General features: G+C 32.7%; 6 protein-coding genes, 1 long non-coding RNA gene and 1 pseudogene across 8 annotated transcripts; 3 read left to right on the top strand and 5 right to left on the bottom strand.

Annotated features, from left to right (window-relative positions):
- Nucleotides 1-5,620: 5,620 nt before the first annotated feature.
- Nucleotides 5,621-11,595, bottom strand: LOC133692279 (kinesin-like protein KIN-14I). Its single transcript, XM_062113112.1, has 19 exons — nt 11,199-11,595; nt 10,916-11,082; nt 10,678-10,821; nt 10,342-10,581; nt 10,167-10,238; nt 9,809-9,877; nt 9,629-9,706; nt 9,338-9,469; nt 9,173-9,254; nt 8,932-9,027; nt 8,674-8,847; nt 8,485-8,591; nt 8,201-8,379; nt 7,871-8,032; nt 7,520-7,773; nt 7,259-7,422; nt 6,997-7,155; nt 6,178-6,668; nt 5,621-6,091 (listed from the first exon to the last, which is right to left on the bottom strand). The coding sequence occupies exons 1-19, from the start codon at nt 11,317-11,319 to the stop codon at nt 5,959-5,961; spliced, it is 3,024 nt and encodes a 1,007-aa protein (XP_061969096.1). The 5' UTR covers nt 11,320-11,595; the 3' UTR covers nt 5,621-5,958.
- Nucleotides 11,596-29,952: 18,357 nt separating this feature from the next.
- Nucleotides 29,953-34,287, bottom strand: LOC133690751 (nicotinamide adenine dinucleotide transporter 1, chloroplastic-like). Its single transcript, XM_062111019.1, has 9 exons — nt 33,857-34,287; nt 33,673-33,774; nt 33,440-33,546; nt 32,731-32,779; nt 32,464-32,573; nt 31,746-31,840; nt 31,553-31,641; nt 31,381-31,475; nt 29,953-30,519 (listed from the first exon to the last, which is right to left on the bottom strand). The coding sequence occupies exons 1-9, from the start codon at nt 33,939-33,941 to the stop codon at nt 30,283-30,285; spliced, it is 969 nt and encodes a 322-aa protein (XP_061967003.1). The 5' UTR covers nt 33,942-34,287; the 3' UTR covers nt 29,953-30,282.
- Nucleotides 34,288-44,238: 9,951 nt separating this feature from the next.
- LOC133690570 (L10-interacting MYB domain-containing protein) lies at nt 44,239-48,414 on the top strand. The gene is made up of 5 exons (XM_062110793.1): nt 44,239-44,376; nt 46,285-46,639; nt 46,714-46,807; nt 46,917-47,452; nt 47,619-48,414. The coding sequence occupies exons 2-5, from the start codon at nt 46,304-46,306 to the stop codon at nt 48,204-48,206; spliced, it is 1,554 nt and encodes a 517-aa protein (XP_061966777.1). The 5' UTR covers nt 44,239-44,376; nt 46,285-46,303; the 3' UTR covers nt 48,207-48,414.
- Nucleotides 48,415-49,136: 722 nt separating this feature from the next.
- Nucleotides 49,137-53,348, bottom strand: LOC133691339 (protein DEHYDRATION-INDUCED 19 homolog 6-like). The gene is made up of 5 exons (XM_062111798.1): nt 53,040-53,348; nt 52,760-52,911; nt 50,506-50,583; nt 50,095-50,354; nt 49,137-49,465 (listed from the first exon to the last, which is right to left on the bottom strand). Exons 1-5 carry the CDS (start codon nt 53,137-53,139, stop codon nt 49,357-49,359), a joined length of 699 nt encoding a protein of 232 aa, XP_061967782.1. The 5' UTR covers nt 53,140-53,348; the 3' UTR covers nt 49,137-49,356.
- Nucleotides 53,349-63,038: 9,690 nt separating this feature from the next.
- On the bottom strand, nt 63,039-64,958 carry LOC133690989 (uncharacterized). Its single transcript, XR_009841559.1, has 2 exons — nt 63,713-64,958; nt 63,039-63,332 (listed from the first exon to the last, which is right to left on the bottom strand). It is a non-coding gene; the product is annotated as an uncharacterized LOC133690989 (long non-coding RNA).
- Nucleotides 64,959-67,109: 2,151 nt separating this feature from the next.
- On the top strand, nt 67,110-70,439 carry LOC133691940 (tlg2p-like protein a). 2 transcript variants are annotated; one of them, XR_009841765.1, is made up of 8 exons: nt 67,110-68,067; nt 68,131-68,407; nt 68,491-68,580; nt 68,813-68,890; nt 69,261-69,338; nt 69,417-69,482; nt 69,565-69,826; nt 69,916-70,004. XR_009841765.1 is itself a non-coding variant. In XM_062112567.1 (8 exons), the coding sequence occupies exons 1-8, from the start codon at nt 67,874-67,876 to the stop codon at nt 70,021-70,023; spliced, it is 972 nt and encodes a 323-aa protein (XP_061968551.1). In that variant the 5' UTR covers nt 67,115-67,873; the 3' UTR covers nt 70,024-70,439. The 2 variants fall into 2 exon arrangements, 1 of the variants encoding a protein (XP_061968551.1); XM_062112567.1 differs by having other exon boundaries at nt 67,115-68,067; nt 69,565-69,645; nt 69,916-70,439.
- A 4,246-nt stretch (nt 70,440-74,685) lies between these two features.
- LOC133690993 (cellulose synthase-like protein D5) lies at nt 74,686-78,886 on the top strand (annotated as a pseudogene).
- A 10,866-nt stretch (nt 78,887-89,752) lies between these two features.
- LOC133692224 (probable galacturonosyltransferase-like 7) lies at nt 89,753-91,674 on the bottom strand. Its single transcript, XM_062113009.1, has one exon. The coding sequence runs from the start codon at nt 91,090-91,092 to the stop codon at nt 89,989-89,991; it is 1,104 nt and encodes a 367-aa protein (XP_061968993.1). The 5' UTR covers nt 91,093-91,674; the 3' UTR covers nt 89,753-89,988.
- Nucleotides 91,675-127,478: the final 35,804 nt, after the last annotated feature.

Raw genomic sequence — 127,478 nt, 5'->3', positions numbered from 1 at the left:
GGATAACAATGATTATAAATATACTTTGTAATAGTAGAAGTATGATTAATAACAAAACAATCTGACTGTAGCTTACCAACATCTTGGAGTATGAGATTGATGCAATGAGCAACATAAGGAGACCAAGATATTAAAGGAAATTCTTCCACCAACAACTTGCTAGCAACAACATAATTAGAATTATTATCAATCACCATATGCATGATATTTTCAGACCCAACAAATAAAACAACCTCTCTAAACAACTTATGCAACAACACAATAGTCTTTGAGGCATTTGATGCATCCACTATTTGAAAAAAAAAGTTTTTTTAGGACAATATACTAAGAAATTAATTAAAGTTCTCTTCTTTTGATCTGTCAATCCATCAGCCATCAATTTGCAACCAGTCTTCTTTCAAGTTTCTCGATAATTCTCAACATAAATCTTTATTTCATCAATTGTCTTTGTTAGGTAATAACCATGAAGAACATGAAAATTTGGTCATTTATAACTAGGACCCATGGCTATTATACCAATTATAACATGTTAACAGTAAACAGAGTTAACAACATTGAATGACATACATGCATCAATCATCTATTTTGCTATAACAAGATCACACCATTCGATAACTTCTTTGTTTTTCCAACAACTTTGGAGAGACCTTTTTAACATTATGAGTTGTTTTTGGAATGAAATATGTCTCAAATGTTGCATTTTCTTTCTGTTTTCCATAACTTGCAGTTGATTATTTAACAACACCAATGATTTTATTTTTTCCTTTATTGGCATCCTTCGGTGGTAATATCTGCTTCTTAGCATCGGCTTTATCATCACCACCATCACCTTTATCATCATCGTCTAATTGTCTAATCATCATCTCTTTATGCTCTTTTTATTTAGCACTTATGGATTGAAATCTACTTTTATTTCTCTAGCTTTCCGTTTTCTTTTCAACATTCCCCTGAAGATTTAAAAGCATTTAATGATGAACATCTGGAGGACATTTGCAGCATTATTCCACTTCTCCTATAGTTCCAGCTAAATGTTGTTTGAATCGATTAATGCCTCTACCCGCAAAAACTTTGGCACAATATAAACATACTATTTTTTTTTTTATATCTCATACTAAGTTTAGGAGCTTCTTTGTAATAATCCTATGCCAAATCTGTTTTTCCTTTTATACCACTTGACGTTGACATTGAAATTGAAGGTTGAGATGATTGGGCAGTTGAAGGATCACTTTTTGGAGTGCTACCATGTTGAGAAGACATTTTAAAGACCTGTAATAAACCAAATCAAACTTAATTTAAAAACCATTATTGTTTGCTAGCCCATCTCATTTGACAAAACTAATTTGTTCATATACAAGCAAATAACAACAAAGAAAGCTATTTCATAACATTGAGATGTCCTTATGTGATGATTTCTAGTTCTAAAGCAGCAAGAATTGTTCTGGTGACTTAGGCGTATTTGTTCAAGCTTACATATCCAACAAGTAAAGAAAAAATGATAGGACTAAAAGCCCTGTTCTGTCATCAAAGGGCATATCATTCAAGGCTCAAGAAATTGGTGCATGCAGATGTCCTTATGTGATGATTTCTAGTTCTACAGCAGCAAGAATTGTTCTGGTGACTCAGTCGTATTTGTTCAAGCTTATATATCCAACAAGTAAAGAAAAAATGATAGGATTAAATGCCATGTTCTGTCATCAAAGGGCATATCATTCAAGGCTCAAGAAGTTGGTGCATGCCTTTTTTTAACCCTCTGCTACAAGAGGGTCTATCTTAGAGATTGAGCAAATTGTCCTGAGATTTCTTCCCTCTTGAAAAAAAAAATGATTAGCATGTTATACTGCGTTCACCAAATATAACATAAACACATATGATGCTCATTGTGATATCCATTGCTTTGTTGATTGTAGTAGATTGCCTTATTAAAAATGTATAAGTTCATCGCTTCATCTTATGCATATTATGATAGGTAAGTTAATTAGTTTTGTAACACTTAAGGATTTAGTAGGGCCAATTAACCTTTAAAGACAAAAGAAAGTTGTTAAAACCAGTAAGTGTAAGAAAGGATCATGTGTGTATCTATAAATCTTTTATGAAAATGAAAGAAAGATAGCCTCTAACTAACAAAATATATTAGCAAATTTAGTCATGAACTTTCTTGTTGACTGAATAAACCACTAGCTTGCATAGAAAAAAATAAGAATCATCATATCCAAATTTCTAATAAGCAAATCATAATTTATTATATTGAGTGTCCTCTACTATGAAAAAAACATTTGTTAGGGTAATAATTGACAATACATAAATTTATTTCCCAATCATAGCCAGTAGCTAATAGCACTGGACATGCAGCTATTCCATATCTATCAATTCATGTTTTTGAGTTTAATAATTACTTTAAATGGAAAAATACAGATTAAAAACTTTTTTTTATTGCTTTTAACAAAGAGTAGAACATTAATTAATGCAACTAGAAAGAAAATCTCATCACCATCTATGGTTGAAAGTTTGCTCAAATACTGTATCTATATTTGAAATTCTAGATGTGAAAATCATAAAAGCAAACAATTTAGCTTGAACATAATATTTGTATTTGAAAATTTACTTAAATACTGTATCTATACTCAAATTTTAGATGTGTTGGACATAATATCAATGTAGGAGAGATAGAACACCTATACAAGTAGCACCAACTGGAAGTAACACCAATTTCTCTGATGAACTCTTTGTTAGGAAACAAAGCAATTTAGCTTTTGGGTGTTAATAGATCTCTTTGTTGTTCAAAGAAAGAAATTAGGTCACAAACTTTAACTTTCCTTTACTGTTAGGCATGGTGTTAAATAAAATTAATATATATAAGTCGGGTCTCACCTGGGTTCCCCAGGTCGTTTGGGCTACGGGTCGACCGAGTTTGATCATTTTTTTGCTCTCATTGGTTTTTTACCTTACTTGGATTGGTCTAACCACCGAGTCAACCTGGTTCTAGATCGATCTGCTGGGCTGGTCCGAGTTTAATAACTATGATGTTAGTTTGATTGATTATTTAAGTTGAACTTGCTTGAATTTATTAGATTTTTTTTGTTAAAAGCTCAATGTACGTATGTTGTTCTTTGTTTTGCAACTAATTGTGTTATTGCTAATTTTTGTATGTTGTTGATGTTTGGAAACAATTTTCTTGTATCTGTTGCCCATCTACCTCCAAATAAACCTTTTGAAATGAGAATATTCTATAGAACACCTAACTTTTGAACATGTGATAACATGTAGTTTTAAAACCATAATTGTAGCAAGATTTAGAAGTCTTTGGTAGTATGCTAGGTGTTGCTTTTTAAAATATTTTTCGCTTGAAAATACATTAAAATAATTTTTTTAAAATGCATTTTTAACTCAGTACATCAAAACAATTCAAAAACATTGAAAACAATTAATTTAAAGTAAAAAAAATTAAATTTTGATGTAAAGCAGGTTCAACCTCAATACCAAACACCTTCTTAGATCATGAATTAGGAGGATCAAACTTGGGTTGATTTTAGAAAAAAAATAATATTTTCTTAAATAAAAGTTAATGGTTTTTTGACCGGTTCACAAGTCAACTTGATTTTTTTATTGGATTAAACCAAATTAATCATTCCTTTATTTTTTTTTAAATTGAGCCAATCCAAGCTCTAGATTAATCGAGTCTTGAGTTGACCCACTGGTTTTGGGTTTATGAGGCCCCTTAGAAAGATATAATGTTCGGTATTTTTTTGAAACTCCAAAAATAAGGCTAGGCCAAGCATGTTATGAGTTATTCTTCTTCTTTTTTGTCAAAGGTTTTATTCCTAAAAAGCTTTTCAAGTTATTCCTTACAATGACAAGAATTTGTTTGCATAAGATAAATAAAAATCAACAAACTTTGTTTTCAAGAAAATGTTATCATTAAAAATTATAAAAAATAAAAATAGTGTTTTTAAAGGTGTTATTGCAAAATTAATTTTCAATTAAGAGGTTATTTATGAGTAAGTATCAACTTGTTTTTTATCAAAATTTATTTTTTTTATTTTAAATTAATATTTTTTATATTTTTGTATCGTTTTGGTGTGTTGATGTTAAAAATAAATTTTAAAAAATAAAAAAAATATTATTTTGATGTTTTTCTAAGTAAAAAGAACTTTAAAAAAATAACCGCTACCACACTCTCAAACCCTCTAAATATTTTACAACCATCTCCAATATCAAAGCTCGAGCTCAAGAAAATTACTAAATTTATTTTTTAATAATAAAAATGAGAAATTGTTCACCTAATAGTATTGAGATAATACTAAGCTCGCAACATGTGCTTTATTGCAGGTTAGATAAAAATTCAATTATTACATTAAAAATACAAGCGTCGCTATTTGCTTTGGCAAGAGATAAAATATTTGAAATAAAAATTAAAAAGTTGATTAGTGTATCAGATCAAATTAATTAACCATCATATATATTAATAAATGAGAACAAATTGGTGTGACTTGTTCAACCCAACAAGCTAAAAGCGAACTAGCTGTCCCATTCAAATCGTGATCTAGTTAAAAAAAAATAGATTCAAGTCATCATCATTTTTAACATTTTCCTAACCCTAGCTTAAATGTGAAATGATGGATTGCCAAATGATTAAATTGTTAAAAACAATTCAGGGAGTAAAATGAAAAGATGGCGATATATTGTAATGGGTAATGGGGCATGACCATAATATGTTAATCTAGTTGGACAATTTATGTCTTTCTTTTTTTATTCTCTTCTTGGACACCTTGATTGAGTTTTAACTGAACTCGGACCTGATGAAAAATATAAATTTTTTTTAAAAAGGAAAATCAAGAAAACTGACCAGGATTACTTATTCAAACTCAACTTGTTAAAATTCTAGACTTTTGTTTAATAAAAAAACTTAATTTTCAACCAATTTAATATTTGAGAATGAAATCTGAAAAAAAATTTCAATTAAAAATATTTTCCAAAGCAAATATTCATATTCATAGACATGGTTGCATTGTGATTTGATTATATTCATAGAAATCTAATGGTGTTGGGTGTTATTATATTCATAGACATGGTTATGTGCATTGTGAGTTTGCAGCCTGATAATATTCTACTCGTGTCGAGTAGAAGGGGTGGCAATGGCACTGAATTTGTGCCCAAGATTGGGGATTTTGGTCTGAATAAGAAAGGGAAGTCCGATCGTTATCTCAAGAGGGACTGCTTTGTATACGGCACCGGAGTCCGTGGTTGATCATGTCCAAGAGGCTCCCTCTGACATATGGGCTCTTGGATGCATAGTTTCCGGGATGCTTACAGGGAAGCCAGTCTGGGATTTGAAGCCTGAGGCCACTACTGAAGAACTCCCGAGAAAGATTGGTGACGAATTGCCTGAAATCCCTCCTCAGATCTCCAAGGACGGGAGAGATTTCTTGAAGGGATGGAAACCTGTGTTCAGATCGATTGACTGCTGAGATGTTACTGGACCATCCTTTTGTGTCAGGATTGCAGTTCTTACCATTCCTAGCTTCTCACTGAAGAACGCGCACATGGATTGCAGTTCCTCATTCTGTATGCCATCTGCAGAGATAATCACTACAATCCAGTTGATCTAAAAAGACCGTTAATCTTAGAATGAAAATTCTTATCACTGAAATCGATTCTGAGCTCACAATATTTCACATGAAGAATATCTGTGGTGATATAGAATAAAAAAAAAGAAAAAAGAAAAAAGAAAAAAAAAGAAAAGATCTCTCATCAAATCCAAGCAGGTCAGCAGGACACACATCTGGTGGGCTCGCCGAAGGATCGCAACAAGCAACTGGAATTATTGCTGCATTAACTATATTATAAACAATACAGAGGAAAAAATTAAAACCTTCCTTCTTCGCTCAGGGGAAAAAAAAAATCAAAGAAATATACAAGGAAAAACAATCTGCAATTCCCCCCTCAGCACGGCTAACTTTCCTACTTCCTACTTGCATTCTTGCGTTTCCCGTCAACTGGAGCGGCCTGCCTTCTATTCTGTTGCGGGGGAACTCCAACTCCATTTCCCGACTTTCGTGACGGTGAAGGGCCTAGCGAGGGATTCAAGTTCTTGCTGCAAAAGTTGAAACTTGTAAGAGAAACTTGCGAAAATGAATTAATAGATAGGATTTGACCAACACCAAATCACATCTACAGTACCTCGACTCTGGATTCCTCGCTGCTTTTGAAATTGCTTTGCTAGTTTTTGAATCAATCCCATTTGTTATACCAGTGAACTTGGACTGATTGAATTGCCAGAGCAAATCAGGTTCTGATGAATCACTGGTGGCAGCATCAATATCGTCCATGTCATCATTATTAGCAAGGTTGATCTGGTTGTTACCCGCGAACATATTATAGGATTGTTCTGGGTAAATTTTTGAGGAGTCTGAAAGATACTTCTGGTAAAAGGCATCAGGCAAATTGCCATTTTCTGCATCCCAACATCCTAGAGACTTTTCTACTCTGTTTACAGCATCTTGCTTGTTCACCATGACCTTATCTACCCACTCGCCTGAGCCCATTTCCTTCTCATCCTCCGCATACTTTTGACCAGGGCTAATGACCGGAGGCCATGGAGGCGAGTTTGCTAATATCTCATCAAGATCGAAGCTTTGTCTCTTCTGTCTCGGAGCAGACTTTGTGTGAACCTGAAGCAGCAGCACATCAATTTACAGGAACCAAATTAACTGAATGAGTATAAAGATGAAGAAAAAGAAGGGAATCAATCCTAGAGCTTAGTAGAGGAAGCATTACTTTCGATGATCAATTATCTTTTATACATTTAACCCCCAATCTTATTCAAAGGTTGAACTTCTTCTTGCTCATAAATTTTATAAATTCTAAAGACTCAAATATTTGATGCTGTTTTAGATTCCATGCCAAATAAAACAAAGTGATATATTCGGCTGTCTCCATGGTGTAATCGCTTGATTTAAGAAATATCTTTACCAATCATGATTGGAAAGCAAGGCTCACCTCTATGTTGCCCACATCCCCCATGGGTTGGCGGAAGGCATTGCTGTCATTTGCATCCCCGAGCCGATGGTTAGAATTGAATGGTGATGATTCACTTTCTTTTCTTCTGTGTTCGGGTTCTCTCTCTTTTTTTGCTAATGCTGCCTTTAGGCTAGCAATCTACGGGGATGAACGATTTTCATATAGAGTACATTAATTTGTGTTGAATGATTAAGATAAAAATGTTATATCGAAAGTAGAAAGGAGAAAAAGAAAGTAATACTTGTTCTTTGAGTTCTTTAACATCTGCACTGTCCTTGTTCACCTGAGCTGCACCAAGTTCCACCGTGGCTACCCGCTCAGCAAATTTCAGAGTGCTTATTGTTTCTCCTAGTGCATCAGGTTCGGGGCTAATGTGAACAAACATCAGTGTCTTGGCCTGCCCTCCTGAAAGAAGAATTTCATTCCGAAGCCACAATCATTTTCTTGAGGAGAAAGGAACAGAAAGACGGTAGATTGAAAAATGTGTTTACTTTGACCATACCAAGTGAGTCTTGGAGCAGTTGTGTAAGTTTGCTATTTCTGTAAGGGACATGTGGATTCTTTTGGGCAAGGGAAGCGATGACATCACCCAGAGCTGATAGGGATTTGTTAATGTGCTTTGCTTCTATTAGTCTGTCTCCTGTCACTTCAGATTTGTTTACTCTCTCGCTCCCAGCCAAATCAACCAGATGCATACAGCCACGGAGAATAGTTCCAGATGTCAAGTCTCTTCCTTGAACATGGACAGTCAAGCAACTGCAGTTCACAAAAATATAAAGTACAAGCCATCCACACTACAAGGCACTGCTAGGAGACATTACAAACTGAAATATGCAAAAGAACAAGAAGTCACCTATGCGAGCGACTGCTGCGATCATTTAGGGCTGTTGCACCCACTGCACGATTCTTATGTCCAAGGTACATCAGATCAATAACATCACATGTTGATGACACAGGAATGATGTTTGCATCTGGTACATTCAGACCTGTGTGAGAACTGTTACGAATTTCTAACGTGTCAACAATTAAGGATGGACAATTCTACTCTTAACCCTCTATAGAAAACAAATGTCCGAATGACTTCTTATTTCCTTATTAAGTAGTTTTGGCTATAGTAGTAGCTGCTCATGCAATCCAGTTCTTAACTAGCGCTTAACCAGAAAACAAACTTTGTAAAGGATATCTTTTGTTACTTCCATCAGTAACAAGGAGATCCCTGACTTGCTCATTGTAAATCTCTATCATTTGTACAGCGACATTGTAGCAGAAGGTGTCTTTCCTTTGTTCTGCAAGAAGAAACAAATCGCCCAATGCCCTATAATTCACCCCTTGGTTTTTATCTGTGAGATCTTTGGGTCCTGTCTGGAAACATGAATGATGAAGTTCAGAAATTTTGCATATTTTAGTAATGAACAACAGCAAAAACAGTTTTTCTACTTTCACAGATGTATCTAACTTTAGTTTTACCATGGTGTAAGTTTTTCCCGATCCTGTTTGACCATATGCAAATATACAAACATTGTAGCCATCAAGAACGGATCGAATTAGTGGCTGCATATCAGAGAAGACCTCGGCTGCAATTCAGTGAGAGTAAGCGTAAAAAGTAGTGTCAATTAGCATTAATCAGACCAAATTCCAAATTAAGAACCAACTGACCTTGGGTAGCCAATGGTCCAAATACTTTATTGAAGCTAAAGGACTTGCATCCTTTCCCATGTTTTGATGCGGTGCTAATTGTAATATTCCCATCTTCTATGTGATCCACTGTGCTCATATAGTTTGATTGTCCAGACAAAAATGGTCTCACTCGACAATATACCCGAATACTTCCTGGACAAAAATAAAACGAAGGGCATGGGTACACAAGATAGAAAAAACATGATTCCTAGTCCCTTGCAGACAACAGTAACTTACCTTTGAGGTCCTGCACTTGATTATATAGCTTGCGATTTTCTTCAAGAACCTTATGGTAGCCTGAAGCAGCATGAGCTAGACCATGGATGTGCATGCCTACGTAGAAAAAGATATGGACTCAAACCTTAGATAGAAAGAACACTTAACCAACTCTGCTCCCCTCACGGCCATCCCCACCCCAAAAAAGAGAAGTTTGTAGATAACGAAACAAAAAACTCAAATTTCTTTTTTGCGTACTTACCAAGACTGTTAAACTCCTCATGAAATTTCATTTGCATAAAATGCATACCAGCTTTTGTTGTACGGAGTGTGTTTTTTAATTCCTGCAGCAAGGAATAATTAGCACGAGAACTATACTTCGTTAATCCAAGAAAGAAAATGGAGAAGAAATTACTAGTAGGCGTACCTGGATATCTCTTTGCTGATGACTAAAGATAATTTGCTGTTTCTGCGTTTTATTTTTTAATTCTTCATCATCAATTAGGTTTTTATGAAAACATTCCTCTTTCTTCATCACTCTGACATTTTTTTCTTCAGTCTGCAGGATTTCAGCAACAGACAAGAAACTCTTTAGTGATTATCATACAATTATAAGCATCATAAGCTTCACAGTGGTAGTATGTTTTCATTGTCTTAATATATCTGTTGGACTTAGGAGGCTTTTTGCTATTCAGTGGATGAAGATTAAGAGATTTACCCTTTTATCACCACATGCAGATTTCAGCAAAAACCTGTTGCCCTGAGAGATGGTCATTTCTTTAGGAGCTGCCTTTACCTATAATTTACAGCAGAGTAGGATAAAAAAATAGTTGCACAATTAGAAATGAACTAATTATCTTCTGTAAACTTATTCGTGTTCAATGATCGGCTGGCCTACCATATCATATTGGCTTGCCATGCGATTCTCAAATTCCTCCACAACCTTACTGAGCACTGATTCGACTAACTATTGCAAGCAAAAGGCATGTAGAATCGAAGTTAGAAGCAATATAATCAGCGGTACCAGAAGATTCTAAGGAGTGCTAGTATTTGAGCTCAAAAAATTAGGGAATTAAGATTTTGAAATTGTGGAAATGTGATCAACATATCAGCAAGCAATCATTCAATACTGGGGAAGTTGGCAGCCTCAGAATCTGAGTATGGATTTCACAGAATGTTAATATAATGCCAATGCAAATTTGCTTCTAATAATGCCCGAGAAAATAACCAGTAGCAGTGGGTGCGTATATTCTTACTGTTGGAACTTCTTCAGGCTTCTTATCCAACAAAACAGCACGAACAAGCATACTCAAAGAACCAGACCCAGGCTAAAAAACGAGGAAAGAGATAAAAATTTAGAAGACATAAATCTGAAGTTCAAACTGTCGGAGCAAGCAAAAGCTCAAATTTAAAACAGTTAAGCTTACCAACCATTTTATTAGAGTTTTCAAGATCACTGGACAGAGTGTTGAAAGATTTTTCATTCATTGACAAGTTTCTGGATAAGTAATTCATGAATGGTTCCGAGTTTTTCCTTACAAAAGACTTTGCTGACACTGTAGGTTTTACATTTCCACCAAATTTCCAAATCCCATTTCCACCAGTCTGTTTCCACTCATTGTATGATTTCAGTGCCAAAACAGTATTCACAACCCTTGCAGATTTTCCTCCCTAGAAATACAACAAGAGTTAGACAAATGAAGCTCTTATCTAATTCCAAGCATCTTTTGCATATAGTAAAATCAGAATTGAAATTGCAATACATACTTGTTCCAGATCAGATGCCTCAAAATTAGGAATCCCCATTTCTTGTACAGCTACAAGAAAATTCCTAACATTTTCAAAGTACTGAAATGCTGATAATGCAGCTCCATCAGGTATAAGAGCAGCATCACAGGGACTCTCCACAACCTAAAATATAATTAATTAAATTAATCACCATCATCCAATAGATAGAATCAATTAAAAGTAATAATACTAGCGGTATAAATAAAATAAAATATACCTTAGGCACAGCTCCAGGTTGAACCTTATTGAGAGCATTGCAGAGAATGATTCCACTTCTCAATCCAAGCCTAAACTCTTCTTCAGATGGCTCTGCTGGCAAATCCTTACCTGCTACCACTCCTACCATCTTTCTCAACCACCCCGCAGCTTCATACCTTCTTGATGCTACCATAAGCAAAATCTCAATAAAATTAACGCTTCTCGTAGACAATTCAGAGGAAAGCAACTATTCTGTTGCAAGGGAAACATAGAAGGAAACAAAAAGAAGAAATAAAAGGTACCGGCTTCTTCAGCTTTTCTAGAGTCCAAATCAAGATCTCTGAGTCTATTGCCATGCTGTTGCAGCACATCCTCCACGACCGACACCACTGAAAACGACAATGCTCCTCCTTCAACAGCCATGTCGTAAGAAATCCCCGCAACGTACTATATATTTCCGCCTCCTTCTCTCACAATTCCACCATCAAAATATCTCAATTTGAGCCTGTTGGAGCTAAAACAAATTGAAAAAGGAAAATCGGAGAAGAGAGAGAGATGGAAGAGGAAGGGAGGAGGATATTTTTATCTTCTTAGGAAGTTAGTTTGATGCTAGAACATCTAGAGATATATCACATTCATTCTCCATGAGCTTTTGCCTTTTCTCTTTCTTCCTTCTTCTACCTAGAAAAGCTAATAAATTATCTCTTCCTTTTTATGACTTTGCTTCATATATAGCATCAGTAGTATTCATTTCAGTATACTCTCTCTCTCTCTCTCTCTCTCTCTCTCTCTCTCTCTGTCTGCCCACTCCGTTTCTCCTAAGCTACTTCTCCCCCCGTACCTGTCTCCGAACCTCGTGGCTTCTCCAGTATACCATCCCAGCCAACGTGCTTCAGGTGCTTTTTTCCCAGCGCGTGCGTTCAGAATGTTTTTGATTTAAAAATAAATTAAAATTACTAGTTTTTAGATTTCTTAGGTGATTTTAATATAAGAATTTAAAAAAATAAGAAAAATCATTTTTAATATATTCTCAATGCCAAATATACGCCCTACACCAATGCTCAAAACACCATCACGGCAGCAATTGCTTTTTTTACTGATTTTAAACTCTACTCTTAAAAACCTCTTGAAATTAGTTCTAATTAAAATTTGAATAAAAAAAGGCTTCACATTTGAAACTCCATGGTTGTGGTAACTCCGTGACCGTTACCTTTGAAGATAGAATGAAATAGAATATCAAGAAATTTATCCTATTTTATATTTATTTTTAAAAAATTATTAGTTTGAATCTTATAAATTTTAGAGTTATTAAAAATTTATATAATTATTAATTTTAAAATACGTAAAATTAGTCGAGATATATATAAATTCATTCGAATGTTTACATTAAAAAAAAATAATGGGTGAATTAAGATTATGATGGCTGGCAATAATGGAGATCCTTTAATTGGAATTCAGAATTAAAAAAAAAAAGAACAATTTTTTTCTTCAAAATTTCAAATATCAATACTATGAAAGCGGGCGGTGTGTCTGTCCATTTCAATTCCTCGCCTACAATTCAATTATTACCAAATTGGCACTGCACTTCTCCTTTCTTTTTTTCTTTTCATTCTGTAAGCTTTCTGATGAAAAAAACAAGGTAGATTCCGTGTATACTTAGACAATTATTGCCTTTTAATGGAATAATGTAATTATTAATTTGTCCTTTCCAAAAAAAATTAATAGTATTATTATCGGAAGTAATTCTATTTTTTCACAAGTTCTATTTGTTTTTATATATTAATAGGAGATAGAATTGTTTTTTCTATTTTTAAAGTACAATGAAATAAATAAATTATCATTAAAAGTATAATTTCTAAACATGATATCGAGGGTTTTTTTATTCGTTTTTTTATTTTTTTAAATATAATAGAATAACTCAATTATCTTAAAAGCAAACTTTTTAAAACTTGTATCTATGGGCTTTTTTATATTTTCATTAGTTTTTTTTTTATTATCAAGTTGAATGAGGGCAATTTGGTTTAATAATAATTATAAATATTATTAAAATAAAAGTATGGTTGGCAAACGTGTGGGAAGCGTCTGCGGTCTTCAAATGGTGTCTCTTAGCAGTAAAAAATTCCCTTCCATTGTGACGTTGGGTTGTTAGGTGTCTTTTTCCTGGGGGGCGGCACATGACAGCGGTGGTGGGGTGGTTTGTTATCGGAGGTATTTTCTTTTTTTTCCCCTCTTTTCTCTCTCATCCCCTTGAAATTCGTGTTGGTTATTCAAAATTTCAGAGTTATCCTTTTATTTATTGACATTTCAACTTCGATTCATATTCTTTTTTATTTTTAGCTTTTGTTCTTGGGCTATTTGTAAAATTTTGATTTGTTTTCAATTTCATCATTCAATCCTAATTTATAATATATTATTTTTTCAATTTGATCCTCATTCTTTTAATTTTTTTATTTTGTCCTTTTATTAAATTAATTTTTCTTTTCAATTTAACCCTTCAATAAAGAAATTATAGTTGTCCTCTAATTTATTTTTTATTTCAATTTTGATCTTTATTCTTTTAATTTCTATTTTTAGGTTTGGATCCTTTGGTATAATTGATTTTTTTTTTAATTCATCTTTTAATATTTGATTGGTTGAGAATTAAGGTATGTTGTTTTTCCAGATATGGTGCTTTCGGTCTAATGACCTATATCACGAGTTTGAAAAATTAATGTGGATTACCATCGTGTTTTTTTTGTTTTCCTTATTTTATTTTATCATTCGAAATTGGTTTTTTTATATATAAAAAATAGGCTACGTGGTTTTTTTTATTTTTTTATCGGGTTATCTCAATTTCATGACTTAGATCACGAGTTTGACAGGTTAACCCGGACTGACTTGACCTATATTACCCTGATTTTAAGTTTGTCATACTAACTCAAGTTGACTTGAGTCATTTTTTTTATCTTTTTTTACCTACATCCTTCTGTATTTAATTGACTAATAATTAAGCTACATTGTTTTTTCTCTTTTGAAAAAAGGTTTTTTTTCTCCAAGTTATCGTGTTCATTTTTTCTTTATTTGATCCAATTATTGTGCTCACTTGTTTCCCTAACTTTTCCCTCAAGTTTTACTTTTCAATATTGTGTTGGTTTGAGAATTAAACTTTATAATTTTATTCAATTTATTTTATATGGTGTTATCCCAGTCTCACAACCAAGTCACAAATTTAATAGACTGACTCGAGTTGATATTTTATTTTTATCTTTTTTCCACATTGATTTTTGTTTTTTTAATTTTATTCTTTGATATTTGATTTTTTAGGAATTAAGTTTCAGATTTTTATTTTATTTTATTTTATTACGAGGTTATCCCATTTTCTTTGAATTTTTTTATTTTATTATTCAATAACATCATGATTTTAAGAATTCAAGGCCACCAATTTAATTAAGCACTAAACAGTGATAATCTGGGAAAAACAAAATAAGCAGCATTATTGTTCAGTTCATGCGCCCGTTGTGACTTCGAGATTCACTTATGAAATATTTGACAAATGTTAAAAAAAAATAAAAATTAAAGGGAGAAAAAAAAAACTTAAATAAGAAAGCTGCAATTTCACTTCACATTATAGAATGTTTGAATATTCTGTAATGTCAAATGCAATTCATATGATGCTTCTTTTAGGGTGCAAGAACTTTGTGCTAAGCTCGGTGAGATACCAAACACAACAATCCCGTACGGCTCCCAGCAGCAGCATTGCCGACAAAGTCATGCTTTTAGGTGTGATGGATAATATAATAATGGTTATTTAAAAAAAAATTATTTTTATATAGTATATTAAAATAATTTTAAAAAAATTAAATTAAAATAAAAAAATTAAATTTTTTTAAAACACATGCTCGGAGAAAAACCAAGTAAAACATTTTGCCTAGTGATGTATTGATTTTCTTTGAATTAAAAACAAGTGATTAAGAGGCATGTTTGTTTGAGTGTGGTTGTAATTGTTTTTTAAATTATTTTTTATATTAAAATATATTAAAATAATATTTTTTTATTTTTTAAAAATTATATTTGAGATCAGCGCATCAAAACGATCCAAAATATTTTTAAAAAAATTAATTTTTTTCATAAATTTTTTTCCCTTTTTCAAACGCTTAAGTCTGGAAGCCAGGAAAAGCAGGGGGTGGGATTTTTATTATAGTCAAGCAGCAGCAAGTAAAGAGTTGAAAAGCAACCAATTCCAGATGCCGAGCACAGTCAAATTTGTTACTTGCAATCGCCTCCAATTGTTAGGCAGTGCGTAATTTTCAGATAGTGGGAATGGTTGTTGAAAACGGTTACCAACCAGTTTCTGTGGAGTTCATAATGATCGAAATATATAACCAAATTAATGCCACAAAACATGCCCCATGGCCTTCAGTTCTAAGTAACAAAACCGCCTTTGAGAATTCGTTCCCATTTTTTTTATTTTAATCTAATTTAACTTCACGTTACGTTCGATAGGAATTATATTGCTCTTCTTGGTTTGAATCTTACACTCACATTACTCGTTGATTTGGCTTGAATCAAGCACTCCCGTAGCATATTTGATGATAAAAATGTAGATTTAAAGAAAATTTACTATTGATATGAGAATTCCCTTTTTATTTTTAGATTAATTGTCCCGATACTACTTTAATTACTAGAATTAAAAAAATATTTTATAATATGAACATTTTTGTAAATTTTATCAAGTTAATTTAAACAATAATAAAAAAAATAATCATAAAATTTTTTATATAAAGAGATGGGGGAAACTGTTATTTTTTTAGTAATTTTTTTAAATATTTAGATTAGGATTATTTTTTATGGACAGACGAGGCCTACTCTAATAATTAATAATAAAAAATAATTTCATTTTTTTTTAGGTTTGGTTGGTAATTTCTGTGATGTCAAAATCTGATAAAATTCTCATTATCTTGACTTTAGACCTTCCAATCCGATATTCAAATCTCGCCTTGATTTAAGGTTGTCCGGCTTCTATGAAGGACGCTTTCATCCAGTCAATATTATCCTTCTAGATTTTATGTGTGAACTTATAGTCAGGAGAGGTAATTTTAACCTTTTACATCCACCTGGATGTGTTGGCACAAACTACTGGTTGTTTAAATTAAACATCTGATAACTAAATATGATTGCTAGTACCTAGTTCTTTTTGTAAAACAAAAATATTTTTGCAGAGACAATTAGAAAATATTGTTTTTTGTTTTTGGGTATTATCATATTTAATCACCACATGTTTAATTTAAACAACTAATAAAAAAATATTTTTCACAAAAATAATAAAACGTTAAGATGGTCCCAAATAGCTGAAATTCCAACCGAGACCTGGTATTGATATGATATGTCTAATCTTACCCCGACACACTCTTTTATGTATTTTTTGGGTTCCTAGAAGCCACACATACAAACTTTCTATGCATAATTTTTTTTATGCACATACAAGTTTTTCCACGCTGAGCAAACATCATTTTTGTGCCAATAACATTGTTCATTACTAACATTTCTTAGAAGTCGCGCACACAAACTTTTCATGAATATTTTTTTTTCTATGTAGAATAGACATCATTTTTTATACAAATGACATTGCTTATCACTAATATTTTCATTAATAACGTGCATGACACAATAACTATGATATAACATAATAATCAATGACCATCATGGCTAATCAAAGATAACACACTAATTTTTTCACCAATGATACATTATTCTCCTTCTTCGTAAAGAAATTCCAAGCCATGGGTATATAAACACACCAATCTTAAAGTAAAAAGGCAAAGCAATTTCTAGCAATATAAATCTAACATACAACCATACAAAATTATAGCTAAAGCTACTTCTTATAAAAGTCAATCAAAACTAACCATATCATTCCAGGCCACAAGTCAACCATGCAAGGGTGTATGCCACACAAGTTCTATCTATATGATTATGCTATATAATTTCCAGCCATTACACTCATATACCTATTTTTTATAATTTTATTTTATTTCTCTCTTCTTATACATTATTATTATTATTATATTATCTTACATTTACCAACTTAAGTATTAGAGTGTCTTATGTTCTTATAAGGGTCTGGTTTTTCAAGAACAATCCATGCCATACCAAACAAAGGTCTGCTTTCACTAACCTAGAACGCAAACATGGAAAGCCTGCACGTTATTTAAAGTCTTTTCATGAATTTATCAAAACATACCATGGCATACCAGTTTATAAAATAAATAACTTATCTTGATCTTTGAAATAAAATTAGATTTAATCCCTAGTGTGCATCCTAAAAACTTTCATGATGATATTCAAAGTAGTAATATATACAAAACAAGTCATAACATGTATACTAACACATATAAAAATAAAATATATTAAAAAAAAAACATTAGATTGAGCTCATTGTTGAATATTTTTTCAAAAGAAATTGATGGTGTTGATGTCAAAAACTAAACTCTTTGTCTTTAAGAATAAATTGGTTGTTTATTGGTGCAAATGATTTTTGTTGCAAGTAGTTTTCCAATTCCAACAGCTTGACTTTCAAAGAATGCACTTTATTTTGAGAGTTCTCGAATCAAAGATGTAAATTAACTCAAAATCTCTCAAACAAAAAACTATAATCTAAGCTATGTAATAAAAGAAAAAAACAACAAAAAGCTAATAGAAACTTGAGGTAATATAAGTTGTAAAAATAAAAGAGAAAAAGACTAGAGGTGTGTTTCAAAGTGTTCAAAACATCTCTTTTTCCACTTTTATTTATACTAATTTTTGAAACCAAAACTACGAGTATCATAATTAATTCCCTCTATTTTTTCATGATTACTTGTTATAAAAAAGATAAAAACCTAATAGTTTTAAGCTTTAAAAACCAAACATCTTTTCATTTGAAAAAAATGTTCAAAAAGATGAAGAAGAATGATTGTTCAAACTCTTTATTCATAGGTTAGATATACATAAATGGTTTGACAAAAGATAATTCTTTATCATCCAAAAAATTATTTTACAATAAATTCAAATTCAAGTCCAAAATAGGTTAGCAGAAAACAAACTCAAACTCTAGATCCGGGAGTCATGCTTGTGCCTGAGTTGAGCTAAGCCAAGTGCATGCATGCGAATTAAACTAATACCACTATACTTATGCTCATTTATGACCTTTCAACTTTTTATTATGTAAACTACAAAAACAATTTTTTTTCCTATGTGGAATAGAAAGTTTTGGGTTTCACAAAAACATGTTAACCTAAGTTTTTTTTATATCAATTTCTTATTCACTTATAATTTATTTTAACATGTCAATGTTTCATGTTAAATAATTTTTGTTGGACAATAATTTTCAACAAAGTTTTAACCTTAAAAGTGAATGGGTTCCACTTTAATTTGATCTCAAATGTGTCAATTAATCATGCTTTATTAAAACAATTCCAAGAAAATAAAACAATTATGGATGTTTTTTTTCTTTCTTCCATTTGTATTACATAGAATACACATATAGTTTATTAAAAAAACATTAAATGTTTTATATTTACGAAATAGTTAATCTATATAATATTAGGAAAGAGCATACATATCATTTTAGATATATGTTTAAAATTTAAATATAATAAATTTTATATATATATAAATTTGGATATGCAAATATATCAAATCATAAATACCCTACCTTTTATACCTACCTTACTTTTATGTGTATAAAAATAATTTTATTACATTTATAAATTTTTCATACTTACTTGAAAGAGAACCTCCATAAAAATAGATATAATTATCATCTCTAACTAATTCCTTACTCTAGATTTCTTAACTTGACTCAACCTAAAGTCTCGGCTTGATCTCATCCTTGATCTAGGACATTCCACATGAAGCCAACTCCAACTTTCACAACTTCAACATTTCTCCAACTTTTAAGTTGCTCACTTATAATGAGTGTTTTGTTTTTGTGTTACAACTAACTTTTTAAATTGTTTTTTTAATATTAAATTGATTTATTTTAGGTATTTTTAGATGGTTTTAATATGTTGCTGTAAAAAATAAAAATAAAAATAAAAACATTATTTTAATGCATTTTTAATTAAAAAACACTTTTAAAAAGTATCATGCATCGTAATACCAAACTCACACAAAAACTCTCTAGTAAACTAGATCTAACTCGAATCTCAAATAGCTACTATCCTATCACCTATTTGGTCACTTCTAACAATCTTCAGTGAACTTGAATCATAGTTTTTGAAATAAAAACAAGAATTGCTTAGTTGACTTCTTGACTATCTAAACCGAGTATGCATTTTTAATATCTTTTTTATTTGACTTTTTCCATAAAAAGGGTAACAATACTATGATAGAGTTGTATAGGCAACATTTACAACCAAATATGGTAGTGGATACCTAACATTTCAAGTTTTTGTCATATATATATATATATATATATATATATATATTCAAATCTTGATATGTATGTATACAAGTGTGTGTATATTGAATTGAAAAAAATATAAATATTTATACATTGTTGATATGTCAAATAATCAATATATCAATCGATAGTTGATTCTTTAATCAATATGCTACTTGTTATTCATTTCTTATTTCCAATAAAAGAAAACTACAATTAACAATTTAATTCCAAATAAAGGTAAGTAGCAGCCTTGCAAATCAAATGAAGTAGAAAATTCTTAACTTAATTTTAACAGATCAAAAAAAAAATAAAAAAATAAAACGACAATGCCAAAACTACAAACTAGGTAAAATGGAAAAGCAAATAAAGTTATATAAAAAAGATAGATTGAAAGAAAATGATAAAAGAAAACTTGTGAAGAAATTGCATATATAGATAACCATCATTTCTAGTTGTAAGATGACCTATTTATAATATTACAAGGATAAAACTTCATATAAACATAAAATCATAATCATGTACAACATATGTATATAAGAAGAACTTTCCAATCTAAATTCTAATATAATTAGTGCTTCTTAGTTGTGTGCATCCTTCTTAGCAGCTATATGTGTTCTTGTTATACTTAACATCTGCTATTTTAACTCCTGCAAACTCTTATTCTATATAGAACTTGATTGTTGATATTATTGTGAATCTTGATCTGTTGGTTGATAGGTAATTTCAGTTTATCTTACCGTCTTACTTGAAAACACAAGTTGAACAATTTCTATTCCTTAATCCTATGACACGTGGATGGATTAGTTTATGTATAAAAACACACACACACACACACACATGTAACACTAATGTATATCTTTTTGGTCAAGTTTGGATCCAATTTTGGATCGGGTTTAACAATATTTATATCCTATCTATTATTCATCAGATAAGAATTTTAAATATCTATATTCAAATCAAAACAACAACTAAAAAAAACCATATATCCCTGGGTTAAAAAAAAGTTGAACCCAATTGGTATAAACTATATGATGGCATGTGTTATGTCATAGGCCAGACTAAACTTTTTCTAACATAAAAAAAGATGTTCAAATGATTGTGATGTTTTTAAAGAAGCAAGAAAAATCTAAGAGTTGAGTTATTGACTTGACTAGATCAAATAAACTTGGTTAATTTAACAATATTATAAAAAATAGGCAATGATAGTAGATAAATCAAACAAAAAAATTAACCAAATTCAACTTGAGTTAATCCACAAAACCCATTACCTAGCACGTGGGATTGGAATAACCCCTTAAAAAGGAAAGAAAAAAAAACAAAGCTCAATCCTCAACAAACTTGATATTAAATGATGGAATTGAATAAAACTAATTGTAAAACAAGACCTAAGTAAACCTAAGATAATCTTTTAAACCTGTGACTTGGATCCTTCGATCAAAATTCCCCTATAGAAGGTAAGCCCAAAAAACTCATGAAGCCAAATTCATGATCAGTAAAATCTCAATCAATAATAAAATATTGAGGAATAAAATTGAAAAAAAATCAATAAAAAAATTCTAAAACAAAACAAATAGTAATTAAAGAATGAAGATCAAAATTGGTATAAAAATAAATGAAATCAAATATTGAGGGATGAAATTGAAAAAAATTAATTATGAAATGTCTCGATAAACTTGAATTAAGGTTTTTAGAGTGTGAAAAAAATATTTTTGACATTGCCTTGATGCTCAATTTTACAAAAAAGAGTTTGAGTTTTAAAATTTCACAAGAAATGAAAAGAAATGGACTAAAATGGAGACAATTGTGGATCTTTTTTTTTTCTTGTTTGGTCAGCTCCATTCATAGAAACTTTGCCTTCGGTTTTTGGCCAAGTTTATTTTTGATCCATTTAGTTTGAAAATTATACTTTGTTATCCAAAACTTTAATTTCCTCACGTTTTAGTCTTTGTCTCAACAAATAAGAGAAATAGTCATTGAAAAATAGTTTCGGATATAAAAAGTCAATGAAATTTCATATTATTTGGCAACCAAAATACCTATTCTTGGTATCGATGAGTTTCACTCGACAAGAGAAGTTTGATTGAGGTATTTGTTTACCTTTTATCTTGCCAAGAAAAGAAATTCGAGTTCAAGAAAGAAAATTTTGTTTTGGTTTCAGTTTGTATTTTTGGACCAAATTAATTGATTGGTTTTTTGAGAGTCTAAGGATGATATTTAGGTGTTTTTCAACTATAATAGGTTAGAAAATGATTTTTTAGGTTGAACAACCAATTACTTGATTTTTCAATCACCTTTCTTATGGTCAGAATTTAGTAACGACAGGAGACACACTATCTATTTTAATTCTTTTTTTTAAAAAAAAGGGTGAGACGTCATACATCTCAATGCCCTGGTTAAAAATTAAGAGGCAAAGAGAGTGGGCCTCGCTAAGTAAGCCCATACATCTACCCTTTTTTTAAGGGTTATGCTTAATAGGCCACTTAAATCTAATAGACTAGGATGTTTCTTTTAATTTTTAATTTTTTTTCTTTTTTACTTCAATACAAATAAAAATAATTCTAAATAGATTACTTAAAAAATATTTTTGTTGCCTATACAAGCAATCTTCAATTTTAATTTAAACATATTATTTAAAACAATTCATGAAAAATATTTAATTGAATTTTTTTTATGCAAAACATGTTTTCCAAGAAGACCTTAGATTTTTTTTTTAATAATAGCCATGGTTGTTGTTTGTTCAACCCTTTCATTAAACTATTTTTATTTTTATAGATTTCATTTGATTTTTTTTTCTATGAGCATGAGTTTTAAAATATAAAATTATCAAACTCAATCAGGTTCAAGACCCTTGCATTAAGTTTGGCATGTTAAGTTGTATTGCTTAAAACTTTATCTCCTAGCTTTAAAAACAAATTTAAACAGCAGTGTCTTAAAAAAAACCTGGTTAGGATTTCGATTAAATCAACTTAGTCATATTATGAATTTATGCTGGATTTAAAATACAAAGTAAATAAATAAATCAAACCATAGCAACATTTGAATTTGTACTCATAATGGACCACAAACAGCTAAGCTAATTATAGAAGACTCTAAAAGTCATGGTGATTTTACCGTGGAGAAAATATTATTCACACACTTATAAATTACTATGGATTCACTATATATATATTTTTTCTTTCCATTTTGGTCATCAAACTTTAATTTTGGATGATTTGATCCTAATTGAAGCTCAATTACTTATGATTTATTAGGCAAGGTAAAAACTAAAAGACGAAGGACCGAAGTGAAATAGGTGACCAAAATAGGTGGTGTGTCCAAAGTTAGCGTGAAAAATACACTATGGTCCTCCATCTTTATAAATAATACACTTTAGGTCCCTTTGAATGTCAAAAAATAAGTTTTGGTTCAAAACTTCATTTTATTTTTATTTTTAATCTGGTTAAAGAGAGAAGAGAGGAAATCACTATATTCTGACAGTAGAAAGAAAAAGTCATTGTTGACATCGATTTCGGCCATGAAAAAGATCGATCTTGGATTCAACGGTTCCATTTAATGAAAAAGGTTTAACTTGAGTGTTATTTAACCCTAAAAGTATATGAGAAAATAGATCTACCTCAATAAGTTTTTGGTTTTAGGGCTGATTTTTTGTTTTTAGATAGATTTTTTGGTATTTGAAGGTTAAACAAATTTATTTAGGTCTTTACTTGGTTTTATAGGTGTTTTTGGGTTAAAAAAGGGTTGAAATAACTTTTATTTTTATTGAAAACACATTGTCCTGATTTTTTATGACCCTCTAGTCATTCAGTTTTTTGTATGTAAATGACACGTCGTCTGCATATATAGATGACAATCCACATAAGCAAACAATGTGTTACTAACGTTTGATTTTTATAAAAAAAAATGAGGGTGGATGACACCCTCCATTATTTGAAAAAAAAATTTCATGGTGTGCATGCAAGACCTCTGTATGTGGGCATGACGCACAAGCAAGGGCATTTGTATGGGTTAGGAGCGTGGGTTTGCCTGCATGCCTAGCCTATTTTTATCTTTGTATTTTAGGTGTTCTTCATTGTTATTAAAGACAAGGGCCCATGAATGGAGTAGGCAGGGTAACTACAAAACAAAAAAATCTTTATATAAAAGATCAAAATAATATCTTTTTGTCTTTTTAAAAAAGTCAATGGGTGTTGGTTTGGACTTTGACCAAGTTGATCGGGCTTAGGGTCAACCTAGACTTTTGAGGTGGTTATGCCAGGCCAATTACTCCCTTTATGTTTTTTAAACATTAACTGGCCTAGGTCCTTGGTTAACCGAGTTACAAGTCAACCTGATGGGCCAATTTAAGTTATAGCTATGATATTTTGAATTCATTAAATTAAAAAAAATATTATTTTATCTGTTTTTTATTATCTTAAAGTGTTTTTTTTTATTTGGTGTAAAAAACAGCTTATTTATCAAGATTTAAAAAGCTAGCCCTATGTTTTTTAGTATCATATGCTACCTATGTCTTTTTTTTCTTTGAAAATAGTTTTTTGTTGTTGTTTTGTATAAAAAAAACTCTTGCACACTTGGTTAGTGTATAACTGAATGAAAATTAATTTCATAAATAAAAAATTATTAGACCTAATTAAGTGCATAACATGGACAACAAATATGATAATGAATTCACTAACTAGAAAAATCATCCTTTTCAAAATAGACCAAGCATGTGGGTCTGTTTTTTTTTTAATTTTCTAATCAATAACTTTTTTATTATATATTTTTTTAATTTATATTTAAATTAATACATCTCTCTTAATTCTTTAAATTGTTTATTTATCATTTTTAAACAATGTCTTTATGTTTTTTAGTTTAGAGAATCGATATACAATGAAATAAATTCATAAAATTATTCTATTTTTTTTTACTATGTTAAAAATTAACTTGATCCTACATGTTGCATTGTGTTAACGACTTTTTTTGTATTTATTAACGCAAATTTTTCTCGTTTTATTTTATTATATGTAAATATTTATTTTTTTAATTTACAATTATATTTTTTCTCGATGTTAAAAAACACTTTGACAATAACCATACAATTATTCTTTTGCATTAGAAAAAAAAATTATCCAATGGTTACTAATAGTTCTTAACTTATTTAATGAACAACTTTTTTATTTATTTATTAGCATTGATGATTTGATTTATTTAATTAAATGCATTCATAAGCTTTTAAATTTATAATTATAATTTTTTTTATCAAAAAATACAGTAATAAAGCTTGCATATTAATATTTGTTTGGTTAAAAAAAAATATTTAATTTACAGAGAAGTGCATGTAAAATAGTTAATATTTCAGCAAACCCATTGGGTCGATATCTATATCGATGAGGCATGGTAAAAACTATACATTCAGAGAGAGACAAAGATAGAGGCTCCCTGGTTAAAGGAAGAGCATTACATGATATGACCTCCTAGGGTGCCGGGTGGCCTCAACGTTCAAAAAATTCAAATGGATGGTTCGGTACCGAACCAGCCAGGTTTGTATTTCCCTTTGAGGGCCCAGGGGCGCGGCTTCATTAGGACCCACTTCACGGGCGATCGGCACGTATAAAGTATTTTATTTTCAACAACCAAGCTATGATAGCGCAACAGCCAATTACAAAAATATTTAAGCCAGGCCAGTTAGAAGTAGCCACGTCATCCGAAGCTCCACGACTGTCCGCTTTCTATTGGGTGCTCTAAACATTTGTCCCGCCCCCCGCAACCCAAGCCGGTGACGTTACTGTGAGGGGCAAACACGTACTATAAAATTCAGTACTAGCAATAATAATAATAATCACAAAAAAAAAACTATAGACCTTTCTGCTCGTGTTCTTTGAATTAGGAAAAGAAAAAGGAGAAAGCATTTCCACTTTGAATTAAACAATTATATATATATATATATATATATATATATATATATCCTTTAGCTTTTATTTTCAATTTTTCTCTATCCAAATATATATATATATATATATATATTTGGATAGAGAAAAATTGAAAATAAAAGCTAAAGGAAAATTACTCAGTAGACAATTTTCAACTTGTTCCAAAATATCATAACTCTATGGCCTACAAATTCAATGTAATGTTTCTGTGGATGATATAATAAGCTGCAAATTGTACAAACAATGCATTATTGGCTGGAGTTTTTCATTTTTCTTTTCCAAAAAAAAGGAGATTTTTTTCTTTATTTCAACAAGTGCTTTTATTTGCGTTATAATCCGTGTGCATCGATGGTTTTTATTTATTTTTAATAATTTTAATTGTTAATATCAAAAATAAAATACATAAAAAACCATTTACACCACAATATTAAATAAATACTTGACCTTTATAATATGAAGGTGAGTAAGATTTTAATCCTGACTTGCAAGTACAATATTTTTAAAAAGTTCAAGAGGAAGCAAATTGATATTTGGGTGACAAATTGGCATATGAATTTCAAAATTTCATGTTTTCTTTGGTACGGGAAAGAAGCTTCTCCCCGTATGCTAAAATGGCTAGTATAGAAATAAGTAAATTACAAAAACCTAACACGTGGGAAAAATATATATACCTTGATTTACTATGCAATATAATAGTGAATTGATGATTTTATTTTGAAAAAAAAACACACAATATTATCTTTCAGAGGTAAAATAGTTATTTCACAAAGATTTTTTCAAAATAAATACTTGGCAATATAAGCAAAGTAGTATTTTCATAGACAAAACAAATAAATTGTGCTAACGCGTGTGTTGCATGTTTTAATCGCTTTCCTACCTTCGAACGGCATATACAAATGAATTTAATGATAACAAAAATCATTATATCATGTTATTTGATTTGTCTCGGTCTCATCTCTTTTTTTTTTAAGCGTGTGTGGTGACTTGATCTCTGGTAAGGCATCAATTACCTTTTTTTTTTATTTTTTTATCTTTCCACCTAGAAACTCGTGCTTAACCCTCTAAATTTGCATATTAGTACTTCAAGTTTGTTTTCTTTCAATCTTGTCCCTCCTTTTTTAATTCATGTTTGTTTTATCTTAATTAATTTCTAAAAATAAATTTTTTTATTTAAAAAAAAACCATGTTATTGAATTTTAGAAAATCCATGCACCAATTAGCAGGCATGACAGGTTGATTCGATTCACGAGTTTAACAAATTTAACTTTTTTTTAAAAAAAAGTTATTTTTTTATTTTAATCTTTGATATTGGGTTGATTGAAAATTAAGTTTCATAATTTTTTTTATTTTTTTTTCTATTAGATTATCATAATCTAAAAAACTGCAGGCATAAAGTTGGTGCCTTTGGACTATGGAATAGATCGGTTCACGTTGAGTTAACTCTCATTTAATTTAATTTAAAATTCAAGCTAAGCAATGAATCAGATTAGATGATTTCAAAATTAACATTTTTAATCTGGTTTAATGATACCCGCCAAAGAATCTCTTGCGCTCTTAAAATTTTTTAATGTTTTTAAAAAAACTTTAATCCTACCCGTAGCAAAATGCAGACAATAAACTAGTCTCTGGCTTACTTTGGCAGTCAACCAAATTTATCCGTGTTGAAATTTGATTTTTTTTTTTTCATATTCATATTAAATTATGGTAAAAAATCAGTTTGAAGCCACTGCATGTGATCTCATTCGAAAGAGATACATATACAGCTGGTTCATTCTCCATACTATCCAAGAAATGAGCATACAATATATTTTATGCATGTGAGATAACATTTAATTACATCTCGGAACAGAAAATATAAGACAATGAAAATAAAAAATTATTTGATTGAATAGGCTAGGATAAAAATATAAACTAAATATATTAATAAGATATATTTAGAATGAATTTTTATGCTTTCAAAATAAAAAAAAATATAAAAACATTTTCTCTGTGTCCCACAGTCTCCATCTCCATCACAAAAGAATCTGTAACGTCTTTATGGCCAAAGCATAATTGTGTAAGCACCAAACCTTCACTTTAATGAAGAAAATGTTAAAAATGGCAGTTAAATTAAGTTCCTAATCATATTCCTATATAGTACACAAAAGGCAGTTAATTGTTGAACTATTATTGCAAATGCTGTAATTAAACTTGAGGCAGAGATTTCAGCTGTCAAAGTTATCAAACTAGTAATCATCCTTCCTTTATTTCCCCTTAATTATCAGCTTCACATGTTCGGCGAACCCACAAATTTGACCTCTGGCTTCTTAGAATGATTTTAGTCATCGATTACAAAGAAGGTGCGCATCGCTTTCTGGTGCAGATTCATGCCCAGAAGATGGCGAGCCACATCATGTAATGGGATCGATCCTATGCTTCATCTTATCCAAGCGACTGACTGAAATCCTCGTCTTAATACTCACAATTCTTTTTAATAATTTATTTCCATGATATTTGTGGTTAGGTTTAGGAACCGGAGTCGGCCAGGTTTATGAATGTATTGTGTGACTAGAAAAGGAAAAAAGAACTGGGCCAGTACGAGCAAGATACAAGCAAGATGCTTTTTTCTTTTATAAAAGAATTCGCTAAGTATACTTTTGCATCATCAGAACAGCCCGTAACTCTAGGCTTTCTGTAGAGGGATTGAAGCTTAGTAAAGAGAACACACAGTGGCCCTGCCATGGCAGAGCTAAAGGCACCCTGCAATCATTACAATTATTGTTCCTTGCTGGCCAGAAAGTCGGAAAGGAAAGTATTTATCGCAATTCCATCTGGAAAGTAAGCACCAGCGAAATCTAACAACAAAGTGTAGCTGCAAACTACTGAACGAATCTCACGTAATAGGATTATTAAGGATATGGAAAAGGTCAAGCCTTTACACTCAAGAAAGGACAGCTTGTTAAGAGACTAAACTTGCCAGCCTTTAGTTCATGAGTTTGCAACCAAGTGGTTCCTGTTTTAAAATCTTGGCTTAACCTTAATCAAGTATATAGTACATTAAAAGTATAAGGCATAAAGAGAAGAAGAGCAGAGGAGCATCATAGGTTTTTCCTTTTCCTTGGTTTTATAATTGTGGGTGGGGCAACCAGCATTCCCAATAAATCATGAAACCATTGCACTCCTTGCTCCCTGTGTGTTATTTTTATTGCGAGTAATGAAAGGGCAGTCCTTTAGCTTCCATGCCCTCCTATTCTATACTGAGGCAGGCACCTGCTGCAATACCACCGAGACTGCCCGCCCGCCCCACATGCAATATCAAGTTGAAATTAAGGCTTTTGTAGTTTTGCCTATACTTCTTCATTCGTGATCTGCTTGCTTCATGGAAAGCCGTTTTTTTTATCAGCTTAGCCTCGTCTGTGAAAAGTGCGCTGGCCGGCTAGCTTTCGATCACATCTAATGGCTCAGCTTCCTTGCTTCTAGCAAGTTTACATAAATCCAGTTTTCCAACAAAACGGGGAAAACAAGAGAGCTCTCTTGCACGTAGAACGTCAAGAAAAGTCTTTATTGATTACAAACTGAATTGACCTCAAGGCTCTAACTCTGTTGTGTTGAGCTTCCAATGAAGAGATGAGGCTCATAGGATTCCCCTTTTCAGCTAATGAGTTGTCAAATTATGGGAACTATCCCCTTTATTAATACACTCGTAACTGGCATTAAGGAACAGAAAAGAGGAGAAGATTTTTCGAATCATGTTCATTGTTTTAGCCCTCGAGCTTTTCGGTGGGGTATATCTTTGCAAGGGAAGCATAATTCATCTTCTCGATGGGATAAGGATCTTAGTCTGAATGATAATAAAGCTTTAATTTTCTGGGAAGCTCTTGAGCCAAACCCTTTAAACTTTAAACCGACTTTCCAATCACGAATATATAAACTTTTGAGTGATTAGACAATTGAGTTATCCAACCAATGCCATCCTTTCCTATTCTTTCCACCCTTCTCGTGTCTCCTTCGTTTTCAGAGAATATTATAGAATCCCGTTATTCAGACAACATACTTTTACCAAAGCTAGAGGATCCTTCGGCTCTATCTGTACATTCGCTGGTTGTTTGGTCTGAAACTGGCAAACTGTAATAACAATCCATGCCAGCAGCAATTTAATACAAAGCCAATAACGGATCCTTAGTAATTATAACAAAGCCTGCTAACATCGGATCCTTTAGCAGCCCACGCAGAAATCCAAATTCAGTGTGGAGCTTTACAACTTATGGCTATGGACGCTAGTAGCATTCGAAAGGTCACAAAACCAGGCCAACAACTTTCTGTTTTCTGTTTTTTCTTTTCTCTTTTTTTGAGAAGGCAGCCATTTCTATATTCGAGGGGCGCGCGCAAATGCAAGCATGCCTTCTAGGGCCAATTACATGATCCAATGGGGAAAATCTTATATACTAGGCTTGATGACAGGCTTACCTCTCTAGCCTTCAAATACTCCTAGTCCTTCCCTGAACTGCAATCCAGTTACACCAAAAGATATAGCGTTTATTATTTTAACCGTGGTGCCCGCAGCTGCTGAGATGAGCTACTGGATGCAAAATTATTTCCATGAGAAACAGAGATTGATCCACATGCCGCAACTAGTTGTTCAGGTTCAGTTGCCTTCATACACATGAAAGGTACAATCTTTATGCAACATGTTTTGTGGCACAGGAGCAAACAACGTTAAATGAGGGGTTGCAGCATGAAAAATCTTCAGCAGACAACGTTAAATGATTTCTGATTATTAAATATTATTCATAAAATAATGTTCCTATGAAAAATTCACACAGTATCCCTTTTTATCGTCATTATCACTGTCAGTTTAACATAATATTCACTCCCCTTCTGATAACTTCATGTAGCAGATTTTACGCTAGAGGATGTGGGCATCAATGCCATCCAATATTTCTAAAAACTACGTGAGACAATTATGAATACTTAGTATAATCTAGAAAAGGTATCATCATGACGCTGACCAACCTCATCTGCTCTTCCATGTTGCAAATTCTAGGCAATGCAAGTTTTATCTATCCACGCAATATTCTCAAATAAAATCCATCTTCACAATGTCTGAGGCTGTGGATCAGGAGGGGAAAGGGTAACAAGAAATCTGTGAATCATCTCAAAGCTGGTGAATGTAATAACAGCTGCTGGCGTTGTTCTAATAAGGTTGGTGGCACACCCTCGGTAAAATCCAGGGAGACCCTCTTGTTGAAATACTTTCTTTATGCAATCGACCACACCAGAGTAACGCTTTTCTGAGTGGTGGCCTTGTTCTTGAAGCCTTGAGCGAACTACCTGTACAATCATGTGAGAATAAATTTGTATGTTAGTGTTTCTGTCAAGCAAAGACAACTAGCAACCAACAATTTACTGTCACATCGGAAACAAGCAAGAAGCTTAGGGGAGTTGGTGCATGAAGCTGTGGCTTTCTGTTGAGATATAAGTAGTTTGCTAGAAGTTAATAGCTCAAAGGGCCTGTGGTTTCTATATAGGCAATGGAGGTATTTGGGATAGCTTTTCTTGCATGATTTTTTGGCAAGGAAATGAAATATGAGAACATTTTTTAAAGTTATCTCTCTTCACTCCACAGGATTTCTGAATGAAGTCCTTGAGTATCAGCATTCAGGGTATGTTTTTTTTGTCAGTGAGCCTATTTCTCATCTTTATCTATTGTTTATATCTTCCAAACCAGGTCACATGCTCATAAAACTAAAACTTGAATGGTGCGTGATTCTTGCTACCCACGAAAGCTTATGAGCGCAAGAAACATCATAAGATTTTTTTCCCTTTTCTTAAGATAAAAGTGACTGCACAATTCAATGTGAAATCCTATATAATGATAGTCTTATCAACGATTCAACAGTTACTGGCAGCTTAGACAAGGCATTTTGAGTACAATTCTGATTGCTCAAAAACTGAATAGAACTTCAAGTTACAAGAAAGAAATATTTGACAGTCCAAAATTTTTCCTCTTCAAAAACAAATAAAATCCAGAAAGAAGACCATTGAAAGGCTACAGAGCTGCCTGAACCTCGGAGAAAGGAGGGGGTGAGGTGGGAAGGCAGCTGAGCATCAATGACGTTTCTAGTTTTCATGCTGATCAGTGATTACATATATATTAACTCAAGAAATCAGACCATTTTTTCAACAACATACCTCGTGTGGATATGTCAGTGTTGAAGCAAATATTTTGGAGACTGATGAGGCAACAGCAACATCACGTGCACCTAGTTTATCCATTGCGGTATTATCTGAAACGAAAAAATAACTTATAAACAATTCTTTCCTGTTTTAAATTACTAAGAGATTAAAACCAGTTATAAATTACCTCGGGTGGCCAAATACATTTTGATCTTCTCGTATGTTGGAAATTGGATGGCAACATGACTGATACCAGCCAATGCAGGCACAAGACCACTGATTGCCGCATAAAAAATCTTAAGTACTATTAAAACTCATCTTCAAACTTTAGACATAAATATCTAACACAGTCCAATGATATTCATTGAAGAATTCGATACCTGTACAACCCACGTATGCCTTCCTCGTAAGCTATTCTTCTCAAAGCAGACAGTGTACTCCTATATGGAACAACACCAGCTCTCATTCCTTGAGTCTGCAGAACAGAAGCAAACAAAACAATGTGAATGCTGACCACCTCAGCACCTTGAAATATGCAATCATCCACTATTTTTTCCACTTTCCACACTAGAACAAGTCACTTGCATGTATAGAAGATTTAATTACCATTATCTTGTACAATGCACAAATTTCAATGTCATGACTTAGGTACATATTGCAAAACCATATCACATAAAATAAACAAAAACTAGAATAATAATCACAAGCAACTAAATTAAAACAACAAAACTGTTGCTCCTAAGCACACTGAAGTTGTTGACTGGACAACTATGACATCTTACGCATCAGAAAATAATAACAGATGGGAACAGAGAAGGTCCTCTCCTCTCCTCTCCTCTCCACCATGAGCTCACACTTGGCTACTCCTCCTTGAATGAGCATCATAGGTGGGGGTGTGGTATGTTCAGCAAGGAAACAAAAAAAAAGCATGACTCAAATGAGCTATAGGTTTTTGCATCCTCCTAAATCTACAAGGTGTATTAAATAAAGAAGCTTGACCTAAAATTCCATAGATGCTTTTGTTGGTAAGTGCTAGATTAACTAGCACATTTTTTTATAATAACAGACAAAATAAGACATGAGCAAAAAATCACACACTTGAAGTCTTGTCTTTACAACCCAAAGAGGATTTGTGAAAATAGCTGTTACAGCTCCAGCACCAGAAGCAGCTATCATATTAGCACCTATTGAAAGATGATGACCTTCATCTACACAAGCAACACAATCACAGGCTCATTAACACTAAAAAGAAAAAAAAATGTACTGTGAGATAAATGTTAAGAGAAACTATGAAAGAGGGGAGAAAAGAAAAGCAGCAATGAAGCTTTGTTTAATGACCAGTGAAAGTAACAAATTAGCACTGACCATTGGAACAAAGAAAGCTTTTGAGCTGTTCGTAGATTGTAAAATAAACCTGTAAAAAAAAAACCTAGATCATTAGGAAGAAGAAAATTTAAGGCAGCATGATCTACAAAAATAGGAAGTCGGAAATGCTAGGGGAAATGAGAAAATAGAATCAAATATTTTAATTCTAGACCAAATATATTTCATTATCTTCAAAATTCATCCCGGGGCCTCAGTTCTCACTAGTGATTGTTTATTATAAGGATACAGAATCAAGTCAATGAAGTACCTAAAAGAAACAATGCATGGTGGCACTGAAAATTGCCTGTGCTGTAGAGATGAATTCATCAATGACTTCTAGATTGAGGGTTACGACAAGTTAATCATTGTTTTGTTGATTCAGTCTGTGAATGGATTATTTCTTCCTTCATATTTCCACTCACCACATTTCTAAAATTCAGCATCTTACAAGAACGCAAACAAATTTAATCGCATAATAACAGAGTTTATAGATATGCTGTGCCATGCCCTCGTCAAATCCTCATAATCAAGCTCCGATTTAGTTAAAAATGCTTGCAAACATAATCATACACTTCACACAAACTAGCATGGAAACCAACTCAAGTGCTTCTGTTTTATAACAATAACTAAATGTTGTGACGTACAAAACATAAGTTCGAAACAAAACTCACTATGAGAACTAAATTGAGGAGGTAAGGCTTCAACTTACAGCCCAGTTAGGAAGCAGTGCGAGCACGGTTGGAGCAAGCCCCCGGTACATACCACGCAACCCCTCCCTCCGGAATATTTGTTCCAAACTACTAACTATAAGACTCCCTGACCAAAATTCAAAGAGAATTTCTGTAATTCATAAGCAAACCACACGGATGCAAATCTTTAAGGAACTAATTCAATTTTGGCATCTGTTAGAATTTTTATTTTTTTTAAGAAAAAAAATCAAACCTTTAAAACTATTGGCAGCAACATCGAGTTTTGGCAGGCCATGAACCTGAAACCTAGTTTTGATAACATCTAAAGGACAGACGAATGTAGCGGCAATAACTCCTGAATCCAAATTAAAAAAAGAAAGCATCAATATTTCAATTAATTGATCTAAGCTAGAGAAAAAAGAAAGAAGCAAGAGTACCGGCAGCAGCACCGGCGCCGGCATTGCAGAGAAGACATTGCTTGGGATTAGGACGAGGATGGGCATGAGAATCGGTGGAGGACATTTCATGTGAAAAGAAAAAAAGCAGAGATTCGAGAATTAGAAAAAGAATACAAGGAATCCTCTCTGGAGAGGGAATTTGCTGACAGCCAGAGTTGCATGGCCAGAGGATGAAACCCCGTTTTGATTGCTCGTCGAACCCGTCCGAGTATGTTAGTTAGGGTTTTTGGTGTGGTTAACAACGGATCGAAGAAATCGAATTAGGAGAAGGAATTCGATAAGGTCGAGGAAAGCATTTATTGTTGGGTTATTGCATTGTAGGAGACTAGGAGAGAGAGGAACAACGACAGGAGAAAGATTCAGTTTCCTGTGTGGATTTTATTAAGATCCGGAATAAAAAACGTGAGGCTTTCTTTAATTTTCGCGGGGCATTAAACTTTATGTACAGCAACGTCAATTTTATGTAGTCGCCACTCTAAACACTATCCGGAGGCAATTATCTTAATAAATAATCATACGAAGTATCTTTGTAAATTGACCTATCATCTCCTATCATACGAGTTTTATTTATCAAAAAACTGGTCAATATGATGATATTTTGAATCATGTAAATGTGGAAGATGTGTGTCTCGTGTCTTCAACTAATGCTGTAATTAATGTATAGTTAATCATGAATCCAATTAAAAGTTTAATTAAATTTTAAAAATTAATATGAGTCAAATTAAAAGAAATAATTAAGTGTAAGGACTTAATTAAACTTTTAATGGGTCAAAATAATTTTATTGGGGACTTAATTAATGAAAAATTAAGTCTAGAAACTTAATTTGGAGTTAATTGAGAAGATTGAAATTTTAGAGTACCATGTTATTGTTTTTAAGCTTAATTGTTTGAAATCAGGGACATAATTACAAGGAAATCAAAGTTTGTTGGTCAAGGGTTAAATTAAAGAAATTGAAGACTAAGAAACTTTATGTAAAATGAACACGAACTTAGGGTCTAAACTCAGTTGAAAATATGGATGAAATTGAAGAAATTAGAAGTTTGAAGGTCAATTAAGGGTAAAATTAAAGAATTTCAAAACTAAGGATTAAGTTGAAAGAGGCGTGCGCATTCAAGGGTTGAAATCAACTAAAATCAGGAGTAAAATTGAAGAATTTAAAAATCTAAAGGATAATTGAGGATGAAATTGAAGACATTCAGGATCAATGATCATTTTGCAAAAGGCACCGAATGTTGAGGGTAAAAATTGACATGACTAGGGACTTAATCGAAAGAAAATCAGGACTTAATAGAAACAAAACAGTGCCATTTTAAAGCAAATAGTGAACTAGAAACCATCCAACCACCATCACAACAAGTTGAATATCTAGTAACAATCTTCTCTCCACCACTGACAATGACAATGTTTTTCCTTTCAGTAGCATCATTTTCTCTATGCTATGACCAATAACAGCCCAGCACCTCTACAACTTCACCTCTTACTCCCGTAGAGAACATTATGCCAACGACTCCCTCCTTGGTCGTACCACCACCCATGTTGCCGACAAGAAGGCTAGACTACCAATTATAGAGGTGCCTCATCCTGCACTCCCTCTCCTCCATTTTGATTGTGGACAACCATAATAACAAAGGTGGTCCTCCTCACATACCAATCGTGAATCACTCTAGTATTCATTAGCATCTCCACTACTTCAAGGTAGACTAACAACGACAACTAAACAACTCCCTCAGGCCAGGTAATCTTCCTTACCATGCACTTTGAAAATTTTATTGTATGGAAAACATGAATAAATTCACGTCCTGCAGCTACTAGCTTTTTCCAGCAAAGGGTAAGATGGGCTAAACCCTTAACTTGGCCCACACAGCTGGGTTGGGCCCAACCCAACCTTATATATGTAACAACCTTGATTTTCTACATTTTTTTTCGCGATACATTGAAAATTTTCAGGTATTTTTTTTTTATATACAGGTTTCACCAAAATTTTGGCATAGTCTCCCCTATACTGGGAGGTCCCAAGTTATCGACATATACCTGTTTACGCTTCTAATATCTCACATCTCATAACTCAATCATGACCTAATCATCTACGGTCTCAATCTCACAAACATCATCCTCATCATAACCATAATATTTATAACATACATTGAACAACAAATATCATTAAAGAGAAATAAATGAAATAAACACGCATACATGAAACATGATTATATGAATTTCAGAGTTAAGTTTATTTATTCAAGTTTAAATATCAAAAATATAAATTAAGTTCTATAAATGTTTTAATATTTCAAAATACAAGGATATAATACCTAGAACTACATAACAAAAAGTGAACAAAAGCTAGGATCTACTCCTGTAGTACACGCGATGGTCCTGAAACAAAATACATATTATTGAAACATGAAGATCATAATAAGTATAGTAACACATATATCCAACAATTTAAAAAGGCAAACATGTATTCATATTCTATTCACTTCTCTATTTTTGTTTCCATTGGAACTCTTCTTCATTCAACTACTAAAACTGTTTCATCTTTCATTTTTAACTTCCATTCAAGATTCCATAAAATCAACCACAACTATTTTTGCCTCACTCATTGTCAATACTAATTCCACCGGTATCATCATCCCTTCATAGGTGTCGATGTTTAATGATCCCCTTACCCGGGACCCTAACATACACTAAATGTATGCTAGTCCATGCCCTATAGGCGTCAATGCATGGTGATCCCCTTACCCGGGATCCTAACATACACTAAATGTATGCTAGTCCAATGCCCCATAGGCATCGATGCATGGTGATCCCCTTACCCGGGATCCTAACATACACTAAATGTATGCTAGTCCATGCCCCATAGGCATCGATGCATGGTGATCCCCTTACCCGGGATCTTAACATACACTAAATGTATGCTAGTCCATGCCCTCATAGGCATCAACACATGGTGATCCCCTTACCTGGGATCTTAACATACACTAAATATATACTAGTCCATGCCAATTTCATCCATTAATATTGTCATTTTTTGTCCAGCCATAGTTATCATTACAAATTTTCATTTCAAACATGGCTCGTTTCTTTTCGAAGCTACGATGTAACATCACATGTTTATCGAAGGGAAAGGACCCAAATTCTCACCCTTTAATGTGTCTAAATAGTCATTTCAGCGATTTTCTGAATCTGCCAGCAGAGATCGTATTCTGACCTATCCTCAGATGTTTTTACTATATCTGGAATTCTAGGACTTCGTTTTAAGCAAGTTTGATCTCATTGAAAATTTAAGACACGGGGCTACAAATCCCATGAAGGGAGGAGAAACCAATTCTGCCCCCAAGACACTCGAAATTATTCATCAACAAATTAGACTTGCTGCCCTATAGGGTCTGTTATGACCCAGTCTCGGTTGGTGACCCATAACTAGAGTTCTGTAGCTCTAAATTGAGTAAGGCTAGTTTCTTTTGTTAGTCAACATCCAAATCTACAATTATTATGAAGGAACCTGATTCTAATTCCCTCATCCTCCTACTTGAATTCTCACCACAAGTCAGGAGACAAATCTGTCCAGATTCATCAACCTTTTCATTTACACACAACATCCACAATTCAACCTTTTCTCTTTATCTCAACCCCTAGCCATATCACACGTGGTTTAAGAGCGTCAACAATATCTTTTTAAGAGTCAATTTATCATAACTAATTAATCTATACCATTGTACGCAAGGTGCTCATATTCATTCCAGTAATATCACAACAAGTTTGATACATATCAATGTACGTAAGACACTCGTATCCATTTCAATTATGTTATAACTAGTTGATACACATCAATGTATGCAAGGTACTCATATTCATTCCAATATTTATTGAAGCAATAAAATAATAAATTCTGAAATCAATGAGTTTATAGAAATTGAAAAGACAAGGTGTGATGCACCTACCTAGAGTATGGGCATATGCTTCCACTCCATGCAATTGTTCAGTCCCCATAGCTTCCTCTGAAAATGGACGAGCTATTGTTCAACATGCATGAAACCGTGCTAGAGAATGATTTTTCGATCTCCATCGTCTAGAATGAAGGAAACATCTAGGCACACCACATATCCAAGAATGAGCATGATCCAACAGTGAAAGGGAGAGAAATCGGTTGGTGACCAAACTGCCCTGTAGGTGTATTTCCTTTTTATTTTCCAGGAAATTTTCGATGATGATTTCTATCAAAAGGATTGTGTTCCTTCCAATCCTTCCAGTCAGTTAGTAGAGGAGTGTGATAAGAACAACATATCCAAAACGTAGCATGATCCAATAGTGGATTCCAGAGATATGGCTACTGGATCATTATTGGTTTTTTCTCCAAAATTTGCAGTTCTCTCTCTATCCGATTTTCTCTATTTTTTTCCTTTTTTTTAACTGGTGGCCTCTTTGCAGTTTTATAGGCACCTTTTTCCATAATTATAATTTTGTCCCTCATTCATGCCTTTATGTATTTTATTTTATTTTCATGTAAACTATCTGGTTTATTTCTGTTTAAATTGCTAGTCTTTACCAAAATTCGATTGGGATGAGATATTTAACCAAGGTAGAAAAACATATTAATAGACTTCATGCAAAATTTCATCCCGATCCGACGATTGGATTGAGAGCTCTGTTTCCTAATGTAAAATTGGCCAGTTCATGACTTTTTCGTCAATGATCCAAATTTTCTTGTTCAATCTTCACATAAAATCATATCAATTTTCCTTCTAAACCTTTAAGGTCATTTTATTATTTTTGAATATATATTCATTTTAGAATTTCCACCTTTATTTATTTATCAGGCTTATTACCGTTTCAAAATAACATCACTGATTTTTAATTGGTGCTTGCACCTTCAGTCCTACCATTTTTATTGCACTATCCTTTATTATAATATATTCTTTATTACCTCACTTATTTGTTAGAAACATTTTGTTATTTTTTTCTCATTATTTTATCCATCAAAACACGTTACTAGTTTCTCTGTTCTTATAAATTCTAAACCAAAATTCATTTTATAGAGGTCATCTCTTCCATTTTATATCATTATTTATCTATTATTTCTAATCTTGGTTTCCATCACTCATTGAAATCATACCACTTTTAGTCTTACGTTTACATGAGGGTTTACACAGCTGCATATTTAAATTATAAATTTCCAGAGTTTCACAATATATATATAAAAATAATAATTGGGCCTTCAATCAACCCAACCAAATGACTCAACTTGGGCTTCAGGCCCAACCAACCCAGCCCCTAGGCTAAGGATGTGTTTGGCAAATAAACCCTTATGCCTTTCTATTAGTTTTTAACTTATCTTCATTTTAATATCTAGCAAAAAAAGGCCTTTGAATTATTTTTTTTCAAAAAATTTTAAAAACATTCAGGGATCATTCTGAATTTATTTATGGGTCCCTTGCATATTTTTCCAATGATTTTGTTTAATATTGGACTATAGACTTGTATTGTAAAATACGGACTTGATATTAAAAAAAATACATGTTTTTCTTTGAAATTCCCAAAAAACTCCAAAAGGAATTAAAAAATTCCCTCATTTCAAAATACAAAAAAAAATGCTTTATTTTCATGTATACAACCAGATTTTGAAATTTTCATGTTTGTTTTCTTATATGAAAAAAATTAGAAATTGCATTTTCATCATACTTTAAAGAATACAAAAAACATTTAATGGGTATCACAAAAAGTTTGCAATTATCCATTATAATTTAGCCAAAATTTCAAATAAAAACCTTTTTATTTCATGACCTTTAGAATAGTTAAGTTTTGACTCGATAAGATAAGAATCTCCTTACCAAGGAGGACTTTTCTTAAACCTTGAATGAACTATTTTGAACTTTAGAATTACTAGGTTTTTACCTGATGAGATAAGAATTTCCTTACTAAGAAGGGCTTTTCATCGAACCTTAGATAGATTAATGAATAGAAACATGATTTAGAACAAACAACAAATCAAACCATAGGTAGGGTGTATTGGGGTTGATATGTTTTCCCCTTGCACAACCAGTTTCTGTACCCAGACTATCATAGACCATTAGGTTTTCTAATGACCATAATACTAAGTGGCGACTCCTTTTTCCATTCTTTTTTTTTACTGATAAAGGATAATAATTCCTTATCCTTTACACTCACATCTACCTCGATAACCCCGATCCAGAAGGATGATCATCGTGATGTCGTACATGTGCGATAAAAATTATCAACTTTACCTCAACAATTAGATCTGAGTAAATTTTACAATGGCGTTGCAAAATAAGAGGGTTTTGATATATGTGTGACCCTTTCAATTTTGAAACTTCTTATGAATAAAACATTTGGTGATATCCCCATGTAAATATCATCTACAAATTGATTCTTGAACACAATGCAATTGAACATAAGTTTTAGTTGAATGATGGATCTTGTACTGCAATAAATTTTTTATATGTCACTACTTTAATGTATTAATACATTTAGACTTGTCTCTGAATTTTTTCTCAACCTTCAATTCATTAATTAATAAGCCCAAATACCTATGATTATTAGCCTAGTCATTGCATTCGTATTCGTCATCCATACTCACAACCTCAAATTTAGGAGTAGGAGAAGCCATGTATTGATTAACAGGCTCAGCTAACTCAACATCCCTATCTTCCCAATCTTCTTCGTCTCCCTCCTTAACCTCAACTCTATCAATGTGACAGTCATCTTTGTCATTACTTGGTTCAAATTCTTCATAGTAATATAAAGTAAATGTCATACCTAACTGAGGTTTCATATTAACAACTTCCTACACCAATATTTGTTTATTTGTATTACCACTTAACCTAAATGGACTTAGCTGCTCATGATGCCCGTGTGATTCTCTAAGAGTTATTTGGAACCCGAGTTAACTCCATACTAAAAGAGTTTCATTGTCTAGATCTATTATTCAAGTATAGCTCCAACATATTAATCCCTATAAATCCAAACATTGAATTCACACTCTCGTCACTAAATATTGGTACATCTATATAACAAGCTTGATTGGCTTCAATTTGCAATATCCTCCAAGTAATTTCAACTTATATTTCAAACATATTTCAACCAGGTCAATCATAAAACATTCTAGATAAATTGTTAAAGGAGATGTCTAATGTAGCTATTAGAAATTCATGGCTTCTTCCATTATAAGTGATACTATTGTTAGTATTGACAATGATACCACCATAAAAGCATAATATTCTTAAATTACAAGACATTTTATCAAATAACATAAAAAAAATACAATTTTAATTTATTAATATATTGGGGTTAATCAAAGTGCATAATTTATCAATAAAGCCATGACGATAATATAATCAAATAAAACCTAAATTCATCAAACTAATCGGCGAACACCTACATTCATCAAATTTTGCTATCATAACAAAATTATCAATCAAATTCATGTATTTCATAGCTAATTCTATTATTTTATACGTAATTCGGTATAATCCATAAGTTAACCTAAATTAACACTAACTCTTCCAAACTAATTTTGTTGATTCACAATGAACAACAACCCAAAATCATTGATTATTTTACAAAATAACATAATTATCAACATTAAATTATATCTAATTAACCTAATCACTAATTCAAAACCCTAACATTTATAGAATTAAATTAACACATATTAGCATAAACTACATTAAATTGATGGCTATTTTGGCTAGAAAATTGATGAGCCGCACTAAAAAGGGAGAGAGATGGCCTACAATTTGGAAGTACAGAGAGAGAGAGAGAGAGAGAGGGAGAGAGAGAGAGAGAGAGAGAGAGAGAGAGAGAGAGAGGTTGTTGAATTTGGTGAGAGGGGAAGGATAGTAGCTCTAGGGAAAGAGGAGGAAGGAAGGAGAAAAAAGAGAAGAAAGAGTCTTTAAGTTTAAATCTCAAGTGAAGTCATAGATGCCATCTATGATTTGCATGTCGTAGATAAAAAATATGAAATAAGAGTTGTAGATGGCAACTATGACACGAGAGTCACAATTGCTATCCGTAACTCGTGAAACTGTGTTATATCTTCAAATATTTTTTTTATTGTGTTACTTTATCAATTATTTTTACTGTGCTAAAAAACAAAACAAAAACTCAAAACGATTATCGTAGTCTAGTCATCATCAATGGATGTTTGGGAGTGTGGTAGAAATTATTTTTCGAAGTGTTTTTTACTTAAAAATACATTAAAATAATTTTTTTTCATTTTTAATACTTATTTTTTATATTAGTACATCAAAATAATTCAAAAACACTAAAAAACAATTAGTTTGAAGCAAAAAAAAATCAATTTTTTTTAAATAGGCTAAAACTCAATTCCAAACACATTAAAATAGTTTAGTTTTTACTTAAAAAAAAAAAAGGTTATCGGCTGCTGGCAAATAGTTGTTTTCTTTTTCTTTTTTTTATTATTAAAGAATATTAGTGCAATCTTCAGTGTCCAAGTAATACACGGCGCTTGATAATCGTCTTAGAATGGCGTTATGCCAAGTTTGACCTTTCAAGCTGAAAATATTCAGTAAAGGACACGGATGAGAGTTTCCAACCAAACATGACCCTATCACTGTCACGTTGATTATTTAATTTGTCATAGCTTGCATTATTTAATTATTGCATAATTAACAACCTGAAATCCTGCTAAGGTTATATGTTAACGTATTATATGTCTTAAGTTGCTGTACGTTTATAAAATAAATATATTTAATAATTTTATAATTGTTCAGCACTAGATAAATAATAAAAACTAAAAATATGATAGAACTAATATTTTATGACAGAAAAAAAAATTGTATTGGTGATCAAAACTTAGAGACTGAACAAAATGATTTATAGCAATCCATAGTATTTTGGGAGGAAAGATACAGTATTTTTGTCACATGATTTAACTTTTTTGTTAATAAAAAGCAAAAAAAATTACAAAGTTAAATTCTCTACCAACATAATATTAAAAAAACCAACAAAGATAATTTTGGAAGGAAAAAAACCCATAAGGAAAAATATTGTAGCAATTGACAATGTTTTGTGAGGAAAAATACAGTGCTTTCCCCAATAAAATAAAATAAAATAAAAAACCATTTAGAGAAATACTGTAGCAATCCATAGTGTTTTATGAGAAAAACTGCAACGTTTTCTCCATATGATTTAGCTTTATTGTAATTATAATTCTTAACCAACTTAATATTTAAAATAATAGACAAAGATAATTTTGGAAAAAATAATAAAAAAATCATATGGGAAAACACTGCAATAATTCACAGTGTTTTAAAGAAAAAAAATATAAAGCTAAATTCTCAACCAGCTCAGTATTAAAAAAATTAAATCGACAGAGACAATTCTAGAAAAAAATATTAAAAAAACACAAAAAAAAGGAAAAAATCATGTTGGAAACACTGTAGTAATTCATAGTATTTTGTGATGAAAGTTACAGTGCTTCCCTACATGATTTAACCTTAAAAAAAAGAAGCAAAGTTGGAAAAAAAAAGAAAGCAATTTTGAAAAAAAAAATAAAAAAAAAGAGGGAAAGTGGAAAAAAAATGAAAAAATACCAAAAAAAAAAGGAAAAAGCAATGTGGATTACTGTTGTAATTCACAGTAATTTAGGTGTGAGGGAACAATGATTCCCCCATACCATTTAGATATTGTTATAATAGTCACACTGACTACTTGCCTTTTTATATTTTCAAATTAATTTGTCAATTAATAAATTAATTAATAAAAATTAGTTTTTTTAAAAAAATATTTAGTGAGAAAAACCTATATATTTTAATTTTTTTTTTTATAATTATAACTATAACTATAATAAACCAAATCCAAGTTTTATCAAATATCTCAAGAAAAATTAGAAAACTTATTTTTCAACTATAATATATAAAACAATTCAACCCATTTCTCATTTGTGGGTTTTTCATTAGATTTTTTAGACGAATTTATTAATATGTATCATAATCAAGAATATATGCTTCATGAGGTGGTATGATAACTTGGGATGGGATAAAACATGAAAATACAAATTGGAAAAAAAATATAATTTTAATAAATATTTCCCCTAAACATTTCAAGAAAGTATAATTGTAATCTCTTTAAATTTATAAAATAATAAGGTAGTGTTTAAGATGCAATAAGTATAAATAAATACTTATTAATTCATGCTTAAATATAAATGCTAAGTAAATAATATTTATTTTTCCTCTAAAGACAATAATGTAAGCTGCGATTATTTAATAACTAGAATAATTATGAGATAGTTAATTAAATTATTAAATGATAAGATAAAATAAATAAGAATATTAATTTTCCTGATTGGATTGTGATATGCTTGTCAAAATCGTGATAACCCTATCTAGGTTATCATTGCATTCCACCGGGAACGCTCTTTCAATTTCCCCCTTATCCGTGAAAAGCCCTATCCCTGATTTAACTTGCAGAAACCCCTGACCTAGATCCGTCCCTACACGACATCTCCCCGTCCCAGGTGCGTTTTGACTAGTTCCTTCTCTCTAACTCATGCTCTGTTAGATTATATATATAGTATTTTATCGGCTCTCTCTGCTCCTACCTTCTCCCTCAACAGTTATTGCTTCTATATCTGTCTCTGTTTGATTCAAATATCACTTAATAGTTGAAGATGGTCCTAGGGTTTTAGGGCTGTCACAGGTTAAGTAAGATGAAGAGGAAAAGAGAAAGAAGATAGATCGAAAACGATAAGGAAATTTCGTAATTTTCTTTCACTGAGTCGTAACAGAAACCATCTGTACATACACAAACTAAATACTTGGTTCTATACATTTGAGCCTATAAACTTAGAACGAACAGATGAAGTACCAGGTGACTGGTCTTGGTGATTTTGCAATCTGTCGTGGCAGTAGAATTGGCCTGAATGTAACTAACAGATGGCACCTAATGGCCTCCTCCCTGAACAAAAACCTACTGAGTGGTTTGGAGTGGTGTGGGGTTTTGATTACAAGTCTAAGAGGAGTTGCATTTTGTTTTTACCATGTTATTTGGATTATGAACACTAAGCCCTTGCTTGTGAGAATTAATGGAATATGTTCCTTTTGCATATGAAGAATATGGCTAACATTACTATAGTTTGGTAATAGTATGCAAATGGAGTGTGATTATGGCGGAGCAAGTGCAATTCTTGAATCAGTTCATGGTGTAAGTGTGATTATGGTGGAGCAAGTGCAACTCTTGAATCAGTTCATGGTGTATGGCATTGGAAGTTTGCAGACCTGTTTTATGGACCACTTGACAGGGAAGAGGCCACATCTTCAAAATCCCCCTCCCCCCCTCATTACAAGAGCTATGTTATGGCCCTGCTTGCTTGCTTGCACAATTGATCGGGATTATTTTGGTAGCGTGTTCAAAGCTTTAAGCTAGAGTTTCCAATTCCAGCATTTGGGTCTTAGGACGATGCCCATGAAACATTCTGTGTAGTTTTTGCTGGCGCTTCTCCTGTCCTCGAAGTTTGGCCTGAAGTTTATAGACTTTTTACATTTTATGATCTAACTGTCCTCCTGTTTAAATCCTGGTGGGGAATTTTGGGCCTGAAATAAATCTTTGTAAAAGCAAAGGTGAAAGTTTGTTAAGGACAACCTCACATTCTAAGGACCTAAACTGACAGTAGATACACGATGGCAAGCTACATGATGAAGATGACAAGTAAGCAAAGAGGCCTTCAACTTGCTTTCTTTGCTATCACATTTACCCCATTTCAAGTTCCCAACCTATGATCCTTGAGAACAAGGATCAAATGAAGCAAGGGGGCATTATAACCTATTTAACTATAGGAATTAATATACCAATCCTAGTGATGGGGTGGAAACATCTGGCGTAGAGCGTGTTCAAAGTTTCTATTCTTAAACTTTGCAATCAAGTCTTTAGTGCATTTATATACGATTTCTCAATATAAAGAATCAGTGAATGAAAATTACAAAGTTTTGTTTTCCGAATATCCTCTCTGTTCTTTCACCCCTTTTCTGTTTTTCTCCCTCTTTCTTAAAACTTCTCTATAACAATTCCACAGCCCTAGGATTTGTTACATAAAAATGCAACAGTTACTATTATATTAATTTTTTTTCCCTGTTCCCCCTCCCCCTCTACTTTAAGAAAAATTGGTATCATTAAGTGAACAGCAACAGCATTGTGCCATAACCATCTTCATGTTTGTGCATTATAATCAATAGCACGTGTTCATTAATTTGAGGGCATGGATTATCATTTCAATAACCTAAGAATCAAACAATGAGGATGTTTAGGTTGACATGGAAAACAGAATGGCTTTATTGTGTTGTGCTTGGTAGTATATTTTGAGGAATGTGACTGGAAATAAGAGACTGTCCCTGCATTAACTATTAATTAATAACTTTTTAATAAGCAGGACAGTTTGGAATGCTGAAATGGGCATCCAAGCCAGAAATGGTAATGATCGTCTCCGGACAATTTGGACCCCTGAAATGGATCGCTATTTTATTGACCTTCTACTAGAGCAGGTCAGCAATGGAAACAAGTTTGATGATCATCTATTTAGCAAAAAAGCATGGAAGCATATGACCTACTTGTTCAATGCAAAATTCAAATTCCAATGTGAAAAGGATGTTTTGAAAAATCGGCACAAAACACTGAGGAATTTGTATAAGGCTGTCAAGAAGCTCCTTGAATATAAGGGCTTCAGCTGGGATGAGAATCGACAAATGGTGACGGCTGAAAATAATGATTGGGATGAATATATTAAGGTGAAAAGCTTCTCACTTCTGCTAAATTGAAAAGAATTATTATATACTTGAAATCTCATGTGTTATAGTTGCAGATACATCCAGATGCACGTGCATTCAGAATAAAAACTATACCATATTATAGTGATTTGTGCTTAATATATGGAGATCCAACCGTTGAGAAAAAAGGTAAAGAATCTAGCTTTGATGCTGTCTTTGACAGTAATATGTCTGCATCACAAGGACTCAAGGATTTAGTTTTAAAATCAGTCACTGTCTCTTGATGGTTGGTTACCAGGTGACAATGTGCCAGAGTCACTGCCTTTGCTACTACCTTCTGAGAATGAAGAAGTCACAACCACCCAGCCAAATATTGGTAGTGAGGGAGTTGCTGAAATTCTTCAAGAAATCACAATTGATGAAGATTACAGAATATGTGTTTCAGAAGTAGTGGATGACTCTATGACAAAAGGGGTAGGGGATGATGTGCAAGAGGCTGCACCAAATATCACAGGAAGCATGGCAAGCAACCGCACTCGGACATATTGGCAACCACCAATGGACCGCTATTTCATTGACCTTATGCTTGAACAATGGCAGAAAGGAAATCAGATTGATGGTGTATTCCGGAAACAAGCATGGATGGACATGATTACATCTTTCAATGCTAGGTTTGGCTTTAACTATGATGTGGATGTTTTGAAAAATCGCTTCAAAACTCTGAGAAGGCAGCATAATGTTATAAAGAATCTCCTTGAATTAGATGGGTTTACTTGGGATGATGCTCGTCAAATGGTAACTGCTGATGATTATGTTTGGCAAGACTATATCAAGGTACGTGTCTATTTACTGTATCTGGAACCCATAACCAACTGATGCTTGTTAAATTGAATAGCAGCTGTATAAAAGCCTTTGATGCTCGTCAAATGGTAACTGCTGATGATTATGTATGGCATTGAAGCAAGAATATTATAAAAGCCTTTGATATGATAAAATGCAGACGCATACAGATGCACGGCAGTTCATGACCCGGCCTATCCCATATTATAAAGATTTGTGTACGATATGCAGTGATCAAGACAGTGATGAGAGAGACTGCTTCTCTGCTCAATATGCAGAGCTGCAAAATGATTTCAAGATTGCCAAGTCTTGTGGAACGCCACAGAGCTCTCAGTCGCCAGCTGCATCAAATTCCAGTGGAGATGAAGTTGGTGGTATCTCGGACCCTGCTCATACAGCTTCAAAATCCAGTGCACCTACACAGAAGAACAAACGTCGATTAGAAAACCAATCAAATTCTGCTCCCCCCAAAAAGCCCCGCGGTGATGAGGATGGCATGGCTAGTGCCCTTCGTGAGATGGCAACTGCAGTCTCATCTTTATCAGATAAAAGGAAGGATGAAAACTCAAACTCCAACTCTATAGAGAAAGTAATTGAAGCTATCCAATCATTGCCTGAAATGGACGAAGACCTTGTATTAGATGCCTGTGATTTATTAGAGGATGAATTGAAAGCGAAGACGTTTATGGCACTGGATGTTAAATTGCGAAAGAAATGGCTATTGAGGAAGCTTCGCCCAGAGTCGTAGGTGATCTTTGAAGTTTACACTTCATTCTTTAGCTGGCCATATTTGGATCAAGTTATTTTTTACTAGGCTGCGTAGGTTTACATGCTCGCCACGGCTAATGTAAATTTAGTGGATTTTTGAGAACTTTCCCCCTTGAAAATAGAACAGTTCGGAATGTAATGACGTAAATTCAGAGAACTAAAAAATATATCCATTTGATTCTGTGATAGATTGGGATATGAATGACAGTATCACATGAAGCGAACTTTTCTATTCTTAAACACAACTTATTAGTGTCGTTTCCAATGACTCATTTTTTGGGGGAACAAAAAAAACCTGAGCATTATGAAGTTTGAAAGTAGAAGGTATTGTGGCCGCAGTTCACAGGAAAAGGAGTCTCCACCCCTCACCAGTGAACTCGGCGAATGCAGCAAACCCGTTACTGGCTCAAGTCTTTCAGTGCTTGGAAGCTCTCCGTTACTGGCTCAAGTGTTATTTTTCAGTCTGTTCTTTTGAGTATGGTCCTTTTTCTCATATGGGTCAGAGTCCTAATCTTAAAGGTACTTCCTCCATCTTAAAGGTACGTGCTCCTTCACTATACTTTTAGCTTCTTCCTAATATCCTCTTTCTATTATAAAGCATGAAGGATCGAGTATCTAGCCTGTTCAATAAAAACCAGTATTAAAGAAATGGACCACCGCGTGCCTTCTCACCTAACAGGAGAACATATACATCAAGTATCTTTATTGTTGATGAGGCCATCCAAGCGGGGTGAGGTAATTCAGGTCGATTTGTGAGCAAGTCGTAAGCACCATAGAGCCATGCATTGAAGAACCATTACCAGCAATTAAAACCCCATTATAAGTGGCAGAATCACCACCAGGATCCTCAAAACAAGATTTTCCCATGCAGGCAAAGTGTACACAATAGGAATTTGATTGGGATTTGAGATTTTGCTAGAAGAATAACGCTAAATTTCCATTACGCACAGGAGCTTTGAAATTCTGGCTCCGATCTGGCCTCATGGATTACATACAATTGCGGGATACAATTCAGAGCTGCATCTAATCTAGCTCTATTAGACAAGGTATATTCAACATAGCATTCACAATTAAGACCTTTTTGTTTTAATCTCAAGTTGACAATCAACAACGCTAATATTGTGTTTCATTCATTGTCCATCATCGAATATAGTGGACAATAACAATCCCTGTACGAACTCACTTCTCCTTGCCTTCTCCATGTGTTCCTCATCTGACAAAGGTGATAGGTGATCATTCCTGCAATAATAAAAATACTATCAGAGTTGGTACTGCAAGAAAACAATCAAGTTGCGGTATTAAAATGAAAACCTTTGCAGAATCATAATCATACTAGTATGAATCCCCACATTAAGCCAATAAATCAAACCACAAAACTTCAAGGTTCCAGTGAGCTTGGAATCAAATGTAGGGCTTTCTTGTTTACCATGATTGTCGCTTTGTCAATATTTCCTTCCCATCCTATTTAGGAAAATTTACCTCCCTAGAGTTCTTTTGTTGTTTCCACCCAGAAATTTCCAAGTGCTTACTATAATGACAGTGGTGCTATCCTATCATATATAGCTCTCCCAATATTTCATAAAATGACATTGCATCCATCCTTCTTCTCATCATCGTTCACTAACAAATTATCAATAATTGGCACTTGTAACATTGAAATGCTTTGGGTCTCTTTTCCACACTTTGGCTTCAGAATATAAGCTAACCTTATATATTCTTTCAGCCATCTGCCATCTATTATGTTTTTTTTTTACTTACCCTGCCAAGAACTAGCCCTTTGATTTTTTTTTTCCCAGCAAAACATATATATAGGAACAAACATTAGCACAAATGTGAATGATGTCATAAAGCATAACCAAACACCTAACCTTTCCAATAGTTTCACATCTGAGTTTTTCTCTTCTACGGTCACTTTACTTGATAAACTAGGCTGTGCACTCTCATTCTTCTCAGCAGGGGGTACATTGCAAAGGAATGAAAGCAATGGATCAGGTGCTAAATTGGAGGAAGAAACCACTGAGGATGATCCACTAAATAACGCTTGCCAATATCCATCCTCTAACTCCTTCTTCAGAAAAGTAGAATTCGAATGTGACTCACCTTTCCGAAGTTTCAGTTTTTGCAAACTGTAATCTCTAGTCAAGGATGCAGACATGGTCTCAAGTCTAAATAAAAGAACTAAAAACAATTCAACTGGCAGTAAAAGGACAAGATGCAGTAAGCAAAAGTAAATATCAAGTAAAAAGATAAAAAAAATTCCAATTAAAAAAAAAGGATATCTTGTAAATGGTTTGATGTTCTGTTGTTATGTGATCAACCATATCCACCCCCACCTTGGTGAAACAAACAGGGCATACCTGCAAACAAATATCAGTGCTTGTAAGCAAATTGTACTTCCAAAATTATATATCAAGCTGGCTATGACATGTGCACAAAGATCCCCATTATACTTATGATTAAAACATATTAAGTGGACCTCACACATGCTAGCAAGCTAGAAACAGATTCACTCAAGTCTCCCTGCCTTTCTCTTAACAAAACAGATAGGCATCAGTTTAGGTTTGTCAACAGATTCATCTAGATGAATTTCTCATTTCAGGTATAACTCAACATAATTAAGATAAAATAGCAATTCAATGAAACGTTATCCATTAACTTTGACGCAGCGTATAGTGAAAGAAAGAACTAGGGTTTTTCAAGCTCTAGAGTTACAACCTTAAACTATAGAGAAAACTCTGAACTGAAAAGTTCTTAATAAATCAATCTTAACTATTTGAAAAATAAGCAACAAAGCCGTTGTTTTAAGTAGCTGATATTGTGTTCCCCCCTTTGCTTTGATGAAACAACATTATAATAGGCATTCACCTCAGCAACATCTATCAATATTTCCTATTCTTTGGAATCATAAGAATGCTCGGTATTCGTAGATTTGTTTTGATGATTCTCATAGTTAATATGCTCTTGAATGCTATCAACCTCAAGAGGAACACAATCTTGCTTCTTTGACCCTTCTAATAACTAGGAATTTTCTTCAATAAAAAGTACAACTCTGATAACCATCCATTAAATCTTTCTTTGAAAAATCCCCATTAAAAAAAGGAATTTCATCAAAATTAAGAACACGTTTATGAAAAGGTTGAGTGCATCGCCTAACATAAACAACACTCTCCATGTAGTCATGATGCCTATGTAGGTCCGCAAGAATAGATACGGGGTGGTTCGCCTCAGCACATCCATCTCCTCATCACGATACTTGTTTGTGCCTCCCTTAGACAGTTGATCCAATTGATCAAATCTTTATGATAGGGTTCTCCACATTGTCTCTCAAGCCCTAATAATGTCCCAGATGGCTTCCATTCCTTCATCGTGGGGTGGGAAGTTATTACTAACATCTATGTCCATCAAATAAGCTAACCTACTCTGATATCAATTGACATAGTGTATAGCGAAAGAAAGAACTATAGTTTTTCAAGCCCTAAGTTTACAGCCCTAAACTGTAGACAGAACTCTAAAGCAAAAAATTAATAAATTGTTGAATAATCAATCTTAACAGTTTCGAGAAATAAGCTACAAAGTTGTTTAAATAGCGGCTAAACCGACCTAGCTAATTAAAACCAAATCAAATTAAAATTTTGTAACCTCACTAGGAAAGGAATCCAAAAATAGCTGGGAAAATAAAGAAAAATCCAGAACATCTTCTTCTAGGCCTAATTTGGACATGAAAATGAGGACCTTCATTGGCCAAGGCTTAGCCAGCTAACCCCTATAGAACCAAGCATGTAGAACACACTAGGAAAATTTCAACCCGATCTAACCATTGCATAAAAAATTGTGCAAATTTTCATCAAAAAATCCATTTGAAATGTCTTGACTTTTTCTTGAATTTAGACTTGTTGATACACGTCCCACATCAAGTTTAGTGTAAGAGAAATGGGGTGAAAGCCAATATCATAATCCAAAGGAGAATGTTCAAAATCATATGCAGATAATTGAATTAACAAATTCGGCATTAGTAAGAAGCTCGATCCTCTGTTGAATAACAATGCCATTTTCAATGAAGATAGCATCAAAACTTGGCCTACGGTATGTAAGAAGAAAAAACTTCCCAAACAAAGAAGAAAGTCTTAAGATTTAACTACTAACATTTTACCAATGATTGTTTACAATCACCCTTTCTGTTTTTTTATTTACAGAAATAAAAAAAGAAAAAACAAAAAAAGCATATAGTACGCATATAGGATTCAATATCAAACAAATCCGACAACTCTTTGATAAAGCACATGGCCCAGATTATAAACGCATAAAAGCTGAACTACAAAAGGCATTCAATAGATATACCAAACTTTTCCGCCCCTTTTACTATTATAAAGAGAAAGATGGTCAATTAATGATTCGAAAGGTTCTACCCAGCAATCAACATAGAGCGATGAAAAACATTAAAGGGTTTCCCAGCAAGCAGTCAATACAAGGAAGCTACGCAATAAATCAAAGGGACAAGATATTATTACAGAGTAAAATGGTAAAGTAAAATACCCCAGACTTGGCTTCTAAATAATGCTCCACATCAACATGGAAGCACAGCTCAACTAAATCAAAATCATCTGTACAATAAGGGCACTGATACTCCGTCCTTAAATCATCATCATCATCTTCTTCTTCTATCTCTTCAAAATCAATGCAAAGATCTGTTTCAACAACAACCCATTTCTTAGGATTAACAATAAATAAAAACCCCTACAAGAAAAGAAAAGAAAAGAACAGAAAAAATACCAAATATATATAAGAGAAGAAAAAAAATGAATCTCGAACTGACCAGAAAGAGACTTGAGAACTGATTGATAGCTCCTTGAAGAAGAAGTAGAGAGACCAAAGCTCCACGTATCATCTTCCATTTTAATTTGATTATCTTCCATTTTAATTTGATTTAGTTCACTAATAATTAATTAAATTTACGTCTTATCTTTTGCAGATTTCTTGATTCTTTCTATCTGGGTTCTTCACCTCTCTCTCTCTCTCTCTCTCTCTCTGTAGAAATAAGGGCGGCAGCAGGCAGTATGTGGCGCGGAAAGAAGGCAAGTGAAAATTGCAGAGAAAAATCGAAGGTGTTGATTATAAATAGATTCTTAATGGACACGAACTCCGAATTATCAAATTACCCTCCTCATCCCGCGTATTTCACAAAAAAACTACCCTCAGCACCCTACTCTTATATATATATATATATATATATATATATATATATATATATATATATATATATATATATATATGTCTTATTGGGAGGACCCTCGAGACCGACAACGAGACTCTGGATCCTTTTTATACTACATTGTATCATATGACTCAGTGTCAAGGAATTGTTTGTTTACGTGATCCAATCTATTTTTTTAACTGTTTTTTAAATTATAAAAAATATTAAATTAATATATTAATGTTAGAAAATTAAAAAAACTTTTTTAATTCTATTTTATATTACCAAAACACACTTTAAAGTGTGATGGTATGTTTGGAAAAAAATTACTTGATAAAGAAGTTCTATTTACTTGATAAAGAAGTTCTGTCTTGCGTAGTGGGCCGCTGCTGACTGACCTGGTGCTGGGCTGTCCTTGTCCTTTTGCCTCTTTCCCCCTCTTATCTTTTGAGTTTTCGTACAACGGCATGTTCTCATTGATTTGACCCTTCCATTTAGTTGCACTTTAGCTGCTTATCATGTTACGAGATAAAATGATAATTTTATAAATAAATAAATAAAAATTATTAAATTTAATTACATTTTTAATTAATTTAATATTAAAAAATAAAATTCAACTAAAAAAATAAGTCAAGTTAACTCGGGTTAACCTACCAAATACATATCATAAGACCGAGATAACTTTATAAAAAACAAGTCAAACCAAATTATTAAATTTAATTATCAATTAACCTGACATTGAAGGGTAAAATTAAAAAAATAATAATTAAAAAAGACATAAAAAATCATTCAAGTTAACTAACTAAACTTGTGACTCAGGTTATGAGACTAGGATAATATCATATAATTCAAACCAAAATAAATTATGAATTCTAATTTCTAAGCAGTCCAATATTAAATGATAAAATTAAAAAAAAAACCAACTAAAAAAGGACAAAAAAACTCGAGTCAACAAACCAACCCGTGACTCAAATCATAAGACCGCGATAATTACATAGAAAGAAAATAAAAAAATTATAAATCTCAATTTCCAATCAACTCAATTTTGAAGGATTAAATTAAAAAAAAAGTTAAAAATGACAAAAAAAATTATCAAAGTCAACTCGAGTTAACCTGTTAAACCAAAATCAAAAGATATTGTGATAATTCTATAAAAAACGATTAAAAGAAAATATTTTAATTAATAATAAAGAAAATATTCGATCCCCAATCAACTCAATCTCAAATGATAAAGTTGAAAAAAAAATTAAAATGAACAAAAAAATAACTCGAGTCAACATGGCTAACTCTCAAAACTCGTGACTCGGGTTATGAAATCAGGATAACTCTATAAAAAACAAATTAAAACAAATTATAAAGTTTTATACCCAATAAATTTAATTTTAAAAAATAAAATTAAAAAAACCTAAAATATTTGAGTACCAAACTAAAAAAAACTTTGCTTTTCAATGTTCACTATTATAGTGAAAAGTCAATATGTTAATTAATAATGTTAATGATTGGTTGGTTTCATTTGGGACCGATACACTATTCTAAGCCCGAATTGCTCCTTTAGTAATTCTAAATCAAATCCCTTCATCAAGTTTGTTAACGTTAACGAGAGTTAATTTTAATTGGTAAAAATAAAAAAACTCACTTGTTTCATCTTCAATTAATTTTAGAACCAATTTCAAATTAGTCCCTCAACTATATTACCTTATTATTAAATTAAAATATATCTTAATCTTTTGTTTTTCCCCTAGTTTTAATTCATCTTTCTTTCTTTCAATTTAATTTTCTTGTGATTTGTTTAGAGGCTTCTCATTTACTCGTTCTATTAACATCAATAATGCAATTAATATGACCTATTTTTTATTTTTTTTTTAGTTTCTGTTATTGATTTTTTGGTATAAAAAAGTAATGATTACTTTTTTTTTATTACTTCTTCTCTTATTTAGTTTTACCTATTTTAAATCTATTTTTCCCTTTCTATTTTCTATCTCTTAGTTTCTTTTCTAGGGTTTTTAATTTCAATTTTAATATTAAGCATAAATTTGAGAGGACATGTTGAATTATAACCTTGACTGTCATTAATCAAATAATACATCAAGATCAGCCTAACAAGAACATGGACAGAGTTCAAAATAAACAAAATGTTGAGCTAAGAGGCTATAGTTTCACAGTAAAATATTTTATATAAATTTTCTTGCTATATTTAGCAAATAATGATTGAGAAATACAATTAAAGTAGATTAATAATAATGTTTTATAGTGATGATAAAGTCATATTGGATTGTGGTTATAGTATTTATAAAGGTAGGGCTAGGGAGGTGGAGTAACAACGATGATAAAAATGGTAGTGTTGGTTGAGTGATAGGAGTAATGGTGGTGGTGGTTGGGTGAAAATTATTATAATTCAATTTTTTACCTCTCTTAAAAATATTCTAAAAGGGATTAAAAAAAACATTTCAATAAAAACCAAAAAAAGGCAATTCATATATATATATATATATATATATATATATATATATATATATATATATATTCAATCAATCAATTAATCAATTAAAAAAATTTAAAAAAAAGAAAAAAAATAAAATAAGGAGGCAATTGAGATGAAATTAAGAGAAAATGTTTGAAATTTGCTAAGTAATTGAAAATAAAAAAGCCAATCACTAAATTGGAAAAGAAAGCAAAATACAAAAACCATTATAATATAATCAGGGATAAAATTGAAAGAAAAAAATTAAAATTGGTAAATAGTTGAAAATTAGAAAACCAAAAATTGAATTAGAGGAATTAGTGAAATTGAGGGATCATTTTAATTGTAAACCCTCGGTCAAAAATAGATAAATCTAGGTTAAACAAGATAACTATTTATTGAAAAATTACAAATTAGAGAGAAAATCTTATGAATCAAGATGAATATTTTCAAGAGATTAATTTAAAATTTGGAGAAGATAAAGTAATAAAATAGTATGCGAAATATTAACTAACGATAAATCACAAAAAATTCACACCCAGGAAAAAATAATAATTTGAAAGAGAAACTTTTGTAAATTGGGTGAGATTATGCGTAAAATAGAAAGAAATGTCAAGTAAATCAACGCATGACCCTTTGTGTTCGGTATAAACCCTGTGCCCAATCGTGTTATTGGGCCTGAAAGTGGTAAGAAACTCTGAGGAAAGTTATAATTATGAATAAGAATCTTCAAAAACTTAGTCTAAGACCCACGGTGATTTAAGTAAATTATATTTTGGCATAAAATTACATATTGTCTAGTTTTATGATATTGAGTGTATCTTCAAATTCAACCGTTGGATTGAGTTGAAATTTTATGTGGGGTCTTATGACATACTGTTTTACCTCAGGCTTCACTCTTGCCTCTCTTTAAAATCATTTGAGAAATCCTTCCAAAATTATTAGATTGAAGCTTATAAATAGGCCTGTGATGAGAGAAACATATTTAGGTTGAAATTAAAAAACTTAGTTGGAGGAGAGGAGTTTGAGGGACAAGTATGGGTGATGAAGAGGAAGAACAATTGAAGAAGAAATTGGTAAGAACTTTCTCAGTTTGATCAAAGGGCTGAACTTTGATTAATCTTTGAGGAAATCCACTAAAAGACCTAGAAACAACCCTATAAGTACCCTTTGAAATCAAAGAAAGAAGAGGAAGAAAAACATAGAGAAAAATATGAGTAAATACCCTCTAGAAAAATCCTATTATGAAGGTTCAAGAGCCTAAGACAGAAAGTCAAGCAAGCTTTGGAAAGAATAGAAAGTAAAAGGAAAATAAAAAAAGGAAAATATAAGGGAAGTAGCAACCTATAGCTAGCAAGCTTGGAGAAGGTATAATTCTATGAAATCTCAAGAGTGGAGTTCATGTGGCATGTCCATTCATGCTTTTTTTAATGTTTGATGACATTTTTTAATTTTTTAGAATTATTTTATGTTTTAGCATTTTATGTGGATTGATGAATGAAAATATTGTTTTCTTTGCTTAATGGTTTTTTTATTTGAAGCATGCTCTCGGAGAAGAAAATTCTCAAAACATCCTAGCCAGAATCAGTTAACTGGACTATATATGTGTTGAATAGAAACCCAACTTTTCCTGTTAAAAATAAAACTCCAAAAGAAATCTGCAGTGGAGTTAAACCGTCAGTGGAGTATTTCAAGGTTTTTAGGCTTGTCTCTCATGTGTGTGTACCTGATAGCAAAAGAAAAGGACTGGATAATAAAAGTTTAAGTTACATATTCCTTAGAGTCAATGAGGAATCTAAATTATAAGGAACATAAGGAAGCAATCATAACTGATTTAGAATGGGGTGACAATGAAAAAGGAGCAGTCATAATTGCTAAAAATAAAGAAGAAGGTGCCGTTAAAAATGAAAAAAAAGTTGATGCTGAAAATTAAGAAGAAGAAGAAGATGCTACTGACTTGAACAATAACACAAGAGGAAAACTAAGCGTAAAAAATTCTCCTAATTTAAATGGAGGAAGAAATAGAAGACCACCAGTTTGGATGAAAGATTATGAAATAGGGGAAGATGTCTTTGAAGATGATGACGACATGGCTTATTTTGTCATGTTTATAGTGGATGATCTAGTCTAATTCAAAGAAGAAATGAAAAATAAAAAATAGAGAGAAGCCATGGATTTAGAAACCAAGCAATAAAAAAAATGATACTTAAGAATTTAAGGAGTTGTCTATAGAATATAAGAAAATTAGAGTGAAGATGTTGTAAAAAACAAAATTTAATGAAAATGAAGAAGTAGACAAGTATAAGGTGAGGCTCATAGAAAAAGGCTATTCTTAGCAACATAGGATATATTTTATAGAGGTTTGCATCTATGGCACGATTGGATACGATCCATTTAATAATAACACTTATAGCTAAAAAACAATGGACAATTTATCAATTGGATGTGAATCAACATTTTTGCATGATGAGTTAAACGAGGAAGTGTTTGTTGAGCAACCTCAAGGTTATGTGTATAAGGGTAAGAAACAACAATTTTATAGACTCAAAAAGGCTTTATACGAACTTAAACAAGCTTCACGAGTTTGGTATAGTCGTATAGAGGCTTATTTCATGACGGAAGGCTTTGAAAATTGTCTTTATGAACACATCTTATTCACATAGACAACAAAGAAAGGTAAAATTCTAATTGTGAGCCTGTATGTTGATGATCTTATTTTTACTGGATGAATATATGTTTGTTGAATTTAAGAGTTCAATTATGCTTAAGTTTGACATGACTGATCTTGGAAAGATGAGATATTATCTTGGTATAAAAATTATGTAAAGATCTAATGGGATATTCATTAGCAAAAAGAAATATGCTTTGGAGGTTCTGGAGAGATTTGAAATGAGTAAAAACAATCTGGTTCTTAATCCTATTATCCTTAGTTATGAATTGTTAGAGATGAAGATGGAGTCAAAATGCACAATATTTTGTACAAACAAGTTGTAGGAAGTCTCATGCACTTGAATGCTACTCGACCAGACTTGATATTTGTGGTAAGTCTTATTAGAAGGTATATGAGTAGTCCTATTGAGCTTCATATGCAGGCAGCAAAGAGAGTCCTAAGGTATCTAAGAGGAATAGTCAATTTTAGGGTGTTCTATAAAAAAAAAGGAATTGAGACTTACTGGTTTTACACAAACAATAATTATGCAAGAGACCAAGATGATAAGAAGAGCACTTCAGGTTATGTTTTCTTATTAAGTTCAAGGGTAATATGTCGTCATTAAAAAAACAGCCGATTGTAACTCTATCTACCACAGAGGTAAAATTCATTACTGCAACTTCTTGTGCATGTAAGGTAGTATGGTTAAAAAAGATTTTGGAGATGTTTGGTAAAAAAGAAAAATATACCTACAATTATTCATCATGTTAGTAACTCGCCCTTAAACTTGCGAAGAATTCAGTAATGTATGGACACAACAAATATATAAATGCTTGTTTTCATTTTTTTCATGAGATTACAAAGGTAGGAACCATGAAGATGGTGCAATGCAACAATCAAGATCAAGTTGCATATGTGATAACAAAACCTCTCAAGTTTGATGCATTATTGAAATTACAAAATATACTGGGTTATTGAAATTACAAAATAGTCTAGAAGCATGTATGACTGTAAGCTGCTTTCAATTTAATAGAATAATTGTTGGGTTTTGGTTAGAATTATAAGTGGTTTGCCATTGCTTGTTTCAATAAATTCTTATTGTTTAAAGAGTATCTGCTTGTTTTGACTTGATCTAAGCTTGATACCACATAATTAGGTTTGTTAAAATGTGAGTAACTTTTCTGCTTTGTTGTTATTCTTTGTAAAGCTATTTTATATAGTTATTTGCTTTATTATTTAATAGATGTTGAACTTTCTCAAAATATTTGTGATCTATTTAAGTTCTTATTTCCAACAAATATCTGAGAGGATATTGTAATAATGTTTTTTTTTATTTTAAATTCATCTTATTTTTAATTAGTCCCCCGTGCTTATAAGAAAATAAAAGAAAAGAAACATCATTAAAATTAAAAAGAAATCTAAAAGATGAGGGTTTTTCACTTTAAAAGGCATTGTAACATGTGAGAGGATTTGCTTTGAATTGTAATAGTGTTTTTTTTCCTTTCTTTTACTCTATGCATCTTTTTTTTTTCAAATTCATTCTTCTACATTGCGTTATCTTGGAATTGAGCTTTAAAATTTATTTCAGTTTGTTTCTTATATAGTTATCATGGTATTAAAAAACTTTTTGATATTAGATTGATGCTTGGTTTTGCAAAAAAAACATTAGTTTTAGTAATGGGAAAAAAACTTCAAAGAACAAATTTGAAAATGAGGCAAATAATGATTTTTTTAAAGCTGCCACATTTTTTGCTTTTTTTTTGTTAAGAGTTTGACAAATTTTGTTTTTGGTCCTTGTTGTTTACCACTTTTTTTTATATCTAAAACTTCACTTTTTTTATTTTTTGGATTCTGTGTTTGGAAAAGAGAGAGAAACCTGCCAGAAAATGATGAGGGAAAGAGAAAGTGTCGGTTGGGCACATTCAAGTGATAAAAAGACCATTCTTGATGTCAGCAAATTTTATTTGATGAGAAGTGTTTTACAAAGATATATTTTACCCTTCATCTTGTTGGAAAAAGTAGATAGTGTTTGAGAGAGAAATTGTTTCAGTTTAATTTTGTATTTTTTGATCAAATTGGGTGTGTTTTGAGTAGATAAGTTGGTTGGTTGACATTATAAGGATATTTATTAGGTGTTTTTAGATGAAAAAAGATCAATAAATAATTTTTTGGGTAAAAAAACTCCAGCTTGATTTTTCGACCACCTCTACAGTGGTCGAAAACTAATCAAGCAAGCAACATCTCATCTGTTTTTTTTTTTCAAAAAATAAGGTCATCCACCCTTTTCAGCAATATAAGAAATATAAATAAAAGGCCATGCATTGGGATCTAGCCTTGTAAGATCTTACTCATGACCTTTTATTTTAATGGGTTAGGTGTACTTGACTACATAGACCTAGGTGTTTAGCCCTTTTTTTACTTTAATTTTTTTTTATTTAAAATTAAATTAATAAAATAGAGTGATCAAATATATGAGTGAAATGCCTTACCTAGTGGATATTCAATTAAAATTAAAATGAACTAAAATAAATAAAGTTTTTATGATTTTTAAATAAGATATCGTATAATTTTAGTTGGTTTTCTTATAAGATTGTAATATTTTTTTTCTAATATTAGTAGGTGTTCATTTTGTTCAACCCTACATTATAATTGTTTTCCTTAAATTTTATTCAATTGCTTATCTTTGTGCATCTATTTTTTTTATCATTAATTAAATAAAGAATTGATTTTAAAAAATAAAGTTATTAAACTCAATCGGGTTCATAATCCGTATTGTGAGATCAAATATATTAATCTACATCTATCTTTAATCTTTTAGTTTAGTTTATAGTTAACATTAACAACTTATTTATTTATTGATATATATGATTCTTGATTTAATTAAAAATATGCATTGGTTTTTTGATTTATAATTAAAAAATTTCTTGATTTCAAAAATATACTGGAAATGGTCACACTTTTGTTTTTTGTAAAAAAGGTTTTAGATCGGTAAAGCGCTAATCAAACTAGTAATAAAACTGACTAGTACATTTGTTTGTGCTATGTTGTGGGTCAAACTATTCTTTTTATAAACTTTAAAAAAATGTTAAGAGCATGAAGATTTTTTTAGCAATATCATTAAATCTAATCAAGCAGTTTGATCTTGAAACTTGCCAACTTGATTCCTTACCTAGTGAATCATTCAATTTAATATGTTCAAATACAACTTCGATTATCGGTTAAAACATGACATAACTTTAAAAAAAACTTTAAGATAATTTTCTTAATATTAAGATGATGCCAGATTAGATCAACCTAAGTCATCCTACGACCTGGGTGACTTCAATGAGTTTAATAAAAAAAATTTATTTTTGTAAATTTTTTTATTTAATTTTATGATAAAATTAGATGCTTGTAAAATCGAGCATAAAATCCTAAAAAAAATTATTATTTAAGATCGTGTATAGAAAGTAGAAAATGATAAATTATGAATTCTATTTCCCAATCAATCCAATATTGAAGAAGAATGAAATAAAAAATTAGAAAAATCAAAGGACCAAAAACTTAAAAGAAATACAAGATTTGATAGACAAACCCGCTAAACTCGTGAATCAGGTAACCCGGATCAACACGTTAAACTCGCAAACCGAGTAATGGATTCCATTGGAATTAATAGCTTATTTTTTTTAAACTATTTTTTATTTAACTATATAATAACAAAAATAAATGATTGTAAAATCACACGTCAAACCAATATTGAATTTAAAAAAAAACAATAATTGCCTCTTAGAAAACAAAACAAAACAAATTATGAAATTCAATTCTCAATTAACCCAATATCAAAGGATAAAATTAAAAAAAAAAATACAAAAGTTAAACTTGCTAACTCCGTTAACATGCCCATGAATTTTCTAAAATTTAATAATATTTTTTTTCAAAAACTATTTTTTTTACTATATAATAAAAAAAATGATCACATAATCGAGTTCAATTAGTGAAAAAAAACCAATGCTAAACTCCCGAATCAAGACAACAAGGGTTACTTCATCAAACTCGCAAATTAGATCATTGACTCCACAAAGTTTAATACCCTAATTGTTTTTAAATAATTTTTTATTTAACTCAGCTTTTTAAAATGTAGATCATCCGCGATGCTGATATATTTTTCTGATACGAACCTAATGCTGAGATATTTTTTTTATATTATAATAAATATATAAAAAACAAATTAAAACAAATTATAAACTTGAAATCTCTATAAACACATCATATAAAAACTAAATTAATAAAAAAAAGTTCAAATACAATTAAAAAAAATATATAGATTATTATTGTAATACACAGTGCTAAAAAGGTATTGAAAAACAATATTTTTCCCATTTCTTTTAGTTTAGTCTTTGCCGCGCGGGGAACTACAGGCTGCGTGGAGGTAGCACATGGGAGCAATATTGTGGTTTTTCTTGACGAAAACCAAATGGTTTCAGTACATGAACAACAGAAGATGAAATAAAATAAAAGTAGAGTAAAGAGATGTTAAAAATGGCTTAGAGATGCAAAATGTTTCATTACAATGGAAATAACATCCATGGAAGAGGATGGAGTGCCAAGCAATGACAATGAAGATTGGCAGCCAAGCTCAACATCAAAGGTGTAATAGTATAGATAGAGTCGTAAACAACAACAAATGTGCAAACAAAGCGATAGGCCGTAAGGCACTTAAAGGGCAGTGTTGTTAGCTAATTATGTCAAAATTGCAGAGGTAGCAGTTATCTTCTTGTTGCAGAAATCAAAATCCAACTCATGAGTAGAGAAAGTGCCAGTTTTCCTGCGATGGAGAAACAATGAATCAAATTACGATAAACAGAGAACGGATGTGTGAGAGATGCGTAGGCATGTGTAGTTAAACATAGCATGGAAGAATGACTTGTTAGGATAAAACATATAAAGTTTCTCATCATCTGATCCTTCATTTAATTTAATTTCTTTTTCTTTGGGCGTATTGAATGGTCTCAATTAAAAGCTGTCGGTTTCTTTGTGCTCTGTTGCAGCTGCAATTCAAGTTGAGAGAATTGTGTGAGCAATTGAGAATTAGATTAATATCTCGAAGTTTTATGCTATCGCTGTCGAGAATTAGATTAATTCTTTTGGAAAAAATCAGAACAGTAAGGATGCAGTGGATTAAGAAGAGAAAGAAGCACAACAAACCTATGAAACCCTCAAAAAGAAGTGTGCGGATGACAATTTGGGGCATAACCTGCCAAAGTTTTGTAGGTGAAAGAATAGTATGAGAAAGCAGGTGGTTGCAGCTCCGCAAGTCTGCTGACAAAATGTAAAAAAGAAAAAAGCAATTAACGGGACATAGAAGGAGATGACATGGAAGTCAGCAGGCAAGTCAGATAAGAGCTGGTAAAAAAACAAAGATAGGGAGAGTAAATCTTACAGAACAATCTAAAAAAACCTACAGCCTAGCTGGATGCACAGAAAAAACAAAGGAAAAATTTCTGAAGCACTGATAGAAATGTGTGGAAAAATTTCTGAAGCACTGACATATATGGGATGAAGCAAATGCAAGTGTTTTTTCGGTTAAAGTCACAATAATAAATGTTTTTTTTTTTCATGCATGACTTGTTGAAAACAAAAGCATCCACCCATTATATGCCATGAAAACGAAAGACATCGACATGAGCAATGTATACCTCATTTAGAGAAAAAAGAAAAGGAAAAAATTATGGTAAAGCATAAATGTAAATGCAAGGGACTGGCAATAAAGAAATTGGTTGGACACTGCCGCAACAAACAGAGGTGATGCTAAAACCACTAGTTTTGTTTTTTTTCCCCCCATTAAATCTTGTTGAAAACATACAGCCACCTATTATATGCAATCCAAATCAAAGTCATGGACATGAGCAGCACACTTCCTATGAAGAGAAAAGGCAAAGAAGAAAATAATCGCAAAGCATAGATGTAAGTGCAAGTGATCGACCATAAAAAAAATAGCAGAACCTGCTAGTTGTTTTTCTTTTAAAGTTACAACAATTCTTTTTTTTGTTAACCAAAGGCTTGCTGAAAACCAACGAAAAGCGACCTTTTGCTGAAAACCAATGAATGCAGAACATTCTCCATGCAGAGATTTCGAGCGAGTGGAAGTCACTGCATTCCTAAGGGTTTCAATGATTGCAGAAAAAGGTAAGACTCCACTGGAGAAATGGGAGTTTGTTGGGGTTTCACTTGGACATACATCCAGTCTATCTAACACTATTCTTTCTTTCTTTTCCACTGCAAGTCCCTTCTTTCTGGCATGCGAACATGTGTGTATGTCAAGAAGGCTATTTATAGCAATGTGCGTAGGGGGAAGAGGCCAGCCAGCCTATGTTTAATCTTCACTTTCTAGAGCTATGTGAAGTCATCTCACAGCCCATCCATTGTCTCCATGTTCTAACAATGCACAACATATCCAATATCTGCATAGAGAGCATGTTCCTGTTAAGCATCCATTGTAAGTTTTCAGACCTTTTATAAGTAGTTAATTTAATAAGGGTGGGAGCAGTAGTTTCTAACGACATTCCCACCATTCTTAGTGCACAATAGTTGAATAGGTCGACGCGCCTCTCTTGTTATTTTTCTCTGCAAAGATATTTTATATTCTCTTGCCTAAAAGAAGAGCAAGAAGTATAACTGAGAGCCTAATTTATCCTATTAAGATCTCAGGAAATATAAACACTACTAATGCTGAAATTTCAGAAAAACCATGCCAAGCCTAATTAATACGGATTAATCTCCTGTGCATTCTTGCTTTTTTCAAGTGTGTGAGATTCACTGGTTTTCTTAGTCCTTTATATTGCTTGAAGATCCAGATTTAGTCCCCAGACAATAAAATCTTTGTAATTTGACCCAATATCTCAATGGCCAATTTGGGAAACATTTCAATGCATCTTTCATAGCCCTTTGATTACTTTGACTGACAATTCTTTTTAATGTTATTATTTTCATTTTTTCTCCAACCTGTGGAGCCACAAACATCCAATAATAAACTTTGGGAGATTGTTACTTCTAGTATTCCCTAAATTACTAAAAGTTTATAATTTTCAATATGCATGCATGCATGTACTATGAACTAAAATTTAATGGAAACCTAGGCAAGGAAAGTGTTGTTTGCATTATCCTTCCTGCAACACGTACCACACTGTCATCCTTTCTGCATCAACAGACAGCAGATGCTATGACATAAAAAATGCTTCATACTCGAATAGTTGCAATAATTCATGAAGCCGAGTTGCAACACTTTTCAGCAAATGTTTAAGAATGGCATTAACTTCCATGCACATGTGTTTGAACAGCCAAAAATTTTAAGAAATAAGACTATATAAATGTTTGCCTAGCTGAATTCCTGCTTACTTGAATGTAATTGAGAAATCATGGGGCAAATAGAACTAAATAGACTGGTTAAAAAGTGGAAGCCAAATTGAAAAAACATCCAGTCAGGGAGCTGACAATGCAAGGGGAATAAAAAAGGGAAAGAGCTGTGAAAAAAAAAAAAAAAAACCTAAGCAAACATGGAGAGGAAAGGAGAAGCCCTGCACCTCAAGCCTCAACAGACAACAAACAAATAAATAAATTAAGAGAGCATCATAACAGATGAATCAGTAGAGGCTAAAAGCAGCTGTCGAAGCAGAGGCTAAATAGACTGGTTAAAAACTGGAAGCCAAAGTGCAAGAACACCCAGCCAGGGAGCTGACAATACAAGGGGAATCAAAAAGGGAAAGAGCTGTAAAAAAAAAGCCTTAGCTAACCTGAAGAGGGAAGGAGAAACCCTGCATCGCAAGCCTCAACAGACAACAAACAAATGGGAGTGGATCTCTGTACTAAAAAAAGAAAGTAAATTAATAGAGCATCACAACAGATGAATAAGTTGATGCTAACAACAGCAGTCAAAGCAGAGGATAAACTTGTGTCCAAGAGAGGGAAAAAAAAAAACAACCGCAAGATCAAAGATTCAAACTGCAGAAAACAAACCAAATCCAAAGCAGTCCAAAACAGCAAAAACAATGTAGCAGATAGAGTTTTTTTTTTTTTTTTTCTAAGAGGAAGGAAAGAGAGGGGGGAAAGTGTACATGCCCTCCCGCCAAACCAATGTCCTCTCAATTGTAATGGCACTCAGAGAAATCACAGTAACAATCACTGTCAGAAGCCCCTCAAACTTTGAGGCACAGAAAAACAACAAAAATCACATACCAACGTCAATCAATCTAGAAAATAGGGACGAAAAGTTGATACAACCTCCCGCAAACCAATGTCCTCTCAATTGTAATGGCACTCAGAGAAATCACAGTAACAATCAATGTCAGAAGCCCACTCAAACAAGGAGGCACAGAAAAACAACAAAACTCACGTACCAACGTCAATCAATCCAGAAAAAGGGACGAAAAAGTTGATATAACCTCCCGCAAACCAATGACCTCTCTCAATTGTAATGGTTCTCGGAGAAATCAAACGACGAAGCCATGTCAAAAGCCACTCAAATAAGGAGGCACGGGAAATCCACAAAACCCACAAACCAATAGCAACGAAACCAGAGAGCAAGTCAATTCCTAACATAACCATAACAAGAAAAAAAGAAGAAAGAGATTTGGAAAGCTAACCAGGTCGTCAGACACCAACCGAATGTCACACCACATACAAAATTGGCAATCCTCCCATTGCAACCCGGGACAGAAACACCCAGCCTCTAAAACGCCAAAGATAAGAGAAAGGACATGTCTAGCAAGTGTGCATTTAATGCTCTGTGACGACATGCCCACCCATCAAACAAAAGAGCCACATCGTAAGAAAAGAAAGCCTGGGAGCAGCAGAGGAGTCTCAAACAAAAGAAGAAGAGCCAAGCCACGATCAACAGACGTCAACGAATCCTCCTCGCAAGCTTTGAAGCACCAAAGCCACTTCAATAAGAGGACGGCGGGCCTAGAAACCTACATGCAAGTGGGAAAAAAAAGTCATCAAACCTGAGCCTCACAGACCCCGGTTGTTCAGCAAGATGAAGAAAAAGCGCGCGAGAAGAACGTTCTGCTGATCGTGGGATTGGGAAAGCCCAAAGCCCCAAAAAACCGTTCCCCGAGGATTGTGATAGCCCAAAGCCCGCTCAAATATCAGCAGCCCGGTCGCGATCCAGAAAGGCGCAAAGTAGCGTAAGTTTTCTTTCAACCAAAGCTTCTGATTCGTTGAGAATGCAATTCAAAGCTCCTCAGTATCCCACGAATTCCACTTTCTCATACTTTTCCCACTCTCGTCAAATTCCAATAAAACCATTTCCTTACCCGTTACAAAAAGAATTTTCACATCCCCAACTTCTTTCAATTTTTCCGGCTATCGATGGCAACAAGAAACCGTACCGTAGTGTACAAGAAGCACAGAGATGAAGTCAAGAACGTGCGTGCTCCTTTATCATCGTCGCTGCCCGGTTCTAGCGGTCCGGTTATCGAAATGGTTAGCGCTTCGTTTCTTCGCTCCCAACATTCCTCTTATACTCCACTCAGCACTGAAGATCCAGGTCCTTCCAGTTCCAGGTAGCTCTCTCATCTCTTTCTAATAATTTGATTTATTTCAATAAAATTTTGCTTTTGGTGCAGTGGTGATGCGTTTACGATTGGTCTGCCGCCGGCGTGGGTGGATGATTCTGAGGAAATATCGGTGAATATTCAAAGAATTCGAACCAAAATGAGTGAGTTAGTCAAGGCGCACGCGAAAGCTTTAATGCCAACATTTGGAGACGGGAAAGAAGATGAACGAGTGATTGAAGGTCTTACTCGAGAGATTACGGGTTTATTGAGAAATTCCGAGACTAGATTAAAGAAAATTTCTGCAAGTGAGTCTTTTGAGGACTCAAATGTTAGAAAGAATGTACAGGTATATGGTTTTAACTGTCAATGAGTCTTTCTGGTGGTGGCTTTTCGGAGAGGATTTTAATTAATGTTGGGTTTGTTTTTCAGCGGGCGCTTGCAACAGAACTTCAGAACTTGTCGATGGATCTCCGTAGAAAACAATCCATGTATCTAAAACGTCTGCAGCAGCAAAAAGAGGTCTGGGATACACTTAATAGTATGGAAACTGTTGAGTAAAATTGGCCATGGCTTTCTCACTTTGTTATCTTATACCGCTCGTATGCTATGCTACTGTTGGATTAGGTTGCTGTTGATGTTATTACTGTGAAGTGGGGATACGCAGCCACTTGATCATGTTGAATTGTCTTGCAGAATCACTTGTTCATTGCGTCCTGTGTAATTTTTTTTATTATTTTATTTTCTGGTGCAGGGACATGACGGGGTTGATTTAGAGATGAGCCTGAATGCGAACAAGTTTAGATCGGAAGATGATGGATTTAGTGATGTGGTATGCTGTTTTTTCTTTTATGGGCTACATTTGCTATAAGCGACTTGGTTACTTGCATAGTATACTTACAGAATGTCATTTAATTATCCTTTCATATATGGAAACCGAGGGATGCAAGTCATTTAATTAGAAAAACAGCATGTGAAGTATTTGGAGATTGAGCGTATTCATTCACTTGATCTCCCCTCCTCCTTTCCCTTTCTCCTCTTTCAGGAGTTTGTGGTTGTGGGTAATTCCGAACGTGTAGCTTTCTAATTAGATAATTTTGGCAATTGAATCATGGTTTTCTCAACTTCTTGTGTTCTGTACCAGTAATGCTTGTTCAACCAGTCCTGTGCAGTGCTTGAAGAGTAATGTTTGATAAATGTAGGGTTTTAATGAGGGTCAGATGCTTACGCTAAAGAAGAGTGAGCAATTTACTGCTGACAGGGAAAGCGAGATCAAACAGGTATTTACATGAGCCTAATTGGTCATTTGAGAGTCAGTTTCCAATTCCCATTTCAATTGACCCAGGATTTGTTTGTAGGTCATAGAATCAGTGCATGAGCTTGCTCAAATCATGAAAGACCTATCGGTTCTGGTGATAGATCAGGTTTGAGCCACATCTTATGTCATGTCATGGAGGTGGATTTATCTATGACGGGTTCTAATCAAATCAATACGTTCTCAAGCAGGGCACAATTGTTGATCGGATAGACTATAGTATTCATAATGTTGCGTCAACAGTAGAGGAGGGCTTTAAACAGTTGCAGAAGGTCCAGTTCTCTCTTTCTCTCCGACTTGCAGAAGCTGGGATGATAACATATTCACATGTGTGCATACACGCTACCACCCACGGCACAGCACATCCATCTTTCTAGAACAGAGTTTCTAATTTTGTGAAATTCAACATGTTCTTTCTGTTGCTAATACCATCCATGCACTGATCAATTCTATGTAAGGAAAGTCCATTTTGATGCATAATTTGCTACTAAATTTTCACCTCTTTTCAACTATGATTCATTTTGGTTATCCTGGTTTTGCAGGCAGAGAGAAATCAGAAGAAAGGAGGAATGGTGATGTGTGCAACAGTACTTGTTATAATGTGCTTCATAATGCTGACCCTCTTGATCCTCAAGGAGTCGCTGTTGTGATCAAATTATGTAGTCATTTGACACCTTGAGCCTGCTGTGCATAGCTCTCGAATTCAATGAAAAACAAACTGACTGATAGGTTTTAACCCACTTGGATTGTGGAGATTAAATGGTTCGAGATCACATCTTACCATGCCGGTAGCTGAGCATCCCTCCCCTTCATAGTTTGATCGGTGGGCTCGTCCAGCTTCTGCTCTTTATTGCAAGTGTCTACAGACTACCGCCCTCATTTCGACATGGAGATGCTTTTTTGTGTACATGTGAGCAGGCATAGAAGCCAAGGGTATATGATGGTTGAACTAATACTAACCAAAAGTTACTGCACGAATTTGTTAGCATAGCATCCTTTCCGTTCAAGTTAATTTTGTATATAATAAAAGAATAGAACGTGTTAATATTATAAATGTCTTTTTAAATATCATGGTTTTTAATTAAAAAAAAACATGCATTTTGTTTTTTTTTTAATCTTAACGCTTTTATTTATTTTAACTAGAAGGTATTTTCTTTAACCGAGAATGGATGGATTTATCTTTATAAATACATCATGGAGATAAAAATTATTTATATAAATATATGAAAGGAAAAAAAATAAAACATAAATTACAACAATTTCTCTGAAAGATGATCATTTTTAAAAATAACTATTATTATTGAAAAGTGTGTACTAAACAATTTTTTAAAAAATAAAAGAGGGTGTCATTTAAATTTCTTTTGTTTATTGACAATTTATTTATCAAAATATTATTTGTCGAGCCAAAAAATTATAAGAATCATAAATGAAAATTTTAATAAAAAAAATAATATTTTCATAATTATGCTGTGGATATATTGAAAATAATATATTATAAGTTTTTGAAGTCTGTTTTCAATGTAAGCATTCAATGATAGAAAGATTTGCAGATAACATGGTCTTTTGAGAGCTAAAGGTCTTGCGACAAGTTTCTCTATCCTCCTCGCACTAGGGGACTGAAACAATAACTATTGATGGAGAGAGAGAGAAAAAAAGAGTTAGGCATGTATGGCACGTGCTTTGCATGCTAGCCATTGGAGCCAAGCTCAATTGGGCTTGCTAGACAGCTAGAAATCATGGTCATGTGACCTCAGACGACTAGAATCCAGGTATTTTAGGATTTGAGCTATCTAAATATTATCTTCACACGCGCCTTTATGCATTTTTCAGGTTTTCTAGGAGTTGCATACGTAAACTTTTCATACACAACTTTTTTTATGTATCATTTTTTATGTTAATGGCATGGCCCATCACCAAGCATCATGCAATGATATTTTTCTTCTCCATGAAGCAAGTTTAAAGACTAGGAGTATAAATACCCTAATCACAAGTAATGTCCTAACTCTTGTACTCTCTAGTAGGCCTGATTATATAATCTGATTATCAATCATCCAACAATTTCACAAACCGCAATCAACTACTAACAATATCATAAACTACCACCAACCATTGAAAAACTCTTAAACCACAAACAATCACCAAATAATTCCTAACCAAACAATTCCTAGAACCATAAATAACCACTCCATAATTCATCAAACATAATATATCTCTTATATTTTCTTACTATTTTTCCATTTACTGTATATATTTTACTCCTCCGGTATCTTACTAACTTGAGCATAAAAGTGCTCCCTCTACCCACTAGAAAGCTCATGGACTAGCCCATGATCACGACTCTGAAAATCCTGCATCCAATCTAAAGTGTTCTAAAACTTTATTAGTGACATTGTATGTGGAAAATTGAATGAAATCTAGTTCATTTTTTTCATCAAAAATTCTTTTCATAACTGATAAAATTATCACGCCTTAAAAAATACAAATTGGAACGATCGGGGGAGCGATCAACACACAATTAAAGGGATCATTAAAGATCACCTTGATTATTTTAAGCCTTAAATCTAATAAAACGTCTCAAAAGAAACACTCCAAATACAATTTTTTAACAAATAAATCATAATCAATAGCCTACAATAACAACCTTTAATATGAATCTCCAAATAATGGTCTTATCATACGTAATTTATATATTCATGAAATAAGAATATTTATGAAAAAGGAATGAGTTTCCATAACTCGGTGGGTAATAAAAATAAACACACACCAGAATAATATTACCAAACTAATTTCCCTACTAATGTGTAACCAATCTCACCATGCACATAACTCACCACACCATGTACATACCCATTACATGATTTGTATAATAATTATACATATGCAAACACTCATATTTCATAAATACTTCCAAAAGATATATTTGCAACAATTATTCACATTCATTTAATGAATTTCAAAATAAAAATATAGATATAAATTTATAATAATTCTAAAATATATTTATAGTAATTACATACAACGAGAGAGATGAAAAAGAGAAGGGACAAACCTAGTCACTCGCTAGGGCTTGGCCCAAACATATTGGTTTTTAGCAAATATCACTTAGACATGCCCCATGCAATAGGGTCTCAGCCACCTAGATTTAGCCCACGTTACAGTTTTCCAACTTTTTTCTTGGTATCATCATCAACAAAATAATTTCAAATAAAATATGTAAAAGAATCAAACTAAAATATTGTCTTTTAATGAAATGAAATGAAAAGAAAATCAATAATGTTATTTATAATTACTAAAATCACATTTACAATTGTAAGTTTTATGATTGAAAAATCCAACGTTTATGTATAAGATTATAATTTGAGTTATTAAAATCATAACATATAATTATTAAAATCCTTTTAAAAATAGTAAAGATTTTGATGCAAATAGCTCTAAATGACTTTTTTTTTTGCTTAAGATCCTAATGCAATTGGGATTTAACTTGTAAAAATAGTAACATGGAATCTAAGTAGCATTATTCATGATTTCTAAAAGCCCATTTAAAATTTTAAATATTACGATTCAAAGAACCCTGAATGATTTTGTTTAATTGGTGTTTAATTTATGTGTTTTGGATAAATGGATTTAATAATTGACATTTATTAGTACTATAGTAACTAAGAAGATACTAAATATTTCTAATGCCTTAACAATTTCATTTTATTTTCTAAAATGGATTAATCAAACATACTTAATGAAAGGTTTTATCAAACAAAGCATAAAAGAGGTTTTCCACTTTCCTAAATAAGGTAAGAACTCCACATGAACATATGTAATGTAGGGGTGAGAAAAAAAAACTGAAAAATCAGTTAAACCGAGAAAATAAAAAAAATAGCCGAAAAAACCGAACCATGAAAAAGACCGATTAAAATTTTAAAAAAACTGATCGGTTTGGTTTCAGTTTTATAAGCCTGAAACTAAAAAAACCAAGTCAAACCAGTTTAAAACCGAGTCAAATCAGAAAAACCAAGCCAAACCGGAAAAACCGAGCCAAACCGGTTTAAACCGGTTTTTGTCCTCAAAAAATCAAACCGAACCGAACCAAAACCAATCGGTTTGAACTGGTTTCGGTTTTTTTTAAAAATTTCAGTTTGATTATTTTTTTTAATAAAAACCGAACCGAACTGAAAATGATCATCTCTAATATAATGAATGAGAAATGATGGATTGTGGATTAAAAAAAAAATAAGTGATTGGTTAAATATAAAAAGATTATTTATCCCATCAACTTGTTTAATTTTTTTATACATGTTGCTTATTGAAATTATTCTCTTAAATTTAAAAACCAACCTAAAAATATATTTTGATAATTCTATGGATAAGTGTTGCATGGGAATCTCAATCACAGTGAAGATAATTTAAGGATGAGTTTTCAAAACCTATTACGACTTTGTTTATTTTTGCAGCAGGAATATTATTTTAAAAATATATATTTTTAGTATTTTTAGATTATTTTGATGTTAAAAATAAATTAAAATAAAAAAATATTATTATTGTAAAAACTAATTGTTCCCACAATACCAAACACAATAAAAAAAATTTTAATTGCCAATTCTAATCTAAAAACTCTCTATTATCCACTAATCAATTTTTTTTTGTGGTTCCTTCTTAGGTGATTTATTAGAGCATCTCCAATACAACAGTTAAAAGAAGAATAAAATAAAAAAAAAATTATATTTTTACTTTTTATTTTTAGTTTTAACTATCCCAACACTATATATATAGCTAAATTGTCTATTCTTCTTATGAAAAGCTATTTCTATATTTTTCTGTAGAGAAGTTCAAAATAAATAAAATAACATGTATCTTTTGGTTATTATTTTTTTTTGTTTTGTATTAATAACATCATGATTACATTATATAAAAATAACTAAATTAGTTATATAATTATATTAAAATTAGTTTAACATGAAATATATTAAAATATAATTAATTTTTTAAATAATTTTTTACTACTAGAATGTACATAAATTAAAAAAACTATATTTACACTATTTAAACAATTATTTTATCCATTTGACTCTTCTTTAATATAGTTACCATTGGAGATGCGATTATATCCGACCCTTGTAGTAGATCTTTGAAGCAGAAAAATCCAGAGCGGGAAAGGCACATTGGCCCTGAGCCTTTTGATTTTCTTCCCGACATTGACCACATGACAATGTCGCGTCACTAACCCGACCGTTTTATTTAAACGCTGTCCGTCAGATCACATTCCATGTACAGTTCAGATTAATCGACCGTTGTGGTTATTAAACCCCAACCCTCTTACCTCCTTTACTTCCTTCTGGATCTCTCTTTCTTTCCAAACACCGCAACCATCATCTGGGTTCTCGTCATTTTATATTTCTTTTACTTTCCAAAGAAACAAGATTCATTTTCCTTTTTCCGGCATTTGAATCCTCCACTCGTGAGAGAGAAACCAAAAAAAGAAAAAAAACTTCAACAACAAAGAAAATGGTGAAAAGGGCTGGTTCTCCATGTTCATCTCCAGTGACCATAACTGTCTCATCAGGATGCAAAGGAGGAGGAAGTAGAAGCATGGGCTTAACAAGTCCAGTACCAAGAACTTCCATTTCAAACAACCCAAACTCCCCTCTTAGCAACAATAGAAATAGAACATCTAGTGGAGGCAGATACTGTTCAACGTCCAGAGACGATGCCACGGAGGAAAACAATTCAGAGTTCGTCTCGTACACTGTCCATATACCGCCCACTCCAGATCACCAGATCTTTTCAGCCTCACAGTCAAGCCTAGCTGAAGACATAAAAAATGCTAGCAAACCTGATAGGAGTTTCATTTCTGGTACTATTTTCACTGGTGGGTTCAATTCTGTTACACGTGGGCATGTTATTGATTGCTCGGTAGAAAACAACGAGTCCCTGAAATCTGGGCTTGTTTGTGGCATGAAAGGTTGTGACGAAAAAGCAATTAAGGGAAAATGTGAGTGTGGGTTCAAGATTTGTAGAGATTGTTATTTAGACTGTGTGGGGTCTAATGGAGGAGGTCATTGTTCTGGTTGCAAGGAACCATACAAGGATGTTGATGATGAGGGGGAGGATGACGATGACGATGACGATGACTATGCTTATGATGAAGCTAAAAGCGAAGCAGACGATCAGGCACTGCCGTTGCCTAAACTGGATAGGAGGCTTTCACTTGTGAAGTCGTTTAAGGCGCAGAATCATCCTCCTGATTTTGATCATACTAGGTGGTTGTTTGAGACGAAGGGGACTTATGGTTATGGAAATGCTGTGTGGCCTAAAGATGGGTATGGTGTTGGGTCAGGTGGTAATGGGTTTGAGCAACCTCCAGAGTTTGGAGAGAGAAGTAGGAGGCCTTTGACCAGGAAGGTTAAGGTTTCCGCAGCAATCCTCAGCCCTTACAGGTAAACCCACAAACTATGATTTTGATTTTTTCTGTAAACTTGATATTAAAATAATCTTATTTTCAAATTGAACTGCTGTTGTTATGACTTGAATGTATGATATTGATTACAAGTCTAGTTTTAAATTGGAAAGAAAGAAAAGTTTAATCATTGATGCTTACTTGCAGCTCCAGATGATGAACGATCCAATTTTTTTAGTTAAATCAATAACAAGCCAATTGCATCACCTATTTTTTATTATTATCTAAAATCTGAAGTTATTTGTTACGATGCAGGCTACTCATCGTGATACGTCTTGTGGCTCTTGGGCTTTTCCTTGCATGGAGAATCCGACACCCTAATCGTGAAGCTATGTGGTTATGGGGGATGTCCATAACTTGTGAGATATGGTTTGCACTGTCGTGGATTCTTGATCAGCTCCCTAAGCTCTGCCCTGTAAACAGAGTGACTGACCTCTCTGTGCTGAAAGAGCGGTTTGAATCCCCCAATCTTCGAAACCCGAAAGGTCGATCAGACCTCCCAGGCACTGATGTATTTGTTTCCACGGCAGACCCTGAAAAGGAACCTCCTTTGGTCACCGCAAACACCATCCTTTCAATACTTGCGGTTGATTATCCAGTGGAAAAGGTAGCTTGTTACTTATCGGATGATGGTGGATCCCTCTTGACGTTTGAAGCTCTGGCTGAGACAGCCAACTTTGCAAGAATTTGGGTACCTTTCTGTAGGAAACACAATTTAGAACCCAGGAACCCTGAGGCCTATTTCGGGCAGAAGCGTGATTTTCTTAAGAACAAAGTGAGACTTGATTTTGTTAGAGAGAGGAGAAGAGTAAAGAGAGAATATGATGAATTTAAGGTGAGGATCAATTCACTGCCTGAATCAATTAGGAGAAGATCAGATGCATATAATGCCCATGAAGAGCTTCGAGCTAGGAAAAAACAGATGGAAATGGGGGGAAATCCATCAGAAACTGTGAAGGTGCCCAAGGCTACCTGGATGTCAGATGGTTCTCATTGGCCGGGGACTTGGGCTTCTGGAGAAGCAGACCACTCAAGAGGAGACCATGCTGGAATAATCCAGGTAATTCTCTTGCTTTTGACTTTGTAAACTTTCTAGAGAAAGAGATGTTGAATAGAGAGTCATTCTACATTTCTGTTTTCTTTTTCAGGCTGTGCTAGCTCCACCAAATGCAGAACCTGTTTTTGGTGTAGAAGCAGATGGTGAGAACTTGATTGACACCACAGAAATTGATATTAGATTGCCAATGCTGGTCTATGTGTCTCGCGAAAAAAGGCCAGGCTATGATCACAATAAGAAAGCGGGGGCAATGAATGCTCTAGTTAGAACCAGTGCAATCATGTCAAATGGTCCCTTCATTCTGAATCTGGATTGTGATCACTACATCTCTAACTCTCTGGCTTTGAGAGAAGGGATGTGCTTTATGCTTGATAGGGGTGGTGATAGGATCTGTTATGTTCAGTTCCCACAAAGGTTTGATGGGATTGATCCAAGTGATCGGTATGCAAACCACAATACAATATTCTTTGATGTAAGCATGAGAGCTCTTGATGGGCTACAGGGTCCGATGTATGTTGGGACAGGCTGTATTTTCCGCAGAACAGCTCTTTATGGGTTTAGTCCTCCTAGAACCACAGAGCACCATGGGTGGTTTGGTAGGAGGAAAATCAAATTGTTCTTGAGGAAACCCAAGGCAGCAAAGAAGCAAGAGGATGAGATAGCTTTGCCAATCAATGGGGATCACGGCGATATTGATGATGTAGATATTGAGTCTTTGCTTCTACTACCTATAAGGTTTGGGAACTCTACTTCTCTAGCTGCATCTATCCCAGTTGCAGAATACCAGGGAAGGCTGCTTCAAGATTTGCAAGGAAAAGGTAACCACGGAAGACCAGCCGGTTCCCTTGCGGTGCCTCGTGAGCCTTTAGATGCTGCAACTGTTGCAGAGGCAATCAGTGTCATCTCTTGTTTCTACGAGGATAAAACTGAGTGGGGAAAGAGAGTAGGATGGATATATGGTTCGGTGACAGAAGATGTGGTGACTGGTTATCGTATGCACAACAGAGGATGGAGGTCTGTCTATTGTGTAACCAAAAGGGATGCGTTTCGAGGAACAGCGCCAATTAATCTAACAGACAGGCTTCACCAAGTCCTTCGATGGGCAACAGGCTCAGTGGAAATCTTCTTTTCACGGAACAATGCACTATTCGCTACTCGCCGGATGAAATTCTTACAAAGGGTTGCATATTTCAACTGCGGAATGTACCCATTCACATCCATGTTTCTCATAGTTTATTGCGTCCTGCCTGCAATCTCTCTCTTTTCGGCCAGTTCATAGTCCAATCACTCAGTGTGACCTTTCTAGTTCTCTTGTTGGTGATCACTATCACCCTATGCTTGCTTGCAATTCTAGAAATCAAATGGTCAGGAATCACACTTAATGATTGGTGGCGAAATGAACAGTTTTGGTTGATTGGGGGACAAGTGCCCATCCTGCAGCAGTTTTACAAGGACTACTGAAGGTTATAGCAGGAGTTGACATCTCATTCACTTTGACATCAAAATCTGCCACGCCTGAAGATGGAGATGATGGACTTGCTGACTTATATGTGGTTAAGTGGAGCTTCTTAATGGTCCCTCCTATTACAATAATGATTCTGAACCTGATTGCAATTGCGGTAGGAGTTGCCAGAACCATGTACAGCCCATTTCCACAGTGGAAGCAGGCTCCTTGGAGAGTGTTCTTCAGCTTGTGGGTTCTGTCCCATCTTTACCCCTTTGCCAAAGGCTTGATGGGAAGGAGGGGAAGGGTACCAACCATTGTCTATGTGTGGTCTGGTCTCCTCTCCATCATCATTTCTTTGCTGTGGGTGTACATTAGTCCTCCTAATGTAGTTTCATTACTGGCTACATGAAGTTTCATTTCCTTTGATGAAGTTTCTCCACTTCATCTTTGTAGCAGTGTTTAGCTTTTGTGTATGCAGATGAAGTTCTCTACTTCCATCTTTGTAGCCGTGTTTAGCTTTTTGTTCATTTTAATTCAATTGATTTGGACCTCTTGTTTCCATCGCTTTCTTATGCAAGGAATATATTAGTTCCTAGATAATTTGCGACATGTTTCTGAAATTTGTAATGCCAGAAAAGTCTTCAACTGAGGAAATCTAACTTTGAACAGGCTAGTATTTGTTTTACCTGCCTTCAAATCCAGCCCGTCGTTTAGGGTTTCAAGCAGGCCTTTTAGTCTCTGAATTAGAATTAAACAAATCAAGTCTGAAGCTGCCATCACCCCAGGTTCTTGCAAAACTCTCTGGTTTTCATCTATAGGAACATATTGAAAGTTCTCCGAGATTTGGCACTTCTGTGTGCGTCTGCCAGCCTCGGTTGGATCATAACCTGAAAGCAGATAGCTCCATTTTCAGCAAGTCTGTGTTGTTGCTGTGAGAATAGCTGAAAGCCAAAAGCGTTTTGGCAATGTCCCTTGAGCATGGTGTTCTGTTAACGAAGTTGTTATAAATCTAGTTTAAGCTCTGTCACATCTCTTTATCGGTCACATCTGCGTTTGTAGGTGGTGTTTCCTTTGAATTTTAAATACATTTTCATAGTTGAATCCGCACTGCAGAATAATACCATTCATGAACAGAAATGAAACATATCACAAAACCTTTGGCATCTTATTCTAGAAATGAAACATATCACAACTGTCTCTACAATTTCATAGGTAATCCAAGTCCTACCTCTCTTACTCTGGTGTGAATTTCGCATCCTATGTGTTGCCAATTATTGATGCCTCACAAAATCAATGAACATTACAGGAGTGAGTCCAAGTTGAAAGAAGCTGCTACTTCTGCTACCACTCATGGTTAGAGAATCAAAATCCTGAACTTTGTCCATCCCTGCCTTGCATCTTTGTAAACATGCAAGTTCTTCACATGCCACAGATAATTGTTTTGGCCTCAAAATAAATATGACTGTTTGGCTTGTAAAGCATAGAAACATCTCCGCTGAGATGAAAGTCGAAGAAGTTCAAGCAATGCCCGATTTTCTGTCATTCCTCGTCTAACTGTTGAACACTAACTGGTTCGTTACCACCTTTCATGATTTTCAAAGAATGAAGCTAATACTAGTTTACAAGATGATATTTGGATTACTAATGGTACTAGAAATTAAACTGTGTACTTGTATGATATAATTAAGAATGATAATACAGTTTATAAATGTGGAGACCAGAAAATTCCCAGTTCGCAAGGAGATATCTTCCATGGACATGAGGATAAGTGTGCTAGGTAATGACAACCAGGAAGAAAAATATACTGCAGGAAAGAAAAGATCAAACATGGGAAGAATCTTTTTATATAAGAGGATGTGGGTATGAGAGGAAAGCACCTCAAGAGAAGATTAGAGTTGAAAACCTCACGGACAAAATTTCACAAGGATGGAAACTCCCCCGCTGAAATTCTAAAACTAGTGTGGGAAACAAAAAATTAAATATAAATAAGTTTTACATCGTAAAAATGATCTTTAACTCAATGATTTAAAATTAGTAAATTATTATATTTGAGTGGAAATTCTTTGCAGGAGAAAAATAAATATAAGAAATAAATAAATACACCATAAATTGAGGTGAAGTGTTCCAAAAAATTTAATTGCAAAATATTGATAAATATGGTTAACAAGCAGTGTAAAATAATATCAGTGGATGGGTAATTACTTAAAAATTACATTGAAACTTAGAGGAGTGATATTTTTATGCATTTGGAGAGAGAAAAAACTCCTCCATCCCCTATTTATTGAGGCCGACAACATTGTTATTAAAAGGAATAGAAAGAGAGAACTCATTTCCATTTTCAAATTCTTCTTTCTTCAAAATTATTGGTGAGAATTGGTTATAGGTAAACTGAGTGAAAAATTAAAAGGGAAATCACACACAAATTACTTAGACGGTGGGGAAATCAAGAGATCAAATTATTAGAGAGAAAAACAAGAAAAATTGAAGAGGAAAGAAGGAGAGGAGAATGAAGTTGCAATGAATTCCTTATTTTTGTTCCAAATTATTGGGTAAAGTTTTCTAGTAACCTAATTTCTTGTTAATTTGTGTTTCAATCTCATTACCAAACTAATGGATTAATGTTTTTTTTTTTTGCATAAAATTCATGTTTAAAAAAGGACCAAAGGCAAGGTCACCTACCTCCCTAGGCTAAACTAAGCATTGATCTCAAGTACATGTGGATCTGACGAACTGTCAAAACCAACATTCCTAGGCATAACTATTCATTGAGAGCACGTATATGCGGGTTAGCGAGCTGCCAACAATTCCTAGGCTCAGTTACATGCTGAGCTCAAGTACATGTAGGTTTGGTGAGCTATCAAATCCAACAATTTATGGGCTCAGATACATCCTAAACCCACGTACATATAGGTATGACGAGTTGTCAGACCCAATATCTCTAGGCTCAAACTATACATTGAGCTTACGTATATATGGGTCTAGCGAGGTACTAGACCTAAAGATTCACGAGCTCAGGTACGTTCTGAGCTCAAGTACATATGGGTCTGACGAGTTACTAGACCCAACATCCATGGGCTTAGACTATACGCTGAGCTCACATACATATATGTCTAGTTAGTTATTAAACCTAACAATCCCTAAACTTAGCTAAGCATTAAGCCCAAGTACATGTGGTCTGGCAAAATGTCAAACCTAATAATTCATAGGCTCAGCTATACGCCGAGCTCATATAATATGGGTCTATCAAGAAGCCACACCCAAAATCCTTAAGCTTAGCTATATATTAAGCTCGTGTACATATGGATCTAGCAAGTTGATACGCTCTAAGCCCAAGTACACATGGGTCTGGCGAGCTGCCAGACCTAATAATCAATGGGCTCAGCTACGCGTTAAGCTCAAGTACATGTAGGTTTAACAATCTATTTTATCTAAAATTCCTAAGTTCAGACTATGCGCTGAGCCCACAAACATATAGGTCTAGTTAGATACTAAACCCAACAATCCTTGGACTCATCTACGAGATGAGCCCACATATATATGAGTTTGGCAAGTTGTCAAACCCAAGATCCCCAAGCCTATGTACATGTGGGTTTGGCGAGCTGTTACGCGTTGAGCCTAAGGATTGTTGGGTTTGGCAAGCTGTTAGACCTAATAATTATTGGGCTCAATTACGCGTTAAACCCAAGTATATGTGGGTCTAGCAAGGTGTCAGACCCAATTTCTCTAAGCTCAGCTACGCGTTAAGCTTATATACATGTAGGTCTGATGAGTTGTCATACCTGACATCTCTGAGCTCAGCATCTCACTAAGCCTAGATAAATGTAAAACTAATGATCTTTCTAACCTCCTTATTGAGCCATAAAACTCCGTTTGTTTTTTCTCATAGACCTTAACATTTATGTTAAGGTCAATGATACTCTTATCTCTACACCTCTAGGTGTATAAAAATCTTCAAAAAGACTTGTTATTTATCATGTATTAATGATGTGTAAGAAATATTTATCTCTCGCTAATAATGTGTAGGGGATATTGATCCTTTTTAAATAAATGTATTAATAAAATATTTTTTCTTGTTAATGTTATCAGGGCAAGATGACATTTCAACCCCCTATATCTATAAAAGAACAAGACTTATGAGCTATAAAGACTCTATGAATCTTTTAATGAAGAAAAAGGTTCATAATCTCAATTATTTACTGCTAATTTATTTTCAGAGTCTCTTCTTAAAATATCATTATCTTTCTTCTAAAAAAAAATACTTACTTAAGCATCAAGAGTCTTGAAATCCACCGAAAAGACATTTTGCATGTATCGACTACCAGTCATATGGTCAATGAGAATGGATCACATTGGTAGAACTAAAAGATTAATTGATTGTCTAAGATCTAAGCCCTGCCCCTCAAGCTATTTGAATTTTTAGGACACTATTAATTATCGTTATCTATAGGGAATGATAAAAAAAAAACAATTAATTATTCTTCATGAATTGGTTTTTGACACCCCTTATCGCTATTAATGACAGATAATCAAGAAACATATAGAAGAGGATGTGCCACGGACCTGCTTGTGACTACTGGTATAACTACTTTATCAGAGCATCAACAACTTTTCAATCAAGTATAACTCCTTATTAAGGTGGTGCTAGTTAGTCAAGGGAATCATTAGGCTTGATAAGCTCGATACAGTAACTATGAACCAACCTCTATCATGGTTTTTAGTGATCTTTAAGTTAAATTTGTATTGCTTTTGAGCACTAATATACCAACTAGGAGAAGCTCTGTAGAGCTATAACATTACTCAATTAGAAGGATGGTTGTCATAACCTAATTTTGGGTCCCATAGAATTGTTTTATAAAAAATATATATTTTTATTCAAAAATTCAAAAAAATCAAAATCTAAAATCTAAAAATATTTTCAAGACATGAGAAGATAAACCTTTGAACTACAACATACCAAAATACTGAAAGAATAGTTAGACTATGATATTTTGACAAAATAGGTTGAAGAAAGACTTAATAGAAAGAAAATTGAGGGTGACATCCAAACTTGACAAAAAATGGAAGAATTAATTAAGTTTAAAGACTTAATTAAACTTCTAACATGTTTAATTGACTTATTTAAGGATTTAATTGAAGTAAAATTAAATTTAAAAGTCAATTGAGCAAAAATTGAAAACAAAACAATTAAGTTTAAGGACTTAATTAAACTTTTAATGGGTTTTGTGGATTCAATCCAGGACTTAATTGAAGGAAAATTAAGTTTAAAAGTCAATTGAGAAAAAAAAAAGTTTAAAGACATAATTAAACTTCTAATGGGTTTTGTGGATTCAATTAAGAACTTAATTGAAGAAAAATCAAGTTTGGAGGCCTAATTCAGATCAATTCACAAAGATTTGAAGATTAAGGAATAATTAAAACTTTAAAAGTCTAAATTAATGCAATCAGAAGTTCATTTGAAATAAATTTAAAGATTAAATATTTATTGAGGGCTAAATTGAAGAACTTCAAACCCAAAAACCAAAGTACAAAAAGGCGCCTGAGTTTGAGAATTGAAATTAATCAAATCAGGGGTCAAATTAAAAGAAATTAAAAGTTTGATGGTCAATAGGGTTCAAATTGAATAATATAGAAACTGAGGACTAACTTGAAAAAGGCACTCAAATTAAAGGATTTAAATCAAGGTTTTGAGGAGGGCTATTGAAAAAATTAAGAACTTTCAAGGTCAATTTGTGCATATGCTGAAATTGGAAAGGTAGGGACCAAATTGAAATTTCCTGAAATCCCAATTAAAAATCCTACTTGTTAGGGCTTAGGCAAATGATGTGTCACTTTTTTTTAATGACGAGATTGAATGACACATCATTTCATCCTTGTTTACTTCTTCTTTAACCGAAAAGGCTAATCAAGATGTCACTTTCAAGTGAAAGAATATGGCATCTCTAACCACCTTAAGGGCTCCAACAACCACCACTCTACTGTGAAACATCTCCTTTATAAGGATTAGTTGCTCCTTTCAAATGTTTACATCTCGTTTGCTTCAATGATGTTGACAACATCTTATCCCTAGCCAGCCTCCTTTATGTTGACAGATGCAGGCTGAGTGGGAACCAATCTTCCAATAGATGAATGAGGAGTTATAGACCTTCAAATCTTATGAGGTTTGTTCACAATGGTAGATATGCATCTCCTCTACATGATTTATGTCCTCCTATTACACGATTATATCTCATTTGCCACCATGATCTCGCCAAAATAGCCCATTCAGTCAATCATAACTAAAAAGAAAATTGCATGTTTGAGTAAACTTCTTAGTTGCTTTCTCTTGATAGGTTTGAGCTCATAAAAGGAAAAAATGAATCGGAATACACATTTCTAGAGAGGTTGGTGGAGAGGATGAGCAAGAATCTTTCATAAACCATCGATTTGTGCGAAACCACCATGGTTTTGCAACTTTTGGTTTTAGTTTGCTTATAAAAGAGCAAGTGCTCTTGAGCAGGTGAAGGTTTGTTTTAGAGGAAATCACAAAGATAAATAGAGGAAACACAGAGGAATTGAGGGGAACACCCTAAAATTGATTAAAAGAAAAGCTATAAGGATTGTGTGTTAAGAAGGAAGGAAAAGAATCAAGACCAATCTCACATGAAAAAGAAGTTGAAAATTAAGAGGAAAAAAGCACATAACCTAAATAAGAAATCAAAATCCTCCTTACAAGGTATACCTTCAAACTTTAATGGGACGTGTAGCATAATGGTAACGCCATATCCTCCTCTTTTAATGAACTATTGTTTTATTGTTGGTTCATATATTATGCTTTGGTTTTTAATTTTTTGATAACATTTATGTTTAGATGCATTTGTTTATTTTTAAATTAATATCCATATGTGTGTTAAGATTGGATTTGAGGCATAGATTGTTATTTTAAGGTTGTTTTGATATTATTTAATGTTGTTAAGAGGTATTTTAGCAAGTTTAGATTCCTAGACTATTAGATAAAATTGTTTTGATTCTTGTTGTTTCTTAACAAAAGTATGGTTTCTGTTTTTATTTCTATTTGTTTTCTTTCATGTTCTTGAGAGTTTTGGTAGGTCAATATAAGCATGCTTGAGGTTGTTTTGGTTTTGTTTAAGGCTTGATATTAAAACTTTATCTTTTTTATAGGTTTTGGGAAGATTTTATGTTCACTGTTGAACATTTATGGATGCAGATTTTGATTTCCTGCAAACTAATGTTTTGGCTTTATATGTACACTTCAATCAAAGCCGAGACTCATACATGTTTGTTCTCTATCATTAATTTATCTATCTCTTATTTTGGATTGATTGATCCTAAAAGTTGAATTTTGGGGTTTGTGTTCTTGGTTGTCGAGCTTGATTTTAAGCCATTTTTGGTTTGTTGTTCTTATCCAATGCATCAATTTTGTTTCAATTTTACATTATCTATCATTTTGTGCTTTTTAATTGATGAAATATGGTCTACATCATTGATTGCATTTCTAGGTTCTTTGGTGTGTTTTTCGTGTTCTTAGCAAAATTCAAGCTAAAAAACCTTTTCATCTTCTTTTTTGTAAATTTGAGAATGGATCTTATTTTTTGTTTTTGTTTTTAGGCTTTGGGTTGGGTTAAGTCCCTCAAGGTAAGGGCATGTTTGGTATGCCAAAAACTTTCCAAATGAAAAAATATTTTTCATGTCTTTAAGACGTGATTGTCAATCATGACCTTAAGGCAATTTGTAAGCTTCTATTCTTTTTGCTAAGGGTGTGTTTGCCAAACACACCCTATTGATTTTCTGGTAATGTTTATTTTCTTTTCTTTTTTGTATTTTCTAAAGATGGCCTTTGTTTTTTAATTAATTCAATTTTATGCGTTCAAGTGACCTATTTGTAATTTTTTATGTTTCTCATATTTCACCCTTTATTATTTATTATTTGGGATTGTGACCTGCAGTGAGGTGCTTTTCTGGTATTAAATAACATTCTTTCTTATAAAAAATACAAAAACAACAAAAATCTATCTTTAAAAAATATATTAAATATTTTTAAATTATATATGGTCAAGTCTCTCAAATAGAAATTATATTTACATAAAAAGATTTAGCATTTTAAAAAATACAAAAATTCAAGAAAAGTAATTGTTTTTATATCTTTGCATGCATGTTTGGATTTAATAATAAGTTTATTAAATTCATGAGAATTTAACCAATATTTCAATAACACCAAAGAAATTAGTTTGTTTATTTTAATACCTTTATTATAAACTTATACGTCTTTTAGATATTAAAAGAAACAAAAAAGAGATACAAAAGATTCTTGTTTTGTCTTTAGAATGACTAAGATTAACCCATAAAATAATGATTCACTCAACTGGGGTGAACCTGTTTTGACCAATAAACAAACCAATGGTTAGAAAAACAAACCAACTATATGTAGGTCTGGCGGGCTGTCAAACCTAACAATCCCTAGACTCAGACTACATGTTGAGCCCAAGTACAAAGTTGTTTTTCATAAATTACATAAAATGAAAGTAAAAGAAAGATAGATGCAGGAATGACGATGGTTATAAAGGAAACAAGACTATGCGTTGAGCCTGCATACATATAGGTCTAATTAGCTGTTAGACCTAACAATCTTATAGCTCAGCTATACGTTGAGCCCAAGTACATGTGGGTCTAGAAGCTGACAAACCCAATAATTTATGGGTTCAACTACGCGTTAAACTCAAGTACATGTGGGTCTAACGAGCTGTCAGACCTAACAATCCCTAGGCTCAGATTACGTGTTGAACCCAAGTACATGTGGGTTTGTCAAGCTGCCAAACCCAACAATCTCTAGGCTTAGCTACGTGTTACGCCCAAGTACATGTGGGTTTAGTGAGCTGTCAAACCTGATATCCCTAAGCTAAGCATCTCATTGAGCCTAGGTAAATGTAAAACTAATGATCTTTCTGACCCTCCTATTAGGCCACAAAGCTCCGTTTATTTTTTTTCTCATGACCTTTAACATAAAATATTAAGGTCAAGGGTACTCATATCTCTACATCCCTAGGTGTATAGTTTTTTTTCAAAATGACCTGCCACTTATCCCGCAATAATAATGTGCAAGGGATATTTATCCTTCTTTAATGCATGTGTCAGAGATATTTTTCCCTCGCTAATTCTATCAGGGCAAAATAACACTTAAGCCTTTTATAAAAGGACAAGACTCGTGAATTATAAAAACCCTATAAATCCTTCAATAAAGAAAAAGATTCACAAACTTCATTCTTTACTGCATATTTATTTTCAAAATCTCTCCTTAAAATATCATTGTTTTTTCTCTAAAAAAAATACTTATTTAAACATTAAAGAGTTCATAACAAAAAAAAGATCTTTTACAGGTATCGACAACCAGTTATCATGACCAATAAAAAAATCAAATTATTAAAATAAAAAAATTAACCATATATCCAAGATATAAACATTGCCCTTAAACTATTTAGATTTGTATGACATCATCACGAAGCAGCCTTCTAAAATGTAGCGTTTACCTTCTAAAATGTGCTACTTTCTTCGTTTAGTGTCGGCAGTAATGTTCCAATCATTTCTTGTTCAAAGTACCCATCATCCTGGACAATGTCGTGAGGCATCCAGTCGAAGTCGAAGTTTATTATAGATCATGCCGAGGGACCGATTTGCTTTGTTTTGTTCTGAGTGTTATATTGTGCTAATTAGAGGTAAATTGGATGCGGAAGGCAGCCATGTATCTTTCATGCGTGAACCGACTGATCACGACATGCTATCAGCCTTCAATAGCCTCTCGACTCTCTACACCTCGATCGAAGCATGCAAGATTGCTCCTTTTTCTTTGAACTTCAAATAAAAAACAAGGCACACATCCACCTTCCATGCCACCCACATGAACAACCTACCCTCTCCAAAAGCAAAATAAATACTGAAAATCTCGTGCATTCCGTGGTCTGGAACACGTACTTCCTCTCTTCTGGAGAACCATCTGAGTCTGACCATGTCAAATCTCCATGGAATAGACTATTATATCTCAATCAATTAACTTACGTTTTCAACAATTTGTGAAGCAAAGCTGTCGAAGTCAGATTCATCTTCTCTGTGATTTCATTAAACACTCAAGGCTGTTGCCATGTCTTAATCAGCATTGCTGGTATTATATAATGATGTACACAGAAATATCTCTTCTGCAGACGGGCAGCCTACAATGGAAATACCCAACAAATACCAAGTTTTTTATTTCCAAAATTAATACGATAAAAAAAAAAAAAACAACCCAATAATGGTGTTGGACTGACCACATGTAACCAGCTGATTCCAGGAGAGTCCAGGCAACTGGCCACGTGTGATGCCAGGGCAAAAGGAATCGGTCCCCCATCCCTACTTTGGACATTTGCTACGCAACAATGACATATGGGTCCCTCTTTTGATGCCACAAAATAAATTTGATCACCCAACTTCCAAGCTTTTTTTATACATACATTTCTTCAAGTCGACTTGTCAAAAATTAAAAAAAAATAAATAAATAAACATACAGAAATAAGACGTGGTTGCCACCAAAATGAGCAACGGGGCAGGAAGGAGAGGTGGTTCACAAGTCCTCCGCCGCTGCCACCAAAGCAAGGCAAAATACAGCCCGTGGACTTCGCTACTATAAAAACTTGACTCCTTTGCTCCGACGGCCGGCACCACTCCCTTGGTTTGGATACAAGGCATTCGTTTTGGCCATTGCACAAAATGGACAGCCGCCTAGCAAACAAGTTTTGGCTCACATGCCCCACCCAGCCCATGGCCCCTGCCCTTTTTGGTTCATTACACTCCACCTACACGCATGTAAGCTTATCGTTCAAATGTCCCTTTCTTCCTTTTTCTTACTTTCATTGCCACCAGTAGAGTGTCTCTACAAAAATTCTAAAAAATGGGGTGCAAAGAGGGAAAAAAAACTATTCCAAGTCCCTTTCTCGAGCACTGTTATAAATTTCTCACATGGCCTCCGATTCGTCCGAAAAGAAGACAAAAGCCGCCCTCCGTGAAGTCCCCCCTCCTAACCCCCTTTGCAGTGTCAAGTGTGCACCACATTACCCATACCTTCTGACTCTCACCACTAACCTCACGGGCACTACTGGAAGGAAGTGAGTACTAAATAAAGAGAAGAAATTCACAGGAACGAAAACAAAGCAAATGGTGCCCAGACCGACACCGACACCGACACCGAACAAATTTACAATTGCAATTTGCAATTGATCTAATAATTTAATGGCATTAAAACACGCAATTCGGACACTTCACTGCTGCTATTTGTCTATTCCATTCAAGATGAACTGTCTCCCTCCATAGGAGGAGGACAGCTTTCTCCCTCTTCGTTAGCAGATATGTTCTGTTTTGCACTAATTGCTGCAACTTTTAACTACACACCAAGATGCACCACCATAACAAATTGAATGCCCCCCTTGTTTTTATTATTATTTTTCAAAGGCAGGGATGATAGAATAGAATACAAATCGCCTCAGAAATGACTTGAAATTAAAACTAAAAAAAAAATTGAGGTCATATGAAGAACAAATGCCAAAATATGACAAATTATAAAACAAAAAAAGAAATAAATAAATTAACAAAAAAGGTTTCCTGAAGGGTAATTAATTTACCGGCGAGTAGAGTAGAGTTTTTCAAGGTGGGCGTCCGTACAAATCGTATGGTGCCCACAGTGCATCAAGAGGGCACGGTTGCTTTGAGTCGAGCCTGAGCCACGGCTTTCCACTACCTGACCAATGCAATAGACTAACCGGACCCGGATGCAAGTCCCGGCAACTCCCTCTCACATTATCACCACCTAACCCATGTTGGTTCCACCGGTGCTCAATCGGCGCCACGTGTCCCGCAAACACCAAAAGATACGACGGCAACGAACCCAGTTCATAAATCCGGTGACTCTTCTGGATCTCCATCCACCTCTCAATCCGCTTCGTGTACCCGGCCCATCTCCATTTCACCAGATCTATCACCATCACTCCAGTGTTAAAGTAACAGGGTTTCCGCCCCCGAAATGTCCCTGAAAACCGCTTCTCGGACCAGAAAGCCGCCGTGAAATACTTAGTGAAGTTGGCGTGGCAATATTCCGGAGCCCCGATTATTCTAGAACCCAAATTAGTAGTCCACAACTTTGCAATATCATCAACGACAACTAGATCAGAGTCCAAATAAATCACTCTTTTAACACATGGCTCAAGCAAATCAGCCAGATAATTCCTAGCGTAATTGAGTGGCTGCTCCAGCGCTTGCCTAACTGAGGTGGAAATGAGGCTGCGAACAATCTCCGGATCGAAATAATAAACTTTGAACTTCAATTGAGGGAAAGTGGATCGAACCAGGGATTCCAGATTGGTCTCAGATACTAAAAAATGGAAGAACACATTCTCCGGACACATTGAGTGCTGCAGAATTGAGTGAACAGCAGCAACTGAGCCACGAAGATACTCCACGTCGAGAGTAATCGCTACGTGGACCAATGAAGGATCACAGACACTGGTCTTGCCTCTGCTTTGGTGGTCGGAGAAGCCGCATTCATCAGCATTGCGGAATATAGTCGATTTTCGGAAGGATAGTTGGGTGAGGGAATCGGCAGGGGAGAGGAGAAGGGGGAAACGGAGGTGACCGTCGAGATTGGAGGAGTGAATGGCTTCAGCTGGAGGGAAGGATTGGAGAGACGGAGAGAGTATAATCATGACAAGAGCGGCAGAGAAGAAGCCTGAAAATCGTAGAATCCAAAGCATTTTCGCACCGTAAATCCCTCTCCTCTTCCTCCTCTTCTTTGATTTGAAGTCGAACCGATCTGCCACTATTGAGATAAGGGACGATCGAAGGAACGCCAAGGTTCCCTTGAGGTCCGCCAGGCTTGCTTGGTCTCCACTCTCTGTAGCAGCAGTTGATGGGTGGATTAAATGAAAGGAAACTTTCGATTCTCTCTCCGCCCTTTTCCTTTCAAAGTAGTATTACCGTGAGAACGAAGCGACTACAAGAATCCACGAAACGAACCAGGGGGCACAATTAGACCCCTGGTGCTAGGGTGCGCCACCGTGAACTCTACTCCCCCTCTCCCACCTTACCTGCACCCTATCCCTCAATAAAATGAAAAGAGAAGAGAGGAGAGAGAAGAGAGGAGCAGGGCAGAGAGAGAGAGAGAGAGAGTGTGGGGGGGGCGCTTTGCCTTGCTTTGCTTCTCTTTATCCAGCTTAGCTTTGTATGTTTTCCACCATAGATAGAGAAGGCCAACTCTCTAATTTTATAAAAGAATAATAAGATGCAATAGTAAATGGTGGCAGAATAATTTTAGGAAATAAAAATCTGTTATCTACGATTTGATAAATGAATATGTTAACCGTATTTGCATTGCAGGGAGAAGTGCTCTTCTTTTAGAAACAAACTTACAGCTGTCCTTTTCTTCTATCACAGTTACGATTGTGTCCCTGGACCTTCTTTCTGCTCGCCTGTCCTTCCTCCTGTTGTTAGCCATTTATCTTGGTTCAATTTAATCTTTGATGAAAGAAAAGAATGTGCGATTATTGTAAATACATACTTTTAATTAAGAATTTAATAATTTTATTCCATAAAATAAAATAAATATTATATAAACCAATAAATTATATATATATATATATATATATATAAAATCTTCATCGCGGATATAATAATTTAAATTTTATAAAAAATATATAATTGTTAATATAAGTTCTCTATGTTTTTTTTACAGAAAAAAATATTTCTTTAGCTATGTATTACCGTAAACAATTAAAACTAGCATCCCCAAATATTCAAATGATTTGAAATAAATATTAAAAAGGAAAAATGTTTTCCTTATTAATGCGCTTTTTTTAAAAAATATATAATTACCAAAAGTTTCTTTTTAAACAAAACTTAGTTATAATTTTGAAAATAGGTTTTAATATATAAAAAAACATGATGAATTAAATAATTCGTGCGAATGTATTAGAAAATATAAAAATAATAAATTTGAGAAAAATTATACAAAATATTTACAATAAAAATTTTAAAAATATTTGCATTTTAGAAAATTATGCATATCTAGTTCATATATAATTATTTAAAAATTAATATTACCTTGAAAGATGCTAATATTATTTAAAATAATTACATGATTGAGTAATTATTTAAACATTATTTAATTAAATTTATTTTATAACAATTAAATTATAAAATGTCAAAAGAGAAAAAAAAAATGAAAGGTCAAGCATCTATAAGATAGACATGCATGCTTGTCTCACATGAAAATTTAGACTCATGGACTTAAAAACCTAGGCTGCACACCTAGTTTTTATTTCTTTATTAAAAAGGTACAATGCATCACCCATCACAATAGACACAATTCTATTGTCAAAAGAGGCTTTAGTAATCAAAAAAATCAGAGTCTAAGTTTTTAGATCTAAAAAACTCATATTTAAAATATTTTTTCCACCCAAAACACGAAAAATAAATTCTTATAAACTTCTATAACATCGTTTCTAACAATAAAATACATTATAATTGCTTCAAAAAAACTCAAAATCAAATAAAAAATTTAAAAGTTGTAATCTACTTTTTCTATCATCATTGAAGTAAAAAAGCATTTTCATTGAGTTTTTCTCTTAAAATTAAACCCATGGACACCAAAATTAAAGTTATTAGTATTCGGAATCCGACCATCTAAGGACTTTCTTTGTCCTTAAATTTTTTCATGACTTTTTCTCTTCTTTTTCAAGATATAAAAACTAAAACACAAGATATAAATGAAGTGTAGGACCTAAACTAAAAACCCAAAAATAGAAAGGATCAAATGTAAAACAAATTAAAATTAAGGGACTAAAATGTAGATTTACACATATCTTGAAAAATTAAGGGACTAATATTAAAATTCTTATCGGTGTTTACCGATTGTTTTAGTGATGGAAAAATTATGTCGATAAATATCACTGTAATATACCGACGGAAATTTTTTGTAGATGTTTTTGTTTGTATTTGCTAATTTTTTGGTAGTAAGGGTAAACTACAGTTAAAAATCGATAACGTTACCGCGAAACAATAATAAATTCATAAATGAAATAATTAATATATAAATAAATATATTTGATAATAAGAAAATGATTCCAAGGATTCAATAAAATAAGTGATATAATTTTATGCAATAGATGAATAAGAAAATTTGAATTTCTAACAAAAATTCACAAATTAACTAATTTTACAGTATCAAATATAACTTTTAGGCAGAGTCTCTTGACCACAGTTATTAAACACAGACCGACCCGCGTGGGTCGACTCGATGGCTGGACCGGTCCGGGTTTTTTAAAAGACAGGCTGGTGCAACAACCAACAAAACCCAGCAGGTCAACCTATGATTCGGGAGAACTCGGACGAGACCCGATTTTTTTTTCAAATGTAGTTTTTCTCCTATACCTCTTTTTTAAATATTTTTTAATTGATTATTAACTTTTTTTAAAGTTCACTATATAAATATTAAAAAAAATATTTTATTTTTTTAATGTGAGATTTGAAACCCTTTAGTATATATACTCTATGTTTCCAGGAAAAAAAAGTTATTTTTTCAATGTGGGATTTGAAACCCTTTCGTATATATACTCTATGTTCATAAAAAAAAAATATTATGTTTCTTCAATGTGAGATAAAATATTTTTTGGTTTGAATACTTCAACTTAAAAGGATAACATAATATCTTTTGAATGTGTGATTTGAAGCCCTTTAATATATATATTTTTTGTTACCAGGAAAAAAGTTATTTTTTCAATGTGGGATTTGAAGCCTTTTGTATATATATAATTCTATGTTCATAAGAAAAAAGTTCTGTTTTTTTAATATGAAATAAAAAAACCTTTTGGTTTAAATATTTCAATTTAAAATGATAACATGATATATTTTCAATGTGAGATTTGAAATTTTTTAATATATATACTCTATGTTCATAAGAAAAAAATTATGTTTTTTCAATGTGGGGTAAAAAACTTTTTAAAATATTTTTTTAAACTTCATTATTTACAATATGTATAATTTATATTTACATGAATTTTTTTTATATAAAATATTAAATTTTTAAATGTTTTTTTAATTTTTTTAGATTAATCTGAATTGACCCATAATACTTAAAATTCCATTTCTTAACCGAGTCAATCTCAAGTCATGTTTGATAACTATGTATCAAGTCATGTTTGATAACTATGTACTCGACTTGATATCATATCTGGGTTTTCAATTGAAGTTTAGAATAAAAACTTGTTATTTAGGCAGCAACAATATAATTTATGCGAAAAATACAAGAAATATTAAATGAAGAGGTCAAAACTATAATTAAACATAAAATCAGCTTACAAGAGGCTGTTTCCAGCAGCAATGGATTTTTTTGGAGAGAGAGGGAACATCTCTCCTTCATTTTTTCAAAATTTTCCTTAGGAAATTCACTAAAAATGGAGAGATTAAGTGAAATGATGGAAGAAAAGAGTGAAAGGAAGGATCTATTGGCAAGGGTTTATAAGAAATAAGAGAGAGAAAGTGGCAGCAAGAGAGAGAAACAAGAATCTGAAGAGGGAGAAGAAGAAGGTTGGAAACCTTGGAATTATTGTTCGAGCATGATGGCTGTGGTTCTGCCTTTTCCCTTGGTTTTGTTGTTCCTCTTTCATGTTTCCTGGGTTCGATGCGAGTTTGGGCGCCTTTTTGTTGTTCTTCACAGGTTTAGTCTCTTCGTTGCCGCCCCTCTTTCTTGAAATTATTTACTACAGTTTCCAGCACTTGCAAAAAACTTAAACAATGATAGCCTTTTCAGCTGGCAGTTGAGGTCCTCTTTGCTGGTCATGACTATGCCTCTTTCTCCACTGTTTTCTTGCCAGCTCTAAGAACAAGTTAGTTTGTGCTTCTTTTTTTTTTCTTTTTGTTAGCTTTGAGATGGTTTTGCACCCTTTTTTTCCTCAACATGTTTTTTTTTTTCTGCTTTGTAGCTTCTTAGGTTGAAAGAAAAACTCGTTTTTTTAAGCTTTCAATGCATCTTTCGAATCCTTTTTTCGGCATTGCTAATTGTGCATGTTGTTTTTGGCTTTTTAACCCATCGCCTCTTTCGTTCGTCAAACAAAACCTTTTAAGGGTTCTTGAACAACACTTCGGCATTTTTGCATACCTTCGATACCTTTTTTGCTTTGTGTACACGTAAACATGCCTACTTATTGTTCAAGCATGCGATGTTCTTCTCTGTTGTATGATTTGATACACTGTTTCTGGTGGTGTGCAGACATATTAGTGAATTTCTGACCAGCATTCTTACAGAAAAGGATCAACGTAGGCAAGGTTGGGTGGTTAGTGTTCCTGCAAAAGAAAAAGGTCGTGAGAAGCTATATACGTGGAAAGTGCAAGAAATGGATTTAGAAAGTTCTTACTGTTTGCATTTTTATATGGAAGATGACTGTCATGTTTTTGCTCATGCATCGCGAACCATTTGCGAGATTGGAATTGATGGACGATCGACAAAAAATGCCCATGGAGGAGCGCAGGCACCTTTCCTATTTGATTTTGATTGTTCATATGCTTCTTGCTTGGAGATACTGATTTGTTTTCCCTTGTTAATCTCTTGCAGGTTGCTTTGAGTTTTGAAGCCACTAGTTCACCTAACCTTGAGTGGGACTCCTAGTTAAAAAAACCAAAAGATACAGCCATGAAAATGAACTAGGAGAGAAAGGTATGACAAGCGTTTTTATCAAGTCAAGATTGACATCAACATTAGAACCAAATAATCAATCCAAATGGGCACTGGAAGAAAGCAGAGTGTGGACATGGATGTTCAAATACTAAAAGAGTTTTTTTAATTAATATTTTTATAAAAAAATTTATCCTTCAATCACTTTTATTTTTTTATAATGTTATCTTATTCTAATAACTCAGGTCACGAGTTTTACTAGCTAACCTAGATAGATCAGGTTGTTTATTGTCTTCTTTTTTAATTTTTTTTTTAATTTTATCATTCAACAATGAGTTTATTAGGAATTGATCAATTTTATACTTTATTTAATTTATTTTCTATAGGGTTATCACAGTCTCATTATCTAGGTCATGGTTTAATAGGTTAACCTGGGTTGACTCATGTTATTTTTTTTGTTCATTTATTTTCTATTAGATTATTCTGGTCTTATGACTTAAGCTGATTGTGGTTGTTTTTTGCGTTATTTTTTTATTGATTTTTTTAAAATTTATTCTTTCAATATTAGATTGATTGAAAATTAAGTTTTATAATTTATTTTGATTTATTTTCTATGAAGTATGGGTGATCATTTTTTGTTCAGTTTAGTTTTTATTAAAAAAAAGTAACCAAACCGAATTTTTAAAAAAAAACTGAAACCGGTTCAAACCGGGTTGGCTCGGTTTTTTCAGTTTGGCTCGGTTTTGGCTTGGTTTTCTTGGTCTCATGATCTGAGTCGTGGATTTGGCAGGTTTACTCAAGTTGACTTGAGTTTTTTTAAAAAAAAATTATCATTGGGTTGATTGGAAACTGAGTTTTATAATTTGTTTTGATTTGTTTTATACGGGGTTATCATGGTCTCATGATCCAAGTTGCAGATTTGAAAGGTTAACTAATTAAGTAGAGTCAAGTCGAACTAATATGTTATCATCTTAATATTTTAAAACATGATGTCATCTTGAAATGTTCTGGGTCAAATTATATTTTTGTCAGTTATCTAAATTGCCTTTGGACTAATCAAGTCGATCGGGTTATATTGGATCAACTTCTTCACAATTATTTTTTTTTACTAGAAAAATATTAGCTATGCTTGAATGTTTTTCTTATGTTAAAAAATTTATCTAACCTATAATATAGCGCAAACCAATAATCTAGTTAATGTACTGGTGTGTTGAATAATTGTATAAATCTATATTGTTTTTACTTATTTAATTATTTATACATAATTAATGATTTGACTATATTATCAAAATTTTATTTATGTGTTATCGAAGTTGTTATAATTGTTTGAAAAAAAATATTAAACAATTTTGTATTCATAAAAATACTTAACTTAAATATGATATAATTTTTATAGTGTTTAATTATTATTATTTTTTCAATTTTTCAATTTTTTATTCATTAAAATTGAATTTAAAAGATTTCTATCTTGAAACTAAATCTAAAGGTAATAAAATGTTATAATTTTAACGTGAATAAGATATTCACATTTGGTACATTTAAGAAAAAATGTTATAATTTTACTATTTAAAATAGATTAGATCACATGAAGTTTGCATACAAATTAACGTGATGGTTCATACCTAACCTATGATTAGATCACACGAATTGAAATAAAGAGATTTCTCAGTTACTTTGTATTTAGATCGTATTTAATATCTTACTATGCATCTTTGTATTTAGATCGTATTTAATATCTTACTATGCATCAGAGAGTATTCTGCCTAATTAGGTCCTTCACCCAAAGTTTCTTGATAATGCTAGTATTTGTGCCCACGATTAATTGATTTAAGTGGATGGAGAATAATCATTCAACCCCAATCTCAGATTTTTAACTATATCTGGAGTTATAGAACTCCGATTCAAGCAAAATTTATGGCGTTGGAAAGGTAAAACATGAGGTTACAAGTTCTATGTTTTGAGAAGAACCTAGTTCTACCTCTAAGATAGTCAAAATTGATTATCAACAAACACTTGGACTGTTACTGTCCGTTTTTGAACTGTTACTGTCTGACCTCTTCTCATATTTTTAACTATATCTGGAGTTATAGAACTCCGATTCAAGCAAAATTTATAGCATTGGAAAAGTAAGATATAAGACTACAAGTTCTTTGTTTTGAGAAGAACCCAGTTCTACCTCTAAGATAGTCAAAATCGCTCATCAACAAATACTTAGACTGTTACTGTCCAACTATTACTGTCCATTTTTGAACTGTTACTGTTTGACATCTTCTCAGATTTTTAACTATATATGGAGTTATAGAACTCCGATTCAAGCGAAATTTATGGCATTGGAAAGGTAAGACATGAGGCTACAAGTTCTATGTTTTGAGAAGAACCCAGTTCTACCTCTAAGATAGTCAAAATCACTCATCAACAAACACTTGGACTGTTACTGTCCAACTGTTACTGTCCGTTTTTGAATTGTTACTGTCTGACCTCTCCTCAGATTTTTAACTATATCTGGAGTTATAGAACTCAAATCTATAATTTAACATCCATGCATCAATTCATAATTAACTTTAAAACAACTCATAAGACCATATTCAGAATATCTTACCCGATACGAATCAAAGTCTCGATCCTTCCTTTTCTTTCTAATGACAGCTGACCCTCCCCTCTTCTCTTCTTGTTTAATTTTTTTCTTGTTAATCTCTTGCCTACCAGTGTTTATTTTAATTTTTTTACCTATAACCCTAAATCTTGGGTGGGTTCTTGAAATTTGGTGTTTCTCTCTTGATCTGTAAAAATAGATACCAAAACTCCTTTTCTTCTTTCTTTACGATAGTTACAGATCTGTTTTTGATAAGAAAAGTAGTATTTATGCACTATAATTATTCTTAGTTGCATTTAGACCCTATTTTTTTAAATGTATTTGTTTTGCCCCCACTTCTTTTTAATTTAGATTATTTTCTTTAATTTAATCCAGCCTTGATTATCTCGGGATTTACATATTAGCCATAAGTTATTTTGACCTATCAAACACTAAGTACAAGCTATAACCACCTTGGTTAAGAAGAATAGGTAAAATTGTTAGGACCAATTGATTAATTGATTATTCAACCCGAAAATCCTATTTCTAGACTACTGAATTTTTTAGGAAATTAGTGGCATATAAAATAATTTCTAATAAAATTTCACATAATTGTATTCAAAGTTATTTTCTCTTATATGTGAAACACAAATATCGCTATATTTATTATTTCTCTTCCCATTACATGTCATTAGCATTTTTATATAGCTATACGAGCCTCATTAAAAATTTTAATTTTCATATTATAATTGAAAGAAAATAAAGCTACAACAACTTCCTTCTAGTAAAAACGACATTTCTAATGTTGATTGGTGCTGAAGCTATCATGCTCGTTATCATCTCTTAACGAAGAACATATAGAAAACAGTAAAAATCTAAATCCCAGTTACTCTAGATGTAATTCATCATAAATTTTAAATCATGAATTTTCTGATTTGGTTTTAAATATGGTTGCGGTTATGGTTTAAAGTATCTTTCGCTTAGAAATAAATCAAAATGATATTTTTGTTTTTTTAAAAAAATATTTTTGATATTAACATATCAAAACGATCCAAAAATATTAAAAAATAAATATTTTAAAAATACGAGTTAGACCATATTTCGAAATGGTCCCACATATCAATCCGCTGAACCAAATGCACATCATTTTCTTGAACCTTACACTCATCTACGTATCAACTAGCAAGGCAAAATATCGCCATAAAAAGAAAATGTGCACATCGAAGACCTGTTCCTCTAGAATTAAAATTTATTAACCCTTAACCCTGACGAGTATAGCTTAACTGGTCAGATTTTAGGTTTGCTCCCTAGAGATTACCAGTTCGAGTCTCACAAACTTCAGGGCCATTAGAGCATTACATAATCGTTAAATTCAGGGCCTGTGACATTAGTCGAGATGTGCGCAAGCTGGCATAGACATCCACATTAATAAAAAAAATATCAACCCTAAGAGGTATATCTTCACTGGTCAGGTCCTAAATTTGCTCCCTATAGATCACTAGTTCGAGTCCCACAAGCTTTATGGCCACTAGAGGCTTACATGGTTGTTAACTTTAAGGCTCGTGGGATTAGTTGAGGTGCACGTAAGTTAATCCAGACACTTACGCTAATAAAAAAAATCTAGTAACAATCAGAACTTGAAAAATCTTTGTGATAAAATTCAAAAGTTACATATTTGTAATATTATTTAGTTGATTTATAAATTTTTTTATTTTATTTAGAAATATTACTTATTTTCTACTTTTATTTAGAATGTTTTGTATTAATGGAATTATTTAACTTGTATTTGAGAATAAATTGATTATTTATAAATAAAATTTTTATGTGAAAGTATGTTTTTATGGTACATTTAGAACTTACCAATTATTACTTCTTTGTATCATTCATTCTAACACCTTTACTTCTTCATTCGTTGTAATCGACTTTCATCCAAAATTTATATTTTTTATTTAGATAATCACTTTTAATTTAATTTTCATTTTTTAAATTGTATTCAATTTTGATTATGAAAAACATCATGGTTGAGAGTGGTGTAACTTTATTTTTGAGTGTTTTTTAAAATATATATTTCTTGAAAAAAATATCAACTTAATTTTTTTAAATGATTTTAACATGTTAATATTAAAAACAAAAAATTATTTTAATATATTTAAAAATAAAAATACATTAAAAAAAAACCTAATAAATACTCTCTTTGCTCGCTTCAACAAAATATCGAGACAGTTGAAAGAGGAAAGTGAAAAAAGCTGGTCTGTAAGAAGGAAAGCCACTGTCCATACATGAGAAAAACACCAGAAGTACTCAGGCTTTTTAGTGTAGACCAGCTGGCATGGTCAATCCAATAACAAAATTCCAAGTTTGATAGAAGTGTATCCAGTGATGTGACGGCCCCATTTACAAAATGCAGGTGCACGGTGCACCTGCGCATTCCGGGCAGCACAGCTACTCCAATGATTGTCCTTGTGAAGCGTGTCCCACGGTGAGCACATTTTTTACAGTCCGTACGATTCGCACTTCCCGTCCAGCTCAGCCAGTCCGGACTCAATAGTTATACGTCGTATTATTAATAAAAATTTAATTCATTTTAATATTCCTATAATATTATATTAATGAATCTAATATTTAATTTATAATATAGAGTAAATATAAAGTTCATAAGATAAATATTTTACATAGAAAATTATAAAGTTATTATAATTATAAATTTTTTATTACATCAAAGCATTATTCCTAAAATATTTTTTGTCGATATTATCTTAAATATTAGATATTTATTAGAGCTCTCTCTCGTTGTTCTTATAAACTAAGATATAAGAGATACCTATAACTAATATGTAGGTGTTTGTTATAATACATGTATACTGAATTGACCCACATGAGGATTACATATTGAGATATCACTTATGTTCATGGAAAGACTTACATGATGATTGTGCTACTGGGAGATCGAAATAACATAAATAAATAGAGCTCTCTCCAGGTAAGAAATGATCTATTGAATAGAGAGAACTCCACCTCTGGAGAGGATACACACATTGAAATAAAGGAATTGGTTGATCTCTCCCATCAGACAGATCAACGGCATTAGGCATGGATACACGGGCAGGAGAGTGACCGGGCAGACTAGATGAGCGAAATTTCTTTTTTGCGAAAGCGCTGTACCAACTTGTGTACAAGATTTTATATGGATTGGATACTCTAGTCAAAAGTCTTTTCGTACGACTGTGTAAGTGGTCATTAGACTTGAGATCACTTAGTTATTTTATATAAAGAATATTATGCTTTGATTCTATTACATGTTATCTTAATCAAGGTAACAAAAAGGCAGTCATTAGAGATAACATGAACTATATGAAGCTACTTGGGTGATCAAGAGAGGATTCATCACCCTAAGTGAATTAGAAAAAATATTTTATCTATTCTCAAATAGTATTGATTGAGAAATCGTTGACCAAGATAGAATGAGATTTGAAAAGAGTTTCAAATCTTATTCAAACGATCAATGGTTATTATGTAGAGAACAAACATGATTTAATATGATAGACATACTCTATGCTTTAATGTTGAATCAGAACATTATTAATGAAAGGATATTAATTACACTGAGAAACCAGTTACTGAGAGGTTAAGTTAAACCACTAATGATTTTTCTAATATTTGAAGGATCATGACACTTTGCTAGACAATGTACTTGATATTCAAATATAAATTAATCAATTGTTGGATTGATAATAAATTAATTAATTTAATTCTATTTAATTAGAATTATAGTTTATATTTGGGCAGACATATTAGGAACTTAATGGGTCACACACATTAAAAACTATTAGTCATAAATTAAATTGGGATGATTTAATTAAGTATGACTTGATTAAAATATATTTTAGAAATTAAAAAATATAATATAATTAATACATGGATTATATTTCTAGACCTAGAAAAATCAAGTAAGGACTTGATTAACATAATTTCTAAAATTATCCTGAATTAATATATGAATATTATTCAAGGGACAAATTGATATTTTGTTAATTTATATGGTTTTTTAGATTTCTTTATAAATAGTAAGCTATGCCTCATGTTTTTGAGAGGTTATCTATTAGATAGAAAAACTACGTAAATCACATAATAAAAAGATTGCACTCTACACATACCAATCCCTATCTCCTAAATAGGGATTTAGAAGATTTCTTACTGGTGGTTCATGTGGATTACTGTTGAAGGCTGAACAATTAGATGACTTATGGTTTGCAACAACCCAACCTTTAAAGAAATATTCAAAGCCGAAAAAGATCAGATTTTTAGATAATAAATTGCTAAACAACTCTAAATATGTCTGACGGAATCCTAAGGACTCCCAAATAAATTTTTTTATTGTTTTCATTGCGTGTATGACATTTAGGAACTCAACAGTGGTATCAGAGTCTTCATTAGATAATTAGAGTTGTTGATTACATGTTTTAATTGTTATTAATGTTAATTGTGAATTAATTTTATGTGAAAAAATATTTTCCCTGAAAGTAATTTTTTTTTATCTCATGATTTAAAAATAATAAAAAAGGATTATGGCTACTGTTCCGGCTGGATCAAGCCAGATTTTTTAGATCTGGCCGGAATCCATCATTGAATTAAAAAAATGGTTGTAGGTGGTTGCAATAGCCACCATCAGCGACACCAACATCGCTGACAAGCCTAGCTATGCTATGCACACTAGGGGTGATCATTTTCGGTTCGGTTCGGTTTTTATTAAAAAAAAGCAACCAAATTGAAATTTAAAAAAAAACGAAAATCAAAACCGGTTCAAATCGGCCGGTTTCGGTTTGGTTTTTTGGGCAAAAACCGGTTCAAACCGGGTTGGCTTAGTTTTTTTAGTTTGGCTTGGTTTTTCGGTTTGACTCATTTTTGGCTCGGTTTGTTTATGATTTGGCTCGGTTTTTTTCCAGTTTGGGTTCGATTTAGTTTGGTTTTTTCAGTTTCAAGCTTATAAAACTGAACCGAACCGGTCGGTTTTTTCAAAATTTTAATTGGTTTAATCGATTTTTTTTCATGGTTCAATTTTTTCGATTATTTTTTTAAATTTTTCTCAAATTTTTCTATTTTTTTGCTCACCCCTAATGCACACAACCAGTCACCCGTGGGCAGAAGGCCACATTAGGGCCATGCGCTGTTAGAGTTACCATGGGCACTAATTCGCCTAGTGCTAGATTGGGGTACCGCGAGGGCTGGTGCCTTGCGTTGCCACTAGGTGAAGCGGCAACACTAGTGGCTAAAGATAGGGGCATAATCACAATTATGCCCCTAAACTTTGTATAGGGGTTGAGGTGTAGAATTACGATCCTACCCCTACAACTTATATCTAATTATTTTTTTGGTATATTTGGGTTTGAAATTATGATTTTAGCCCTCCATATATAAAATAATGATTTTATATTAAAATTAAAATCATAAATTAAATTAATTATTCTAATTAGATTAGTATTGAATTAAAATGTTTAATTCCAAATTTTGTAGTTTTGTCATATCATATCCTAATAGGATTAGGATTTAATTAAATAATATTTTAAAAAATGGTTTTTATAAAATAATGAGTGTTTTTTTAAGCCAAAAAATTTTATTTTATTAATCCTAAAATAGTTTAGGATATTAATAAGAATTTTAATATGATTAATATGCTTATTAAATTTTGAAAAATGTTTTTCATGGAATTTATGTTGAATAAAATTTGTTTTGTTTGGAAAATTATCAAATTAGATTTGATTGAATACTTCTAAGTGTTAGAAATATTATTTTATAGGAGCACATAAAGCCAATAATTAGAATTAAAACATGCAATATAATTTATTATGCATATTAATATGTTATTAAACATGATGGATGATTATGAACATTAAAGACCAATTCGATTATGTTTTTATGGTTGAATGGTTGTAATAATAAATAGGGCTTATGAGTTCTGTCTTTTATCTATTTTTCTTCTAAGTTATAAAATTCTTTTCTTATCTAGTTCTCTTTGAATGTAACTCTCGAGGTTTTTTATACAATTATGTAAATGTTATGTAACTTATAAATGTGTTGATTTAGATAAGAAAATTTATTTTGTAATCCAAGACGAAGGAATAAATAAAGGCAAAAAAAGCTACAATCATAGTGCTCATAAAAGACTTATGAAGATTTACAACAACTACCATGAGTTTGTCAACTTGTCATGTTCATGTTTGCTTGGATTATTATCCTTTTTTACATGAACATTAAAAATACCGAGTAAAAAATATATCTCAATATCAATCTCATATATTTAGATAAATTTAATAAATCTTGCCACATGCTAATTCTTAAGATTTGAATCCAAAAAGTCGATGAAACATATACCAGTGTGACCTATTTATTGTTTTAGCCTGCAATTTATACAATAAGGTTTCATATGTTTTTAATTCAACAATAAAAAATATTTTTCAAACTAGCTTAAAGACTAAGCCTCATCTCTAAAACTTTTACAGCTCTATATCGGTATGATGCATTCTAGAAAAATTAATAAATTTTACTATATAATAATCCCAAGATTGGACCCAAGAGATTGATGAAGATGCATCCTAATGTGACGTATATGTTATTTTAGTCTACAATCCCATATACAAAGGTTTCGTAAATTCTTAAGGCTAAATTATCCAAAATTACTCTGAACTTTGGGTCAATCTGAATTTAGCTCGTAAATTTTTATTTTTTTGATTTGGGTACTATAAACTATGTTGTTTTTAAAAAGGATCTCCGCGTCCAGGTTTCTATCCATCCGTTATTTTTTTTTTCAAATCATGTAATTTCATGACATGTGTTGTGTTTTTAAACTATCATTCACTATCAAGATTAATGAAAAAATCTTTTTTTTTTTAAATCAAGAAATAGTTTAAAGTATCATTCAATAATTTTTTATAATCTATCATTGTTTTTTATTTATTAACATGGATGTCCGGGCTAGCTTGTGCGTATCTTGACTAATCCCATAGATCTTGAAGTGAACGATCATATAAGCTTTCAATGATCATCATATTAGCAACCATATGACTTGAACCTGAGATCACAAAAAAAACGAACCCTTTAATCCCAAGTTTTTACCATTAGGCTACCTATTAGATAGTTAATCTATCATTGTTTAATTCAATGATAAGAAATATTTTTGAACCAACTTGTATATCAATGGAGACTAAATCTCCTCTCTAAATGATTTTAATAATATACATTCAGACCAACCGTTTAAAATTATCTCAATATTTCACTCAATTTGACTTAGAAAATTTGAACTCACAGACTATATTAAATGTATTTTTTTTATAGGAAGGTTAAATATAATTAAAAAGAGATAGCTATTGCTTTAAGAAAAAGTAACAGGAAGATCAAAGACCAATTAAGCCCATCTCAATAGAAGTCGGGTGTACACTTTGTAAGGGTGACAATATTATTATTATTATTAATTTTTTTTTTTAAAAAAAAACTTGTAAAGGGTGTCTGTCTGTCAATTATGCAAGATAGTTTTCAACTAGTTTTTGGTAATCGTCACAATGGAATTCTTGTTCCCATTATCATCCATCATCTGTCAGAAAATGACCTAAAGTTAGCCCATTACACCCAAAAAGGATTCAAATTTGTGCATCCATTATCGCCTGAAGGACTACTCCCAGAAGGAAAATCGTCTAAGAGTTTATAAAAATATTAGCACTTCGCCCAAGCTAATATTTGAAAAAACTCGAGTAATTTATGATAACAGAGCAGGTAAGATGTTGCTTGTCAATGGGTTCCTTTCTAGCAGCAGTCGCAAGATTATAGACGTTAGAGCTTGGCTGTCCTTTTTGGGCAGACGGACCGTTTTTCTCCGCACCATCTCTCCACTTTCTCCGTAGCCGTTGGCTGCGCAGTTGTCACGGACCATTCATCTCATCTGCGCAACATTGACTCCGTCGCCAGTATTTTAATGACCTGTCATGACTCCGATTATTTTATTGAAATAATAATAAGAAGAATACTTGTTGTCTTGTTCAGTTGTTCTCCCCTCTAATGAAAGAAAAGGAAAAAAAAGAAAGAAGTTATTGGGTTGCATCAGGGACGGTGTGTAGAGAGGAGGAAGTTACCGGGTTGCATCAGGGACGGTGTGTGGGGAGGAGGAAGTTACCGGGTTGCATCAGGGACGGTGTGTGGGGAGGAGGGTTGGTAAGCCCGCCGGTTCCTCTCTGTGTTTTTTTATTTTTTTTATACGATTGGAATTCATAAGAAAATTCTTAATTTTTTTGTGGTGAATAAAAAATCTACTTCAAGCTCGTCTGTACAATTAGTTCTTCCATCTCCATTAGGCGTTGACTATGCTCGAATATAAAATCGATTAATAAATAAATATTAAAAACCTAAAAGATAAATATAAAATTAAAAGAAAACCAAAACAGTGTAGACCGACTTGAAGTAAGAATAAATTTTTATTTCTTGATAAATATATAAAATTATAAATAATATAACCAAAACTGTATTTATTTTAAGAAATAAGGGGAGAGATTAATTGGAAGATTAATTGTGTAGACCGACTTGAAGTAAATTGTTGGAAGAAACAAAGCACTAGAAAAAAATAATATAAATATGTCATTAAAAACTTGTATTAATAGTCCAAGCATAATCATATTAAATAATAATGTTTGTTATTGATTGTTTAAGTGCACCTTACTTGCATAAACAATTCTTGAAATTAACAAAGAGTTACTTCTGAGAGTCATTTTCCTCTTTATTTTTCTTGTGTTTTTTTTTTATATATAATTTTATTAATATAAATAATAATTCTCTCACACATATACCAGGGAGCAGATCCAATCCATATTAAAGCAATGACGGAGGCATGTTAAATGCTTGGGTGAGGTATAGTCAAGGTCAAAATTTAATATCATCTATTAATATAGCTCATTAAGTGAGTAATATTTTTTTAGTTTAATGTGGGTATTCGGGTCAATTTGCACGCACCTCGACTAATTCCACGGGCTCTAAAGTTAACGACCATGTAAGCCTCCAGTGGCCATCATATGAGCAACCACAGGGTTTGAATTTGAGATCACAAAGAAAATAAATTTCTTGATCTCGAACTCTTACCACTAGACTATCATCTAAATGGTTAAGCGAGTAATATTAATATAACCCATTAGGTGATCAAAATCTATTTTTCTTTCACCATGACGGGATCAACTCTCTCACCCAATCTCCGCAAAAAAAGGATTTCTAAGGAAACATTTCAAGTATGGGCCCTTATCATATGAATTTAAAACCACATCTCCTTGTTTCCCTCTCATGGTAAATGAGTAACCTCATGCAGCAAATCCAATCCACAGAGGGGACCAAAAAGAAAAGAAAAGAGTTGTCCTATTAACTTTAATATCAGACCAGGCTCAGTCCAAATGATCAGGAAATCAGAGCCCAGCTCGTTATTGGAAAAAACGAACCATGTATCTGGGTCTCAGAGTGGCCATAAGAATCTGCAACTCCATACAGGAAAATTCCAACCCTAATCTTGCATATACTTCGCCATAACCAAGAACTAAGGTATTCGCCTGACGCGTGCTTCTACCTCTGATTTTCCTAAAGCTTACGAACTCTTAACGTCTTCGTTTCGTTATATAATCTTGTTCAAATCAATAAATTGCTGTAGAAAAACATCTATGGGTTTTAATCATCTAGATAGATGATTGTGTGATATGTTTGGATCAACAAACATCTGGGTCTCTTCTTCGCATGAATAAATTAGTAATAAAGTGAAAAGAAGAAGAAGAAGAAGATTGAACATGATAATGCATTCTGATTTATGCATAAGCTTGTGTAAATCTAGATGGCTAGTGGCTACTCATACATGTTACAATTAACTTCTTATGATAGTCTACGTTTAATATAATTTATGTTGCCTGTAGTTATTTGGATCAGAGCAAGGATGTGATGCGGTACTTTTCCTTTGAACAGTTGAATGGGATTACGCCCAGTGGGTCGAAAAACCATTGAGAGCATCAAGCTGAAATTGGCTGTAGCTGGGGGGAAAAAAAAGAAAAAAAGGAAGATGCGTTCATCAACAGAGTGACATTTTGTGTGATATTTGTGCAAGGTTGCCCAATATATCAGTCATACGAATTAACTGTACAAGAAATGCTTGGTATGCAAGATTGGCTGATCCTCAGTTTGTGGATTTACATTTCAGTCGTGAAATGGACAATCTTTGTGTTAGTTCTAACCCAAAGACAACATCTAATAAAAGCGATGGCTGTTTCTGCAGATGTCACTGGCCAATGCTCATGTTCTATGCTACGGCTATGATTCAAGTTAATTTTCTGCACAGGAAAAGAAAGTATTGACTTTGTGGATTCATTTTTTTAATATTATGAAATTTATTGATCGAGGAGGAGGAATAGGAAGATGATGGTGTGTGTGTGTGTGTGTATTACATGATAGATAAAATAATAATAAAAATTTTAATTAAAAATTAAACCGGGAAGTTCACATTCCCAGCAAAAAGTAAAGGACAAATAAGAACACAAATATTTTACCTTGAATATCCATTTTCCTTGTATTTATGTCTGAAGTTTTTCTTTCAGGTTATGAAATTATAGAATCCCTTCAAAGCACTAATTAAGTTATGCCACGTAGGCATGTATTTATTATATTTTCTTTCTTTCTTTCTTTCTTTTCCGGCCTCGTAGGCATATCTTATATACCATAGGTCCATACTCTTATCTTGCCCCGAAGGCATGTATATTTTCTTATCCTACCCCAAGAACATATATATTTCTTGCCCCGAAGGCATGTATATTTTCTTATCCTACCCCAAGAACATATATATTTCTTTTATAACCTTTTCCATGAAAGGACAATTGTTGTTACAAACTCCATGTAATTTTTTTTTTAAAAAAACAATGCTAATTAAATTAATTCCTAGGATAAGGGGTGAACCCTTATCTAAGCCTCCGGTGTGTGAACTCCTGTAAGAGGGAGTCTCTTCTCCGATGTTATTTCTAAAGCAGTGTTTGATTATTATCCTGAAATTAAAAAAAAAACAAATATAATTAAAATAAAAAAACAATATAAAAAAATAAAATAAAAATAGAATTGTGTTTGGTTGTAATGTATAAGATAAAATAATTATTTTTGTATTATGTTTGATTATAGTGGACATGACATAATAAAATATGAAAAAAATTATTTTACCCTTAATATATATAGTTGTCAAACTTACATATTTTAAAAAATAATTAGATATATATTTTTTTACTTTAGTTTATCTTCAGTGTTGAAATTAATAATATTATAATAATCCTAGTTATAAAAATAAGACCGACTTGATGAGTTGACCCTCCCAACCCGTGACTTGAACCTTGCCTTGAGTCGACTTCTAGTCAAGTTTTAAAATTATGATAATAATAATTTTTATTTATATGTTACTCAAGTCCACCCGTGTTGACCCTCTTGACTTGTGACCTAAGCTTTGCCCCAATTAACCCTCAAGTCAGGTTTTAAAACTAGGGGTGATCATTTTCAGTTTGGTTTTTATCAAAAAAAGTAACCAAACTGGTTTTTTTTAAAAAACCAAAACCAAACCGAAATCGGTTCAAACCGATCGATTTTTGTTCGATTTAGTTTGGTTATTTTAAAACAAAAACCGGTTTGTCTTGGTTTTTTTTTTTTCCGGTTTGGGTTCGGTTCAGTTTTTTCGGTTTCAAGCTTATAAAACTGAACCAAACCGATTGGTTTTTTAAAAATTTTAATATGTTTAATTGATTTTTTTTCACGGTTTGGTTTTTTCGATTATTGTTTTTTGGTTTTCTTGGTTTAATCGGGTTTTCGGTATTTTTGCACACCCCTATTTAAAACTATAATAATAACAACTTTTATCTTTACTTTGACTTGGGTTAACCAGGATTAACCCTCTTGACTCTGACCTTACCCCGAGTTCACCCCAAATCAAGTTGTAAAACTATGATAATAACTACTTTTATTTTATGTTGACCCAGGTCAATCCGAGTTGACCCTCCTGATACGTGACTTAGACCTTACTCCAGGTTGACCATCAAGTTGAGTTTTAAAAGAATGATGATAGCTAATTTTGTGCTTACGTTGATTCAAGTCAATGGTAAACCCCACTAGTGACCTGAGCCTTCCCTTGGCTAATCCCTTGATTGAGTTTTAAAATTATGATAATAAATACTTTTATTTTCATGCTAATTTGAGTTAACCCGGGTCAACCCGACTCATGACCCGAACTTTGCCCCAAATCGACCCCCAAGTTGCGTTTTAAAATTATGATAATAATCATTTTTGTCATTCCATGTCTTATTAGTTGAATAATTTTGGAATTAAAAGTTTTTTATAAAAATATTATAGGAATAAAAAATATTATTTTTTGAGACATTTTCCCTATGTACCTCTTGTTTTGGAAGTATAAAAACCTACTCTAAAATTATCATAGAAACATATTTATTTTTGTGTCTTTATTTTTTTTCTTCAACCAAATATATTTTTATTTTTGTTGTCTCTGGCTTTTCTATCTTATGATAGTAACCAAACACTACTTAGGAGGTACATGAATAAGCACCAAATTATTTGAATTCAATTGGGCATAATAAATTAGCTTAATTATCAACCATTTCTTGTACTAAATTTCATTTTCATGCCACCTTATTTCTTAATCTCTTAATTATTTATATTAAGTTTGATATGCCACAATGTATCATTATCCTCTATGTTTTTGGCTAGATTCTAATCATATGTAAATTCTTAAATTTATATTTTTACTGCCAAATTAATAATAAAACTTCCCAGACATTTCCACTGTGATTATTTTGATACAAAAACCAATTTTTATAATTTAGTCCCCATTTTTTTCCTTAACTATACCCATTTTGGACACCTATTTCCAACCAAAAACAACATAGAAGATAGATCAAGTATCTATCTTGTCCTTAATCTTCGTTCTTCCAACTCTTTACCTTTACCCACTAACACCCAACTGCCAATTCATTTTTTTTATGGCCACTCTCATTAAAAAAACATATTACCATTATTATAACACTCACAAATCCTAATTTCATGCCCAAAGTATTTGTCCTTGTTTCTTTGAGTCAATTTCAGCCATAATTATAAAAACAAATACATGGATGAGCAAATTTCTTTAATTGTTTAATACTCATTAATTCCAATCAACAATCCATCCCATTTTAATTTATTTAATCAGGTATATTCACCTTCGACTCTATTAATTTGTTATTTTACTTGGATAATTTGTGAATTTTTTAGGATAAAAATTGTAGGGTTTATGTTAGGGTTTTTAATGATTTTGTCTAATTGAAGATTAATAAGATATGAAATTAGTTAAGTAAGTGTGTGTATTGTTTTATTTAGTAAGAAAAATCAATGCATTATGTTGTGTTGATTATGCTAGTGTTAGGGTTTTTATTGATTTTGCCTAATTGAAAATTAATTAGATATGAAATTAGTAAGTAAGTGTGTATATTGTTTTATTTAGTAATAAAAATCAATGAATTATGTTGTGTTGATTATGTTAGTGTTAGGGTTTTTATTGATTTTGCCTAATTAAAAATTAATAAGATATGAAATTAGTAAAGTAAGTATGTATATTGTTTTATTTAGTAATAAAAATCAATGAATTATGTTGTGTTGATTATGTTAATGTTAGGGTTAGGGTTTCAGGGTAAAGTTTATGATTTTTGTTAATTTTAGATTTTTAATGTAACTTTAATAATTTGATATATTGACAAATTAACATTGTATTTTATTGTGGTTTTTCATAGAAAATGTTTTATATAATGAGAATTTTATGTTATTATGGTGGTAAAATCATCGATAGTGATAATGATATCACTTATCATGGAGATTAAATTATTTAGCTTAATGTTAGACAATTCATTTGACAAATTAAAGAACTTAATATGTCCAGGAATTAGGTGGAATTTAGCCAAATTTAATGTTGATATTACTTAGAGGATGTTGGGGCCCATCCGAATCGTTATGTCGGTATGTTCAATACTAATGATATGAGTTTTAGTGTAATGATTATGTTGATCACCGCAAATGAATTATAAATATTAGAATTTTATTGGAGTACAAAACATAAAAGTTAAAAACTTTTCGAGTTTGGAGTTGACTTGAATCTCAAGTTATAATTAAAAAACTATAAAATTATCACACACAAAAAGTTGGTGATGCATTGAACCTAATATTAGTTTAAGAACAAATGTATATAGAATCTTAGTTGGATACTATAATAATTACTTATTATTATGATGAATCTGAACTATGTGATAAAGAATATGATTGTCATGTCGATATTGTGACTAGTAGTCGCGTATATAGTATTAGCACAATCTAGTGGTAACACATATATTACATAGACAACCACTATTTGTGTGTTATTGTGAGAATCATATTTTTAATTGTGCTAGTTTGGAAAATAAATTTTGCCACTGTGCTAATATGGAAAAAACTCGCCTCAAGCCTTAATTTTCTTTAACCACCAGCAGGCAAAACCATAATTTTTGGAGAAAATTTAATGATTTCGAAATTGAAATCTACCAAAAGGGAAGGCTAGGAAAGAGTGAAGATAACATATCTTTCAACCTGTGATCTTCGAGAATTCGAAAGCAGTGAAGCAAGAGCCAAGTATCTAGGAAGCATTGAGCTTCATTCCTCGAACTTTCTGCTTAGCATTATGTTATTGTTTATTTGATGTTGACCCTCCTTCCATATGGGGTTGCAACACCATTTTCTCCATTTGCAGTTTGTGCCTATACTGGTTTATCTCCCCCTTCCTGTGCCTCTTTCCTAATTTTCTGGACGCAGCCAATAATTGATTTTCTTGCTCAGGAATGTACGGGACTTGCTGCTATCTTGCATAATGGGCTCAAGTTTATCGAAACATTCAAGAGGGCGGGATAAACTAGTCTCCTTCTGATAGTTGATTGCATTGCTCTGATCCATGAATCCTCCATCCCTCTTGTATCTTCGGGATAATTCTATTGATGATTTATAATACCAACATAATTTTTTATAAATATTGATGGAATATTCTGTCGAGATTTATTCATGATTGTAGCTCTTTGTTCTCTTGTGGTAAAAAAAAAAACAAAGACCTGGTAGTTTACAGTTCTTCTAATCAGACACAGAACAATAAGCTTCAAGTTTGTAATTACACAAGGCTGCTTTCCAAATTATAACTTCACTTCCCCCCTGAAGTAATTAACGTTTACGTAAAAGCAATATTAATGTGGCTTCCCTGTCCTTAGAATCTATCCAGCTTAAGTTGAATCAAATCTAGCTTTTTATTATAAACAAGAAACTATGGTGATAAAATGAAGATAAAACTTGAGGTTTGAACCTTGATGGCTAAAAGGCGCATCCCCTTGATGATCATGCCAATTTCTAAGGTTTATGGTCATTTGCGTGGAAAAGTATTGCTGTAAAACAGAAATGAATGCACTACGTGGGTCAGCAACATTCCCAGTTTCATTTAGATCGTATGCATATCCTCAAATGCTGCAGTACTTACATTCTTCTTTAAATTTTGCTCTCCAGACATAACAGTCTAGGACTCAAACCGGAAATAATTTGCTGGGAATAATCCTTCCTCACGTCGTGCAACCCTAAAACTATACAAGCGAGCTCATATGAATATTCTAATGCATTTGCTTGATATATCCGAAAAGTTTTATCGTAAAAAAGGTTCAACTCTGTGAAGAACGGTAAAGGGCCTGACAGTGCAAGATCAAACGAGCTTTTTTTTAGCTTTTTGCATATTAAGCAAACGCTACTATTTTTTTAATGATCAAGTTATTGTACAATTAGTTTTAAGCTCTTTTAGTCTGACGTTGGATTATGATGAAAAGTTTCTGGCACCTTCTAAGAGCACGGTTCTGCAATGAGTTCGTTTTAATATCTAAATTAGGCCTATAAATTGTGTTTCAGAATTATTATTATCTTGTTCTTTTTATTTATTTTAAATATTATAATGTTAGTTGGATACTATTAACTATGTATTTCTATAATGAAATTGATTATTCACAAATTTATTCAGAGTTTTTCCGTTCATATTGTTCTATAAAGTTTAGAGAGTGTCGTAATATTAATTAAGACATGAAAAATCCTAACTTTCTATTTTTCATTATTGCATAAATTAATATATATATATATATATATATATATATATATATATATATATATATATATATATATATATATATATATATATAGTCACTCAAAAGGATCCTTAGCAGTGTTGTGTGAAAGTTTTTGAGCCTGGTGGGTAAGCATGAGCCATCACGCATCCATCACAATGATCATAGACAACTGAGTCGAGACAGTACTTGAGATAAAAAGAAAGACACAAGGACAACATTTCAATCCCAATGCTTTTGGTCTTTCTCAATGTTTTGGGTGTGGTATGTGGTTAAGTCAATAAAACGCATCTCTGTATATGGTTATGTAATTAGATTGATGATGTGTGTTGTAATGTGATTGGAACATATTTTTTTAATATAAAAAAATATTTAGACATTGTTATTATATTTTAGAAAAACAAAAAAAAATTTACTACTCGAGTTATAAGACTTCATTGAGTTCAATAAGCTTGCATCATTTAATTATATGAAAAAAAAAAAGATAATCACGATAAATAAAATAAAATGAATTAGACAAAAAAAAATACTAATTATGATAATTTACATAAAAAAACTCTTGTCAATATTTTTATAATCTTACTTTATAACAAAGTAAAAATTAAATAAAATTTAATAAAATAATATCTAAAATAAATTTTCAATTCGTCTAAGAATAAAAAAATTTGAAATAACCCTATAGAAAATAAATAAATAAAAAATATGAAGCTCAATTTCCAACTAACCCTATGTAAACAGATGAAATTGAAAAAAATCAATTTAAAACAAAATGAAAAAAAGGACTCGAGTTAACCTAAGTTAACTCGCAAAACCTATAACCTAGATCATGAGATCATAATAACCCTATTAAAAATAAATACAAATTTTAATCCCCAACCAACCTTGTATAGAAGGATAAAATTAAAAAAATTAATTTAAAAAAAGAATAAAAATTTTCCAATATCAACTCAGGTTAACTTTCCAAACTCGTAACTCAAATCATGAGACTGAGATTACCCTATAAAAGGTAAATAAAAAAAAATCACGAAACTCAATTCTCATCACGCTCTGCCTCCCATGATGGCACTTGCAAAGATGCTTTGAACTCCACCAAGGAAGGAGGAATTCTAAGATAGGAGGAAGCTGGAAGGGCTGCCACAGTGTGATGGCTTCCATCACATGTTGGTGCATGTTTTGCATGCGGTAACCAATTTCTCCTTGCTCATTCATTTTGTCCCTGGTCTTGCAAAATTGGGATGAACACTTGTTTGCGTTTCGAATTTGATCTCTGAAGCCTATAAAAAGGAAAGCGGAAAAAAAAGCATGAAGACCAATTCTTAATATCAGTCAAATGATAAATGATAAAATTGAGATAAAAATCATTAAACTGGTTATTGAAGGCAACACGGTCTTTTCACAAAGTTCATTTGTTATTATCATATTAATTAGGGATAACTCGGTCTTTTTACATTTCTAAAGCACAATAAAATGACTAACTTACCATGAAAACAACATTTTAAAACAATCATTTGGAGGTTTCTTGGTATTTTCAACCTAAATTGTTTTAGTTATAATCAAGTTAATTGAGGGGTAATTTGGTATGTTCATAAATATCAAATAAAATTAAAAAACCAGAAATGGCTAGCGCATGCATGCGCCACCATTTGAGAGGCGTCTGCAGTCTTCAAGCGATGCCTTACGGTGTCCCCTAACGACCAAAAATTCCTTTTTTTTTTTATGTCATTGGAATCGTTGTGGCTTCTTCTTCTTGTTGGGAAGGGCATGGCAGAAATGATAGGGAGCTTTGTCGCCAACGATACTTTCTTCTTCTTTTTCTCTTTTCTCTTTCCTTTCCTTGAAATTCACATAGGGCATTCAAAAGTTCAAAGGTGTCCTCTTATTTATTGAGATTTCAACTTTGATACATATTCTTTTAATTTTTAATTTTTGTTCTTAGCACTTTTATAAAATTTTGATTTGTATTCATTTTCATCTTTTAATCCCAAATTGTGATATGTTATTTTACCAATTTGCTTTTTATTCTTTTGATTGTTTATTTTAGTCCTTTTGTTAAATTGATTTTTCTTTTCATCACCCTTCAATCAAAAAATTTGTAGTTGTCCTCTAATTTATTTTTTATTTCAATTTTGATTTTCATTCTTTTTAAGTGTTATTTTTTTGTTTTGGATCCTTTTGTATATTTAATTTTTTTTTCAATTTCATCATTCAATATTTGATTAGTTGAAAATTGAGCTTTATAATATTTCTAGATATGGTGTTTTCAATCTAATGACCTATGTTATGAGTTTAAAAAGTTAACGTAGGCTAACATCGTTTTTTGTTTTTTTGTTTACTTATTTTTTTTTTAATTTCATCATTCGACATTGAGTTTTTTTAGAAGGCTTTGGAATTTCTTCATTTTTTTTTCTATTGTGTGTTCTTCTAATCTCATGACTTGGATTGTGATTTTAGCGGGTTAACCAAGTTTGGCTTGACCTTTATTACCAGGTTTCTCAAGCTAACTCGAGTTGAATCAGACCTTTTATTTTTTGTTTTACTCAATTTTATCCTTTTGTATTTAATTAGTTAGGAATTGTGCTATATTGTTTTTTTCTTTTTGAAAAAAAATATTTTTCAAGGTTAATGTGATCACTTTTTATTTATTTAATTCATTCATTGTCATTGTTTATAATTAAAATAAAATCAACTTATTTGACTCGATAATCATTCGTTGACTCGATCGGGTATATGACCCATGCCATAGATTTTTCTTCCTCTTTAAAATATAAATGCAACACCTTAACATATAATAAGAATCCAACCCCCTGATATACTGCAGGTCCACGTCTAGTGTTTAGTAATTTGAGACGGTTAACCTTTAGGAAGAACACCTAGTTGATAAGTTGGTGTATTGCTCATATTGTCACGCAAAGTTAAGGTTGTAAGAAAAATCTTTTCTTGGGAATTCACCAACGCAGACGGTCCGATTATAAAAACACAGTAAATGAAAGACTAAAACTAATATTAACGATATCTTTTTTATCCAACCTAGCTCCTCTCCTCTACAACCGTCACTATTCCAAACAGCTCAAGTCGTTATATAACCACCATAAAACCAAGGGCAAATCCATCATAAAAATAAAATAATTTTATGATGAGAAAGGAATAATTAATAATATTTTATTAGTTATTTCATATAATTTATTTTTAATAAATAAAAAATATAATAATAAAAAAATTCTAATAAAAGGTATTCTTATTATTTTTTATGGGTTATGGATTTTATTCTTCTTTTTTTTACTTGTGTCTGTCTGTTTCTTCAAAGTAAATTATATTGGATAACTAATAAGATGTCAGTAGTAATTTTCTATGTACCATAAAATTTTTCAAATAATTATCCAATTTAAATGAATTTGTTATATATACCAAAAAAAAAAAGAAAAAACTTAAAATTTAAGATCTAAAAACCGAAAACACATGACCATTTCCATAATCTTAGAAATACTTGTTGGGGAGGATGTGGAAGCTGGTGGGAGTGCGCGTCTGTTAAAGAATCATTCATACAAGTTTAGTCAAGTGGATTAATGCAACATGCCATTGTTATAATATCTCTGTGTTTTTAATTTTCTCGAAAGAGTTACCAAACACATGAAGTTTCTTGAGAGTTTACTTCAACCTTGCAATGGGGACAACAACGACTCGACGGGGTTGAGTGACAGTAATGATTCCAGATTTGGTGCAACCTCCGTGGTGAAGCATTGAGAGAGATGAGCACTCTTTCCAGAACCAGACTTTCCGATTATAACTATTAACTGCCACCGGGTTTTTCTTATTTTCTCTTCAGATTGCACTGAAGGCAAAGGATTCACCATTTACCGCAGTGCAGACCTGTAATTATTATTCTTAGTTATGGCCAAGCAAATATATATTTATATAAAGAAACAATATCGAGAGAAGTTTTGAAAGCGATGAGATTTTTACTTTGATCGATGTAATTTGGACCAGAAATTAACAACTAGAAATTGCTCATGAAATGAACTAACAAGACTTTCTTGTCCCTCCTGCGCTGGTTAGAATGGATTTGTTTTGAAATTTAGTAGTTATTTTTGTTTCGATTTTTAGGTTTGTGTAATTGGGAAAAAAAGTTTGAGTTTTTTTTTAATTTGCTCATGAAATGAACTAATTTTATTTTAATTTGTTGAGTTTTTTTTTTATCATGGATTTGAAAATTAAAAAAATATATTTAAACATGAAGAGAAGGATGTAAAAATTATAAGGGTATTTTGGTTATTAAAACAATTATAATGACAAACTTGTAATAATTTAGACTTTTTTTGTTTACCAATTTCATAGGTTTCTAATTTAATATATAAAGTGAAATCAATTATATAAATAATAAAATATAAAATGCAATTTTCAAAAGTACACAAGGAAAGTGTTACCTGGAAAGTTTTCACTACTTGTGTTTTTCTATTGCTATTAAGACTTAGAGTATGTTTGACAGTGTGGTAGCAGTTGCTTTTCAAATAACTTTTTATGCTAAAATGCATGCCGATGATTTTTTTTTAAAATTATTTTTGACATCAGCACATCAAAACGATCTAAAACATATAAATCATATTAAATTTTAGCAAAAAAAAAAAATTGAATTTTTTTGGAAACGCGGTTTGCACCGCGTTTCCAAACGGTTTCTAACTATTTTATCAACAAGTAAAAAAAATTAAATCCTAAGGAGTTAAATGATTAAAGTTAAATGATTTCAAAATGAAAACAATTAATATATAATGCATACTCCTATTATATGCATATTCAATAAACGACAAGTAATTTTTCTGATTTTTCAAATTCTTTTGAATGATAGTTCTTAACAATGTAGTTAAAATATTATTTACTATTTTAGTTTGATCATCTATTTATGAATGACAAGTAATAGAAAATAAAAATTTTGTTCCTAACTTGATTTACAAAAACTTCCAAAAATAACTAAGAAACTTAATATCACGATAAAAAACAATGCTTGTAAAAACCTGTGAAGCCGAATTATCTCTCTAACGAATAAATTCGCTATTTTAGTTGTATCATCAATTTTAAGATAAGATATAAAATGTGTTATCCTACAAAACCTAATTACAACCACAAAAATAGAATCCTTACCCGCTTTGACTGAGAAATACCTAAAATTGCCAAAATAATAAAATAAAATTTCTTACATGGTAGCTTCTGAACCTTATTGTAAGACCTTCTTAATGTCCATTTAACTTAAAATTTGAATCCAATATAGAGAAGGCCTCTGGAATCTTATGGTAAAATTTTAGTGTGATTCAACAGTCAAATAAAAAAATCATGCTTGTAAGAGTAAAACTATGCATTAGAAAATATAAGCCTCTAACTGCCAAAATTAATTAGCCCATGAAGTATATGGATTATGCTCTTCTTGTACATAGATTAAATTGACTAAGGTATGATTATTACTTATTGAATATGTAGCCTTCTTTAAATTCACATTGACCTAAATACTCTAAATAGACCTATTGAATGCATATTTTAGCTTTTTTGCCCTTGATAATATAATTGATTAATCTGGAACTTCTAATGGATTCTTTGGTTTAGTTTGAATCATATTAATGCATCATATTGTGAGGAAAATGGGTTTTTTGTTATTAGTTGTTCCAGATAGGAATTTATCATGTATGCAAGCCATTTAATGCATTAACACTGGTTCAAGTGTAAAGGTCTTGCACTAGCTAAAGCTGACATATGTATTGGTATTATTGGTCAAGGGCCACCACTTATAATTTTGACCAAATAGCCATTATTATAAAGGCTGCAGCTGACTAGCTTTGATATTGAATCTCAATATTGATTCAAAGTTGAGATGCTTGTTAAGCATGTTCGGTCTATCATTGAGTACATCTTTCACTTGACAATAACCATATTATTAAATGAGCTATTATTAGTCATATTCTCCATTTTAATATGGAGGGCATCAATATCGACTTAGAGAAATTAAACCTTTGGTAAAATAATTAACTCTTTCTAAGAGAATTGGTTAGTTTTATTTGAGTAGAAATCTAGCCGAGTTGATTATTAAATATGAAAGAGGAAATTTGCATACAAGGTTTGATAGGATACTAAGGAATATAATTGAGTTGATTGTCCAACCTAAATAGTGGTATGAGAATGCTCATGAGAAATGAGAGAAATGCCTAAAAGGACCATAGAAGTTCGTATTAGCAATGGTAACGGTGTGATTGGAGGTGTAAGTTGAACTTAAATACCCATTGCAATGATGATTGGTGGAAATTATGAGAATATAAAAGGTTTGGATTCTTTAGCATTTTTTTTTTCTATATTGATGTTAACAAGTGTATTGTTTGATCCTCGAAGACAAGATTCATGAGATTTTTATCCATGATGTTATTCTTAGTTTTTTATATTAGAGTTGATTAACATCTCTAGGATAAATTGTAAGAAAGTTAAATGATGAGAAAGATAAATTGTTGAAAATCTTCTATTGAAATTATATGTCAGAGTATATTAAAAAATTACAACAAATACATCCATTTAAATACTAATTTTTATTATGGTTCTAAAAAGTAGAAAAATAACAAACCTAGAGTCAGCTTTAAATAAAAAAAATCAATTATTACAACATTAACACTTGGTCTATCTTAACAAGGAAACAAAAATTCCAATACTAGAATAATGATTTTAATTTATTTTTTTAAGACTAATAAGGAAAATATTTTAGCTAGTGTACATGCAATTCATTCAGTTCATGATGTCTTCTAGCCCCACCAAGCATCTCTAAAATCTTGGTCATTTTAGCCCATGATTGCTAATTGTTATATTATTTAAAATATCAATCTTGGATTTGCTTATGTAAAATGCTCATTACCATGTTTTAACAAGATAATAATATACAATGTCTTTTTTTTTTCAATATAAACAAAAAGATAGGACTAACATGTGTTATGTCTATGGCAAGTTGGAGTGAGAAAAACAATAAAATAACCAATTAAACCATGAAAACTGATAAAAAAATTAACCAAAAAAACCAAATCGGGAAAAAAATTGAATGAACCAATTAAGAAACTTTAACAAATTAGTTCGATTCGGTTCGGTGTAGTTCAGTTTCGATTTCAAAAGCATGAACCAATTAAACCAGACCATACCAAACTAGTTCAACCAAAATTAAACCCTATTATAAAAAGCAAACATGTATAAAAATTTCTTTTTTTCTCCTCATGAACGCTATCTCCAAAATCAAGTTGCCTCATTTCTCCCTACTCTTTCCATCTCCCTACTTTCTTTATCTTCCTCTACCAAAACATCTCCTCCACTAGAAACCAACCAAACCAACTTCCATCACAAGGTCCCTCATATGAACAACCCACCCTCTCTCTTTCTATCGTTATAGCACGAAACAAAAACCATCAACATAGCCTGATTCGTTCCTAAGACCTTCTACCAATTAACCCGAACCAACATTTCCTCTCTTTTATCCACCAATCACAACTCAACCCACAACAACCCTATTGTTACTCGACTACCTTATCATAAACAAGACTTGTATGTGCTCCCTCCCTCCCTTTCAGCCGTCTTCTTTACTTTATTTTATTTGTGCATTTGTTGATTCTTTTTTTATTTTTATTCCTTTTCTGTTTGCTTTCAGGTTTTGAAACTTAATTCAAGATATTTTATTTTTTGGTGAGGAGGGGTTTACATAGAAAATAATCATGGATGGTATGGGAGCTCTGCTGCCTCTTGTCTTTTTTATTTTAATGTTTTAAAGATCTATGTGTCAAATAACCATCTCAAGCTATTAGGTGAGGTACAAAGATATGATTTATTTTATTCTCTAACACACCTCTTTAAGTTAAAGCCCTTTGGATTTGAAATTTGCATATGCCAACATTACCTTATGCTTAATTTTTATCAAATAAATGGAGATGGTGAGATTCGAACTTGTAACCGCTTGGTCATTAAGGCTTTGATACTATATCAAAAAACCAATTCAATCCAATAGCTTAAACTCTTAGGTGAGATTCCAAGATATGATTTATATTATTCTCTAACACTATGTATGACAAGAAGTACTTTGTTTATTTTTTTTTATATATTTTAGATGATAAAAATTCTTCATTGAATTGGTTAAAATCTTACGCTCAAATGAATTTAAAATTGATTTTGTAATCTTAGTGCAACTATTTGTGAGGGCAATGAATTTGTAATTGAAGTGTCATAATTTAAAGTTGAGCCTATTACCTTGTGATGGAAGGCTGGTTGTTGACAATTGCTATGCTCAAATGTCTTGTTAATTAATGGATGTGGATAACATATATAGAGTATTAAAGGGTGGGGTAGCTTCGGTTCATGAAATTCTTCTCCTTCCCTTGCGACATAGATTGTCAATCACCTTTCTTGTATCAAGGAAACCTGCATCAACTCTGCCAAAATCAAGTAATAGATTCTTGACACAGCTCAGCGTTTCAACCGTTACAAATCCTTCCATTTACTGCAGACATTATTCTCCCAGAATTATAGCAAATGTCCATATGCAAATCTTTCCATTTACTGCAGACATTACTCTCCCAGAATTATAGCAAATGTCCATATGTATTCACTGCCAAAAGCAGACTCTTCTCGTGTATATATTTTACTCAACATTGTAATGAAAGTTGTGAGGTTTTCCATCAATTTTGTAATCTGTTGTTTGTTCTTATATGGTATTAGAGCTTCATTCTCTCACGAGCAAACAGATCCTTCTCTAAACATGTCAGCCTCTACAAATCAAACAACAGAAATTCATCCAAACACTCACCCCATCTCTTCCACTGAAAATGCACTCATTGCTCTCACCATCTCAACACAAATCAATGAAAAATTGACGCCGTCCACCTTTCCTCAATGGAGAGCACAATTTGAAGCACTCCTCATTGGATATAATCTTCTTGACTACGTACATGGAGTTTCCCAATGTCCCTCCCCAGCTGGCACTTCTCTCATTAAGATGAACAAAACTCATTGGGTTCGTCAGGATAAGTTAATCCTGAGTGCTATTCTGGCTTCTACCTCATCTGCCATTACCCCTCTCATTGCCAGTTCCAAAACCTCCCATGAAGCTTGGAAAAAACTTCATCACATGTATGCCAGTAAATCCAGAACTCGTGCCATGCAACTCAAGGAAGAACTTACCTTGATTTAGTGAGGAAATCGCTCCATTCATGCTTACCTGCAAGCTGTGAAAGCCCTTGCTGATGAGATTGCACTCATCGATCATCCAATCTCTGATGATGATATTACCCTGTACATTCTTAATGGACTGGGTGCTGACTTCAGAGAAATTGCTGCCTCGATTAGGGCACGGGAAACATCTCTGACTTTCGAAGAGCTTCATGACATTCTTGTGGGGCATGACAGCTATCTGCGGCGTCTGGAATCTTCAACTCAGCAGCTTATTGCCTCTGCAAATTATTCTCACCATCACTAACAGCATAATGGCTCTTATGGTGGGTCTTATTCAAAGGGCCCTTATAAACCAAATGGGCACACTCGTTCTCAAACTTACAGTAAAACTACTCAAGGCTCATTCAAAGACAACCGGAGGCCTTCCACAACCAGGTATCCTTAGAGGCGTTACCAACCAAAATGTCAATTTTGTGACCAAATGGGCCATACAGCTAAGTCTTGCCCACAGCTTCATCGATCAGAAGTCACAGCCAACTGCACCTCTGCCTCTCAACCAGCAAATCAGAAATGGCTTCTTGATTCTGTTGCTTCCCATAACATTACTGGTGACTTGAAGAATTTATCTATTCACTCTGAATATGATGGCACTAATGAAGTTGTTATTGGTGATGGGTCAGGTTTGACAGTCTCCCATATTGGTTCCTTGACTTTAAAATCACCAAAACGGAAATTTATACTTCGTGATACTCTTTGTGTCCCTAATATTTGCAAAAATTTAATTTCTGTTCATCACTTTACCTCTCAAAATAATGTTTTTATTGAGTTTCACCCCTTTTATTTTCTTGTGAAGGATCAGACTACGGGGACGACATTACTAAGAGGAGCATGTGAAAGCGGCGTTTACCATTTTCCGAACTCAATGATGGGCTCTAATTCTAAAATTGTTGCAAATGTGTATGAACGTACCTCACTTGACGGGTAGCACAAACGTCTCGGTCATCCGTCCTTCAAAATTGTCAAAAATCTTATCAATCATTTTTCTCTTCCTGTAGCGCCCAATAAAATGCTCTCTATGTTCATCATGTTCTATCAATAAAGCTTATCAACTTCCTTTTCGACCTACTAGTTTTTAGAGTCATGCTCCCCTCGATATTATTTATACTGATGTGTGGGGACCTGCTCATTGTGTTGGTCTAGATGGTTCTCGCTATTATTTAATCTTCATTGACCATTACACAAAGTATATGTGGTTTTATCCCATTAATGCAAAATCTTGTGTTAAGAGCATCTTCCCCCAATTCAAACAGCTTGTTGAGAAACGATTTCAATCACAAATAAAAAGCCTTTACTCTGAAAATGGTGGCGAATACACAAGTCTCAAACCCTTTCTTTCTCTTCATGGGATTAGTCACTATACCACTACCCCTTATACACCCCAACAAAATGGTGTTTCCGAACGTCGGCATCGCCATCTAGTTGACACTGGTCTCACACTACTACACGATGCCAATTTCCCTCTCATATTGGCCACATGCTTTTCATACTGCCACATATCTCATTAATCGTCAGCCTACTCATCTCCTACAAAACAAATCACCATTTGAAAGTCTTTTTGGCAAAAAACCAAACTATCTTAAATTAAAATCTTTTGGGTGTATTTGTTATCCCTTACTCAAACCTTATAACACACATAAAATTCAGCCCAAATCCACTCCGTGTGTTTTCGTCGGGTATTCCTTAACCCAAAATGCCTATCGTTGTCTAGAACCCACAACAAATAGAATCTATCTCTCCAGGCATGTTCTCTTTGATGAGCACCGAATATTAGCCTCCTCTAGCTCTCATTTATCTTCATCCGTATCAACCCTTTCTTCTGCTGCCCCACCCGCATCCTCTGCTTCACCAGTGTTTTCAGAATCTGCCATCGCCATGGAATCATCTCCTCTAGGTAATCTCTCCTCCTCTTACTCTTTGGTTCCTTTACACTTTTCAAATAATTTCCCTATTTCATCGTTGTTAAATCCATGTGCAACTAAGCAAAACTGTGAGCCTGTACCTTCACCTTCCCCTATTTCAGCCCAAAATCACCCAGCTCTACTAGTGTCTCTTGCATCCCATCGTGTGTCTCCCTTAGTTCCCATAACCATCATACCACCACCATCAAACTGGACACATCCCATGACTACCCGATCCCTTAATAACATCTTCAAACCCAAACAAATCAATTCTGTCACCAGACACCCTCTCCCTCAAAGTCTCGAACCAACATGTGTTAACCAGGCTCTGTCCATGCCAAATTGGCGTGAAGCCATGTCTGATGAGCTCACTGCTCTTATGAGACATGGCACTTGGGACTTAGTTCCACCCCCAGCCGGTTGACGGCCTATCAGTTGTAAGTGGGTTTTTCGTGTCAAACGGACAACCACTGACACCATCGATCGCTTCAAAGCTCGGCTTGTTGACAAAGGCTTTCACCAACGCCCTGGGATTGATTATAAGGAAACCTTTAGTCCGGTTGTAAAACCTGCCACCATTCGGTTTGTGCTTACTGTTGCTATCATGCAAGGTTGGATTTTGAGGCAAATGGATGTTAACAATGCCTTTCTGCATGGTGAGCTTACTGAAACTGTATATATGAGTCAACCTCCAGGGTTCAAGGATCAGACGAACCCTCATCATATATGCAAGCTGTGTAAGGCCATTTATGGGCTTAAACAAGCCCCTCGGTCATGGTATTTAACACTCAATCATGCTTTTATTCAGCTTGGTTTTCATACTTCTAAGTCTGATTCCTCCTTATTCATTTATCACCATGGTTCTATTATGTGTTATATGTTGGTATATGTGGATGATCTTGTGCTTACTGGACATGATTCCAGCTTTGTCCAATCTCTTATTCAGCAGCTTGGTGATCAATTTTCGTTGAAAGATATGGGTTCTCTTAACTATTTTCTGGGCGTGGAAGTTGTCTCCACCTGTGCAGGTTTATTCTTGTCCCAACACCAATATATCCGTGACTTATTGTCTAAAACTAACATGGTTGGTGCCAAGGATGTCTCCACCCCTCTATCCACTAGCATATCGTTAAAACTAGATGATGGCACTGCCTCTGTTGATAGCAGTGATTTTCGACGCGTCCTTGGGAGTCTTCAATATCTCTCCCTCACCCGTCCTGATATTTCCTTTGCTGTTAACAAGTTATCCCAATTCATGCACAAGCCGACTACTACACACTGGACAGCAGTTAAACGCCTTCTTCGGTATCTGAAGCAAACGATCTTCCATGGTATTCACATTCAAAAAGCTACCACCTGGCATCTCACAACCTACTCTGATGCGGACTGGGCTGGCAACATCGATGATCGCACTTCCACCTCCGCCTATATCAGCTTTCTAGGCCACAATCCCATTTCCTGGAGTTCAAAAAAAACAACGTGCTCTTGCACGCTCATCTACAGAGGCTGAATATCGATCCTTAGCCAATGCAGTATCTGAAACAATGTGGTTGCTTAGTCTTCTCAGTGAACTTGGCTTTCCACT

The sequence above is a fragment of the Populus nigra genome, chromosome 4 (genome assembly GCF_951802175.1).
Source record: "Populus nigra chromosome 4, ddPopNigr1.1, whole genome shotgun sequence".
In the NCBI taxonomy this organism is placed as follows: domain Eukaryota; kingdom Viridiplantae; phylum Streptophyta; class Magnoliopsida; order Malpighiales; family Salicaceae; genus Populus; species Populus nigra.
This window is presented reverse-complemented; position numbering and strand designations above follow the sequence as displayed.

Bases quoted from the DNA above. Each gene is read 5' to 3' on its own strand.
- LOC133692279 (XM_062113112.1), bottom strand. From the start codon at position 11,319: ATGGCTGTTGAAGGAGGAGCATTGTCGTTTTCAGTGGTGTCGGTCGTG. The intron at 10,239-10,341 runs GTTGGTAAGCTT...CTCGTTTTTTAG, and splicing joins TTGAAAACTCTAATAAAATG to CCTGGGTCTGGTTCTTTGAG. The intron at 8,592-8,673 runs GTCAGTTGGTTC...ACTGAATTGCAG, and splicing joins TGGACCATTGGCTACCCAAG to CCGAGGTCTTCTCTGATATG.
- LOC133690751 (XM_062111019.1), bottom strand. From the start codon at position 33,941: ATGTCCTCCACCGATTCTCATGCCCATCCTCGTCCTAATCCCAAGCAA. The intron at 31,642-31,745 runs GTATCGAATTCT...TGCGGCAATCAG, and splicing joins GGCATACGTGGGTTGTACAG to TGGTCTTGTGCCTGCATTGG. The intron at 30,520-31,380 runs GTATGTTGTTGA...ATGATTGTACAG, and splicing joins CACTGACATATCCACACGAG to GTAGTTCGCTCAAGGCTTCA.
- LOC133690570 (XM_062110793.1), top strand. From the start codon at position 46,304: ATGGGCATCCAAGCCAGAAATGGTAATGATCGTCTCCGGACAATTTGG. The intron at 46,640-46,713 runs GTGAAAAGCTTC...TTATAGTTGCAG, and splicing joins ATTGGGATGAATATATTAAG to ATACATCCAGATGCACGTGC. The intron at 47,453-47,618 runs GTACGTGTCTAT...GATAAAATGCAG, and splicing joins TTTGGCAAGACTATATCAAG to ACGCATACAGATGCACGGCA.
- LOC133691339 (XM_062111798.1), bottom strand. From the start codon at position 53,139: ATGGAAGATAATCAAATTAAAATGGAAGATGATACGTGGAGCTTTGGT. The intron at 52,912-53,039 runs GTCAGTTCGAGA...TTGTTGAAACAG, and splicing joins AGTTCTCAAGTCTCTTTCTG to ATCTTTGCATTGATTTTGAA. The intron at 50,355-50,505 runs ATATCCTTTTTT...ACTAGAGATTAC, and splicing joins AACATCAAACCATTTACAAG to AGTTTGCAAAAACTGAAACT.
- LOC133691940 (XM_062112567.1), top strand. From the start codon at position 67,874: ATGGCAACAAGAAACCGTACCGTAGTGTACAAGAAGCACAGAGATGAA. The intron at 68,068-68,130 runs GTAGCTCTCTCA...CTTTTGGTGCAG, and splicing joins CCAGGTCCTTCCAGTTCCAG to TGGTGATGCGTTTACGATTG. The intron at 68,408-68,490 runs GTATATGGTTTT...TTTGTTTTTCAG, and splicing joins ATGTTAGAAAGAATGTACAG to CGGGCGCTTGCAACAGAACT.
- LOC133692224 (XM_062113009.1), bottom strand. From the start codon at position 91,092: ATGCTTTGGATTCTACGATTTTCAGGCTTCTTCTCTGCCGCTCTTGTC.